The sequence below is a fragment of the Macrobrachium nipponense genome, chromosome 47 (genome assembly GCF_015104395.2).
Source record: "Macrobrachium nipponense isolate FS-2020 chromosome 47, ASM1510439v2, whole genome shotgun sequence".
NCBI lineage: Eukaryota > Metazoa > Arthropoda > Malacostraca > Decapoda > Palaemonidae > Macrobrachium > Macrobrachium nipponense.
In genome coordinates this window covers 9,624,180-9,768,358 of record NC_087222.1, presented here as the reverse complement: position 1 = coordinate 9,768,358, position 144,179 = coordinate 9,624,180, and the positions used below count along the sequence as shown (strand labels likewise).

The following is a 144,179-nucleotide window of genomic DNA, read 5'->3' as shown; positions in this document are numbered from 1 at the left end:
AATACTTATGTATTTATGTCCCATTTATTTGAATAATTTCTTTTAATAGGTTGTGCACTTTGAGTTCAAATTAACGATTTTTTTTTCAATATTTACTAGTATACTTTTGAATTAATAGTGCAAGAAAGCCTTTCGTAAAATTAAAATTGATCCCAAGAATAATAGCCTTCAAACATTAAAAACAATGAGACAAGAAATACAGAAGGGAGAGATAGATTTTTCCAAGGAATTTACAGGGGTAATAGAAAAACAAAATGAAAGGAAAGGCAGATATAATAACCATTAAAATAGAATAAATAATAATAATGCCAGACAAGCAGGGAATAGATCCACTCCTTTTCAAGGGAAAACTTATAACAGAAAATGGAATCCTAATTCAAGTCAAGGAAACTATTTATCTCAAGGAGCAAAACCAAAGGCAGCATGTGAAAATTGAGTGCAGAAAGCCTAGAAGCTGTACAATTTGCAAGAAGGTTGGGTATTTAACTGAAAGCTGTTGGTTTAATAATAAGGGAACCAATAAGTAAGTAATATAAGTAAATTACAATTTCACATAACTCTTCAAGCCAGTGACAATTAACCCCTTCACAGAAGAAAGAAAATATAACTCCCTTCAAGATGATAGAAGAGAAAAAGACGAAATAACTAGTATGGCAAATGAAGGTTCATCTGCATTTTCCTACATAAATAGCAAAGAAGTAGTATTCTCCATGCAAGAAGAAGAAATAAACAGAAAGGATTTGCCTATTGTGAAGATTCCAATAAGTGGAAAGACATGTACAGTACTTATAGATTCAGGTAGTACAGTGAATATAATAGATAAATCAACTTTAACCAGATATTTAGGCATTTCAGAAATTCTTATTCAGAGTCAAAATAAAGTTATAAAAGGAATAGCGGTTAAACGAATTAGAAGTCTAGGAAAAGTGAACTTGGAAATAGACATTTTGTCACAAATTTGTCGAAAGTTTTCTAGTTCTAGAAGACAGATTTTTTCCGGCACAAGTATTAATTTCACTTAATTTAATGAGATGTGGTATAATACTAGACTGCAGAGAAGGAAAGATTAGCCTGAAACAGGATAATCAGAAGAGCGTATGTTTTACAGGTATTGCCTCACCCAAATCTGATTCAATTTTGTCTGAGACCATTTCGACTAGTGAGAAAGACATGCGAGAAATGCAAGATAAAATAAAAACAGATAGAAAAGAGGAATTCCCACCATTACATAATACAGAATCAATGAAATGCGCACATATAGATGATATATACTCAGATTCAAGTAATTGCTCAGATATAAATGATGGTGATCACCGAAACTCTGATTATAACGAAAATCAAGATGATTATACAGATACAAATACAGATACATGTACTAATAACTGTAGCAATGTAGTAAAGAATTACGAGAATGAAGGGGAAATACTAAATGAAGTAATGCTATTAGATAAAATAAAGAAATCAGATATAAATAATAAAATAAAAGTAACAGAAGAAACCACTGAAAATGCAGAACTTTGTTATTTTTTAGACATAGAAGATGAAGAGATATGTTGCGTTAGCACAGCTGATGATAATAAAGTACAATTTATACTCAATAGAGCAGTAACTTTAAATCCAAAATGCTTAACAAAACTACATCTAAGAGCAAAAGAGAACGTAAGGGCTAAAGATGTCCTATTGTTGAATGATGAATTACTACCAGATTTTGTCAGAATGGATAATTCACTAGTCACATGAATGGTGATAATTGTGAAGCTCATGTCCAAAACTATTGAAATAACAAACTAACACTATACGCAGGCACTGTCGTTTGCATAGTAATACCTATTAAAAATCCTTTACTAACAGTAGAAGAAACCGCATTTTTCTCTATAAATGGCCAAAATTCTCAAATAAACCAGAAAGTAAATAAAACAGATTTTCCAGAAAATAGAAACAAGTTAATTCAAGTGCTTGAGAAATAAAGAAATATAATAGCTATAGAAGGAGATAAACTAGGAAGAACAATGTCCTACAACATAAGATTTTGTTAGATGATAGAGCCAAGCCATTTTTTATTCCTAATTACAGATTACCAATAAGCCAGAGACCCATAGTTGATAATTTGATCGAGGAAATGAAAAGAGATGGAATAATAATTCCTTCTAAATCTCCATATAATTCTCCATTGTTGCTTGTTCCAAAGAAAGATGGCAGTTGGAGACTTGTAATAGATTATAGAAAATTAAACTCCAACACAGTTCCAGATAGAATGCCGATGCCGGTAATTCAAGATATGTTAGCTCAATTAGGAGGGGCTACCGTATTTTCATCACTAGACCTCCTCAGTTGGTATTTGCAAGTACCTCTAGATGAAGAATCCAAACAATTCACAACCTTCAGCACACATAAAGAACATTTACAGTTTGAAGTAATGCCATTTGGACTCACATCAGCTCCTTTAACGTTTGTTAGATTAATATTACAAATTCTAGGAGACATGGAAAATGTTGCAGTATATTTAGACGATGTAATTATTTTTAGTAAAGATTTAGAAAGCCATCTCAAACCATTAGAATTGGTCCTAGAAAGATTAAGAATGGCAGGACTAAAAATTAAATTAAAGAAATGTCAGTTCCTCATGAAGTCATTAGAATACTTGGGTCATGTAATTAGTGAAGACGGACTGCGCATGCAAGCAGGTAAAATAAAGGCAATAATTGCTTATCCAGCTCCCACTATTTTGAAAGCATTAAGGAGATTCCTTGTGATGGTTTATAAAAGGATTTGCTACTATTGCCAAACCTTTGACAGAATTTACCAAAAAGGATGTTAAATATGAATGACAGAATGAACAAGAAACAGCCTTTCAAACATTAAAGAGCAAAATGACTAGGAACCCTGTTTTGGTCTACCCAGATTTTTCAAAAGATTTCTATTTAGCTTGTGATGCCTCGAGTACAGGGCTAGGAGCTGTATTGTTACAAAAGGCCAAAACTAGAATGAGGGCCGTATACTATGCCAGTAGAGTTTTAAACCCAACAGAAAAACACTATAGTAAAACCGAAAGAGAGTATTTAGCTTTATTTTGGGGTTTAAAGAAATTTAGACATACTTTTAGGTCATAAAGTTAATGTGGTTACTGATCACAAACCCATTTGTGATTTGTTTAAAAAGAGAACTTTCACTAACAACATGAAGGTCAATAAATGGTTCCTTAGTGTATTAGAGTTTGCTCCAGAGTTCAGATATATTCCAGGGAAACTTAACACCTTGGCAGATGCATTATCCAGATCTCAAGAAGAAACAGAAAAATGCATTACAACTAATACCTTTTGTTTTAGTTGTCAAGTGGTAGATTTAGATTTAGAAAGAGTGAAAGTAGAACAAGATAAAGATCCAGAAATCAGACAAAATGTAGGACAGCTACTAATAGATGAATCCTTAAAACCTGATTTTCAGTTTGTTGTATAAAATACCCACAGAGAAAAATGTTTGTTCTCGAATATATATCCCAAAAACACTAACCAGAGAAGTTTTAGAACTAAGACACTCATATAAGTTGGCAGGACATCCAGGAATTAAAAAGACAACTATAAACATAACCAGAAATTATTTTTGGCCACTTTGTAGTGAAGATGCCAAGAACTTTGTACAAAATTGCGTAGTTTGCAACCAACATATCCATCAGAATTACATCCATTTCAAGTAGTATATGGACTTTTTGGGTCCATTTCCAACAACTATTAGAGGAAACAACAAATATTAGTCTTCTTAGACTATCTAACTAGATATGTAGAAGTCATACCTGTAAGAAACAGAGATGCAGCTACAGTACCCGAAGCTCTTAAATCTAGAATTATAACCAGACATTCATGTCCACAAGTTCTTCTATCTGATAATGCTGCTAAATTTACTGGTGATCTTTTAAAGAAAATATGTGAATTTTATGAAATAAATAAATGTCAAATAACAGCTTATAAACCCAGATCAAATAGAGTAGTAGAACGAACTAATCGTAAAATAAAGGATATGGTGAAAACTTTAGTAAAACCACATACAGAAGATTGGGACTTAGCTCTTGAGGACGTACAGTTCACATTGAATAATACTGTAAATAAAACGATAGGAGAATCTCCTCATTATTTGCTATATGGATATCAGAAATGAATGCCAAATACGTTATTAGATGATGCAACACCACCCAGACATACTTATAACTATGATGACTATGTTGCATGGAAAACCAGACGTACTTACGAAACTATCATGCAGACAAGAGCTAGACTAAAAGACGTACATAAGACTCAAGAAAAATACTATAACAAAAATACCACTAAACCAGACATTACAGTGGGTACTCAAATTTAAGTTCAGAATCATGTACCAGAAGGTCCAAATGTAAAAGTTTCTCCCAAATTCACTGGGCCATATAGAGTAATAGAAGTGTTGAAATTAAATAAATATAGAGTAATAAATGAAAGTGATCTAAAGGAAAAGGTAGTTCACTGGAATCATGTAAAGGTAGTGAAAACAGATCCATGGTCTACTAAAGATATAGATAACATAAGAAAGGAAAATACTGTAGAAAATCCAATTACAACGAGGTATGATTTAAGAAACAGAAAGAGGTAAAAATTGTGTATATACCCATATGTAAATAGTGTTGGACTGAAAATATCTTAACTGTGATGTATATAGTGCAATTTATGCGTCTATATATAAAGAAAATCTGATTAAGTCTAATTTTTGCGGAGACAAACATGCAGCTCATCATAGCACTAGTTTTAATTGGACCCAACTCTTCAGAAGTGGAGATAAGAAAAGGTGCCCCGTTAAAAAGACGTGGAAATGTCAAAATGATCAAGGACCTTGGAATAGTTAGTATAGATATTTCCACAGTGCTCAAACGTGAAAGTGAACTAAGAGAAATCCAAAATGGTATTAGAGCAATCCTACAGAAGGGTGATAATAACAGTGCCATGTCATTATTGGAAAAGTTAAGCATGAACATAGATAACACACTGAGAACAAGGTCCAATAGATCCCTCTTACCCTTCATTGGAACTGCTCTAAATCAGTTGTTAGGAGTTGTTACCGATGCAAATGTAGAACAAGAAAGGGAAAGAATAGACAGACTGGAAAAGGGGTACAGTGATAAATAAATGCAGAACAAATAGAAAAATTGAAGTCTTCATAAGTCAAGTAAATCTGAATGTAACAAAAGAACTAAAAAAAAAAAATACAGTTTTTAAATACCTTTGCACTGGAAAGTGAAATGACGTTACAAGAACATAAAGACATGCTCAATGCTGTCTTACTTGCTTAGAAAGGTATTTTGAGCCTAACACTAATCACTACAAAAGAATTGGAGGACATTATTAAGTTTTATATAATTGAGAAGCATTGCACACCTTTGGTAAATGATATTTCATGTAATATAATTTGATAAGTGCCAAAGTAATCCATGACAGAATTATTTTAGTTCTACCTTTCAATACGAAAATTTCAAATGTGCTAGTTTCTGTATATGCCTTTCCTATGTATATTGAAAATCAGATCATAATTAGAAAGGGCCTTAGTACTCATTTTGCATTGGAAGAACATGGATTAATGTTAGCCTTTTCAACTGATGAACATTCAACGAATGTGTAATTTTGATTACCAATCATCATCCCTGTATCCAGGAGTTGATTTTAAAACAAAATCAAGAAAAGGATGTGTGTACACAGTCATTTGAAGCAACTATAGTTAATGAAGACATTTTTATCTTTTCATTAGATACTGATATAGCCACAGTCAATTGTCCTAATATCGCCACCCAACTGAAATTCAAGAATATTAAGTCTTTTGCAACATCATGTAAGTTAGTTATACCAAATCACATTATACTATGAACCACACCTTTTCACTCAATACCATTTCAACAAACATATGGTATATAAGAATTACAAATTTTCAATAGATGAGTTTAAATGGTCTCAGTTAGAATTAAAGGAACTTGAGAACTTGAATTATGTTGATGACTACTACTTGCATATGAAACAGATAGCACCATTTCTTTCATTTGTAAATCTGCTGATAATAGTAGTCACTATTGTTTTGTTTGTCGTCATAGTGAGACATTTGATTATCGAAAAGATACAAGGGATACTGACAGAAATGAAAAGAAATTATCCATAATTGACATTTAATATCCACATCATTTCAAAAAATTTTTTTAGATATTGTATTCTGAGTATTCATTTATCATGCTTATGATTTAATGCAGTTTTAATTTGATATAATTATTAATTGATATGTTTAACATTTGCTATGATTTTTTTTTCTACAATTTTAATACATTTAACCTTTCTTCCAGAGTTGGGAGAACAGTTTTATATGTATTTTGTTGTACTCTGTAAAACATTTTTTAGTATGTCCATTTTTTTCATATATATAAATATATATAATATATATATATATATGTATATATATATATATATATATATATATATATATATATATATATATATATATATATAGATATATTAAACATTGAAGACAATGTTTGGTAGGTGACTGAGTGATGTAATGATAGCTATAAGAAATAATAGTAGATAGTGTAGCTTAAAAACAGAGAGAGAGAGAATAATCAGAGTATGTACAGTGAAAATAACGAGAAAGAGAAAGAGGAAGAGAGAATTGAGCTTTGGTGTGTGAGCCAGAATTTGACCAACAAAACCTTAGTCACAGGAAGTTGGACCATAACACCATCACAATAAAATCTTAAAGACCGTCGTAAAATCTTTGACCTGTGACCTCACACCAGACTTACTGAGCTTCTATAGAGAATGCAGCTCCACCTCCAGGAGGAGGTATTAACATGTTAACCCCACCAAAATAAATAAAAACTAAATAAAACAATAAATATAAATATAAAATAAAAATAAATAAAAATAAATAAAAAATAAAAGATAAAAATAAATGGAAAAAAAAATAAATAAATAAAAATAAATAAATGAACATTGAGAAATAAAAAAAAATAAAAAAAATAAATGAACATCGAGAAATAAAAATAAATAAAATAAATAAATCAATAAAAATAAATAAATAATAAATAGATAAATAAATAAATGATATAAATAAATAAGTTAATGAATTAATAAATAAGTAAATAATAAATAAAAATAAATAAATAAAATAAATAAAGAAAATAAATAAAGATAAATAGAAATAAATAAATGTAAATAAATAAATAAATAAATAAATAAATCTGTAAAAAAAGAGCGTTCTGTAAAAAAAAAAGTGAATATGACATTTAGTAACTATTTAAACCTTCAATTTAAATTTTCCCAGTTTTACAATTTTAGGCAAATTCGAAATATATCTTGTCAAACTTAGCAGTCAGTGATAGAGAGCAATGTCATATTCAGTCACTTTTCAACTTTCAGTTGAAACTTATAGCTCTTGATTACTCCATAAATGCGTTTCCTTAAAACACATTCTTAAAACAATAAACTTCATTATACCAATTTATTTGTCTTTACAAGCGGCTGCTCTCCTAATGCTTACCTTTTCGTCTGAAATAATCTTAAAAGGGAGCAGCATCACAAACCCATTGCGAATATAATCTTAGACAAAAGCGGTCAACAGAATCTTGCAACTCCAAGGTGGGAGATGACCTAGTTCTACTGTACATCTCCCAGACGCAGACGTATCATTCTACATTTGGCCTATACATTATTTTTATTATTTTAAGTAGTGGTAGCAGTAGTGTTATCATGTAACATCACTCAAACAGAACAACAATAAAAAAAAATGGTATATTTGGTAGGGAATATCCTACTCTCTGCCCACTAACATAAAGTTGAAAATGCCTTAAACATTATAGATTATCTGATAAGCGTTAATACAGTCACCCAAACTTGAGTTACTGCCACTGCAAGCTTGAGGTTATCTGCAATATATCTCAGGTAGCTTTCTCGAACGCAATATATTCTATGATACGGCTGAATGACTCGTTTATATTTCTTTTTATTCCTTTCTAATAAAATGGTGAACCTCATACGAGAGGAGACCATTTGATAGTTCGGAAACTAGCAATTCTCAATGAAAATGCCGGCGCCTCCTTCTCCCCCAAGTACCGAAAGGCCTCAGGTGAGTGTGACGTAAGAAAAATTGGATCGTGGTCAACAGACGCCGTCTATTGACTGTTCGATGCAAAACAGTGTTCAATCAAGAAACTTGTGCTTTTGATAGCGAAGCAAGATAAAAATTGCCGAATAAGTGATTGCAATGACTGCATGAAAAAATCAAGAATGTATTAAATTATTTATGCCTAAGAAAGTAGTATTTGAAGCCAAATGCATGGAATTGTACGAGGAAATTCACGAATTGGCTTCTGGTAACATAAACTGCCCGGGATTGTTAGCCAGCGAAAAACTAGAATTACCAACAATATTTGGCTATTCCACATGTTATTATAGTCTAAATATTGGTAAAACTGGGGGTACATTATACAGAGAAGCTTTTATATTGTTATCCTTAGCTTTAAGCTCAGCAAAACCTCACATAAATGATATTCTTCTTTTGGTTGGTACTTTTACTTTTGATGGCTGGCTACAGGGTTACAGGGTGAACCTACAGGGCGTCAGCACTGTGATTCCTCTTAACTTTTCTCCTGACTAAAATATTCCAGAAAATAATCATTGGGTACGTTCAAATAGCTAATTAGATTATGCATCTCATGAAAGCATAAATTTCCATAAATTAATGTATTTCATGTTGAAGATAGTGGTCAGTATATAAGAGAGTTTTACAAAACTGATAAGCTAAAAGATTATTATTTGTCCTTCGAGATCCTCCTAACATTCCACAAGGTTATAAAGATTAAATTACCTCCCTTTCTTAGATGTTTTGATACACAGAGAGCCACTTCAATGTAAATTCAGTATTTATAGAAAACCGACCAACAACTTAACTTATGTTCATTTCTATTCAGGCCACAATCCTAACATCAAAATATCAATTTTTTCTTCTATGTTTTTACGAGCATTGCGCATTGTCAGTCCCCAATATTTGGATCAAGATATTGAATACATAAGAAAAATAGGGAAAGATTTATGTTATCCTTCACATATATTAGATATTTGTTATAATAAAGCCCACAAAAAGTTTTATAGTGTAACACGGAGAAAGCACAGTGAAAAATATCCTTAAAGATAAAACAGAACTACTAGGCAAATTGTCAGTCAAATCTCCTTCGCTACCTTACCTGTGCGGATTAGTCAAAACGCACAAAGAAAATAACCCTATGCGGCCTATTATCAGTACTGTTGGTTCAATTTCATATAAACTTTCGAAATATATCACTAAGATCTTGTCCCCGTTACTTGGAACCATCTCCGATTCTCACATATATAATTCTCTAGATTTAGTTGATAAATTAAACAAAATTACTCAGCCCCACTGATAGATTTGTTAGTTTTGATGTACGTTCTCTTTTTACTAAAGTCTCTATAGACTCTATTTTAGAATATCTTAGTAATGAACTAACTCAGCATGAATTACCTCTACCTAAGTCACATTATTTCACTCACTAGGTTGTGCATTTGTGATTGTAAGTTTATATTATCAAAAAATATTTGGCATGGCAATGGGCAACCCTTTTATCACCAGTCCTCTCAAACTTGTACATGGAATTTCTTTGAAACACGCTACTTACCTAAATATCATTTAAATTCCTGTAAAGTGGTATAGATATGTTAATGATATTTTAGCTGTTCTGCCTGTAGGTATTGATGTAAATGATTTACTCTCTAAATTAAATAACCAGGTACCATCGATTAAGTTTACTCTAGAATTAGAAAAAGACAATTGCCTCCCTTTCTTAGATGTTTTGATACATAGAGAACCATTTCAATGTAAATTCAGTATTTATAGAAACGGACCAACAACTTAACTTATGTTCATTTCTATTCAGGCCACCATCTTAACATCAAAATATCAATTTTTTTTCCTATGTTTTTACGAGCATTGTGCATTGTCAGTCCTCAATATTTTGGTAAAGAAATTGAATACATAAGAAAAATAGGGAAAGATTTATGTTATCCTTCACATATATTAGATATTTGTTTTAATAAAGCCCACAAAAAGTTTCATAGCGTATACGTATCACGGATAAAGAAAATTCTAAGAACATTCTCAGTTTGCCCTATTTTAAAATGGACTTGAAACCATTAAATCATTGTTAAAAGCCTTTAAGGTCAACCTTGTTTTTTCCTATAATAACACACTTAAAGGAATGTTAATAAAAAATGACCCCAGAGAAAGCAACAACATAATATAAAAAATTCCATGTATTGACTGTCCCTCATTTTATCTCGGACAGTCGAGTAAGGGCTTAGAAGTAAGATTAAGCCAGCATAAATATTCTGTAAAAACTGGGCAAACATCTAATGCAATATTCATTCATTTAAGTGAAAACAACCACCAAATAAATTGGATTGGTAGTTCAATAACTGCAAGGTAAAAAGATGTCTTATCACAAAATCTTTTAGAATCTGCTTTAATACAACTTACTTCTCATTGTAATTTCAATATTAGTCGTAGCCTGTTTCATTTAGACCTTTGTATTTGTAACATGTTTAAGAATGACCTCAAAGATATAATTACAGACTTAAATAAAAATTAGTTGCCTTAGAGATATCTTCGTTGTATATGTATGTTTCATATGTATTGTGAATATGTTTTTGTTTATCAAAGTTCTGAATAGCTGTCACCTATAATAATCCTTTAATTGTCTTCTCCTTGTGTCTGAACAGATTTGAATTAATCTTTTTTTTTTTAATTGTACCCATGTTTATGCTGTTTGGGAAGGTTACTCAACTTCCAGGTGTGTCGGATTCTAGGTACTAATCTCTTTATAATCCCTATCTGTCAGTTTTACGACCCTTTCTTGTATTGGCATTTCCTCATGTAAGTCAGTTCATCTGCTAAGTAGAGGACGTTTGAATGTCGAAAGATCTCGCGGATACTCCTTTATTTATTTTCCCTCGTGGCTTATACCTTTATTTATGGATTTATCACACTCCTAACTTTCGTGATTCAGTTCTCATATATATATATATATATATTGTATATATAATATATTATATATATATATATACATATATATATATATATATATATATATATATATATATATATATATATATATATTACATATATATATGTGTGTGTGTGTATATATTATATATATATATATATATATATATATATATATATATATATTATATATATATATATATATATATATATATATATATATATATATATATATATATATATATATATATATATATATATATATATATATATATATATATATATATATATATATATATATATATATATATATATATATATATATATATATATATATATATATATGCACCCACACACCATATTTACATACACACATTTAAAAGTGTATAATTCTAATAACATAGACCAGATTCGCATACAACACATGTATACATACATACAGAAGCAACCATATACATACTCACAGAGGTACCTGTTTTTTCAGTCTTTTACTAAATTCCAAACCAAGAGAACCTGTACTGAATATTATCATATCATTTCATTGCTCCTGAATATTTGAAACATTATTGTCAGTTCTCTGTTGTTACTCTAATCTAATCCTTCTCTCCCATCGACGACCACTTGTTGCCACTATGAAATCTATGACCAGTGATATAAAAGAAATTTGCTCTATAATTTATGGCAATGAGTTGTTTTTCAGACATTTGTTGAAGAAATGACCTGAACAGGCTTTTTCAGCTGTTGTTCTGTTGCTGACATAGTACAAACTTATTTTAATTGGATGCAGTTGAAGTATATCGAAATGAAAATGAAAGACGAAGCAGTGAAGCAAATCCATATTGACCCAGAGATGGGCAAAAGAAGGGGGGAACTAACTGAATGACTCCTTGGAGTCAAAATCGACCTTTAGAATAATAATCCTAGATCGGGAATCTGGATGGGCGCCTCCTTTAGGCTGAAGGACTTTGCTTCCTTCCTTCGTTCCTGATCCTTTCTGGGATCATCTTAGACCATTCTTCCTCAGGTGCACACACACATATAGATAAATAACTAAATAACTAGATGAATAGATAAATGCACTATGCATGCATTCTTGTGAGCAAACCACCAAGGAGAACTGTAATGATAGCTAGGAGAACAAGGAAACGTTATAGAAAAAGTTGAAGCACAGAAAAACTAATAAGAGAGTGGTTGTTATTATTTAATTTTAAATTAAAAACTTGAAAATTATTGATTAAATAAAAATTATATTCAACCATTGTTGAGGAGGCCTGGGTGAGGGAAGGTTAGAGAGTGGGGGAAGGGGGTGGGGGTTACTTATATTGGTGCCCAGGAAAGGATTAATAAACAAGGTTGGGGGCCGGGTGGGAGGGGACATAGTAATTGGCATAAAAGTGATCCCCAGGTCACAGACCTCCTGGCTATTGGCAATCCTTTTTATTTGGTCATCCAATCTTTCTGTAACAACATCTGTTTTATTACAGGAAAAAAATACATATTATATAAATAAATACATACACATACACACACACACACACACACACACACACACACACACACACATATATATATATATATATATATATATATATATATATATATATATATATAATATATATATATATATATATATTATACTCTATCTGCAGTATGATCCTCAAACATCAATTCAGGAAAGCCGAAGACACATAGATGTTTTAAAAGAAGATATTATTCATTAAGAAATGTTTCGCACATGACTATGCATCATCATCCTGCAAAATAACAAAATAATAACATTAAAAAATACTAAAAATACAGAGGATTCTTAAAAAGACAATTAAAAAACATTAAAAGACCAAAAAAAAGAAGCAAAGTAAAAACAACTGCTTTTACACCAACCTTTAGGTACAACAGAAGAAGACAGAATGACCAAAGAAGGAAGGACACAAACCTCCAAAGACGACTATGTTGAGCAGAAGACCAACCGTCGTTTAACGATGGAACGAGTCTTTTAATATATAATGACTCTAAGGTAGTCAGATAATCTGCATCCATAGAATACCCTAATATGGTAAAGTGCTGCTTCTTGACCTCAATGTTACAATTGATAGCATGATTTCTTATATTTGAATGTTCTGGTCTGCTCAATCTTTGCTCCATTCTAAAACCCTAAGTGACTGCAATAACGCATATGCAACAACCTTTTCGTTGATCCAATATAAGTACCTGGACATCCTGGGCATGTTAACTTATATACCACGTTGGATCTCATAGACCAATTCGCGACACAATTAGGGGAAAATTAATTAAAAGCATAGGTAATTATTTAATTAGGTGATAATTAGGCTAAATGATGATAAGGACTTCGGCAGCTGGCACCAGTCTGTTGACATGCTCAAGTATCGTCTACCAAACACAGTTTTTGTTTGTGGTTATGGTTTGAATTTACTTTATTTTAAAATATAAAAGAAATACGAATAATTATATATAAAAAGAGGATAATGAATGAAAAATATAGACAATTTAATTAACTATGAGATAAATTTTAGGGTTAATAATATTAATGATAGATGGACATATGTGTTTACGTTTATTGGTTGTGGTTGGTTTTAATTTGACATTTTGAGATGAAATGAATGATAATAAAGAAAAATGAGTTAATTTGAGGAAAATATATTACCAACAGAGGCAATTTGGTAAGCTGATGGAAAATTAGGATCGTCGTCATCCCTACGTAAGTCAGAAAATATTGTGATCTTCCTCAAAATCGTGTTGACATAAATGAAGTATTGCTTATTGAGGAGCTGGCAAAGTCCGCCATGAAAGAAATTTCCCTGCTTGTTGTGAGAGAAGTTTGACCGAGCTCGAAAACAAGCCTTACTGGATGATGATATACGACTTATAAAAATCTAATAAAAATCTGCTTGGTCAAGTCATAAGAATTTTAATGGCACAGTGAAAAAATCCTTAAAGCTAAAAAAGAATAAGTCAGTTGTTAGACAAATTTTCCTCTTTACCTTACTGGTATGGGTTAGTACAAACGCACAAAATAATCTCATGTGGCCTATTATCAAATAACAATGTTGGCTCAATATCATATAAACTTTCAAAGTAATAACTTACCAAGCTCTTATCCCCGTTACTTGGACCTATCTCCGATTCTCACATAAATAATTCACTAGATTTAGTTGATAAATTAAACAAAATCACTCTTTGCCCCACTGACATATTCATTAGTCTTGATGTTTGTTCTCTTTTTACTAAAGTCCCTATAGATTCTATTTTAGAGTATCTTAGTAATGAACTAATCCATCATGAATTACCTCTACCTGTAAGTCATATATTTCACTCACTGGGTTGTGCATTTGTGATTGTAAGTTTATATCCAATGGTTTATTTTAGCAATAAATATTTGGTATGGCAATGGACAACCCTTGATCACCACTATCAAACTTGTATATGGAATTTCGAAAAATGATATATGTTGGTGGTATTTTAGCTGTTTTGCCTGCTGGTATTAATGTACATGATTTACACTCTAAATTGAATAACCATATGCCATCAATTAAGTTTACTCTAGAATTGGAAAAAGACAATTGCCTCCCTTTCTTAAATGTCTTAATGCACAGAAAACCATTTCAATGTAAATTCAGTATGTAAAGGAAACCAACCAACAACTTATGTCCATCTTTATTCACGCCACCATATCAATGTCAAAACATCAATTTTTTCTTTTATGTTTTTACGAGCATTGTGCATTGTCAGTCACTAATATTTGGATCGAGAAATTGAATACATATAAAATATGTACAGATTTACACTATCCTTAACATATATCAGATATTTGCTATCATAAAGCCCACAAAAAGTTTCATAGTGTAAGTGGATAGATGTATGATATTTGGGGCAAAAGCCCAGGCACTGCAGTTTATAGTTTAAGTAACAGAGCAACATACTTCTAAGAGCATTTGCAGCGTACCTTATTTTCGTGGTTTTGAAACCACACAATCATTGTTAAAATATTTTAAAGTCAACCTCGTCTTTCCTTTTTATAACACACAAGAAGGAATGCTAATAAAAAAAATGGACCCAAAAAAAGCAACAACATAATATATAAAATTCCAAGTTTAGAATGCCCCTCTTTTATGTAGACCAATCCAACAAGAATTTAGAAGTAAGATTATTAAACAGCATAAGTATTCTGTACAAAACTGGGCAAACATCCAATGCAATATTCATTCTTTCAAGTGAAATCGACCACAGAATAAACTGGAACGGCAGTTCAGTAATTGCAAGATCAAAAGGTGTCTTGTCACGAAATCTTTTGTACTTTTAATCTTAGCTCTGGTTTGTATTATTTGGACCCTTGTATTAACCTGTTTAAGAATGATCATAAAGATAAAATCTCAGACTAAGTACATTTTAGTAACCTTATAGATATTTTCGTTCCATATGTATGCTTAGTATATTTATTTTGAATTAAGTTTATCTTGCAAAAAAAAAAAAAAAAAAAAAAAAGTTTTATTGTATACTAAACTGAAAAATTTTGTGTGCAGTCGGTCACTGCCCTGTATAATCTCTTCTTGATATTCTTGTCCCTGCTTCCGAGAAGTTGGACTTATTTCCTTTGTAAACCTCTTAAACTGTACCCCTGTTTTGTGATGGATTCCAGGTAAATATTTTCCTTTATGATCCTTATCTGTCATTTGTGCGACTTTCATTGTAAACTTATCTTCATATTTATGTCAGTCTGTTAATTAAGTAAATGACATTGAGTCAACAGGCCTCGCAGTAACTCCTCTGTTTCCCAGTTTTTTGTTCTTTCCTTCCAAAGGCCTTGTGCCCTTTTGTTATATGTAATATAATCTAGATGTAGATATTAGTATAATTATCCTAGGTTATATAAGTATATGTAATATCATAGTATTATTAGCCAAAGTATAGGGATAATAAATAATATTATATAGATATATGAGGTATATTATATAATGTATATATGTAATAATGTAATAATCTAATATAGATTATGTCTAGTATATCTATATATATGTATATTATATATATATATATATATATATCTATATATATATTCTATATATATCTATAATGTAAATATATATATATATATAATATAGTATATAATAATCTATTTTGTATGTATATATATGTTGTATATATATCTATGTATATTATATATACTATATGTATAATATTATTGTAATAATACTATATATAAATATCTATACTAATTATATGCTTATATACCTATCTTATTAACATGGCAGACTATATATTATCTAAATAGAATAATATTATATATATAATACTAAAATTGTATATGGATATAATATAATATTTATACTCATAATCACATATTAAATGTTGTCTATAAGGAATATATTTTAGCATTATACGATATATAATATATATAAGGTGGAGTTGTGGTGGTATATAATACTAATATTAACATTATATATATTATAAATATCTATGTAATTATATATAGTTATATGTATAATCTATTATGTAAAATAATATTATATATATCTATATATAAATAATTGGTATAGATAATGATATTATAGTATATATATATATTTATAGATATCTATATATATATAAAGAAATAGGATATATGTCTTAAATTAATATTATATGTATTATAATATATGAATTTATTATTGTAATATAGGGTATATATATATCGTATCTATATAGGTACTGGTATATAGGAATATATCTATCTATATTTAATATATAATTATATATATCTATTATAATAATATATATATCATATTCGGAATAGGAAATTTATACTACTGTATATATATAATAATATATTAAATTATATTATATATATATTATTATTCAATCCATATCTAATATAGATATATCCTCTCTTCTCGTCTCTCTCTTCTATATAAATGTATATATAACCTATATCTCGTGTTTTATATCTATTACTAGTATATATCTAATTTAATTTCTAATATATATATGTATTAACTGCATATATATATATTACTATACGATAATATTATTATAGTATATATATATATAGGGGGGATATATATTCTATATATATATATTATACTATGTATAATTATATAGTTATAGTCATATATTATATAATCTATATTATCTATATTAGATATCTATATATTATATAGATATATATATTAATCTATAAATTATATAATATAATACTATAATATACGCTATTATCGTTAATTTATAATAATAATTTTATATATTAATATAATCTATATAATTATTATCTATTATATATCTATAAATATATAGATGGGATTAATCTAAATATAGTTAAAAAATAATATTAATAATATTCTAAATAATATATATTATTATAGTTATTCTATTAATTATAATAGATTGTCTATTTATATTAATATACTATTATTATATTATATATGTATGAGCTATTAAATTAAATTTATATATATATATCTATAAACTATTATAGATCATTATATATATTATTTATGTATAATCTAATTTATTTTATATATAGATTTATATATATATTATATAAATATATTATAGATTCATCTATTAATTATCTATATTATCGTAAGTATAATTGGATAATATTATCTTAATTGTATTTATCCGTTATATTGAATAATGAATATATCTATATATATCTTATTTATATTAATATTATATTAGATATCTATATATATAGGATTAAACTTATATCTATTATATTCTTATCTATATTAATACCGTATAATATATTGTATAACTTCTAATTAATAGAATTCAATATGATAATAATACACCATGTTATAATATTATAAAAATCTATATAATCATAATATTATATATCTATAAAAATATTAATATTAATGTATCTAAGCTTCTTCTGTCTCGTCCCTCTCCTCTCATCTCCTCTCTCTCTCTCTCTATATATATATATCTAATATATACTAGGTACTTATCTTTTTTTTAATATATCTATATATATCCTCTCTCTCTAACATATAAATATATCATCGTATATACATATATATCTATATATATATAAAATATATATTATATATATATTTATATATATATAATATATATATAATATATAGTTATATCTATATCATATTTTATATAATATATATAATATATATAATATAAATCTACTATAATAATAATATATATATATATATATATTATATATATAAATCTATTTATTAATATTATATTTTTGTTCTTTCAAAAATGCATATATCCCCTCTTAGACTGTATAAAATGTTATGTAGATTTTGGCAACATTTTTTCAGATTCCTAGCTAGCTTAGAATTAGGATGTTTTAAATGTGTGTTCAGAGTTTGCATAACATAATGTAAAAGAATATATAATGTAGTATGAGAAGAGAGAGAGATTTGCTTTGTCCATTCGAAACTAGGATTGTTTCCTTAACCTGTCAACACGTTTGATTAGAGACCTCGAGGTCTCCGCTGTGTTTTGGGATTTCTCTCATCACGTCTGTTTCAATCGAGTCGTGTCTCTGTTGAGCAGAATCGTCTCATACGCGTATGTCTTTGCCGAGTACCACGTGCAGATTTCACATTTTATCTGTAAAGTTGCGTCAGATTTCGAAGCTTCTTGAAAAAATTATTGCCCAAAACGTTTTGTGTCATCTCCACTGCCCAGCTCTTATGCGAAATGAAAGATTTCATTCGGGCTTAATACCTCAAACCGTTCACATCTCTCTCTCTCTCTGCCTCGCCATAACTGATATTAACGTAACGTAAAATGGTCACTCGTAAATTGTAGATTTCAGATTTGATATTTCTTAGAGTTTATTTAGTGTTATTTAGTGTTTTTTGTGGAATCTGAACAAACATTTTACAAGTGTGTGTAACGGCGCCTATTTCTGTGAATTGGTGAATTTTTTGAAGAAAGAAGTTGGTATACCAAGGTAAAGTATGTTATATTTTTATTAGTTGCAACTAATAACTAATAGTCAGTGGTTTGGTAAGAAACTAATATCTAATGGTTATGATGGTTTGGTAAAAACTGATAACTATTGGTTACAATGGTTTAGAGAACGAATAACTAATGGTTACAATGGTTTGAGTGAAAAGATTTACATTTTTATACATTGCAAATTTTTGTGTTTTGTGTTTGTTTCATTTGAAGTGCATTTATACATTTTCTTATTGAAGTGATTTTTATGTTTTGTGCATTTACCCATTTTCTTATTGAAGTGTCTCTTTTTATTTTATATTCAGTGTGATTAATACTTTTTGCAATTTTGGTATTTTCCACATTTTTCTGTGTTTTCATTTGCATTCACAATTTAATTAACTTAGTTATTTTCATTACTTAATTGTTGCACATTTAATTAAATTTAACACTTGTGAATTAATTTGCATTTACTTAGAATTCTTTCAAGTTTTATTATTGTGTAGCCCTTGTGAATTAATTTCCAAATTTCAATTATTGCCTAACACTTTTGAATTTTGATTGAATTAATTTTCTTGAATTTAGTGATAAATTAATTTTGATTTAATTTTAATTAATTTAATTCAAGAATTAATTAACCTTTACTTTGTTTTCAAGTAACAGTAATTTTCCCTGATATTGTGAATTTCACTTATAAATTTTGAGTTTAATAATAAATTTTTGTATTCAAAATTGTTAAAAGTACTTCATTTCTAACCAGTATATTTGCATATGATTATGATTAGTTTAGGTAGAAACAGAGTGGTAATTGATCTGTTTTCCTTCAATTTACTTGAAGTGACTTAGAACCAGGGAAGTACTTAGACTTCTGAAATCAGGGAAATACTTAGACTTTTAAAGTTGTTGATGGAGGATGCCCTTTGATTAATTTAATTACTTACAAGATTACCTCACACCTATTTTGATGAACTTAGTCTGATTTTCTGCAATACTGGTAAGTTGTTAAGGGATCACTGTTGCCTTTAGAGTATTCAGTCGTTTAGTACCTGTGATGAGGGTTCAGGTGTCTGGCTGTTGTGAGGTAACAATTAATGAATGGTAAGTGTAGTAACCAGATACTTGGCACTTCGTCACAATATATATTATATATATATATATATATATATATAATATATATATATATATATATATATATACATATATATATATATATATATATATATATATATATATATATATATATATATATATATCTATGTATGTTCGATTGTTATAATATGGAATCTTGGTTAACATCCTTAAAAGCTTTGATAGAACACAGACCTCTGCTTTTGTAAACATTGCTCTTACCTGACTTTGCAATGTTTGCTTACAGTATCAGCAGATATTTGGGACACTTATTTCACAAGAGAAAATATGAAAACTTCTAACACTGTGTAGCAACTGTATCTGTAGGTTAAGCTGGCTATGACAGCACAGGAGCTTGTTCTTAAATCTGCCTGTACGTAATTTGTAGAGAAACCCATAAGTCTATACAGTTGATTAAAAGGTTTATGTTGTTGCAAAAATATCTAAAATTGCTGGTTAATATTATACCTGCATGGAGAGAGAGGGAGAGAGAGAGGCTGAGAGAGAGAGAGAGAGAGAGAGGGAGCGAGAGAGAGATAGAGAGAGAGAGAGAGAGAGAGAGAGAGAGAGAGAGAGATAAGTGCTGTGTCTCAGCAAAGGAGAGAGATAAGTGAATGGATTGTAGTTTAGGCCAAAGGCAAGCACTAGAACCTATGAGTTTATTCAGCATTGGAAAGGAAATTAAGAGTAGGTAGGTTTGAAAGATGTAACAGAAGGAGAATCCTAATAGTTGCAATATAAAACTCATTGCATTAAGCCCAGAGGTCTGGCAGTTGCAACATCCCATGGATTCCTTACTCAGCTCTTCCAGACCAGGAAGGTATTCACAGGTGGGGAGAACCAACCAGTCGGTTCAGAGAATTTCCCAGACTCCCCCAACCAATACGTAACTCTCCTATATTCATGTAGGAACAAAAACAAATTCTTAAGTAATTTGTATTTTCGTAACATAATAACCTGAAGGTCTTTACATTTACAGCCCACTTCAGCCACCCCTCATTCTGGTACCTAATCCAAAAGGCAAAGTGGAGTACAGCGTGACGAGTGGCACAGCTCCCCCCCCCTACCATTGGTAGTTAATGACCATTACTGAAAGTTTAACAGACGGTTCAACTTGTGTCTGCAGGCTAAACCACGAAGTAAAGAACTTCAGGTTTGTATGTTTGGAAATAAAAAAATTACTTTGATAAAGCAGTTGATTCCAGAGCCACTGACTCCTGCTGCAAGAGGGCAACTTCCTCTGCACAGAGCTGGTCTAGCTACAGACCTGGGCATAAACGAACCAGGTCCAGGTCAACATTTTTGGTCGGCTGTGGCCTCCCTGAGGACACATAGAAATGCTTCTGACTTGTTCCTCCTGGTATAACCCCAGGAGGTTGAGGGGACAGTCGAGAGAGGCGTAGCACTCTTCCTGGAGCTGCTGGAGACCTAAGCCCTGACAGGAAAAGAAGGCTGTGCACAGTCATTAGCCAGCAGTAATGACATCTGCACCGGTCTGGGATAGCGGATCCATTCACACAAATGTGCACTGGGATTGACCCAGGGAGAGCTGACGCATTCACGCAAATGTGCACGAGAGTTGTCTCGGGGGGAGCAATCGTGCAAATCGGGCATGAACGTGGTATGATCTTCTTTGAGGCCGTGGCCTCTACAAGTGAAGACTGGACAGGGGACGTCCTCGTCACTTTAACAGGTGAGCTTACCCGTTGGTCAACTTCACCTTTTTGAGACCGCAGCACTCTCTCCTTGTGGGACAGTGCAGGGGGTGAGGCAGCACCTGCAAGCTGTTGGCTCACTCTCTTTTACTAACCATGAGCACTCATCGATGTCACAAGTCTCTGGGACCCTGTGCAATGGTAGTAGAACCTTTACCAGTCTGTGAATAGGACTTTTCCCAAACTGGTATTGGTGCCACAGGCCTTCGTGGAGACCCACATACATGCAACATCCATGGAAGAGCACGTAACATTTGCAGAGGAGGAAGATTCTTTACTCTCACTAGAATGTGACTTCTGGAGACCACTCTTGGTGACATGGGTATCTGTGGAGGCCTGTGCGCCTGTTGTTCACACATCACGGGGGTGTGAAGAACCCTGTGGCTTGGTTCCGGTGTCCGTGGACATACAAGAGCATGCGACAGATCCCTATACCTTTTCCAAAGAAATAGGCAACATGTATGAAGGCCTACAGGTCTTATGGTAGGGAGTAGCGACTTTCTTCTTCCTCTGGTCTGCCTATGCAACAGGGCCTTGGGAAGAACAAGGGGAGGAGGCTCTGGAACATGACGAAGATGATGACAATGACGGTGAACAGTGATGTCTCTTCCATGAGCTCTTTTTTGTGCCTCGTTGGTACTTCCCCACCAAGGCTTGGAGGGGGACATACCCAGAGTAGGAGTAAGTTGGAAGGAGCATGGGGGTCAACTTGACCAAGATTGCATGCACGACCTTGGTGGGCATGGCTGTGATCATGGATCCTGTTGACCTGAGATGGGAGATCAACCCTCAGACTGAAGGCTCCCCGGAGATCCCTGGGGAGGGCCAGAGCTCCCTAAGCTTCCCTCAACAAATCTTGTATCACCCTCAACCCTGAAAAAGTTGGGTTAAATGAAGCTTTCTCCAGTCGTTCTGAAGGGGATTTCTCCACACCTGACGAATGGAGACAGCCTGCGAGTTGTCATCTTGGTCCATCGTCACTCCCTGCAGACTCTCCATCAACAGAGCAATAGGAGATCATGAAGGAGTTACTTCTCACTGAGAGGGAGCAGCAACTGGAGGCAGTTTCATGGGGAGAAGGAAGGAACAATAAGGATTGGCAACCCTCGGCATCACTGAAGGCGTGTCTCCCTTTGATGATGTGAGGGAAGCCTTCCTCTTGTATTTCCTTTTCTGCACAAACTTCATCCATTACTCCTAAGACCAATCATGACACTCAGGACAAGGACTCGTCTGGTTCCACTCATGCCGGCGGCAATGAGTGCATCAGGTGTGAGGATCAGCTTCATAAGAGGAGAAGAAGGGATGGCAAGGAACATTCCCTATGCCAGGGCAGTGCCACATGGCATGAGACCTTCCCTCCTTAGGCTGTGATAAGTCATGGGTTTCCACAATTGCAATCACAAATCCCAAAATATATCAAACACAATAACACCAAACAATCACACAGGAAAAACTAGGATCAGTGAGTCACAGTGAGGAAAACCAATTTGCTGGACAGATGAGCAAGATGTGTGCACCCCAACAAATGTCCAGGTGGAAGGGTAAGAGTATCCAACCCACTGCCAGTAGTTAACTACCTAACAACCTTGTTAAGAATTAAATGGCCAGTTTCCAGTTCCACTGAAGGTGTTTCCATATGTAAAGAAAGAGGGTTTGTGTTTGTGTAGGAACAATTTGCTAATCTGAGTCCATCCCCCAGATGACAATATGTAGTAGTCCTGTGTTTTGAAAAATTTTGTTTTATTCTTTTCTAGGAAAGGCCCTTGAAGATGATTATTTCTCAGGTTATGGGAAAATCTGTTTTTATTCAATACAAGGTCACTTTAATGGTAGTTATAAATAAAAAGTACATTAATATGATGATACTTCAACATTTACTTGAAACTGTAAAGAGTCAGTTGCAAAAATGTCCAGGATGTGTTTTACAGTGTACAAAAATAAGTGTACAAAATTACATCTGGTTTTATACAAAACATTGGAGCATTTTAGCTTATCACATGCTGTAAGGTAATTCAAATAGTATTCAATACTTCACATGAGAAACATATGCAATACTGTACAAGGTAAGACTGGAAACTGATCAAGTTGACAATACAAGACTTCCGATGCAAAGGAATTACTTAAGGTCTCTAGTACTTACACACCAGACACACACACACTTAGTTTCGGCACTGATCAGGTACATAAGATACATAAACCATCACTAGGACTTACATACAGGACATGCATAACAGTCCCTGATTTCTTTAGTCAACGGACAAAGTGAGGACTTATGAAATAAATGTCCAAGAAGGACCTTACGTTGTAATGGTGTATGGTCATACTGAAGGCAGCTTATAATTTACCTGTACTGAGTGAGGGCTGGCATTCTAATCATTTGTGTTGAACTATCTTGCAAGACTCATATAATTACTTTATATTTAATTGTCTGGCATTTACCAGATTCATTCTTTACTCACAGTTGTTCACTTGTTTTCAACCTTTTTGTGAAATAGATAAGCTGTGGTGTGGATGTGCCCTATGATTATTTTTATGGGTAAAAAATGCTTTCTCACATTCCTGGCATTAACCTCTCATTAATCCACATTTGCAAGGACTGGAGCACCCAAATATATATGTATATGTATATATATATATATATATATATATATATATATATATATATATATATATATATATATATATATATATGTAAAAAATAAAAATGAATAATAAACCCCTCCTGTATAGTTGGCAACAATGCATGGGCAGAAAATGCAATAATAACATTGTTAACAGCCACATAGCACACTGAGAAAGGGGTATTGTGAAGGTGGTAGGCTGGGGTAAGCACTGCGGGGGGAGATTTTGCGACAGTGTGTTTATGGGGGGAGGGATGCCAGGAGAGCTTATTGGGGAAGACTGGGCAAGACTTTCTCTCTTTGGGAACTTTCACAATCATTGGCTCAAAAGCAAAATTGTCATGACACATAATTTCTTTTATTACTTTAGAGTGGCTGAGAGTCATGACTATGTCATAGAAGTTTTGATCTCTCGTTGGCTGATTGTGTTAGTCTCCCATTCTCACTCTCTTCCATTTCCACCTCTGAGGGATAACTCCAAAAGTTACAATGTATTTATGACTTAAATTTATGAACAAATTTGTTTTATATTAAGCAAGGGATTTTCTCAAGTTGCAACACCAGTGAACTGAAAAACTTGGAACACATTACAAAATAACATATCAGTATAAACTGCCAAGTCATGTTGCATAAAAAATGTTCTTACTTATCAGTGTCTGTCTTTGCATGCACATATATAATATATACCATACTTGTGTTCATTTAAGTGCTACATATAACCATCTGCATCATACTGAAGTCAGTTACAATACACACTTGCTGTGTGCTTGCTTGCCATTCTCTTTCTCTCCCTGGGTTATTCTTTATTGTTTATATTATATGGTATGACATACAAAACTTTCGGAGTCCTTCCTTGATGATCACCTACAACTTGGGCAATCATACATCTCTAGTTGAAACCTTGGGTAAACATTTAATGCAATATGCTCAATGTTAAACACAATTATATAAATCACAATCTATCATGAAACATTACCTCATCATCGTATGATCATGCACAATGCAACAGAAAGGAAGTAACCAGATACTACAGTACTGATATAACTGGTTGCAGAGGAGTAATTTACATGTAATCAACATAGAAACTGAACATTTTACAATGTAAATTTAATTGTATAGTAATGTACTTCAAGGTATTGCCTGTCCATACAACACAAACAAAAGACCAGGTACAGTATTGCTTTTGTTCTTGTTCACTTGTCATCCAGTCCTAACTGGTCAATTAGAATGCATTGGGGGAAACAGTTACTTCATAACCATATCATAAGTCAAAGAGACAGCAAAATGATTAACTATTGCATTTAGATCTCGTTTGCTGCTTATTCAGTTGTAACCATTTAAAAACTACTGTAGTACATGATATCTTTAAGTCTCTCTCTCTCTCTCTCTCATCACTATAAAGGTTTAAAAGGTCTTGTTATCAATTAGGTAAATGTGAAGTGTAAACTTTCTTTTTAGTCTTTAAAGGTTTTGCATCTCTCTCTCTCTCTCCCACATTGCCAGCATTCAAGGATTGACTTCCATTCCTTAGAGAACCCAGTGAGTGTTGCTTGGTTTCTATAAACTGCTCACATTCAGAGCAAGAACTCTGACATGCAGTACATGAAAAAGTTAATATCCTTTAATGGAATGTAATTAACATCAATCAGTCGTTTCAGTAAATATGGTGTGATATAAATTTAAAAGTTGTTTCAGCCAATAATATACAATTGCCTAAGCCCAAGTAGCTTAAGATGTAATGCTGTGATACATCTGTAATAAGATTTGAGTGAAAAGCTTATTAGATTTTTAATTAATGTGGCGGTAACAAAATGCAGTACAAAATAGCAGCTACTTTCTAAAAAATAAGCTTGTGTTGACGTACATGTGCTTGTACATACATGTATGCATCATGATGCTGGAAAAAAGAGATTTTCCAGGTTTGCCACAAGTAAACAGTTCTGGCAATGTGAACAGGTATGAGAGAGAGAGAGAGAGAGAGATGAGGAGAGAGACGAGAGAGAGAGAGAGAGAGAGAGAGAGAGAGAGAGAGAGAATATCAAGATTAATTTTTTGTATACATTTATTCAGATGACATTATTGTACAGTTTGTTTTTTCATTATGTGTACAGCACAGTAATGTAGTGTATTCTATATTGTTTATTAGCACATACTGTACAGTACTGTAGTCACAAAACAGGCCAAAATATGAAGAATAAATTAATAATCTTCATATACTAATCAATTATATGGATACTTATTTACTGTTAAAAGTAGCTTATATCTTTGCACCATTAACTGCAATCTGCATATTACAAAATCATTAAAAGTAACACTTGGCTAACCCACTAACACTGTCTCTGTAATCACCCGTCTCCCGCCAGGTGGCACTGGAATGTTTATTTTCTTTAAGTCTGATCAGCTTGGGGCAGTCTTCCATTGGTATTGCCATGGTCTCTTCAATTTTATTAGCTAGTTCCTCTTCCAGTGCCCGCTGTTCTGGGTCAAGCTCCTGTATGAGTTCTCATGTGTCTTTTGAGTTGACTTTGAAGAGAAAAACTTCTTTGACACATAGAGCAAGTATATGGTTTCCCTCCAGTATGAGTTCTCATGTGTCTTGTGAATGTACTTAAATCAGAAAAACTTCTTTGACATGTAGTGCAGGTATACGGTTTCTCTCCTGTATGAGTTCTCATGTGTTTTGTGAGAGTGCTTGAATCGGAAAAACTTCTTTGACATAAAAAGCAAGAGTATGGTTTCTCTCCTGTATGAGTTCTCATGTGTCTTTTGAGTTGACTTTGTCGAGAAAAATGTCTTTGACAAATAGAGCAAGTGAACTGTTTCTCTCCTGTATGAGTTCTCACGTGTACTTTGAGACTATTTTGCTGAGAAAAACTTCTATGACATATACAGCAACTATATGGTTTCTCTCCTGTATGAGTTCTCATGTGTATTGTGAGATTGCTTAATTGAGAAAAACTACTTGCACATCTACAGCAAATATATGGTTTCTCTCCTGTATGAGTTCTCATGTGTCTTTTAAGATGACTTTGAAGAGAAAAACTTCTTTGACATATAGAGCAAGTATATGGTTTCTCTCCAGTATGAGTTCTCATGTGAGATTTCAATTCGTACATCCGTGAAAATGTCCTTTGGCATTCAGCACAAGTTATTTGCTTCCCTACTATGCTGCTTCTTCCCAAATATCTATTTTCTTCTGCAATACAGATCCTCTTCTTTCCGCATCCATCATCACACTTACCAGATTGGGATGAACAGTTCACATTAAATTCACCATTGTCAAAAAATTCTGGTTCTGCCTTGACTTCTAAGGGGTCTGCAAGTGAAGAGCCTTCCCCTGTGTTTTCAGTTAGACCCTCCTCTAAATTCTCCTCTTCTTTGATTAACAGCAATAGTGACGATTTTTCAGCTTCCATTTTCACAGGCTGTTCTCTGTGCAATACTCAATCCTAGTTAGGAGCTGATGAAAGTTTCCTCTACTTGGAATAGTACCCTGAAATGAAATAAACAATCTGAGAAAGACATGTTCTGAATAGCAGTATTCATAACAACTCTAAGATAAGCATTTTCGGGGAAAACAAACACCACAATGCAATGATTATCTGGACAAATTTGTCTCAAAAGAAATAAAACAGCATCCTTGGATCTGTTTGGAATCAACAAATTTACTCAGGCCAAAGTTGGTCCACAATTCAGCCATCTTCTGCTATACATCAAATTCCTGACTTACTCTAATTTTGGCCATCACACTTACAGCATCTATCTTTCATGAGTTGGGAATATTATAAATCTATGTACAGAAGAATGGCTTTATTCGCTTACTCAGGGAGTAAGCCTACAAACTACTTTGTTGTTGTTCTTGTTGGGGATTAAGAACGGTCGAAAGAGGAGCCAAAAACAGTCCGAAAAAAGTTTTTTGTGTTGAGTTAAAGTTACAGGAATTTTAGGATAGGAGATTTATAATTTATTTATTAGAATGAAAATGTAAAAAAATAATGAAGCAGGCAAAAGCGCAGTTCAAACTTGTTCTTAAGCACTGCAGGTTAAATGAAAAACAACTAAGAGCTGATGCAATGTCTAGAAACTTAGAATCTGGTGATTATCCTCGTCTTTGGAAAGATATCCCGTCTTTAAATCCCAAAACTAAAAAGCTATCACAGAGTAAGGGAAGCAGTCGGAGATGAGGCTATTGCAAGTATGTGGGGCGATCACTTCAACAATATCCTGAATTGCATAAATGATCAAGATTCCCAAAGCGATGTAGATAACCTTACTGACAACATTCAATTCCATTTTGCAGACCATATCATGCCAGGTAACATCAGCGATGCCATGAACAGCCTACCTAATAATAAATCGCCCGGCTGTGATGGTCTTCCCGCAGAGGCTTTCAAATTCTGCCATCCGATAATTTACATTTTGCTAGCTGCCCTATTCAATGCTTGCATAATTCACCAGTTTCTTCCAGACTCCTTACTCTTAGTTCACATGATACCATTAATCAAAAACAAGCTAAAGGATGCAGCTGACCCTGGCAACTACTGGCCAATTGCAATCACAACGATCGCATTGAAGATACTTGAGTTGGTTCTTCTAGTGAGACTTCTCCCCTTTCTACACACCACTGACAACCAGTTTGGGTTTAAAGCAAACCACTAAACTGACACCTACATACTGACATCTACATACTGAAAGAATTGCTGAACTACTACCTATCATCAGCCTCTCCTGTTTTCCTTTGTTTTGTACTTGTGAGAAAAGCATTTGACAGAGTAAATTACCTGAAGCTCTTCCTGAAGCTGCATAAAAAGGGCACACCCCTATATTTAATTGGCATTTTACATTAATGGCTCTCCACACAGCAATTCTGTCAAATGGGGTAAAGTATTATCGTACACCTTCAGCTCCCTAAACGGGCTTCGGCAAGGGGGCATTCTCTCTCCATACCTGTTTAATACGTACACAGATGCCTTGAATGTCAAACTGAACTCACTCCCAATCGGATGCACTGTCAATGAAACAACTATAAACAACCTCTGTTACGCCGACAATATGGTTCTGATTTTCCCATCAGTGCAAGGTCTCCAACGACTCATCGACTCTTGCCGCCAATATGCAGAGGAATTTGATATAACCTACAATGAAACCAAGACATAGTGCATGTCGCAGCTCCCGAGATCGCTTAAGCATATTGCAGAACCACAAATTTTACTTGGAAACCATCGGCTGGAATTTGTGCACAAATTTCTGTATTTGGGTCACATTATCATTGACGACCTAAAAGATACGGCAGACCTAGAACAGAGGCGTCATAAACTATGTGTAACTGGCAACATGATTGCAAGGAGGTTTGCCTTCTGTCACTGAGACGTGAAAACTGCTGCTCTTCCGCTCGTACTGCTACAGTATCTATGAGTGTTCCCTCTGGACGAACTATACAAGAGAGACCATGAGACGTATCACTGTTGTGCACAATGACACTCTGAGATGCCAGACGTCTGGTAACCCGAGTGAGAAACAGCAGCAACTCGCTCATACAAAGCATCCTTAGGAGTGAAGCAAGAAGAAACTCTAAATTGTGGGAAAGATGGGAAAATGAGGCCTTTGTCCCTTAAAGGACTTAATCTCTGTATTGGCAAGATGTCATCTGCAGATTTTGTCATTATTATATTTATTGCTATTTTACTTTTTCATTATTACTGTGATTACTATCAAGTTAAAGTTTTTTACATTCAATTTTCGTATTTAGCCCTCTGGACCTGACTACTGTAACCACCTAAGGTCTCTAGTTGAAATTTAAGTTATATAATCTGTTATAACTCTCAATAAATTTTTTTTATCACCAATATTATTACTGTTATTACCAGTATTATGATTACTATCTTTTATGCTACCTCAGCTATTTTCTGGATAAGTGCCGATTATTCATTTTTTTTATCATGCTGTCTCATGTATCTAGATTGTGTATGTTACTGTCTGTATTTTGTATATTCCATGTATATGGCCCTCAGCTGAAGTATAAATATTATTATTATTATTATTATTATTATTATTATTATTATTATTATTACTATTATTATTATTATTATCATTTATACAAAATTAGCAGGTTTAAATTTATTTGGCATTCTGAATTTAGGCTATGTTTCTGTTCAATTATTTTGTATTTTCACTTATAACTAAGAATATATGAATGTGTTTAATTTGTGTCCTTTTCATTTAATCCTTGATGTTATTATGAGCAGTATAAGTATGAATATTAATTACAACAACCATTCCATGTAAAATAGGAATGGTATTTCCATAGGTAAGTTTTTAAATATACTTTCCTGGTAGTTACATATATATAGCTTTATCCCGCCGATTCGTCGCGCGGACAGCAGAAATTCAAAATTCGCGGCTATCTCCGATAGACGGTCAGGTGATCATACCTGTGCTCCCTCTATCCAGGTATTTGGAACCATTCCCATTTGCCCTCAGAAATTCCATGCCCCTGTTCTCAGAGGGGAGGAGGGAGGGACCTTTTATATATGTAACTACCAGGTAAGTATATTTAAAAACTTATTTTAAAATGAAAATACCATTTTTAAATATCTAACTTCCCTGGTAGTTACATATATATAGCTGATTGACACCTTTGGTGGTGGGTTAGAGAACTGCAACACCGTTGGGAATTCGTAAAATTATTAATCGCTACAAATAGCTGTACCAATAATCTGGTTCTTACCTGATAAGGAAGCTGGCTTCATAGTTTTCGTGCCTCATTCACCTGCATTCCTTGAGAGACCCAGCGATCCACCCAGGGGGCTGTAGAAAGTCTCTGTGGGGCTGTCACACGGTCGTCGACCTTAACATGACTAGACCACCATCCTTGCTATCCTGGCAAAGCCATGGACAATGAGCTGACCACCTGACCCACTAACACACTAAAAACACACTCCATAAAACCTAACTTAGACTTGCACCCCAGACCGTGGAAGGTTGCAACAACCTTCACAGACAACCTGTGATATCAAGTTCAAGAAAAAGCAAGGGTATAAACAAGGTTATAGGTTAGAGGCAGTAGTACCTTCTCCAACTACGGCGCCGGGGCAACGTACGGACCCAGGGACCAACAATCCTCATATTGGGTCTGTACCTCTTTGAGGTAACAATCTGCGAAGATAGACTTGCTTCGCCAGAATGTCGCTTCCAAAATCGCTTTCATAGACTTGTTGTGTCTATAAGCCATTGAAGTCGCCACAGCTCTTACTTCGTGTGCCTTGACTTTGAGGATTGGGAAGCTATTCTCGTCACAGTTCTGGTGAGCTTCCCTTATCAGATCCTTGATAAAGAACGCCAGTGCATTCTTTGACAAAGGTAACGAAGGCTTCTTCACTGAGCACCAGAGGTTGTCTGCCTGTCCTCTCATGTTTTTGGTTCTCTGCAGACAAAATTTTAGGGCCCTCACTGGACAAAGGCCTCTCTCCTTTTCCTGTCCTACTAACTGAGTTAACCCTGGTATGGTAAAGGATCTGGGCCAAGGCTGAGAAGGATTCTTGTTCTTGGCAAGAAAACCTAGTTGCAGCGAGCAGACTGCATTTTCTCCATTGAAGCCTACATTTTTGCTAAAGGCTTGCAATTCTCCTATCCTCTTGGCTGTTGCCAATGCAACCAGGAATAGGGTCTTCTTAGTGAGGTCCTTCCATGAAGCCTTGTCGAGAGGTTCAAACCTGCTCGAGGTTAGAAACATCAGGACTACATCCAAATTCCAAGAGGGGGTTGAGTTGTCCTTCCTCTTAACTGTCTCAAAGGACCTTATGAGGTCCGGAGATCCTTGTCTCCCGACACATCAATATCTCTGTGACGGAAGACGGAGGCTAGCATACTGCAGTATCCCTTGATGGTTGATACTGCTAGTTTCTCTTGGTTTCTTAAGTGTAACAGAAAATCTGCCAGTTGAGTTAGAGAGGTACTGGAAGAGGAAATGTTAATTCTGCACCATTCCCTGAACACGTCCCACTTAGACTGGTACACCTTGATTGTGGACGTCCTCCTCGCTCTTGCAATTGCTCTTGCAGCTTCCCTCGAAAAGCCCTTCGCTCTTGCCAGTTTTTCGATAGTCGAAAGGCAGTTAGATTGAGAGCGAGGAGATTTTGATGGTATCTCTCTATATGTGGCTGTCTGAGTAGATGGCTCCGACAAGGTAACGATCTAGGGGTGTCTACCAGCCACTCCATCACTTCTGTGATCCAGGGTCTCATGGGCAAAAACAGAGCTATCAGGGTCATGCGGGTGTTGGTCGACTCCCTGAACTTCTTCATGACTCTGTCTAGGATCTTGAATGGGGGGAAGGCGTACGTGTCTAGTCCTTCCCAATCCATGAGAAAGGCGTACACTGCCACTGCTTCTTGGTTTGGGACTGGCGAGCAGTAAACAGGTAACCTCTTTGTTCTCTGCGTCGCAAAGAGGTCTATTGATGGTTCTCCCCACAGATTCCAAAGCCTGCTGCACACCTCGTGATGTAGGGTCCATTCTGTCGTGAGAACCTGTCTTCCTCTGCTGAGAAGATCCGTTCTGACATTCTTCTCTCCCTCTATGAAGCGGGTTATCAGAGTTATGTTGTTCGCTTTTGCCCACAGCAGGAGATCTTTTGCTGCCTCGTAAAGGGAATCCGAACGAGTGCCTCCTTGTTTCCTGATGTAGGCCAACGCTGTGGTGTTGTCTGCGTTGACCTGTACTATCTTGTTTTGGACCTCTTCCTGGAAGTGTAATAGCGCTAGATGAATGGCTACCAGTTCCTTCACGTTTATGTGCCATTTCCTCTGATGGTCTTCCCATAGACCCGAGATCTCGCCCTTCCCCATTGTTGCACCCCACCCCACGTCCGATGCGTCTGAATACAACACTAGGTCGGTGTTCTTCTGTTGAAGTTCGAAGCCTTCTTGTAGCTTGTTGGAGTCGTCCCACCAACTCAACTGATTCCTGATTCCCAGAGGGATCGGAATCCACGTCTCTAGGTCTTGGTCTCTTGTCCAAAATCTTGACAGATGAAATTGAAGTGGACATAGATGTAGTCTTCCCAGGGAGACAAATTGCTCGATCGAGGAGAGGGTCCCCAGCAGACTCATCCATTCCCTCACCGAGCAGGTCCATCTCCCTAGGAAGAGCTTCACCTTTTTTAAGCATTCTTAAAGCCCAAAAAACCACTGACTGAATCCATCCCCAGGTAGATGATGTCTTGTGAAGGCGTCAGCTGTGATTTGGCAAGATTTACTACGAGTCCCAGCTGTTGCGTTACAGTCATTGTTACTTGTAGATCCTCCAGACACTTTTCTTGCGACCTGGCTCTGATTAGCCAGTCGTCCAGGTACATCGATATTCGTACCCCTTCCAGATGTAACCAGAGGGCCACGTTCGAAACCACTCGAGTGAAAACGTAAGGAGCCGTGCTTAGTCCAAAACAAAGTGCTCTGAACTGATAAGTTGTTGCCTGATGTACAAACCTCAGATATTTCCTGTAGTTCGGGTGAATTGGGAAGTGAAAATATGAGTCCTGCAGGTCTATCGACACCATTCAGTCTCCTTGTCTGGTACCTGCTAGGACTGATGCAGATGTCTCCATAGCAAACTTGACATTGCTCACGTACTTGTTCAGTGGATTTACATCCAGAACGGGTCTCCAACCCCCCGAGTTCTTTGGTACCAGAAATAGTCTGTTGTAAAATCCCTCTGACGAGGGGTCCTTTACTACTTCTATTGCTGCTTTTGACAGCATCTGGTTTACCTGCTCTTGAAGAGCTGCTGCTTTGCTCCCCGAGTATGTAGCTGTCAACTCTAACGGCTCTGACGAAAGAGGAGGCTTCCTTAGGAAGGGGATCTTGTATCCTTCCTTCAGTACTTCGACTGTCCAATCGTCCGCCCCCCTTTCCCCCTTTGCTCACTCTTGCCAGTAGTGGGATAACCTGGCTCCCACTTGTGTCTGGAGGTTGTCGAGTTCATTTTTTGGGTTTCGGTTGCTGTTTGGGGTTTTTACGAGGTTGTCCTCCAGCAGCCATTCTCTGGCTTCCTCTCGAAAGGGCTCTCCCACGAAAGGGTTGACGCGTGGGAGGAGCTTCCTTCTCCTTCCTGGCTAAAAAATTTGCCAGAAGAACTTTCCTCGCAGTCCTTGTAATTAGATCTTGTGTTGCTTGTTGCGCAAGAGCTGCCGATAAGTCCTTCACTAGCTCTGAAGGGAAGAGCTGTTTGGTCAATGGAGCATACAAGAGCTCTGCTCTCTGAGCGAGAGTCACTCCTGACGACAGGAAAGAACACAGCATAGCTCTCTTCTTAATAATACCTGCTGTGAAAAGGGCTGTGAGTTCGACCGTCCCGTCCCTTACAGCTTTATCGAGACAGGCAATAAGGTGCATCTGCGTCTCGTTCTTCTCGTCCGTAACATCTGCGAGGGCTCCGAGAGTCCAGTCCATCAAGCTGAAGACTTCAATAGTCCTGAAGACGCTTTCAGCAAGTGGTCTATCTCCGATGTGGACCACATAACTTTAGCCTTAGTCATGGCTGTTCTACGCGAGGCATCTACGAGTCTAGAGAAGTCCCCTTGGGAGGAGGCAGGAACTCCCAAGCCGAGAGCCTCCCCAGTCTCGTACCACTCTCTAGATCTAGAAGCCAATCTCGTAGGGGGGAAGGAAAAGGTTGTCCTACCCTGTTCCTTTTTCTTCAAAATCCAGTCGTTTAACGTCGAAAAAGCCCTCTTCACCAATCTGGCTAAAACTGTCTTCTTGAAGGAGGAAGACTTCTGGGGTCTACCCTTCATAAACTGCGAGGGCAGGCTCCGAGGTACCGTCTGCTGAAAATCAGTAGGATACAAGTCCGCCAATACCGCAAGTAATCTTTTCAGATCCGCTTCATGAAGAGTTTCTTGCGTCTCCTCCTCTGAGATCTCTTCCAAAGGATTGGCGTTTTCCGATGTCGAACGAGCGGGGGAATCACGCGCGTCGTCCTGCTTGCGTGCATCATGCATGCGTCCAGCATGCTGCGAGGGAGCGTCACGATCCTTGTCACCTCCCGTCATGCGTCCAGCTTGCTGCGAGGGAGCGTCTATGAGCGCTGCAACTTGCAGCGAGTCCGCGTCTTGCTGGCTGTTAGTGTCTCGCTGTCCTAACTCTGGTCGTATCCTCTTCCTGGGTCTGTTGACATCCTTAGATTCCTTCTTGCGTGCTTCCTCTCTTAGTCCTTGCGACTTGTAAACGTCAAACAGAGACGTAATGGACTGTTGAAGCTGTGATAAGAACGCTGCTTGCGGTGCCTCTTGCTGCTGGGGAACAACTGGAGATGGCACTGCCCGTACGTCTACAGATTCGGAGACTAGCTGGGGTCTTCTGGCGAAGAGGTGGAGACGCCCCTTGCGACACCTCCCAATCCGGGGGAGGGGGAGAAGCGTGAACTGACGTAATGTGCACGTCTTCTTCCTCCGAAGAGCTATGCGTCCAACATCTCTGTTTAGGCGTGGATGCGTCGTCATCCTCGACAAGAATCTCTCCGGAGAGCTCCAATTACTACATGAGGGTTGCTGGAACGAAACGGGGGACCTGCGTCTCTTGAGAGGTCTCGACTCTTGAGGTTGTCGCCAACCGCGTCTGGGTCTTGCGTCTTCTGAGGATGACGAACACTTCCTCATCTCGCCTTTTCTGCGGCGAGGGGGAGCGTCCTGGGATGCGTCAACAGGATCACTCGAGGGGACGTTCGCTCGCTGTTCAACATCTCTCACCTCCCTTAGCCTGTCGACGTTCCTTCTCCCAGGGGTTGGGGAGCATGGAAGCAGTCTAGTGCTAGGAGCATGACAGACACGAATGGACGCACCCTCCACTGCACTAGCACTGTCCCCCAACTTGCGCTGCAAACCACGCACTGCCCCCCACATAACTTCCTTATCCGAAGTAAGGGATTGCACTTTCACACCCAAGGCAGAAATAGCAGCCATAATATTTTTCATAGCAAGCTCACTTACCTCCACCTCCGCAGGTGGATCTGGTACTACTACCTTAGGGCTAGGATCAGGAATATTAGTCTTAGACAAGTTAGAAAGGACTTGACTATCAGAAGATCTAGTTGACAGAACACTCGAAGATCTAGCTCTCCTAATTATGTCCTTTTCCAATCACCTCACATAACGATCATATTCTCTCCACTCTCTCTCCGACAAACTTTCACACTCATTACATCTGCTATCAAATGTACACACATGCCCTCTGCAATTCTTACATACTGTGTGGGGATCAAGAGCGGCTTTTGGAAGCCGGGTCTTGCACCCCTTCACACACATTCTAACAACAGAGTCAGCCATCTTGAAAATTCAGAAAACAAGTTAAATAGTCCAAGTCAGAAATCAACAAAGTCTATCTTATCCATGTGAAAAAGAAAAGGAAAATCCAATATCAGCGAAAGCCATCAACGAAAAACCATGCAATGGGTACTTCACCAATTTGTAGTTAAAGCAAACCCAAACAAAGTAGAGTGAATTTCCAACGTGCTGCTCGAACGACGTCAGGGGATTTCTGAGGGCAAATGGGAATGGTTCCAAGTACCTGGATAGAGGGAGCACAGGTATGATCACCTGACCGTCTATCGGCGATAACCGCGAATTTTGAATTTCTGCCGTGCGCGCGACGAATCGGCGGGATAAAGCTATATATATGTAACTACCAGGGAAGTTAGATATTTAAAAATGAAGCTTTCATAATAAAACTACTATTGTAATACTTACCTGAACACCTGAATTAGCCCCAACTACACCCCCACAAATTACCACACTAAGTGGGTATTTAACTGCCAGCACTACCAATGCTGCAGGTAAAATTTGTCTACTGAGTTACCTGTGTTACTGTCGGCAACACTGCTGCAGGAACTGGCCGCCAAAGGCCTGACTCCTCAATTTAATCACTGACTACTGATTGAAGAGGGGAGGAGGGTGGAAGGTGTTCAGGTAAGTATTACAATATTAGTTTTATGAGAACTCATGTTGCAGTACACTCCCTGAACACCTGAATTAGCCCAATTAACAACACTTGATTGGAGGTGGGTTAAATCTAAATCAGCCCGACCTGTCCATGGAACTTAAGTCGGTAACTCAGTATCCACCTACTATGTATCAATTATGTAACCTCACCTAGTTTCTCAGTTCGGTACGTGAGGATGCTTGCAGAGAGAGTACCTCGACGTAAGTCTTGTAATTAAGGTCTCGTCTGTCAGACTAGCCTCCCATGTAGTATTCTATACCTCTCATGTATGGAAGGGAAAGTGTAGCCTCCCATGTGGCTATCTAGCCTCTCATGTATGGTGAAGTTGAGTGACCAGGTTCTTCGAGATCTCAGCTGCTCACTGACGACGAAGATTACGGTCAGTAGTTGAAGGTTCCAGCTTCCCCAGCAGCATCTGCCAAGTTTCTAGGACAAGGAAAAACTCTTTACATGAATGCTAAGCTACAGAGACAGTAACGGACTTTAAACAGTTACTAATAACCTGAACCCCTCCCTAACCCCTAACTGGAAAGAGAATGATTATAAAATTGCGTTGGCCGCAACAAAGGGGCCTAGCAAGTAACTCTCCTCCGAAGAAAACTGGATATCCTTCCAGTAAAAGGAAGTAAAAACTGACAGCGACTTCCACATCGCTGCCTCCAAGATTGCCGACACCGAAAAGTTCTCCAGGAACTTCGAAGGAGTAGCCATCCCCCTAATACTGTGCACTCTCGGGCATGAACTACTAGAAGACTCTGAAAGGGACGGAGAGCCATGAGACACCTGAGAGATAACTTCTCATAAAAAGAAACTTATAGTGTTTTTGGAAAATGGATGTGAAGGGTTCTCAGGAGAGACAAATAAGGTCCTAGGCTGAGGTAAGAGCTTTACGGTGTGGGACAAATAGACTTTTAGGGCTCTTACTGGACGCAGTCGCATTTCTGAATCATTGCCTCCTATGAAGTCCTCTAAAGATTCAACTCCGACTCTGACTTTGCCACAAATTCAGGTAAATATGAGAGGAATATGGCTTGTCCCGAAAAAGTTACCGTTCTAGCCACTGCCTGTATCTCACCAACCCTCTAGGCTGTAGTGAGGTCTACTAAGAACAAGACCTTCTTAGTTAACTCCCTTAGCGATAGATTTTCTACAGGGTCAAACGCCGGAGAGCTCAAGAATTTCAATGCAGCCATTACATCCCATGATGGGGCCTGAAGCAGAGTAACCAGTCGCTAAATCCTAAAAGATCTTAACAGATCATGTAAGATCCTACTGCTAGCAATTCCTGGTAAGTGAAATCTAAAGGTGCTACTGGGCATTGATCTGTATCCAGCAATTGTATAGTAAGTTAAGTTCTTCCTTTTCCTCAAGAATAAGAGGAAATCTGCCACTTTTGCAATTGTCGGGTGAGAAATGCTCTCTCTCCTTCCGGCACCTGTTACGGTACATAGCCCATCTAGCTTGATAGAGCTTTCTCGTCGACCTTCTTAAACAGAGAGATAGCTGTCAAGCCACTGCCTTAGAGAGTCCCGAATGACATGCTGCTCCCTGGATAGTCTCCAAGCAGCTAGCTTCAGCAAGCGGAGGTTCAAGTAATAGAAATGCGGTGTTTGAGTAGACCTTTCCTCTCTGGAAGGAGCACTGGGGCTTCTGTTAACATTTCCAGAAGGTCTGGAAACCATGGTCTCTGAGACCAGAAAGGGGCTATCAATGTCATCTGTGTGTTGGAACTGTTCCTAAGCTTGATTAGAACTTGATGAATCAGGCCAAAAGGAGGAAATGCATACACCTGCAGATTTTCCCAAAAGTGCAATATTGTATCCATCCCACACTGCATAAGGTCCACTACCGGGGAAAAATATACCGGAAGATGAAAGTTCAGTCTCGTGGCAAAAAGATCCACTGTCACTGGCCACCTTTCTTGACAAATGTTGCACCTCTTCCTGTACTAGTGTCCATTCTCCCCTGAGAACCTCCTGCGACCGACTCAATGCATCTGCTAAGACATTGAGTTTCCCCGACACAAATTGGGGAATGAGGGAAACCCTTCGATCTTCACACCAACGAAGCACCCCTTTGCACTATGTCATTTAGTACTGGCAACCTCGCTCCTCCCTCCTTTAGATATGACAATGCTGTGACGTTGTCCAAAAAGAGAGCTACTACTTTCTCTTACTAGCTCCAGAAAATAATTTAGAGCTTCTTCCACTGTTTTCAGCTCCTGAAAATTTATGGATTCCTCATGATCCAGATCCCTCCAAAGGTCGCTGGCCTGAGCTTCCTCTAGGGTTGCACCCCAACCCCAATCTGAGGCATCTGTATACAGATGAACGTCTGGAAGGGGGAGTTCCAATCTTATGGCGATGGTCAGATGATGTTTTCCTGATCACCATCGAAGATCCTTCAGGCAAGAATCATTCCAGAATACCACTGGGTTCTCTTCCCGAAAGTCCCAGCGATTCCTGAGACATAACTGCAGAGAATGCATCCGGGGACGAGACCCTAGAACTAAAAGCGAAAGGAAGGACATTCTTCCTAACAAGCTCTTCCATATGATCACTGGTTGAGCTCTGTCCGACTTGAATACTTCCAGTTGATGCAGGACCACCAGAACTCATTTTTGCGTCGGGAAAACACTCAAATCACGTGTCTCAATCTCCATCCCTAAGTAAATCTTCACCTGAGATGGAATTAGAGAACTATTGTCGAAGTTGATCCGAATCCCTAAGGATTGGCATAGGTCTAGTAAAAAATCCCTCGCCTGAATTGCTTCTTTGCACGAAGCTTGACTCAGCTAATCATCTAGGTGCCTCCTCATACAAAAGCCCCAACGATGCATTATTTCCGAAGCAGGAGACATTACCCTCGTGAAAATCTGAGGTGCAGTGGTCAGACTGAAGCAAAGGACCTTGAACTGGAATGTTCTGGGCAGACCCGAGAAACGAAGAAACTTCTGAGATTCCTGATGAATCGGAACCTGGAGATACACATCATTCAGGTCCATCGAAACCATCCAGTCGTCTCTCCATACTGACCACAGCACCAACTGTGAGGTTTTCATGTGAAGCTTCGTCGGCACTACCAATCAGTTGAGACCCGACAGACCTATCATGGGTCTCTGTCATGGTAATCGCTCTATAGTGAAGTAACATATATTAAAGGAAATGAAAATGTATCTTCTTCGAGTAGGTCTGCAGTGAGGAGGCATTCCCACACGTGTTCTCATGATTGTTTGAGAATCCCCAGGTGTGTTGTGGAACATCAGCACGCGGCCATCGTCAGAAACGCCGCATATTAATGATGTAACATTTCGCTTAGATCCTTCTAAAAAGTTCCTGTCGAGAGACGATGACGTTCGCTGGTTAAGCTCCGCCCTTTTCAGCCCCGCCCCGAGATTGACGCATATATATATGACCCTGAGGAAGTAAAGAAAATCAGATCATCAGAGATAAGAGAAGAAGGTAGAGACAAAGGATAAGAGAGGAAGAGGACGCACGAGAGAGAGTGTGAATGGAAACAAGTTAAGTCAGCAGTTTGCAGTCGGAGAGAGAGAGAGAGAGAGGTCCCGACGTCGATGACATAACCCTTTCAGACAAGAACCATCCTACAAGTGGTTTTGTTGAGAGTTAAACCCGCACCCTTCAAGTTTCAAGACTACGACTTTTCTTCCAGCAGTACGAAGTTAAAAAGCCATCTAACTGTCCCCTTTTGTGAAGCCCTCACTTCGAGTACTGATTTTGACAGCTGAAAAACTGACCAGCAAGTATTTAATTACCAAACTGTTTCCCTTTTTTACATATTGTCAGATTTAATTTTGTTATGTAAATAAGAGAAACCATTTTGCATTTATCTTTGTTAATAAGCTTGTAAATAAACTTCTGTTCTCTTTGAGTTTCTTTCTATATTGGTATCCCGAGTTTCAATTGTTGGTGTTGAATCCTTTTTGTTTATTATAATAAAGAACCTGAGCAGATCTCGGTCCACAACAGTCTCCAAGACCCTCCCATTTTGGTGGTGATGAAGATTCAGCTATAAAAACCTGGGGAAGGAGGGCAAACTCTATTGTTCCCTTCTCCAACAAGGACTGAATTTCTGCCGCCAACGCTATCCATCCCTCTGATGGAAGATGGGGAATAACTGAGAAGGTATACTGGGGAGTTGGACAGAGGAGGAAGAGAATGGAAATGGACTCTGTACCCGTTCTTCAAAACCTCCATTACCCAACTTTCTGTGCCCCACTCCTTACAGATGTCCGAAAAGTGAGCGAGACAACCTCCAACTGGTAAAGCCGAGGTCAACATCTACTTTCAAAAATCCTTCTTTGAAGAGGCATGTTTGGAAGAAAGGACAGTAGATGAACCCTTAGATGAGAAGCGAACCTTCTTCGGCAATTTTACCTGGGACTTGGAAGCGAAACGCTTGCCTGGGGATGCCATTCTCGAACCTTTGGGGGACCTTGATCTTTGAGCCGCAACACATATCATTGCTTGCTGCAACTCTACTGCCAACACCAATGAGACAAAATCTACCATTGCCAACATGTCCTCCTCTCTGAATAGACAGTTGCAGAACACAAGAGGCACCCTCAACAGAATCCTCTCATGAATATCTGGAAAATCAGAAGCAGATGGTTTAAAATTAAGTCCCTCCTCTTCATACCAAAGAATGCAGTACATCAGCCAAAATATTAGACTGGTAAGTTAAACCCATAGAGACTGAGGTGATGAGGTTGTCAAACAAAACCGGATCTGAGGGGACATACCCAGCCTGTTTCAGAAAACCCATTAAACCTGACAACATCTACATAAATGTGACAAGGAATCCAACTGGTTTTGAAAGGTATCCTCCAAAATACCTGCTTCACTTAAAGAGACTGCAATTAATCTATTTGAGGAAGGAACCCCAGAAAGAAGTGCCTCCACCGATTTGTTGAGAGGAACTCTGGTACCAGAAGAAGGGTTAACCACTTCTCCGTATAACCCCTTCCAATTAGGAAACAAGGTCGAATCTTGCCCACCCAAACCGATGAGAGCTCCCAACCTCTCTCAGTGACTGCTTCACCCAACCAAACCAGACCAAGTTACTAGAAGTTTGAGGAAATGCAGGCTTGGTTAAATACAACATCTCAAACATCACCTGATTTGGCTGAATAGGTTCCACTGGTAAAGTAGATGGATGAATTCCACCATTCGCTTGTATTCACTTTCATTAGTCTGAAAAAACCTACCTCATGGACTGGCTCTCTTCTTCAAAAGAACATTCCTTATTGAAGCAGGACAACCATCTGAAGCACTGGTCCCCCCTACCTCTGTATGTGCCGCCATCCCACCCAGCGTACCTGGGCTCATACCTGTGCCAACCGCACCTCGAAGAGACAATGACGCCACAACTGAGTCAGCCGCACTTACCACTGAGTGTGCTACCCCAGTACCAAACTATTGGAGCCAAAACACCTGACACAAAGGTGCTCGGTTGCGCAATCCCCACACCATCCAACAACGATGACGCAACAGCTGATCGAGCTGCACCCGGCAGCGCAAACACCCCACCTCTTGAAGACGATGATGTGATGCCTGAGCCTAGCATACCTGGATGAATCCAACAGCACCTAAGAGCGAAGCCACAATACCTGACCTGCCTGACCTAGGGGGGAGTGCTTACTCTCAAATAACCCGAAACCAAAACCGAACCAACACCATACACCTTAGACAGGGGATGAGACGAGCCCGCCAGTAAAACTGAGAAAGAGGTTGAAGGAGAAGAAGGGAAATGGGAAGGAAGAAACAACACCCACCGCTGAAGTTAGACAGGTGGGGAACATACTGGCCGGCACCGCAGTCAACAGTGACCCTATTGGGATGTTACGGACTGTGGAACCCACTGGAATCACTGACTGAAGATTACCTTCTACTCTGCTGAAAACGGGGCTAATGATACCATCAGTACCGTTATACTCGACAATGGAGCAATCAAATCGACTATCACTGAAGAGCCTGAATGAACTGCCACTGAAGCATTATGTCTCAAAGCTGACATAGGATGCACAGGCGTACCTGTGGAAGTTTCTGCAACTACCTGAGAAAATTGTATGCTATACATCTGCGAACATGCTTGCCCCATGGAAGGAGCTACGGTAGCTGACAAAGCAAGGGACTGAGCAAGTGAAGAACCTGATACCAACTCCAAAGAGAGGAACTTAGTAGTTTTGGCAAGCAAAGTTAGAAGAGAAGGATCCATAACAGTAGATGAAGACAAAGCCATGGTTTTTAGAGAAAGAAAATAGAACAAATCAGCTCCTCCCTGATAATCTTGATAAGCCTCATTGGTAAACTAAGGAAAGGTCTCAAGTACATGCTCGAGAACATTAGCAAACCCAAAATGAAAACATTTTCTTACCAGTAACCTATAACCTTGAGACAAACCTAGCAAATTTGCATTACACTCCGCTAAATTGAAACTTAGATCATTCGAAATAACACCACCAAGGGATCCATCCAACTTTCCCATTGCAGAAAAGGAACTTTCAAAGATGAAGGAGTACAACCCAAAACCTCCGCACCTGACAATGAAACCGAAACCACATCTACACCCCCTCCTACTGACTTAAATGCCTTCTGACGAAGGGACTTCGAAGCAGGAAATAAAACTTCCGAAGGATCCAAAGACGAACCTTTCATGCTGAGAACTAAGGCTGAAATAGAACTTGTAGAAACATGCCCCTTCAGCTTGTCTTCCTGTGCGTCACCTAACCCGCTATCCCTACTCATCTGTGTCTGAGCTAGACATAACACTTCATAACTTACCATCTGAGGGGAACGGGGACCGGGGGCTGACAGATCCTACCTTTGAGGCTTGTGATTCTCCATGACCCCCGGCACCCATTAGGACTGCTTCTGGAACAGGCAGAGGTACTGAAAAAGAGTGATTAGTTTCACTTACCCTACTATTGCTGCCACTATCGTTGTTCTCGGTTAGCTTATCCATCAAATTAGCAAATAAGTTGGACATGCTGGATGACAATCTGTCTCCTAATTTCCTAAACAGCTCAGACTCTAGTGCTTCTTTATCTATAGTTTGTGCTTCTAAACTCGTATTACATTTGCTCTTAGCAGCTACAGATTTCCTATGCTTTAAATAATCCTCCATTTGTTCTAACGACCAGTCTCTACACTGCTCACACCTCTGTTTGATGCTGCACTGAACCTTCCTACAAGTAATACATAAAGAATGTCTGTCTGTCATCCTCCACTTGCATGTAGGTAGAGCAGGACCGCTGAGTGCCGACATCCGTTCGGAAGGCACAGCAGACGAAGGAGGCGTGGAGACATTGGCTGACAGTGTTTATTTCTGTAGTTTGTCCATATTCAGTCCTATCCCACCTAGGTCAATATTATGAGAAGTTCCAAATCAATCAACCGGAACATAAAAAAAAAAAAAAACAGAAGCGTAGTCATAATACAATGCCAAAGTCGTAATCCAGAATCCCAAGGCCACAATATATGTGGGGGTCGGGCTAAGACCTAAAGTTCGTGTGTTTGCAGGAGACATCCTTACAGCCCAGCAACCTGAAAACAATTGAGGAGTTAGGCCTCTGGCAGCCAGTTCCTGTAGCAGCATTGCTAATGGTAACACAGGTAACTCAGTAGACAAATTTTACCTGCAGCATTGGTAGCAGTTAAATACCCAATTAGTGGGATCATTTGTGGGGCTATAGTTCAGGCTGGTCAGTGACCAGGGTTAATTCAGGTGTTTAGGGAGTGTATTGCAACATAATGTTTACAACTTATGCGTGAGGGGAAAATATTGCATGCATCCGAGTAAGCTGGAGGTCAGATCATGCCTTGCTCTTATACATTCTGAGATAGTAAGGCTCCTTGGACACTCAGGGCATATACATACATTTCATCCTATTGCCTTCCAAAGTCGCAAATTTAAGATGCGAGGTAGCAATAAAAGATTGATATCCACAACTGACAAAAAACTTTTGCTGTGGTTTCTAGCTTTGTTCATTTCAAGAAATTGTTATTGGGTAACAAAGTGGAAGTTCTTACGGATCATAAGCCATTGTTGGATCTTTTAAATTAGCCAGATCTTTCTCCTAAGAGGGCTAGTTGGTTTGTGACAATTTGAAATTTTGATGCCAAGTTCAGATATATTGAGGGAAAATCTAACGTAGTTGCCGATGCCCTCAGCAGGAGTTCTTATGAGGATAGTTCTCAGATTTGTTGTTTAAATGATGATTCCATGGAATGGGATATTCTTTCCTAAGAGGGGAATTATTTAGGAAAGGTTATAAAAGGGATTTTGACAAAGGAAAAATCTATTTCTGGGTGAAGGCCTGTGTTGCCCAGTGAAAGTACCTTATAACACTCATTTCAAGGTATAAATAATTGCTAAATATACCAGAGAAAAAAGCTATATGGAAATGCTAGAGTTACTACCTCTGGATCGATCACCTTCATAGGTGTCGGTATAAAAACGGGGCGAGTGGATGCCACTACCACAGACCACCAGCCAAATAGTCTTGTGGAAGAGGGACAATCTTCCATGGAGACCATCTGTTCTGAGGGTCTCATTCTTTGCCAAGAATTTCAGGTCCAGAGAAAGTAGAACTTCTCCTGACGCGAGGAAATCAATATGATTTGGTTCTCTAGAGAGAGCCGACAGTTCTGATATTCTAGCACCTGAGGCCAGGCTCAGTAAAAATAGTTTTCCTTAGAAGGGTTATATAAGAGCACGATTCTTATCAGTATCTGAGGCTAACTTGAGTACTTCATTTGAAAACCAGGAGACCGTATGAGGTCGATTTACTGGTCTCAGCCGAGCACATGCTCTAGGTATAGATGAGAAGTATGAATCTGTTAAATCAATGTAAAGCCAAACTGAAAAATCTTTTTCAGGGCGGACTTAGTCTTGTGGAAGAGGGACAATCTTCCATGGAGACCATCTGTTCTGAGGGTCTTCATTCTTTGCCAAGAATTTCAGGTCCAGAGAAAGTAGAACTTCTCCTGACGGGAGGAAATCAATATGATTTGGTTTTCTAGAGAGAGCCGACAGTTCTGATATTCTAGCACCTGAGGCCAGGCTCAGTAAAAATAGTTTTCCTTAGAAGGGTTATATAAGAGCATGATTCAATTATCAGTATTCTGAGGCTAACTGAGTACTTGCATTTTGAAAACCAGGAGACCGTATGAGGTCGATTACTGGTCTCAGCCGAGCACATGCTCTAGGTATAGATGAGAAGTATGAATCTGTTAAATCAATGTTAAAGCCAAATCTGAAAAATCTTTTTCAGGGCGGACTTAGTCGTAGTAATGGTACTAGCGGCTAGACCTTTTTTGAACAGTTCTAAAAAATGAAATTGCCAGATTCGTAGTCATTGTCTGAGCATCTGATTCTTTTAGAAAGATGGCTAATTTCCTCACTGCTGAATCATATTGCCGGAGTGTCAATTCTCTTTGTCTGATTCCACAAACAATGTGTTAAGCGGGTCAATATTAGCATCTTTCTGTGGCGCAAACTTCATGAAATCCATAAAGTTAGGTGCTACCAACGCTATCTGCCCTTTGAAAGATCTGAGTTTGTGTAGAACTTTCATCAAAAAAGTTTATTAGAGGAAATAGATAAATCTTCTGCCAAATGTTCCAGTCTATGGACATCGCATCTGTGGCTTGAGCTAGAGGATCCAAATTGGGAGCCACATAACATGGAAGTTTGTGGTTGGATTCCGTGGCGAACAAGTCCACTTGAAGGTCCGGAATCTGTAGGCAAATCCAATTGAATGATTTTGCGTCCAGAGACCATTCCAATTCCAGCGGAGTTGTCCTGGATAGGGAATCCGAAAGACATTTCGTACACCTGCCAGGTGAGTAGCTGACAGGTGCCAATGATGTTTCATTGCCAGCGAGAAGATAGCTATCATCACGTGATTTATGTGACTTGACTTGGACCCTCCTCTGTTTAGGCAGTGAACTATCACTGCACTGTCCAAGACTCGTCTGATATGAATATTCCTGGCCGGAGCTAGTCTTTTTAGGGTCAGGAAAATGGCCAGTGCTTTCAGGATGTTGATATGAAGCTGGCGGAATACCATTGACCATGTTCCTTGACCCTTCTTGTGTTGAGAATAGCACCCCCCCCCCCCCCCCATCCACTCAAGAGAAGCATCTGTGTGGACTACTAGAGATGGTGGGGGAAACTGGAGCGGAACTGACTTGGAAAGACTCTTGATTGTCGTCCATGGACATAGTCTTTTCTTCAGTATCAGCGGAATCAAGGAGATCTTGTCTCTGAGTCTGCTGTTGGCTCTTTTCCGCCATACCCGGTTGATATCCTTCAGTCTTGCTTTCAACAAGAGGTCTGTTAGTGAAGCAAACTGAAGTGAACCTAGTACTCTTTCTTGGGTACGGCGAGACGCCCGTCTGTTTTTTAGAAATTGCCTCGTAGCTTTCGCTATCTCTTTGTACTTGGTTGGCTGAAGAGATAGTTTGTGTATGTTTAGATCCCACTGGATTCCTAACCATTGAAAGTGAGACACTGGAATGAGACATGACTTTTCCTTGTTTATCTGGAACCCCAGATACTCTAGGAATTTTATTACTTTGGCTGTAGCCCTATGACATTCCTTGTCGTTGGGTGCCCAAATAAGCCAGTCGTCTAGGTAAGCTACTAGCGTAACCCCCTGAGCTCTTAGTTCTTGAACTATGGTCTCTCCCAGTTTGGTGACTATTCTGGGTGCTATATTGAGCCCGAATGGCATGACTCTGAACGAGTAACCCTGTCTTCCTAGTTTGAATCCTAGATAGGGAGAAAAGTTTCTCGCTATCGGGACGTGATAATAGGCGTCTGTAAGATCGATAGAGGTGGTGACAGCCCCACGGGGAAGTAAGGTCCGTACCTGCGAGACAGCATGCGAAACTTGTCGCATTGAATGTATGAATTGAGACGGGACAAGTCCAGAATCACTCTTGGTTTGTCCATGTCCTTCTTTGGCACGGTGAACAAACGTCCCTGAAACTTCAGGTGTCTGACCTTCTTTATTGCCTTCTTCTGGAGAAGGTCTTTGGCATAATTTAGAAGGTCTGTCGTTGGGATTTAGTGGAATGTGACTGGTGGAGGAGGCCCTTTTATCCATCTCCACCCCAGACCTTTTGATACTATTCTTTGGGCCCATGGACTGAAGGTCCAATGGTCCCGGAAGAGGTACAGTCTCCCACCTACCTGGACTGGATCATTGGCTGCTTGAGGTCTTACTTCCTCTGCCTCCCCTGAAACCTCTGCCCCTAGAGGTGGCTCTGGAACCAGCTCTGTGCTGGTAAGCTTCTCTTGCTCTACTGCCTCTTCCTTGCCTATTATAGGTTTGAAAGACTCCCTGTGTTTCAAACGAAGCGTTGAAAGCAGGGGAGGTCACAAATGTAGCCGAACTCGAGGGTTGTTGAGTTGGCTGGCTTTGTACAAGGACAAACTGTTGTTGTGGTCTTGCCTTAGATGTTGAAGGTTGACCAAGCTGTGAGACAGGGACTGCTTGTACCACTGCCTGTGACTGAGAGGTCTGGAAAGGCTGATACTTCCTGACCCTCTTCCTGTTTTTGGGTTGTGGTCCGGAGGCTTCAAACTTCCTCTTGAAGGGAAGGCCCCAGCGGACACGAAGGTTCTGATTCACCCTAGTTGCCTCACTGATGACACCATTCACTACATCTTCAGGGAAGAGTTTAGGTCCCCAGATTGAAGCCTTAATTAGTTTATTAGGCTCGTGTCTGATGGAAGCGTAGACCAGGACATGCTTCCTGCAACTTCGCCTAGCAACCACAAAATCATACAGGTCACTTTGGAATGTCTGCAGCAGCGACTTTGTTAGGACCCCGAATAAAGGTTCCTCAGAGTAGACTGAAGCCGTCAATTCCGCCGTGGTAACGGAATTGATTGATCTACTTAGCCTACATTTAGCCTCGAATTCTGCCTTTACTAAGGCATCTGGAATTCTAGGAAGCCTTTCACTAAATTGTGTGGAAGCACACTCTGGGTCGAGTTTGCCCACTGTGAAAGTTTCCGGAGCGCCTACCCAGCACTCCAGATCTCCGGGAAAGAGCAAAGAGATAGGTTCTGTCTCTCTAAGTTGAGGCATTGGCTTATCCTCTATTCCAGCCTGCAGAGTTAATTCTGCAATCTTGGAAGTACAAGGGGTCGGGATGCTATCCCCTACCACGAACATGGTATAACAACCTTTATTTGGTGTCATCCTCGTGTTAATGCACTCCCATTCTGAAAGAGTGCGGACCCATGCCGACTGTGCCTGGTCCCTAGGATAGATCACCGTCTCCTTGGGGACTTTGTCTACTCTCACAAAGGCTTCTTCGGCTAAACAAACGTAGCCCGGGAAGGGAAATTGGAGACCCTCCGGGAAGAATTCATAATCTTCCACCGGACAGGTACCGCATCCTTCAATTGTCAGCATGCCCTCAGAGAAAGGAGCATGCAGAGCCAACTGCCATGGGTTGTTATCCTCAAATGGCGGGAGCTTAGACGCATCCAGTACAACGAAGGATTGCTGTGTGCCTCCAGACTGAATAAGTCCAGCCAGCAAACACTCCTGAGTCTGTAGTCTCTGAGCAAGAGACAAGATAGATTGTCCTGATGTCTCTAAGCCCGAAGCGAGCTGAGACGACATCGATTGAAACCTCAAGTCTACCATGCTGCCCATCTTCTCCATGAGGCGGAGCAGTCAAAGGCTTGGTAGCCAATGATGACCTGGCGGAGTCCACTGGAGAAGGCTTAGCTGGTCTGGCAGCCTTCTGCAGGGACTTCTTTGTTAAAGTTTTCACCTTGGGGATTTCAGAACCAGACCTCTCCCCAGGAAGGAAGATGAAGAAGAAGATGGACTAAAAATATTAATTTTAGAGCTAATACCTCCTGCCTCACTTACCTCCCTATCTCCTTCCTGCGAGTCGATGGCCATTGGTTCTTGGTGTAGGCTGATGTCTGCTACCTCTCCGGTCACTTCCTCACATAAACCCTCATCAAGGGGAATCTGGGAATCTGGGTCTCTAGGCGGATCCTCTCTATGATAGGAGCCGCAAGTTCCCTAGCTACTGCTGCCGAAATCCTAGCATTGGGATAGAGGAGAGAGCACATCTCCTCCGACAGCATATAGGGACATCCAGCGGCTACGTTCCTGCCATAGCCGCCTACCCAGGTTTTAAGGCTTGTCAGTGAGGAGGTCTTAAACACCAGAGGGGTCTGTAAGAAAGGACGAAATCAGATCCTCCAGAAATTTACCCCTCCTATATGCAACTATTGTTCAAAAATAAACATTACTAAGGTGCGAATGGAACTTACCGACTCATTAGTTACGTTCTGTACTAAACCGTAACATACTTCGCAGCCATCCGGATGCCATACTAGGAAATTTTCCATCTGTACCAAACAGCTGGCATGAGATCGGCAGACTACATGCCCACAAGGTTGAATGACAGCCGAACAGCCCAACTCCAGACAGTGTACCATCTGTAAGTTAGAATTGATACATGAGTACACTCAACTAGTTTGTTTGATTAACTAGTTTACAGGGAAAAAAACAAATACAACTCTTCAGTAAGAATTGTATTAAAAAAACAAGCTGTGAAAGTCTCCGCTTGCTCTGGAATCCACGATCTCATTATCGTGATCGCTAATACCGACGGAACTGGTTAAATACGAACAGAACAGGAAGCCAGGTAAACCTGGTCTGAATCTGAACATACCGGAAAAGAGTAGCTATTCCAAATTAAATGGAAAAGTACTCTAAACCTGGTTCCATTCCCACCGAGGTGGGGGTGGCAGCGAAAAAATTGAGAATAATGTAAAACAGAGCAGCGGACACAGCAATACTAACTACTTCTGGTGTGTAATGACCCGGCAAAAGTAATGATAGATCATACTTCGACCGGGAAACACAGAGCCGGGGAAGTACCCACAGAGATTATAAAACTCTATTCCTTGACCTCCTCTGACTAGTCGCCCCGGGAATAGTGCTCGACGCTCCAGCTGTCGTTCCCCAGAAGGGTTACTAGAACAGCGAGCTAATGAAACACCACCGGAAAAAACCGGCCAGAAGGGAAGAGCACGGAGGGGAAGGGTAACTAGCAAAATACAAACAAGGGGTACTAACAAAAATACGTAAACTACAACTCCTTAACCTCCTCCGACTAAAACCCCCGGGGTGGTGTTCAACGATCCAGTTGCCATTCCCCGTAAGGGTTACTAGAACAGCGAGCTAACGAAACACCTCCGGAACAAGTTCGGGCCGGAAGGGAAGAGCACGGAGGGGGAAGGGTAATAGTAATCGCCTGGCAACAGCAACCGGTCAGGTGATTAACACCTTCCGAGAAGCCGTGGAAAAACCTACAACTAAAGAGGCAGAAGACGGCAGGCCAACTGACACCATAAAGGAGGAATTAGCCGAGGCTATACTAACTAAAATATTGAAACAGGAATTATTGGAAGTACCTACGAAAAATAATCCATCTACAAACCCAGCGTAACCCTCCAAAATCAGATATACCGATCTGGTCGGGTGGCTTAGGATGGCGCTTAATAGAAACGTCATGAAAGAGGGAACATCAGAACCAAAACTAACCCTCCAAAATCGAATATATATCTACCTGGTCAGGAAATATGGGTCTAGCACCTACATTCTGTGACAAGAGAGAATTCTCTAGTAAAGGATCACCTTCCAAAACTAATTTAATAGTCTGGTCAGGATCGCCAGAACTAAAACCAACTAAGGTAGAGAGAAAAAACTCTTTACCGCCCAGCCTAACTTCCAAAATCTAACCTAGATCTGGTCAGGTAGGCTAGGACCGGTAATAAGCGGCCAAGGATAGATAATATTCGTATAGGACTCCCAACCTCATCAATATAATAGCAATAATATTGTAACATAAACTAAATAGCAATAAAATCATCTACATAAAATGCATGAGCACCGCGAATTAATGAGAATTATCACTTCTCCAGTAAAAATTGTAACATTAGGCTAGTCTAGGTCGCTACAACACAATATTCGCACATGTAGTAGAATTTAAATTTTATTGTATTTCGTGAGGGAACCGCATCACTCCTGAAGGCCTTTTTTAAAAAAGAGAGAGAGGGAAACCTTCTAATATGTTATAATTAAAATTGATGAATTTTATTAAACAACCTATCGGAACCCATCAGGAGCGAAATGGTAAAATTCCACGATAACAGTAACGTATACTGTAAAAAAAAAAAAGCAAAAATGATAATAATTTATCGTAATAAAAAAAGTTGAGGCGACTGAATACGCGAACCAACAGTGCATTTAAATGGCTGCGTGAGAGCCGATACGCTCGGCTCCCAGTTGACATTATAATAAACAATACCACATAAAATGCACCGCTGCCCGAACATGTACAAAGTCAGAAAAATAATACTCAACTTAGATGAAGATGCTTCCTGATGATCAGAAGACATGATAAATCCACAATCACAAAAGCTAGAAATCACGATCAAAAACACACCTTCGTGACAACGAGTGCTATGAAGGAATGAAGTTCTTGGCAGAAGAAGCGGGGACGAGCAGAGGGGGATCGTTGGAACGGCTCCTCTCTGGTGAGGGATTTTGAGAGAGGAGAGACTATTTGGCTGGAGGTCTGTGGTAGTGGCATCCACTCGCCCCGTTTTTATACCGACATCTATGAAGGTGATCGATCCAGAAGTAGTAACTCTGGCATCTCCATATAGCTTTTTTTCTCTGGTATATTTAGCAATTATTTATACCTTGAAATGAGTGTTATAAGGTACTTTCACTGGGCGACACAGGCCAATCCCAGAAACTACCTTTTGCTGGGTTAGAGTTAGAGGGTAATTTGTTAGTTAGGAAAGTTAAATATAAGCAGCAAAGCAGTGAGGATAAAGGAGATAGGACACAGATTGTTGTCCCGAAGAGTCTGATTCCTACAGTACTCAAGATTGTTCATTGTGAATTTGGTAGCCCACATTTGGAGATCGAGATGATGCATCATGAGATACGCATGAAATATTTCTTGAAAAACATGGCTTCTTCTGTTGAAGATTTTGTTAGGTCTTGTGCTGGTTAGGTGCATTTCCTGTGCCATCAAGGCCTTTTCAGAGTCCAGATGGACGTTCTTGGGAATTTTTGTGAGGCTAGATATGGTCATAAATATATGTTAGTAGTTGTAGATAAGCTGACTAGGTTTATTGAAATTTTTCCTTTAAGGAATAAAACCTCTGAACAGGTTGCTATCAACTTCTTTCAGGGTTGGATCTAGTGTTACAGAACCCCCGAAGTTCTGATAACGGGTGGGAATTTGTGAATGAGATTTTAGAATGCCCTGCAGAAGTTATGGGGATAAAAAAAGTGACTATTATCCCGTATAGACCAGAAGATAATAGGCTGTGTGAAAGAGCGAACAGGAAAATTTTAGAAATGCTACAGGTTACTGTAGGGGGTAATGACGTTAATTGGATCAGTATATAGCGCATGTCCGGCAAAGCATTAATATTATAGTTAGTGATACAATAGATAAGTCTCCAACAGAGGCATTGTTTGGTTATCCAGCACAAGGCGCATTTTAATTTATAGTCCAATCCTGCTAATTGTGATGGTAAGTTAGGTCTTTGGTCTCTAAGGCTAAAGATAGGTATGTGCACCTTAGCAGAAATATCAAGTTCAAAACGCAAGAGATGGTTGACAGAAGTAATTCAAAGTCAGCTAATGTTAATATTGCTGTTGGTGACAAAGTTTTTGTAAAAGTCAACGTCCATAACCAGCTTAACTATAAACTAGCTTTGTGGTTTTCTTTTAGCAGTTTGGAGTTTTTCAAGTAGTTGACTTTTGCTGTGATTTTCAGTATTTTGGTGGTGACTTATTATTTGGTGAGTTTGTATTTTGCAGTTATGATTGGTTTTTCTTTCTTTCGGAGTTTTTGAATCATTTTGGTGAATTCAATCGTTGGTTTCCTTTTATGACGCCCGTGAGTTCGTTCAGAAGTTATTTGGTATATCCAGTTTTTGGGCACATTGGTTTATTTTGATTATGTGAGTTGAGTAATTTCTCAGTTAATGGTTTTTTCATTTCTGGGAGATGATTCTTTGCTGTTTTGTGACAGTTATATTTGCAGTGACAGACTGTTAGGCCTGGAGTTGATTCTTGTTTTGTTGACTGATGACATCACTGACTTACAGTATACACCAGTTCTTCAAGGGCAAATTCACAGAGTATCCTCTATGAGCCATGATTGATGCAGTTGTAATTTGGGAGCAGTTCACCGATTTTATGATGATCTCCAGTCCTTCACACCTTCAGTTTTCGAGAGGAACCTTGTCAGAAGGCGATTAGCAGCATGTCTTCACGCGCCATATTTTGTTTTGAGGAGTTACCCTGCGCCGAGGATTTCCACGCACCATATTTAACATAGGACTGTGTGGTTACCACAGGCCATCTATGAGCTGGAAATCCTGGTAACCAAAGGACATTCATGAGCTGTAAATCCTGGAAGTTCAGCTATGAAGGAAAATACGTTGGCAAAGAAGTTTTCTTGGTTGCCTTATGGACTAGTAGTCTTCATATTTAAGATTTTTTTTTATTATTTAAATGCTCATTATTTTATTTATTTTTTTGAGCTGTCCCAGTGTTTTTTATTTGATTTTATATGAACTACTTATAGCTGGACAGGAGTCAGAGGGAGTAGGTGGGCCGAGCTCCTGTTATATTTTTAAATTGCTTCTTTTGTTGATAGATGGATGTGGTGAGTAATGACATTATTTGAAGTGGATGTTCTTTGTTAAGAAGAATCTACTGTCTCAGAGGTCACATTCACGGATCTAGGACAACTGCCCCGGGGGGGGAAAATTGCCCCTGTAGGACTACTGCCCCGGGAAAATTGCCCCCGTAAAACCACTGCCCTCTGGACAAATGCTTTGGAATTTATTGCCATTTATTATTGGAATTTATTATTATTATTATTATTATTATTATTATTATTATTATTATTATTAATTATTATTTTTTATATTATATTAATTGTTATACTAATAATAATAATAATAATAATAATAATAATAATAATAATAATAATAATAATAATAATAACAATAATAATAATATGAAGGTAGGAGACCCTCTCTCAAACATGTATTGTTAAAGATGATGGCAGCATCAGTGGAATTGATCATCAGTGGAATTGATTTTATATATGGTCTTTTCAATTCTTCTTATTATTCTCTTCTCATCAGGGCTGATATTTGCTAATAGCTGGCCGATGTTCATATCTTGGTTAAAGAAATGTTTTCTAAAAATACTAATTTATTGTTATGATAACAAAAGTGGTTAACAAATCTTAGTCTAAGGGCGTAATGGAATTCCAACGTTTCCAACCGTATCATCGGTTCATCTTCAAGGAAAGGTGAGCGTGAACTGATTGGAATGGGGTCGTTCGGCGGTATTTATTGTGTCCCAGGTGCTCTGTCTGATGGGCGCTGCGTTTTCATTGGCTGAACAGAGGATTAAGTCCCTGAGTCAAGCCGTCTTGCAGAGGTGGAAGCTCGCACTGCTCTTCGCGTGCGGACGCTGGAGACTGGGAGCGTAGTATTGGGCAGGGGCACCTGATTGGTCCGTTCGATCGGCTCTATGGTGCCGGCGGGCGGTGCCCTACGTGCCACCGTCGGAAGGAGTGAAGCCTGTTGAGTGGTGTTGAGGCTGGGTCTCTCCTTCCCGATGTGTAGGGCCTCTAAGAGGCAGAGGCGACGGTGGTCTGCCGCCTTATCGATAATACCAATATTAGGAATAATGTCCTCCTGAGTTATCCTGGTATTGTGGATGTTTTTTGCATGGTTACGGATGGCGCCTTCCTGAGCGTGGCAGGATATCCTCTTGGAAAATCGCATCGTTGTCATACCAATGTAGGCGCCGGGGGGCATTCCCAGGACAGGGCATTTGTATTGGTAGACAACGTTAGTTTTCTTGAGAGGGTCCTGCATCACGACACCCCCCGGAGGAGTTATTGCATCGATGGACGTGGAGTCCCTCTTCACGAACATCCCCGTGGATTGCTTTTTAGTAACTATTTATGAAGATATTCTTCCTAATTACATAATTGGTCATTTAAGAAATAATTGTATCTATTTCCTAATTTTATTACCATTTATGTAGTTATTTCCTAATTAGATAATCGGTCGTACGAGTTATAGTTAATTTCCAAAAGTTATCGCCTACTGTAGAGTCAAACAAATGTTTACAAAAAAAAAAAGTAAGAAGGATCCAGTCTATTCAGAAATATAAGAAGTAACATCACCCATCATGGAGTTTGTCCAAAGTGAACGTGGAAAAATGAAGCTTATTTACGAAGGATACATCTATGTGAAGCAGAAGGAATTGGCAAATAATGTTACATCTTATGAATGTGAAAAACGCCGCCATAATAACTGTGAAGCGAAAATAAAAGTTTGTGGAAATGAAGTAGTTGGCCATGTAAATGATCACACCCATGCTGTTGACCAACCCCACCGTGAAGTCTTGTTAGTACAACAGGAAATAAAGGCTAAATCTATTGCTACCAAAGAGACTGCACAGCAAATAATTTCCCAAACATTTGAGTCGATATCAAGTGGTGCTGCAACTCAACTACCACCGGTGAGACATATTCGTCATGCAATAAGGCGCTACAAACAAGCTGCTGGTGCTCCTCATCCCATCCCATCAAGCCTATCAGACATGGTCATTCCTTCCGAGAATAAAAAAACTTCTAGTGGTGAAGATTTTCTTCTTTATGATAGTGGATTGATTGAGCAGCGTCTCCTTTTATTTCCAACAAAACAAACATTAGCCTTCTGGAGAAATTAGATAATTGGTTTGGAGACGGTACCTTTAAGATTGTACACAAGTTATTTTACCAACTGTACACTATTCATTGCTTAACTTCTGAAAGTGTTATTCCGTGTGTGTATGTTCTGCTACCAAATAAACAACAAGCAACATATGAAGATATCTACCAACAACTCCTCACTATAAACCCTAGACTTAATCCCAAGACCTTCCTAATAGACTTTGAACAAGCTGCTAGGAGTGCTATTGAAGAGATCTTCCCCAACATAACCGTTAAAGGATGTTTTTACCACTTATCTCAAAGCATATACTGTAAGGTGCAAAATGAAGGTCTCCAAACTAAATACCAAACTGACGCCAATTTTTCCCTGCAAATACGTATGATTCCTGCTTTAGCTTTTGTTCCCCCAGAAAAAGTTATTGAAGCGTTTGAGAAACTACAAGAGACGTTGCCACCTGAGGCTATAATAGATTATTTTGAGGATACATATATCAGCAGAAGACGTCGACATACAAGGAGACAGCCACCTTTCCCTGTAAGCATGTGGAGTATGTATACTCGTGTTGTTGAAGTTTTACCTCAAACAAACAATGCCTTAGAAGGCTGGCATAACCATATGCAAGCAAGCGTTACGTCATTTCATCCAAACATAAGGAAATTTCTGGGGGTGTTGAAGAGAGAACAGGCACTATCCAGCGTCATAATCAATCAAATACTTGCTGGGCATCCAGTACCTCCTAAGCAGAAACGCTATCAGGATTCTAGCAAAAGAATAGCAAACATTGTGCAAGACTTTGAGAACCGCGATGTATTGGAATTTTTGAGATACATAGCCCACAATTTAAAATTCTAGTTTTTAAATCCTTTTTCAATATTTTTGCAACTTATCTATGTACAAATTTTAGTATACAATGTTATCTTTTTAAATCATGTATTTTTATTAACATCAATAAAACGTTGGTTTTAATAGTTCTTATGTATTTTTATTAATCATACTATAATGAGCGTAATGTCTGTCTGTCTGTCTGTCATTCAATCACGGCCAAACGGCTGGTCAGATGGGCATGAAACTTGGCAGGGTTGTGGTGGGGACCCCAAAGATGGTTTGTAATGGGGTTTCATCCAACCTACCCCCCTCCTTTGTAGGGGGTGGGGGTGAGAAGGGATTCCCTGAAACGGAGCTGTTTCTGGCCGTGAAACGAGGTTGGTTATTCCCGTAGACTTAGTTACCTTACGATTTTTCATACATAATTTCTGTATAACTTCCCCGGAGAAAGTCACGAATATTTCAGCTCGGACACAATAGAAGACGAAAATTATCATCAATATTCACAAGATTTTTTTAATAACTTAAATCCATCGGGACTGTCAGTGCACAAAATTACGTTGAAGAAGTACTGCCCGGTAATGTTGCTTCAGAATTTCGATCATGCCAATGGACATAATAAAAAGGAAACTGACAAGTTCCTACTTTCTACTGTTTTTTGGAAGACACAGGATCATAAGAGCATTTATCAGTAGCCATAACGCACTGACATACAAGTTGCGTCTTTGCAGTAATATAATGAAAAGAAAGATACTTTATTATTCGTATCACCGTGCAAAGTAATTGACAAAGAAATGAACCAATCAAGATCCCTGTTCCGTTAAATGAAAGTCACTGACAAGAGAGAGAGAGAGAGAGAGAGAGAGAGAGAGAGAGAGAGAGAGAGAGAGAGAGAGAGAGAGAGAGCCATTTAACAACATTAATGCACTACAATTTTATAATTTTATCTTGCTATCGAAAAATGAGAGAGAGAAAGAGAGAGGAGATAATTTGTGATTTGAGAGCTAAGTAATCCGATAATCCCATCACCGTCTTCGTTACTTGACTTACATTGAGAGAGAGAGAGAAGAAGAGAGGAGGAGGAGGAGAGAGAAGGAGAGCCCCTGATCTTGGAGGAGTAGAGAGCAGAGAGAGAGAGAGAGGAGAGAGAGAGAGAGAAGAGAAGAGAGAGAGAAGAGGAGAGAGAATTCATTAAAAAAAAAGAGGGTAAACAATAATGAATACGAACTTCTTTACGTTCATTGATCGTCCCTTCACTTACTTTGAGAGAGAGAGAGAGAGAGAGAGAGAGAGAGAGAGAGAGAGAGAGAGAGAGAGAGAATATCATTAAAAGAGGGGAAACATCAATGAATAAGAATTTCTCTGCATTCAGTGATCATCCCTTGAATTACATTACGAGAGAGAGAGAGAGAGAGAGAGAGAGAGAGAGAGGATGCGAGAGAGAGAGACGAGAGAGCGAGAGAGAGAAAGATTCCTTTTTTTTGTTTTTTTTCAGAGAAGAGGAGAGAGAGACTATTCGTGTAATCGCCCTTTTTTAATAATTGCTGAACAAATAGCACATATAAATTTTTCACTTCTGCACCCATATTTTATCACCCATCATAGATGGGTAAGTTTACTAGTGGTAATAAATTCCAGAAGTAGCTACAATTATTTTTTTAATTTGTCAGGGGCAATTTTCCTGGGGGCAGTATAGTCCTACGGGGGCAATTTTCCCAGGGCCTAGTTGTCGGGGGGCAATTGTCCCGGGGGCAGTTGTCCTGATACCCACATTCACAAAACCTGAGTTTGCATGGAAGATTCCTTGAATGAGATAGGTGTTATTTGAAATAAATTTCTTTCCTGCTAAGGAAAATATAGCATGCAGAAAACCTGTCATTTTGGGAATCTCTGAAGTTACGAAACAAGTAATGAGTGACGTCATTAATTCTTCCTGTATAATGAGCTAATTACATGAAGGTGACATCATCTAAAGGGAGTGGTCCTACAAGAATGCTTGTTCGTTTGTGTGAGATGTTTTACTCCCTCTGTGAACTTTTTCATATAATTTTTGAGGCACTATCTTCCCGGCTTTTTAATGAAGATGAAGAAGGGTGCGTGAAAACTACAAGAAACTTTGAACATGGACATTAGAAGTGAGAGTAGTTGAAAACTTTCATTAATGAACTCCTTTTCAGTATCTCGAACTATTTGAGATGACTTTGACGTGGCAGAGAACCTTTTTCCTTCTCATAAGAAGTTATGTTTCCCTCTGACAACAACTGTCGGTCTGTTATTCTGTTGGCCTCTGTGAGCCAAATTATTACCAGTTTTGATCATTCATAATAATGTTGAACGCGTTCAAGAGATGAATTCGTTTACTGCAAGGCTGTTTAATTTTTGTGGAAATTAATATTTTGTAGTTTGGGGGAAGGTGTCTCATTATTTTTCTCTTTCATTTGTGGGAATTATTCAGTTACCTGGATCTTGTTCTAAACAGTCCATTTTCTGTTGCGGGTTTCAGTTAACAGTTTTGAACTTTTGTTTGATCGTCATAATCTAACTGTTCTTGAGATAGATAGAACTTTGTTTATTCTTCTAGGGAAATAAAATATATTTTTGTAGTTCAGAGTTTGATTCAGTGCCCAAATTAACTTTTGCAAATGTCTTGTGTGTGATTAGAGATTTCAAATGGGTCACACTACCATATTCAATATTAGTGCCACCTTTATGGTGTATATATATATATATATGTATATATATATATATCATATATATATATATATATATATATATATATATATAGATATATATATATTAATTATATATATATATAATATATATATATGTGTGTAGTGTGTGTGTGTGTGTGCGTGACCTTTGTGTGTGTGTGTGTGAGATGTCTTAATCAATTATAATCTGCACATATGACCTCTTTAATCTTTGGATGGCCTAATCAAAAGTTATTTTCTTCCTTTACAACTGTACAGTACTCAGATGCAGTGACCTACGGCCCAAAATACTTCAATACACCAACAAGTACGACTGCAAACTGCTGGGAACAAAACCATCTATTCACCAAAAGTCATCAGGCACCAAAAAGCCTGTTGATGAATTATCAATAGCACAAAAAGTCTGCGACTGATTCTCCCGAGGATAGGAAAATTCCTGCAGACTAACCCACAACCACCAAACATGGCAACATTCTGTTATAACTGATTCCCTTCCATCTTTCTCCTACAAGGAGACAAGAAGAAGCTGTCCTCTATAGCCTTCCTCTTCAGGATACTTGTGGAAAATTTAGCCTCTCAGTGGTATGACATGAAACAGAGACATTCATATGATGTAGACCAACTATCTGGCTATTGTACAAATGAGCAACAGTTTCTGCCCAAGTCTTATGGATAAATGGCCCAAGATAATCCAATTCAAATCTGATACCAAAGAAACAAAAGAGATGACAATAAAGAATCCAGCTCAAAAGATCACTCTGAAAAATGCTTACAATACGTCATTTACCTTCTTGAGGTAAGAACACGATTCAGTCTGGAACCAAATTAGGTTAAAACTTAAATAAAAAATACCATCACATTCTTCCCTAAAGCAAATCACATCATTTAACTGTGGAGGACAACCACAAACCAGTCAGTGGAAATTGATGACCTGAAGCTTTATCGGCCCATTTGAAAACTGCGAACAGTTCGGGAAAGAAACTCAAATTGTCCAATGAAATCTTATAAACTCTCCATGATCAGAGAAACTGGTCCCAGTAACATTCTGGAAACTAGACGAAACTGCCACAGAATTCCTCTAACCCACAACAATACCTAATAGCAGTCACCAGAGACAGGGACATTCTGGAAACGAAGTTTTTAAACAGTTCCTCTAACCTGGAACAAGGCCTAAGCAATCGCCAGAGATAGGGAAGAACCAACTTGTCAGGAGATGCATCATTCTTTGCCCAATTCTCTTGTAACAATTTGAGCCATCTCAGAAATGAAACCAAATCTAGCTTGCTGGGCATTAAAGTATCGCTGGATCTTGAGAACAATAAGCATCAATGTTACCCAATATTAAAATTACTGTAGACTGAAAGAGGAACTCTTTAAACTCCCTCTTACAAGATTTAAGGTTTGCAGAGTGATGTAAGGAGGCCTAAACCATCACCTGCACCTTATCCCTAAGGTCAATCCCTCTAGTGGGAACAGCTTACAGGCTATGGATAATCTGTCTAAAGAAATCATTGTAGAGCCTGTAGGCCACTCCCAAGAACTTACTTGTCTAAAATAGTTGTGACAGACACAAGCTACACTACGCAAAAGACATCGTACGATATCATCCTAAAACCCGACTCTAGCGACGAAAGCCTTCAAATATTTTCATCAATCAGTGACTGAAATGGAATCAAGTTCAGAAAATCTTCTAAGGTAAAATTTCTCCTCGATATTCAGCCAGGGTTAAGCGTACCATCTCCTGTCATAGACACAAATATCTAATCTCTGGAATGGACCTTCCTGTCATAGGCCTCCAAATTCAGCATAGTCCTTTTTTGCCTTTAAATTCAACATAGACCTCTTTGTCCTTAAAATTTACACCATTTCTGTCTGAAAGGAACGACAAAGTTCAACACAAGAGATGAGATCTATCTCATAACAGAGACCAAGCTTCGGTTTGTAGACCAAATGCACAGAGAACCAAGAAAGAGAGAGAGAGAGAGCTTTCATAATGGAAGTAATGACTTAGGCATGACCAAATCACTTGCTTCTTGAATCACAATTTTCATTTAGCAATCTAGAGCAACAAACAAGGAAATTAGAGCCACAAACAAGAAATCTAGTGGCACAAACAAGGGATCAGAGCCACAAATAAGAAATTTAGAGCCCAAATAAGAAATTTAGAGCCCAAACAAGAAATCTAGAGACACAAGCAAGGAAACTATAGCCACAAACCCACGAACAAGAAATCTAAAGTCACACATCACAATTTTTGAAAGTAAATTGTATTTTTCCTAACTATACAAACCTGAGGTCCTTTACAAAAGGATGTACTTTTGGCGTACCTGGAATTGCGGCCGTTAAATCTTGAACAAGGTGGTTAGGCATTAACTACCATGTGTCAGGTGGGTAGGCTAGCCTGCCCGGATGTAAATGCTCCACTCTGCCTTTCGGCCCAAGTTCAGATTGAGGGGTGGCATGAGGTAGGCATATATGTAAATGACCTCAAGTTTGTATAGTTAGGAAAAATACACGTTACTTTCAAAAACTGTGATTTGTTCCTACACGATATACAAACCCTGTCCTTTACATAAGGAAGACTAACTGATTGGTGGGAGGAATCTGAGTGGGCCTCTAGAACTGCCTGGAGTTCTACACACCTGGGCTGCTACTCCTGGTCGTAGGAGCGAGGAGGAGTGCCCTGCCTCTGACAACTTGATTGGAGTATAGGAGCTGCATGATCAAGAGTCCGACTTCTGGGCCTTTTCGAAATGAGTGAGGGATCATAACTCATCTGAAAATGGGCTGGGAAGAATATTTGAGAGTCGGAGGCATTAATGCAAAGTTCTGGGAAGGGTTTGCCTTATTGGCAGTCTCCTTCCTCCCATTGCTAGAGGAAGGAGTGGGATTCTGATAAGAAACATAGAAAGGAAGCTCTGTGTATAAGCTGACCGCATTAATCGTCCGACCAGCCAGTGTAAGTTCGAGTCTTATCCTCAACCCGAAGGAAGAGGAGTGGAAGGACGAGGTGGGGAAGGTGAAGAGGCCAGTCACTCTCGCACCCTTCTTATCTCTAGAACTGCACATCATAGGCGAGATGCAACTTGTCCTCTTGAAGGAGCTGGGGAAGCAAACACAACCTGCAAGCATCCACCACTGGTCCAAGGAAACGAGGTTCCAAGGACCTGTGGGCAGGCCCGAAGGGAAAGATAAATATGGTCGCAATGACCTTATCTATCTTCCTGTCCGACATATTCTTCGGAGTGATGACAAGTACCCATCCACTGGACTATCCAACTGCAGAGAAGTCTCTCATGGTCTCGTAATATTCCACAGCGGATAAAGACACCGACACTCCATGGTGGGTGTCAATCCTTATGGGTACAGCAACACGCCAATAGGACAAAGTAATGACTAATCTGGATCAACCAATACAAAGTCCACAGCGTAACTCATGACGGTCTCGGACTCTTCAACAGCTGCCGACTGACTGCGCTCAGTGTGAGGGGAGCAGTCATGCATCCGAGATGTAGTCACATGACACTCGCCTTTTGAAGGGTTATGCCGAGAAACCATGCAAATCGTCTACCTTGTTTGCCACCGATGTTGAAAGACAAGATGATGATTCGTCTGATTGCCTTCCAGAGACTGGGGTCCCTGATGGCAAGGCACAAGTTTCTCATCAGTAGTTGATTCTCAACTAAGGGGAAACAATACTATATGCCCGTGAAAGACTAAGGTGAATGCGGACCTATGTCTTCACAGCTGAATCGAAAGAAGTTAACTCTCATGATCCTGAACGTAGAAAAAGTCCCGTCGATGACACCAACCAGTGAAGGCGGCTTTAATCCCTGTTGTTTGCAGAGGACTGAAAACGCTAAACTGCTATTTCATTGCTGTTCGGTGAGAAGTCGGAGTTTGCAATGAAAGCGGAGCGCTTTCCAGTAATGAAAACCCAGGGATTGTACTGCCTGAACAACCGCTTCTCATGGGCTGGATCAGGGAGGACATTTCTATTACTTTGGAAGTAGATAAGCTGGCAGGGCAGGGAACAGGCAAAGTCTTCCGTTATTCATCTACAATTCGGGGTGAACAATAAATGATTGCACATCTACAAATTACGAGATGTATTAGAAGACAAACTCAGATGTCTGAAGAAATCATTTTGCATCATCGCAGCAGCAGGTGAGATGAAGCGGAAGACTAGCCTACAGACTTCTGTTACCATGAGGTAATCAGAAAAATGATAAAGAGTCTAGTGAGATATCTCTGTCTGAAAATACTAGCGACAGCAAAAGGCGATGCAGTAGAGATGGTCATACACGTATGCGAGAATTCCAGCCAACCAGAGACCTAAGTCTGTGATTGTTGGGCAGAGATTCGATTCGGTAGTCAATCATCGCAGAGGAGGAGAGACAAAACCCGACCAACTATCTCGGAGAGCCAGCAGGACTGGCTGCAGCAGGCAGGGCTGGCAGGCAGCCCGGACACTGCTAGCTCTTGCTCACTTGTCATCCTGAGTTGCCAGGTAATCAATTCCATCGAGCGCAAGAAAATACGCTCAAACATTTGCATTTTAACCGAAACGAGTTTCGGTGAATGCAAACGCTGTGGTGTTGTTGTTGTAAGCAATACCACTAGTATCTCAAAATTGAAACCGGTAACTCTTAGGAGGCTTGCAAGGCAGTCCCAAGTTGTAGTTCAATTAAAAGAAGATACTATTCGTCTTGGTCACATACCCATAAGTTAACTACAGCTATGTGCCTACTACTTGGACAATTCAACTGATAACAGAAGCATGTCACGAGAGAAATACTATAAGTAGTATAATTGTAGGTTCTTGTACATAGACCTCCAACCTAAATTCTCTTCCATTCGAGGAACAAGAATAAGGACTGGAAGCCGACTTCCTTCATTCTCTAGTGAAGAGAGTAAAGGTGAAGTTTTCCCAAAGGAAGACTTCGACGGTGATAACAGGATACCGAAGACAACTAGTTCAAGCCGAACTGGATGTTCCCAAAACAACAGCACTGGAGAGGCATTCAAACTCTTGGTGCTATCCATCCTAGGATTGAACCAAAAACATAGTATCTCAAGTTTGTAATAACAATTACCGGGAATGTCTGTCTAGACAGTGTGTTTGGAAATTACAGGAAAACCAAAACACTCCTGAGATGCCAGAAATGCCAAGGAATTCGAGCATTTGGCGAGATTCCCGATTATCGTAGCAACAATTATCAGGAATTCTGGTCTCGCCCACTCTGGACCGTGGTCTCGCCCAAGTGTTTGCAGATCGTAAAGACAAAAACACTCGGAGAGTGCTAGAAACTCCGAATGGGCAAGATCCTCCCTCAACAATGAGGACTTACGTCTGGTAGGACCCAAAGGTCCCTCCAGGAATGAAGTTCCCGACGCAGAATCCTACGGAGAACGCTCTGCAGGATTCCTTCCATTCCCGTCACAGCAATAGAAAGAGAGGGAATGGGGGAGGAAGATTGGACGCTCTCGCTTGCCTTGCCAGCGGAACTAGCAGTTGGAGAAGCGAGTTACAGGCAGCCATCAGCCTGCGGTGATGGCTGCTCCGAGTCTGGGAAAACATTACTGTATGGAGAAAACACTTTCCCAAGGAGGGTTACGAAACTCGTACTGTAGGCTTTCTCCTGACAGGAGAAAGCCGATACCGTCCTCCAATGCCTTCCAGTCCTCGTCAAGACCGAAACCTCTCAAGAGGACCGAAGGGGGAGCCCACTCCGGTCTCTTTGTGTGCGGTCCAGCGAGACCGACACGTGAACAGCGGTGATGGTCACTCCGTGAGTCTAGGAAAGCATCATCGTCCTCGCCAGCCCCCACAATCTCCTCTAACCACTTGAGCGTAAGATCTGTTTGGTCCCAAGAACGAACCAGGCTCGTAGCCGGACCGTAAGAAGTGCATTCATCACGGTCACTCATATTCGCCTCGTTCCTCCCGGTGTAGCCTGAGGAGGTGTCCTTGCAGAGAAGCATCGGTCTCTTGCGTCAGGGGAGCTACTACTAGTTGTGTGAGCCATCCGGTCCCAGTGGGAGCAGGGGTTGGGTGACTGGTAGTGTCCACTAACGCGGTGAGAGCGAGCACTGTCCTCTCGATGCGCCACAGCACCAGATCTGGCCGAGGTTGGACCTGGTGACCAGGGGGACCTCTTCCCAGCCTCGCCACATGAACAGTCTGGTGGGAACGTCACGTCAACCCTGGGTACCGGACAATCGCTCTCGCTGATCGCCAGTCTGGCGAGAGTCACCCGAGCGAATCTCACCATCCTTCAGCTCCGTGCCTGGGTCCTGACGGTGAGCGTACTCAGCAGTCTGGACCTTGGCTGCACGGTCACCCTTAGGTGAACGAGACGGTTCCCGGTCTGAAGGTGGAACCTCTGGAGCCGGGAACAGAGGGTACCAGCGGTAGCCGGTACCCGGTCCCCGTCTTCTTCTTCCCTGGGGTAGGAGAGACAGGCCCTGTTCCCGGAGGAATGGGAGGACCAGCGGAAGACCCTCCGGCGGGACAGACACTTGAAAGTCTCTGTGCAAGACTTCTTTGGGGGGGAGGCCCATTCTTCTTCCTCGGCTGGGGGGCCTTGGAAGTCGAAGGGGAAGAGGCGGCAGAAAACGACGACACCTTCCTCTTCTTCCTGGACTTCTTCGCCAGCTTCCTTGGGAAAACCAACAGGTCCTCCATTCAGGACGGAGGGACCTGCGGGAGCAGCAGTGGAGAGAACAATTCGTCTGGGTGGGGCTGAGCATACACCTGACAGGAGACAGCCGATACCGTCCTCCGACTTGTCCAAGTCCTCGTCGAGGCTGAAACCTCTCAAGAGGGCTGGATGGCAGCCTCCACCGGTCTCTGTATACACGGTCCTCAGTCCTGACACGGTGAGCTTACTCGGCAGTGTGGACTGTACACGCTTGCGAGCGTCCGAGACGGTTCCTGGTCCGGAGGTGGAACCTCTGGAGCCGGAAGAGGAGGTACCAGCATTGGCTGGTACCTCCATGGTCCCCGTCTTCTTCTTCCCTGAGGAAGGAGAGACGGGCTCCATTCCCGGAGGAACAGGAGGACCAGCGGGAGACCCCCCTGTCTCACCAGAGCGAGACAGACCCTTAGAAGTCCCGTGACGAGACTTCTTAGGGGGGAGACCACCTTCTCTTCTACGGCAAAGACTTAGGAGTCGAAGGGGTGGAGACATGAAAATATGATGATCTTGAAGAGGAGGATGACGACACTTGACGAGCTCTCTTCCTCTTCAATTCCTCCAAATTCTGCCAGACTTCTACCATCAGGAATAGATAAACATCACAGGGCAGCGCGAAAGCTTTGTCCAGTGATGTAACTCCAGGGTAGTAGTGGTAAATGAATATGATTACCAGCAGGGGATCAGTATACAAGTCAAAGGCACAATTCCAAGGTTAGGATATCCTATACGAAGAGCTATCCAGCCAATACTGCTGTAAACACAATCAACACTGTTAGTCTGTAAAAAGAGGAAAAGAGAGATCCCCCAAATACCAACAACACACACCCCCTCTTCTACCTTCGTCCAATAGTAAGTGAAAAGACGAAGAAGAAGAGAAATTACCATTAAAACAAAACAAGGACAAACCTCTGAAGTTCCCCTCAGTAATTCCCAAGCGTAATCGTAATTTTCGGATGAATACATGTCTCGTTACAGGATCAATATCACTCACGTTAAATACATGTCTCGTCCTCACGTTAAATACATATCTCGTCCTCAGTTAAAGGTCGAAAGAATGTAAATAATAAAGATGTTGGCATAACTTTGCCGCCGACTCTTAACACAAGTAGAAAGCCGGCTATAAAGGCTATCACAAAAAGTGGGTTTGTATATTAATTGAATTCAATATTAATATCAAACACTGTATATACGTATATATTTAAAAACAAAAATAAATCAGAAAGATCCCACCGGGAAAAGTGATCAACGACCAGTCAGCCAGAGCTCACAAACACACATCTTCATCGGAAGACGGCCGAAAGCAAAGTGGATTGTTTACATCTGGGCAGGCTGGCCTACCCACCTGCTACACGGTAGTTACTGCCTACCCACCTTGTTCAAGAATTTAACGGCCGTAATTCCAGCTACACCGAAAGTAATTCCTTATGTAAAGGACCGAGGGTTTGTATATCATGTAGGAACAAATATGTTTTCAAGGCAGTTTTGAAATCCAATATGGCAGCACCCACGTGACATGCCGTTCGTAACCACAGCCAAGCTACCATCTTTCACAGCCTTCCCAGCACTCATTTGAACAATGTTAGCATATATATGAAAGGTTTATTGATCTTACTCAAGATTTCGGTTTTACTCAGCACAATAAAAATGATATTGTTATGATACAATAAAGTTTTATACATACTTACCTGGCAGATATATACTTAGTTGTAGACTCCTTTAGACTCCGTCGTCCCGACAGAAATTCAAATTTCGCGGCACACGCTACAGGTAGGTCAGGTGATCTACCATCCTGCCGCTGGGAGGTGGCAGGAATAGGAACCATTCCCATTTTTCTAATCAGATTTTCTCTCTTCCACCTGTCTCCTGCGGGGAGGCTGGGTGGGCCATTAATCGTATATATCTGCCAGGTAAGTATGTATAAAACTTTATTGTATCATAACAATATCATTTTTATACATTCAACTTCCCTGTCAGATATATACTTAGCTGATTGGCACTCTTGGTGGTGGGTAAGAGACAGCTAACTACTGAAATAGACAGGTAAACAACATATGTTGTAGGTACAGATAAACCTTGGTTCCTACCTGATTAAGTGGAAGACTTCGTGACTACTGCCCAGGAGTCTGCTTCGCTTCAAGAGCATCAGAGAGATAGTGATCTATGGCTAAGAGTTTCTTGTGGGTCTGCCAATGGGGTCTTATCCACTTACTCGGCAGAGCCTAAATGGCATTTGTCAATGGTTGCTAATCCACTAACATGACAATACACCTGCTTTAAAAGCATATTCAAGGAGCAAAACACTGATCTCAACCACCTGATCCTAACACCCAGGTTAGTTCTAAAGATTGTAAGGAGTATCCCCAACTCCTGACAACAACCAAAAACTCAACACCACAATACACGCACAAAAAAAAAAATTTGTAACACCCCTTTGTCAGATATTCCCCAGTTCCTTCTGACAAAAAGCAAAGTCCGCCTTGTGCGACAACTAACGCCTCTGCCAGCAGAAAACCAAGAACATATCTAACTAGGGGGTTTACATATACATAATTAAATTAAGGATCAGTCTTTGCTCCAAGTCCCAGCACCGTATCCACTGACACAAACGGACCGAGAGAGAAGCATTTCTCATAAGTTACCCTGACATCCTTCAGGTAATGAGATGCAAAAACTGAATTGCATCTCCAATATGTCGCTTCGAGTATATTCTTCAGTGACATATTCCTTTGAAAGGATAGAGACGTAGCAACCGCTCGTACTTCATGAGCTTTAACTCTAACAAGTTTGAAGGAGTCATCTGGGCAAATACTGTGAGCCTCAGAAATAACACTTCTTACAAAGAAGGCTAAGGCGTTTTTAGACATGGGTCTTTTCGGGTCCTTCACAGAACACCAGAGACACTGTTGACAACCTCCCAGCTGCTTCTTTTTACTAAGGTAAAATTTAAGGGCTCTGACCGGGCAAAGGGACCTCTCAATTTCTTTACCTACTAGGTTAGAAAGTCCCTTCACTTCAAAGCTCCTGGGCCAGGGCTTTGAAGGATTTTCATTTTTCGCCAGGAACAATGTCTGGAACGAACAGATAGCAGCATCTCCTTTAAAACCAACCCGAGAATCAAGCGCGTGTATCTCGCTCGTTCTTTTGGCTGTAGCGAGAGACAACAGGAATAAACACTTCCTCGTAATGTCTCTGAAGGAGGCAAGGTGTGGAGGTTCGAACTTCTTCGAGGTTAGGAATTTCAGGACCATGTCCAGATTCCAGCTCAGGGTTTTAGGGGTACTAGTCTTTGAAGTCTCGAAAGACCGGATCAGATCATGAAGATCCTTGTTATCAGCTATTTCCAGGCCTCTATTCCTGAAAACAGCTGAAAGCATACTTCTGTATCCTTTGATGGTGGATACAGAAAGGTGCAATTCCTCCCTCAGGAAAAGAAGGAAATCAGCAATGTTGGTCACAGAGGTATTGGAGGAGGACAGCTTCTTCGATTTACAATATCTCCTAAAGACTTCCCACTTCAATTGATAGACTCGCATAGTCGAAGATCCGCGGGCTCTAGCGATAGCGCTTGCAGCTTTTCGAGAAAAGCCCCTCGCTCTGACGAGTCTTTCGATAGTCGAAAGGCAGTCAGAGCGAGAGCGGGGAGGTTTTGATGATACCTCTCAAAGTGGGGTTGTCTGAGCAGATCTGTTCTGTTTGGAAGAGATCTGTGGAAGTCCACCATCCACTCCAGTACCTCTGTGAACCAATCTTGAGCTGGCCAAAATGGGGCTACTAGTGTCAACCTCATCCCTTTTGAGGCCACGAATTTTCTGAGCACTTCGCCCAGAATCTTGAATGGGGGAAAGGCGTATGCATCGAGGCCCGACCAATCTAGTAGAAGGGCGTCGACAGCAAATGCTCTCGGATCCTCTACTGATGAGCAGAAGATTTCTATCCTCTTGGAGAGGAACGTGGCAAACAGGTCTATGTGAGGCCTCCCCCATAGAGACCAAAGTCTTTGACAAACTTCTGAGTAGAGGGTCCACTCTGGGGGAAGGAACTGGTTCCTCCTGCTCAGTCTGTCTGCTCTCACGTTCCTCTCTCCCTGGACAAATCTTGTGAGGAGGGTGATGTTTCTCTCCTGTGTCCAGACCAAGAGATCCCTCGCCAGTTCGAAGAGGGAGAATGAATGAGTCCCGCCTTGCTTTCGGATGTATGCCAGAGCGGCGGTGTTGTCCGAGTTGACCTGGACCACCCTGTCTCTGACTACTGACTCGAAGCACTTGAGGGCAAAGTGTATGACTACAAGTTCCTTGCAGTTGATGTGCCATTACACCTGTTCCTTCGTCCAGGTGCCCGACACTTCTCTTGTTCCTAGAGTCGCACCCCATCCTGTCTCCGAAGCGTCGGAATACAACTCTAGGTTTGGGTTCAGAACGGTCAGGGACAATCCCTCGTTCTTTTTGAGAGGGGTTAACCACCATCTCAAGTGATCCTTCACTTCCAGAGGGATCGGGAACGAATCCGAAAGTTGCCCTGTTTTCCAGTTCCAGACTTTCTTTAGGAAGAATTGCAGGGGGCGAATGTGAAGTCTCCCTAGGGAAAAGAACTGTTCCAGTGAGGAAAGAGTCCCCAGAAGGCTCAACCATTCCCTCGCTGAACTGTGTTCTTTCCCTAAGAAGTTCGAGACTTTCATAAAGCCTCGTATGAGCCTCTCCTTCAAAGGAAAAACTCGAAAACCCTGAGAATCCATCTGAATCCCCAGATAAACCAGGTTCTGGCTGGGGATCATCTGAGACTTCTCGAGGTTGACGAGTAATCCTAGCGATCGAATCATGTCTAAAGTCGATTTCAGGTCCTCCAAACACTGGTTCTCCGATCTGGCCCTGATGAGCTAGTCGTCCAAATAAAGGGAGATGTTTATTCCCTTTAAATGAAGCCACTTTGCTACGTTCTTCATCAGGTTCGTGAAAACCTGAGGAGCTGTGGACAGGCCGAAACACAAGGCCCTGAACTGATAAATCTTTTCCTTTATTACGAAACGAAGGTACTTCTTTGACGCAGGATGAATTGGAACGTGGAAGTAGGCATCTTGCAAGTCCAGGGAGACCATCCAATCTCCTGGACGTAGGGCAAACAGAACCGATGCAGAAGTTTCCATGTGGAACTTCTTCTCTACAAACCGATTCAGAGCACTTACATCTAGAACCGGTCTCCACCACCCCGAAGCCTTCGGGACTAGAAAAAGGCGATTATAAAATCCCTGGGAGTGGGGATCTAGCACCACCTCGATGGCCCCCTTGCTCCACATTTGTTCTACCATCTGAAGGAGCGTATTTCTCAGCACAGGGTCTTTGTAACGAGCAGACAGTTCCCGAGGAGTTGAAGTCAGGGGAGGTCTGTCCTTGAAGGGGATGAGATATCCCTTCCTCAGAACCGACATCGGCCAGGGGTTGGCTCCTCTCATGGACCAGGCTTCCGCGTATTCCAGGAGCCTGGCACCCACCGGTGTTTGGAGGTTCTGCACGTCATTTTTCCTTTTTAAATGGACGGAAGGCTGACCTTCCTCGTTTATCGGCACTCTTCCTTTTGAAGGGGGTTCGTGTCGTAGGACCTCCATAAAAGGGCGGCTGATACGGATGAGAAACTTTCTTAGCAGCCGTCGTAACCGTTCTGCTCTTCTTTGCCTACTGGACAAGAAGGTCCTGGGTCACCTTCTCAGTTAGTGAGTGAGAAATCTCCTTCACTAACTGAGAAGGGAACAAATGCTCTGATAAAGGAGCGAACAGCAAAGTAGTTCTCTGTGAAGGAGAAACAGCCTTGGTCAAAAAGGAGCCAAACACCGCTCTCTTTTTCAATATCCCTGCTCCAAAGAGGGAAGTCACTTCTCCAGAGCCATCCTGGACTGCCTTGTCAATACAGGCCAGAATGCTATGAAGCACTTCTGGGCTGAGACCCTCCGAGTCTTGAGACTTCTTAGCCATCACCCCAAGGGACCAGTCCAAGAAATTAAAACACTTCCAACGCATGGAAGAGTCCCTTGAGGAGGTGGTCTAATTCAGACATGCTCCAAGTCGCCCGTGCAGAGGATAAGGCGTGTCTCCTGACAGAGTCTACCAGACTCGAGAAGTCCGACTCCGCAGAAGCAGGAAGAGACAGGCCCATGGTCTCTCCTGTTTTGTACCAAATGCCTCTCCTACTTGTCAGTCTGGTGGGAGGCATAAAAAAAACAGTCTTTCCCAAGTCCTTCTTGGAGTTCATCCAAGCACCGAGAGACTGTAGTGCCTTCTTCATTGAAATGGCCGGTTTCATTTTCAAGAATGAAGAGGACTTAGAGGCCTTGTTACTTGAATATATAGCGAGCGAGGAGGAGGAGGACCGGCAGGGCTCAGCGATTCTCCGTATTCCTGGAGCAAAAGTGCAGTTAACGTCTTGTTATTAGACAGTCCTTCACTAGCTGGAGGCTCGTCTTCCGAGATATCCTCTGGCTCGAGTCCAGCTGAAGGAGAACGATCCCGTGAAAAGGGTAAGTCCTTTGTAGATCGCACACGATCTGAAGTAGAAGGGCTTCTATCCGGGGAAGGGCTGGCCGAAAAAGACGCTCTATGTTCCATTGGAAGAGAACCAAAGTCTTTCCTAGTTTCTCGCAAGATGCAACAGGTCTTGCAGAAGTCTGAAGTACAGATCTAGTGGGAGATCGCTTGTGAGAAGAACTCTTGGAAGGCGATTTGCGCCTGAAAGGTTCCGCGCACCTGGAAAGTTCCGCGCGCCTGAAATGTTCCGCGTGCCTGGAAGGAGATTCGCGCTTGGAAAGTTCCTCGCGCCTGGAAGGTGACTTGCACCTGGAAAGTTCCGCGCGCCTGGAACGTTCCGCTTGTGTGGGAGGTTCCGCGCGCCTGGATAGTTCCGAGCGCCTGCTAGGCTCCTCGCGCCTGGAAGGTGCCTCGCGCCTGGAAAGTTCCACGCGCCTGGAAAGATCCTTATTCCTGCTAGGCTCTACTTGCATAGAAGGTTCCTCGCTCTTGGCTGTCTGTTCACGCTTTGAAGGCGCCTTGTGCCTAGAAAGTTCCTCGCGCCTGTTAGGCTCCTCTCGCCTGGAAAGATCCTCCTGCCTGGAAGGGGCTTCTGGCTTGCCTGGCGCTTCTCGCCAAGATGGTTCTTCTCGGTCTGAAGAAGACCACTCATCTATAGGAGCTAGTTGCTTGGGAGAAGGTGGAACATTCTCAGGAAGCTCGGACACAACTCCACGCTTCAAGGAAGAATGCGGAACAGGAGATCGGAACTCTGGTGCCTTTCGCTTGGAGGGAGGAACCTCTGAGCGTGCAGCGGACCTCTTGATAGGAAGGGTGGTATCCTTCCTACGAGGAGGTTTCTTGGAGAGAACTCCAACTAAGGAGGAGATCTGTTCCTGCATTTTTAGTAGGATCTGAGTAGTAACCGCATCCCTGTCCTTGAAGGCGCCTGGGGTTCCCTTAGAGCAATGGGAGTCAAAAAGGCTCTCTTGGCTCTCTTGATTACCAAAGGAGCTTCTTCTGGGAAGCGCTCGGGACTCGAATCAAGAGCAGGCGCTATCCAGCACCTCTTCAAGGGGCGAGAAAGATCTGTGTCTTTCCACCCGCGTCTAGGTGAAGGCGACTCTGAAGACGAGAAGCACTCACGAAGGATGCTTTTTCTATAGCAATCCCTGGCAGTCTGAGGCGTACAGAACCTGCCGAAGGGATGCCTGACCGGTGGGGAACCTCTACAGCCTCTGTACGGCTTTTGACATTCCTTCTCCTCTGGGCCAGGGAGCTTGGAAGAGGTCTAAACCTGGGAGCGTTGTAGAGCCGATCAGACGCCCCCTCCACAACACTGGGGACACTCACATCACTGTCCATTGTTACGTCACAACCACTCTTACCTTCTAATGCCGCCATTTTGACCTGCATTCTTTGAAGGGTAGCCTTCAGATCTGCAATCTCCGATGCTGAATCTGTAGGAGTTGCAATGGGTGAAGGGGCAGATACAGAGGGAGAAGGATTAATCAATGCATGAGCAGGAGAAACTAGAAAGCTAGATACTAGTTCGCTAGACCTAGATCTACTACAGCTTTTGGAAGCCTTCCTCAGCCTATCCTTTTCTAGCTTCTTCATATAAGAAGAAAGATCCTTCCATTCTTCAGCACTCAAACTCTCGCACTCTTTACAGGTGTTAGCAAAAGAACATTCATACTTTCTACAACGCCTGCATACAGTGTGAGGATCTACCGAAGCCTTCGGCATCCTCACCCTGCAGCCCTCATTCACACACACTCTCACAACAACACTCGATTCAGACATCATAGAACAATCCAAAAGTGATATCAAGAAAACAGTCCACAATAGCGTATGCCAATACAACGATCCAAGTACGTCACCAAAAGTCGGTCGAGAAGATCAATTGCGATGAAAAAAGAATCCTGTCAGGAGGTACCAACAACAATGTTGACAGTACCGGCGACAGAGAAAATCTGATTAGAAAACGGGAATGGTTCCTATTCCTGCCACCCAGCGGCAGGATGGTAGATCACCTGACCTACCTGTAGCGTGTGCCGCGAAATTTGAATTTCTGTCGGGGCGACAGAGTCTATAGGAGTCTATAGCTAAGTATATATCTGACAGGGAAGTTGAATGTATAAAACAACATTTTGTTGCCTATATTAGTGAAAGTATGAAATTTCTTACTCCCGGTGTCATGGTTTGAAATGAAATTCATTTTTACCTTGTGGTCGGCGCTTTTATCCTTACTGCCATCACAACTGAAACTCCACAGCACTTATTTGATTGTAATTATACACATTTTGGTCTTAATTCAATCCAAATTGCACTTGAACTACGTTGCGGTTCCTTGTTCCAAAGCGCTCACTCCACAAACACAGTTACGGGCAGCAGCCAACGCACTCTTTATTTAGTTTAACTTTACTTTGTTACTTCAAAATGATATTGTTATGATACAATAAAGTTTGTTCATACTTACCTGGCAGATATATATATAGCTGTATTTTCTGAAGCCTCCGACAGAATTTTAAAAACTAACGACACACGCAGTGGTCGCCAGGGGTGGTTAGTACCATTCCCGCCGCTGGGAGGCGGGTATCAGGAACCATTCCCATTTTCTATTCATAATTTTTATTTCCACTGTCCCCTGAGGGGAGGTGGGTGGGGGGTACTGATTATATATATCTGCCAGGTAAGTATGAACAAACTTTATTGTATCATAACAATATCATTTGTTGCATGAAACTTACCTGTCAGATATATATATATGCTGAATCCCACCTTTGGAGGTGGGAAGGGACAGAATAGAAGGATTTTAGGAAACAAATGCATGCAGATGATTTACATCTTGGTTCACCTGTTAAGCATAGCTGGCTTCGTGGTTACTGCCACGTAAGTCTGCTTGTGCTACTAGTTTGCCAGCGAGGTAGAGACCTATATAGCTGGGGTTGGCACTCCAGATGATCTGTCACGGGGGCGAGACCACGACGTGACTAGACATATTGACCATACATGAGGGCTAAGAAGTAAATAAAATATATATATATATATATATCACGCCACCTGGACCACTAGCCAACCAAAGTTAAGGTGTTTTAACTAAGGCTTAAGAGTTAAGAAGTCGCCGTTTGTTCGCACTCATCAACTAAAATTAAGAGCTCTCCTAACCCATTTTCTACGGATAGGATGAGTGGTACTTCTTGCCCCCAAGATTGTGTCTGCAGACCACGTATGGCCCTAGCGAGCAGCAGATCTCATATGCCATCTTCACATCTCGCAGGGAGTGTGAAGTGAACACAGAGTTGCTTCACTAAAACATGGTACTCAGGATGTTGCTGAGTGCCATGCTCTGTTGAAATGCTTCGAGGCCGCGCCCTCACCTCGTGAGCATTCAGATAAAAGATTTCAAATCTTGTGCAAACACAATGAAGGAGCATTTTTGAAAGAACTCCTTAACACTAAAGCCAGGGTGTTCTTCGATATGGGCAAGTCTGGTCTTTTTCGGACCACTGCAGATTGCCCGAATGACTTCGACTTTCTTGAGTTTTATGTAGATAAAACTTGAGAGACCCGACAGGGCACAGGACTCTCTCTGGCTCCTGCCCATAACTTGTGCCATCCTTGCTTCCAAGCTCCTGGCCCAAGGACAAAACGGGTTTCCATTCTTAGGCCACAACGGAAGGCTTAGAGAGCACACCGCCTTGTGTTCTCTTAAGCCAAAACTTGTGACGATGGCTTAAAATTTCACTAACCCTCTTTGTCGTATCTAGGGTGGTTAGAAGAAGGCCTTCCTGATCACATGACGAAGTTAAACAGGTAGGAGAGGTTCGAATGCTTTAACATCAAGAACTTCAGACTACGTCTAAGTTCCATATTGAAAGCTTCGATCTGGACATGCACAGTCAGTCTGTCTGTACTAAAGTCAGGTGACCGACCAGTTGACCAGTCAGACGAATCAAGGGACAGCAAGGCTGTACCCTGAAGACCATAGGCAATATTCTTCGCTGAAGGATGAGTGTCTGGACTGCCTGGGCGATTCAATCTAAGCAAACCTTGGGGGTGTATCAACGCAACCCAACGTCGTCAGCGAATCAACTCCTGACTCGAGCTTCTGGTGCCCAGGAGAAAGGAGCGAGGAGCAAAAAGGCGATTCAGTCCCGAAGGAAGAATGCCTGACAGTCCAACCTGGTCTCATGTTACACGATCATCGGGGGTGTATAAACGCAACCGACTTCGTCAACAAGAAACTCAGGGCTACTATATGTCGCCTGATCTCGCACGAGTGTCTGACTCCGAGAAAACAGGTGAGACAAAAGTAGATGGTGGACGAGTTTCGAGATTTTGTTTTTCCACAGAACTCAAAGATCGTGAAGGGTCTTTGTTGTTTGACAGACGCAAATCTCTGAGCCCAAAGGCTGTCAACAACATATTTGCATATTCTTTAATAGTTGTGACTGCCAGCTTATCCCATTCTTCAGACGTGAAATGGAAGACGGTAATCTTATTCCTGTCAACATCTCGATAGTCTGAACGTAGTCAGACTCAGAGCGGAGAGGTTATAGGTACTTTCGAGTTAGAGTAGACCGACTCTCTCGGAAAAGGTCCTTGGAAAGTGAACTAGGAAGTATGTGACCTCTGTGAATCCAGGATTCTGAAGGCCAACAGGGGGCGATCAGCGTCATTGTCGCTCCCTGTGACGTCATAAATCCTTCTTATTACATCCTAAGCGATGAAAAAGGGGAAAGAGACTAAACATCCATCCCCGTTCAATATCATAGGATGGCGTTTAATGGTACCGATCCCGGATCGAGAATAAGGGAGCAGAGAAGAAGCCGCCTCTTCGTCCTCAAACATATCGAAGAGAAGAATGAAAGGGCGTCCCTAAAGTCTACACAACTCTCAACTACTTCTAAAGAAAGATTCCACTCGGAAGTGAATAGTTGCTGCCGTCGATCGAGACGATTCGTACGGACTTTGCAATCCTGTAACGAAACCTGTAGAGGATCGTTATATTTACGCCTGTTGTTATAATAGGCTCTTTCGTAAACGACCCGAAACAAGGACCGAGAGAAGATACTTCTTAAGATATGAGAGAGCTGTGGAATATCAGAGTTGATCTGGACCACTGGTTCCCAAAAACTCGTTTCGAGGACTGGAGGGACTACCGAATCGCTTTTACTTCTTTCAGATTAAGATCCACAGGACATCTGAAACCCTATCCAGATGTCCGGCACCTTCTTTCTATCACCTCAGGTGATAGACGCACTGAGAGATGTTCAGAATCATTCCTAAATCTAGAATAATATTCAGTTTACCCGGTAGGAAAAAACTGTGGTCTGAATTGCAGTCTATTCGGGGAAACAAACTTCTTCAGGAAGGAAATGGTCCCCACAGCAAAGCTCATCCATTCCCTCCCGAGTATGCTTACTTCCCTAAATAAGGCTGCGCTTTGCCTAAGCAGGAGAGCAAATAAAAGTGCAATGTTGCGGTAGACTCGTAGTTCCATACCGTGCGGTAACGAGCACCGAAAGGATTAAGAGAAATAACTGTTGAACATAGTAAGGCAAAACGAATGCAACGTTTATTCATTCACCGTAAGAAATCCCCTCAATCTTAGGCTAAAGTCCGTGATTGTAGGACAGAGATACAGATAGTCAGTCAATCCCGCAGGAGAGACGTAACCGTCAGCACAGAGATACGGTTAGTCAGTCAATCCCGCAGAGAGAAAGAAAGACGTAACCTACCGTGCATGACAGCGCACGATCTTGTTACTGGCTCGGTTGGACTGGAGGACAGACACAGCGTGACAGCAGCAGCAAGCAGCTTACGAACGTCGTCTCTTACTTTGTCTGGGTTGCCAGCTACCCTATTCTACGAAGAAATAGGTCCGTATTTTTTGAGCAGAAAGACTCTCAAGCTGGTATATTTAAGCGAAACAGAAAACGCTAAATATATAGATACGTTTTGTGTCGTCAGAACACTACATACAACGGTAAAAAGAAAATAAATCGGAAAGGAAATCCTGGGAAGGCTGCAGGGAGTAACGATTAAATGTCCTTAAAATAGACAATAGACCTCTCGGTTGCCATCCGAAGAGGTAACTACAGCAAGCGTATATGACTTGAACCAACCAGAAGTAAAATAACGCAAGGCAAAAAAATGAAATTATATCACAATAAAGTTTGTCCATACTTACCTGGCAGACATATATATAGCTGAATTCGGAAATACAGCTACTACATATTTGACAGGCAAGTTTCATGAACAAAACTTAAGAGAATCGAAGCAGTCGAAGCAGTCAGCTCAAGCTTCTTATGTTATTGGACATAAGCGTTCATTGACGTAGTCTACAAGTCTATTTCTTGTACGAGTCTGCGAATGACGAATGAAGAGCTCTTCCGAATCTTGTCAATAAGAGCTTATTCGCTTAACGCAATATCAAGTTAATGAGATGTTTGTCAATGAGAACTAACCCATTTACGGGACAAGAGATATTTTGTCAAAGAGGGGATACCCACTTACTTGACAAACGAAAAGTATATTGTCAATGGGGGAAAGTCACTGAATTGACAAAACGTAATCCCAGGGAGTCGAGCATTTAATTTTTCCGATCCGTCTCAAACGAGGAAGGGCCAGAATCCTGTTAAGAGACTGGGCTTACGGCAAGTAGAACGACGATGTTCAATTCGGCAGCGTAGTCCGACTAGAAACTAACAAAATCTATCATCTGAAAAACCCTTTCAGATGGGCTAAAAAGCTTGGAAAATTATCCTGGGAAGAGGAAGAAACTCTCCAACCAGCTTCCTCTCCCGTATCACAACTAATGCCTGCTAAAGCTTAAAATTATTGTATTCAGTATGGCAAAGGAAGTCCTCGTCTTGCGCTTCCTGAAGAGCGTCCTTTTGATGAGTGCCTTTGCAAGAATCCTATGAACGTTGCCGAGAGTCCTGACGTGCAGGACATCGAGCCTACATAACCCGTAACTGCCTTATCGCAAAGTCTTGACTGCGGTAGTGGCAACTTAAATTTATTGGCAGAATGGCAAAGGTTGCGGTAGAGCAAACGAGATCTTCCTTAACTCCATCCACCTATGCGAAAAAGCAATATTAATTTGACAGAGACCTCTTGAATTCACGAAACCCGATGTCTTGCTGGGTTTCGAAGAAGAAGTTGTCTGTCACTTTAAGCTTCCTCCGAAGCACTGCCTACTTTCACATTCTTTGCAGTGGGGTATTAGAAGGTATCACCGAAGGTAGAGGTAAAAATTCTTTAGGCCCAAATCTGAAACAAGAGCTTGAAGAGTTCAACAGAAACGTTCAGCCAGGCGACACACCTGCGCGTGAGCTGGTGCACGCTCGACGTCCACTAGGCGCGCGCTCGGCGTCCACTGGAGCGCGCTCGGCGTCCACTGGAGCGCGCCTCGGCGTCCACTGGAGCGTGACGGAGCGCGCTTGGCGTGCACCCGCGCGCGCTGGAGTCCATCCGAGCGTCCCAGGCGTCCGCTCTCAAAAGCTTCCTGTACTATGACTTCTTTTACGTATTTCTCGGTGGAAAGACGGACACGAGTTCAGGGCGACGTTCGCCTTCTTACCTCTCACTGAAACGCATAACGAGAGAGAGAGAGAGGACGTGAAGCGTCCTCTTCTATAAAGCTTCTATTTAGAGGGGCGCGAGTCCTTCCGAAAGCTCCAACCCCTGCACGGAGAGGACGCTTCGGAGGACGAGAAGCAAACTTTCAGGATTCGTGCACGCGCACGCACTTTGGCAGTCTGGGGATTTTCATCAGAAACTGCCGAAGGCACGCCAGATCGGTGGGGGTTCCTTGTAACCCTTCTTAGGCTTTCGACATGCTCCCTCCCCTGGGTCCTGGGAGTCAAGCAGATTGGTCCGGCCTAGAGTCGAAACGAGGGCCGATCTGACGCACCCTCCACTACACAAGGGGTATCACTGCACTTCTGCACTTCACTTTTACTCTCTAAAAAGCAAGCACTTTCGATTCTAAGTACGAATCGAAAAAGAGTATCAGAGAAAGGGCAATTCCTCTACAGACACTGCTTAGGGCCCGAAGGCAATACTGCAGGGTTAGGAGTAACAATTACAGAAGTAGCATTCACAGCAATGAAGGAGAGCGAGCACCTCTGTAGACATATTCATAGCCCGTAGGCCATACTACAGGGTTAGGCAAAATAAAGTCTACAGGAAGGTTAGCAGGTTTCACTACCCTGGACTTGTTTGGTTACTGATTCAATTGCGTACTACGAATCATACGTCTTCCTACGGAATTAGACATGTTTACTGATATTGCGTACATACGAATCATACGTCTTCCTTACGGAATTAGACATGTTTACTGATTAATTGCTACATACGAATCATAGTCTTTTACGGGGGGGAATAGACAAAGTCTCACAAATCCTTACATGAACAAATCTCAACAAAGAAGGAGACCCATACCCCTCGTACATACCAAGTGCGGATCTACGAAGCTTTCGGTAGCCACACCCATCTTTGCAGACAACCCCGTCTGAAACTAGCCTAACTAGATTCAGATATTTTAAGCAAAAATGAATCAAATTCAAATCAATTTAAGATAGCGTATGTCTAGCCACAAATCCAAGTAAATAAATCAAAAGACAATTAGGATACTTAGCGGCAATGAAGTTTCCAAAATCCTAAGAACGGAGGTACGGAAAACAGGTGTTTTCAGCACCGGCGACAGAAAAAAAATTATGAATAGAAAATGGGAATGTTCCTGATACCCGCCTCCCCCCAGCGGCGGGATATGGGTACTAACCACCTGGCCGACCATGGGTGTGTCGGAAGTTTTTAAAAATTCTGTCGGACTTCAGAAAATACAGCTATATATATATCTGACAGGTAAGTTTCAGAACAAATGTTTATTTAATACATGTCCATTATTCCTTTTGTTGCAACAAATTAACCCAGAAAAATTACAGATATTTCTGAAGTACATAAGAGCAGATGACGGCAGAATGACTCATCATTGCCAATCTAGTGGAACTTCACACATACGCTGATGCATTTACAAACTGTTTCCATGAATTCTAGTTGTCATAGTAATGTAATAATGATAAAATTGCTCTAATATGTATATTTACAACAAATAGATACGCTAATTTGCACTTACTTCCCCGTTTTGGTGTAAGTTTTCTTATACCCAGCTTTGGCGGGTAAAACAACATACCAATTGGCAACACTGATAAACAATTGAAGAGCCGAAGAACGCTGTAGGTTACCGTTCACAAGCAAAACTGTTGATATTTGAGTCAGGAATCTAGTTACTTTTTCAACAACGAATATTTTCAAATTAATAATTATGAATATGTAAAAAGATTTATGCAATTCATGACCTTATACTACCGTTTAACTATTTATTTAAATAATTATCTAGTGCATGCTTCTTCTTCTTCTACCAAAAATCGTAGTTCCCTTGGATAAGTCGTGGTTGAAAGTCATTGTTTATGATCTTTGTGAAGAAAGCACCCACAGCGTTTATAGGGTACAAGTGGTGTGTGGATTTAGCACATGGAATGGGAAGTTTATTGACACAAGTGACTCCACAAACATCGAGATGGCGTCAATCTTCTAAATATTCCGAGTTGTAAGTAAAAATTTTGAAAGCGTCATGGAGATAGTGTGCACTTTAATTTCTAACTTCGGAGAAAATACTTACTTCGAAAGGAGAGTAGAGGTCTCGAGCTCCTTCTCTCACCACCAACAACTCGTGACTGATGACCATCTCCGGTGTCAAGACATGTTAAAGTACTTTTTCAGAGGGTGGCTTCAACGCGGTGGAAACTGGATCCGCTAGTCTAGTTGGTTGTTTTCCCCCCTATTTAGTGACTTTAAAGGAAACATTTTACTTCCAGAGGAAAGTAGAGGTCTTGATCTGTTGCTTCCACGCTGGTTGGGTTATGTCTGGTGTATAATTCAGGATACTGGAAGTGCTAAAGTTATTTTTTGGAAAAGTGACCGTGCAGCGGTACAGTATCCTATTGTAAATAATTGCTATACTCAACTTTCTTGCAGAACAGTTTACCAGTTATTCATGCAGATTGTTATCAGCTCTTCATGGTAGATGTAGGGTACTTATCCGCAACGGCCTAGACTATGGCAGTTGCGGTTTTTCTATGCAGTTTTACCTACTGAACAAGAATTTTAAGTAATATTTATTCGGACGACTGTAATTAACCCCCAGGAGCAGTACTAAACACGCCGAAAACATACTTGGACGCCCCAATCCCTAGCAGATGTCGTATCCGCGGTTACGTTCCTTGCAGTCCGCACCTGTAGAAATACCCTATTCATGTAATTGTTATAATCGTAATGCGCATATATATCTTTATTATTTACTTTTTGGATATATGAAGATGTTTTACTGCTGGATTACCGCCGTAGTGTGACGCAATCGTTTTTGGTCCCTGCGCCTCTATTTCCGCACCATAAGAAATTATGGGGCCGAATTTGCAATGACCAGAAAGTCGTTAAAAGAATAAAGTTAGCATTGAGGGGCATATGTTTTGATTGAGAAAAATACAAATTTATACAATAGCTAGCTTGTAAAAAATACTTGGTTACAAAAACTTGATTGACAACTAAGCAGCATACCTACTATGGGTTTCAGAGACAGTGCAAGCACGTTTTTGGGCAATACCTATTTCTGTAACGACACTCGTATCAGAACGAGATTTTGCTATAGTGCATTACACCCAGAGCCGTAATTTATAAGGGTATCGTGAATCACTAATCGTAAAGAATAACGACACCTGTCCTTGTACCAAGAGACAAAAACTCCATTATCCAGAAATGGATAAGAATACGAACACACGTAAAAAGCTCCACCTACCCTCTCCCCCCACCTCCATCGCCACCCTGTCCCCCTTCCTTCCTTCACCTTCCTTTCTCTCTCTCTCTCTGTTGCCAATCGGTATGTGTTCACCCTCCAAACTGGGTATAAGACTTACACAAAAATTATATTGTTATGATACAATAAAGTTTGTTCATACTTACCTGGCAGATATATATATAGCTGTATTCTCCGTAGTCCAACAGAATTTCAAAACTTACGACACGCAGTGGGAGGCCAGGTGGTTAGTACCCATATTATGTTGCAGCGCCACCATTGCCACCACCATCAGCCAACAATGGTGGCGCTGCAACATAATATATAAAAAAGTCCACCTTCACCCTGTCTCTTTTTAGCAAAATTTGCTAAACGGGACCATTCCCATTTTCTATTCAGATTTTCTAGTGCCACTGTCTCCTGAGGGGAGGGGGCGTGGGCACTATGAATATATATCTGCCAGGTAAGTATGAACAAACTTTATTGTATCATAACAATATCATTTTGTTCATGAGACTTATCTGTCAGATATATATATCAGTGGGGCCTCGCTTAGTCGCGGATCAGCAATCACGGATTCAGTTAATCACGGGTTTTTCCTTGGACCACTTCTCAGTCTATATATCGCTGGTATGAATCACAGCATTGCGGGCTTGTCGGTGGTAGGCTAAGCCTCGTCTGGCTCCGATAACCAACAAATGCATGAACAGATTCACATTATGATATTAACTGACAATAAAGGTAATAAAACCATTCTCACCTTATATATTATTTGGCATATCTTCATAATATATAGCCTATTCATGGAATAATTCCACGTCATTGACATCAACTTGTAGTTGAGCGGCCAGCAGAAATGTAAACATTGAGTTACACTTCACAGCACCTTTGTCATTCTTAACCTTTTAGAAATGTTAATAGTAGTAGTTTAACTACAGTAGTAATAACATTTATGAAAACATAAATTTTCAATTCGAACTTCATTATTGTTTTTGTATAACGTAATCAACTTCTCTGAACACTGCAGTCATACAAACGATAATTGTCATAGATTATCGTATGTTGTTTGCAATCGGCAACGAAGCGTAAACGTAATAAAATGACAATTTGTCGAAAATTGCATTTTTCCTAACTATACAAACCTGAGGTCCTTTAACAATAGGAAGTAGCTAGCGGCAGCTGGAACGGTCGTAAGCTTCGAACAAGGGGAGAACGGTAGTTAACTGCTTGTCCGACAGTCGCGCGCCGCGCGACTGGGAGGTAAACAAATCACTTTTGCTTTTGGACCATGCAAAATACGCAGAGTGAGGGGTGGTGGCATGAGGAGGGGACTATATGTAAAGGACATCAGGTTGTATAGTTAGGAAAAATGCAATTTTCGACAAATTGTCAATTTGTCCGATACGTAATACAAACCATCGGTCCTTTAACAATAGGAAGACTCACTTCTTGGTGGGAGGAATCTGAGTCTTTTGATGAACAGAATGGTGTTCGTCCATCCCTGGAATGCCTCCCTGGTGTAAGAGCGAGGGAGGGATCCAAGCCTCTGTCCGATGATTGGGGCGTGGCACCGCAGGATCAATGGTCAGACCTCTGGGCCGAGTACTAAGAGAGAGGCAAGCGTATCTCTTCGTACCAGCAAGCAAGAACTGTTACCTGTTTGCAAGAGGCAACATAAAGTATGGGTTGTCTCAAGCTGGCATCCACTTCCTCCCCTGTTGGAGGACCCGTGGTGGATATACGCTCCTATCCTAGTGAAAGGGATAGGATGGGGCTCTGTTGAGTAGCTCACCTGCATCTTGTCCTTATCCAGCAGGGTGACGACCGTGTCCTCTAACCACAGGTAGAGGGGAAGAAAAAGATGGGAAGAGGAGCCAGTCACACTCTCATCACTCATCCATTCTTACGGTCACACCAGGACTCGATGCTGTTCAGCCTGCGAGGGTCTGGGTTCGCTACACAACGTTGTTGAGCAGCCACCACGGGTCCCAAGGAGAAAGATCCAAGGACCTGTGGGCAATATCCCGAAGGTAGAAGGAAGGGCATGTGGTCTGGTTGGACCAGACCCTGCCTTCAGTACCTGCGCCACGGAGAAGTTCTTGCGGACAAGGCAGCAATCTCCTTCGCATCGAAGGCGGTGAAGTCCATTAGGGAGGGGGATTGTGAACGACTCGAACCAATCGTCAGGGACCGAAGGGTTCTGAGTCTTCGCTACGAAGTCGGTACGAAATCGAGCGTCACGGATCCCCATCCCTGGATGCTGATTCTTCGCAGGAGAAGTCATGTTCCTCAGAGGAAAAAGAAGGAAATAGTCGCATGACCTATCCCTCTTCTCTACTTCGGTGATGTCCAGTACCCATACTGGTCTGTCCGTTTGCCACGAAGTCTCTCGCATCCTCCTATCCCCATGCAGCGAAGTTCTCGGTAGTGGATAGGACACCGACACTCCATGGTGGGTGTCAATGGTATGGGTACTGTGACAAGCTATTAAAACGAAGTAATGATTGCTCTGTAACAACCGAACTAAGTCAACAGCGTAGTTCGTAACTGACTCGGCCGCTCTGACAGCTGCCGACTGACTGCGTTCGGTAGGAGGCAAGTTGTCAAAGCATCCGAGTAAGTCACGTGACCTTCGCCCCTTTAAGGGTTATGCCGAGAGACCAAAACAAACAAATAATGTATTTGTTTGTCACCAATGCGGACAGCGAGGTGATGATTCTCTTAAGGCATGTGCCAACAGGCGAAAGTCAATTGCCTTCTAGAGACCGAGGTCCTGAAGGTAAAACATCTCATGGTTGTTGAATCTCAGCTAAGGAGAAAACAACACTATGTACCGTTGAAGACGAAGGTAGATATTGAATGCAACCTACGTCTTCACAGATGAATCGAGAAGGATTCTCAAGATTCATAACCTGTGCTTACAAATGACTGAAAACGCTAACCGCTATTTCATTGCTGTCCGGTGAGAAGTCGTAGTTGCAATGAAAGCGGGGCGTTCTTCAGTAATGAAAACACAGGGGAAAGCCGCCTGAAGAACTGCTTCTCATGGGCTGAACATTTGGAAGTAGAGCTGTCAGGTCGGAGAGTAGGCGATGTCTTCTGACACATCTTGTAATTCGGGTTTGAACAAGAACAATTGTACACCTACGAATACGAGATATTTTGAAGACAAACTCAGATGTCTGCAAAATCATTCGCATTATCGCAGTGCGATGCAGCGGGGGACTTGTACAGACTTCTGTTACCGTGCGGTAAACAGAAAGATGAAAGAGTCCAAGAGATATCTCTGTTGAAAATTCTCGCAATGTCGAAGGCGATGGAATCTAGCGTCACAGCAGTAGATGGTCCTTCATTATGCGAGAATCCCCATTAATCAGAGACCTAAGTCCATGATTGTTGGGCAGAGATACGGTTCGGTAGTCAATCAAACCAGGGGAGAGAGAGACATAACTGACGCGCATCTCGGAGGCCCACCTGATACTGAGCTGCTGTCAGGCAGTTCAATACGCAGTAGTTGAGCTGAGCTCTCGCCGATTCGTCATCCTGAGTTGGCCATGTAATCCATTATTCCACGAAGGAATGCGTTCGGCTAGAACTACCGAGCATAAAAGATATGCTCGAGCAATTATATTTAGGCGAAACGAATTTCGGTAAATATAAAAGTTGAAATGGTGTTGTCGTGACAAAACCATAAGTATATAAAATTGAAACTGAAAACTCCTGGGAGGTTGCAGGCAACCCCGAGTTGCAGTTCAATTAGAAAAAAATAAACCCTTGTGTTCCTCTTCTAAGTCGCAAACATCCGTATATAAACTAGGAATATTTTACTCGCGACCTACCCCACTCGGACAATTCAACTGCGTTAGTAGAATCATGTCGCGAGGTTAATATACGTAGTATATTTGTAGGATTCTGAACAACGATCTCCATCCTAAATTCTTTCTTCTTAAGAAAACAAAATAAGGATTGGAGATCGACCACCTTCGATCTCTATCAAAGAGTGAAGGAGAAGTCTTCCTCGAAGGAAAGCTTCAATCGTGAACAGAATACTAAAGACGATAGTTCAAGCCAAACTGGATATTCCCGTCCGATCTTCCTCTATTCCAGGTTGGTCGCCTACTGTAAGATAGTTTTCTTTCAGCAGCAGTCTTCTTCCCAATGCTAGAAATTCCAGGAATTCGAGCATAGGCGAGGTTCCCGATTATCGTGTAACATCGAGGATTCTCGTCTCGCTCACTTTAGACCGTGGTCTCGCCTAAGTGTTTGGAGACGTAAAAAAAACTCGAACACTCTGAATGCGCTAGAAATTCCGTAGAATTCTAAGCAGTCTGCGAAAACCCCCACCGAATTCGTGAAACGATATCGGCTGGTGGTACTCTCGATTCCCGTAGAAATCGAGAATGGGGCAGGATCCCTCCTCAACGACCGGGGCTTACGTCAGGTAGGACCCGAAGGTCCCCCGGTAGCGCAGTCCCGAACGTGGGATCCTACAGAGAAATCTCTGTAGGATCCCTCCCCTTTCCCTCGTAGCCGTAAGGAGAGAGGGAATGGGGGAGGAATGGATACTCGCTCGCCTTCCCAGTGGAACTAGCAGTTGGAGAAGAATAGGAGCAGCCATCGCCTTGCGGCGATGGTCTCTCAGAGTCTGGGAAAACGTATCGTCAGGAGAAAACGTTTTCCCGCGGAGGGTTACGAACTCTCACTGTAGGTAAGGGTTTGCCGCCACTGTGAACATACGTCTGGGTGGGGCTGATCGACACCTGACAGGAGAGAGCCGATACCGTCCTCCGACTCATTCCAGTCCTCGTCGAGGTCGAAACCTCTCAGGAGGACCGAAGGAGTATTCAAATACGGTGTCCGAAGACACGTAGAAACGCCTCTGTCGCAGTAGAGGAGGTGGAAGTAGCTTGATCGACCGGCCAGAACTGAGAGAGCCTTCTTATCCGGAGACGAGAGACTCTGGTTCGAGACAGAATCGGCAAGCTCCGATCGCGGCAGACCCACCGTCGGTTTGGGTTCCCTCTCGGGCCCCAAACGACTCGAGCAGAGACGTGGGCTCTGCTGGTGGGAGCGGCAATCCTTCCGCAAGGTCATTATGCTGACGAATCAGCTTAATGACTTCTGCAAATTCCTCTGTATCTCGGGAGTAACCGCGTTTTGCGGAGTAGGACCGTCCAGTCCCGCCAAACAAGAAACAGATCCCGAGATACTCCTCCTTCAGAAGGAGGAACAGCGGCAGACCCCTGACGGTCGCCTCCAGCTACTTGCGCGTATGTCCTGGTCGGTCCTAGAACCGTGCCTGTCCATACGCGTCATAGCGGGATCGCGAGCGGCGCACCTCTCGCGATCACTCATAGGTACCTCGCTCCTCCCGGTGTATAGCCTGAGGAGGTTGAAGGTACAGGAGAAGCAGACCTGACGCTCCCCCCTAGCTCGCTGGCAGGACCAGCGTGCTTGGAGGGCTGCTGCTGATCGTTCCACCCGCGGTGGCGATCGAGCAGCAGGCCTAGCCTTGCCGCTCGCCTGGGGCGAGAGGCTCGGCTGAGAACGTCGACGCTGATCTCTAGCGTCAGGCGAGCTGTTGCTGGTTACCGTCTCCGCCCTGGTCCCGATGGGAGCGGCGTCAGGTGACCTGCTAGGCTCGTTGTCGCGGTGAGACCGGCGAGCGTCCTCTCGGCGCGTCGAGCCGCTGGTACCAGCCGTGGCTGGTACCGACGACCGCGGGGACCCTTCCTCGCCTCAACCCGTGGCTGGTCAGCGACCGTCACGTCAACCCGAGCAGCCAGCTGGTCGCTGCTGAGAGCGTCCACTGGCCTAGCGAGAGTCGTCTGCACGACACTCGCCAGTCTTCTCTGCTCCGCGCTTCGGTCTTGGCGGCGAGCGAGCTCGGAGACCATCCACTCGGTACTTCTCGCTAACGAGAAGCCGAGGCGGATCCTGGTTTAGCGCGAGAACCGCTAGAACCAGGCGAGGAAGTGCCAGCCGAAGCTGGTACTCCTCTGGTCCCCGTCTTCTTCTCCTTGTAGAAGAAAAGACGGGCCCTGTTTCCCGAGGGAGCAGGAGGACAGCAGAAGAGCTCCCCGAATCGCCGGAGCGAGACGGGCCCTTAGAAGGTCCCGAAGGAGCCTTTCTTAGGGGGGGGGTGAAAAGCCCGGGGTTACCGGGTTAGCTGGTCGCTGCAAGAGCGGCCGCTGGCCTGGCAAGAGTCACCTGAGCGTCTCTCACCAGCCTTCTGCTCCGTGCCGCGTCTTGGCACCGAGCGAACTCTGGCGCCGAAACTTGGCTGCACGGTCTCCCGAGGGGAGAAGTTACACTCGGGATCTCTCGCGAATGAGAGACGAGCCGGAAACCTGGCGTAGCGGCATCGCCGCTAGCACCAGGCGAGGAAGTACCAGAGCTAAACCGATACTCCTCTGGTCCCCGTCTATCTCTTCCTTACGGAAGGGGAGACGGGTCCCGCTCCCTGGGCCGGAAGGAGCAGGAGGACCAGCATGAAGGACCCCCCGTCCCACCGGGGTGGGACGGGCCCTTAGAAGTTCCCGAAGGAGACTTCTTAGGGGGTTAAAGGCAGCCTTCTTCTTCTTCGCTTATGGGCCTTAGAAGTCGAAGGGGAAGAGGCAGCAGCAGACGATGAAGACGAAGATGACAGCTTCCTCTTCTCCTCTTCCTCGTCAGCATCACAGCCAAGGACAGTCGTCAGGTCCTCCATCCAGGCCGGAGCCGGGCTATTGCCGAAGCAACACGGCCCGACTGCACCTGTCCGGAAGGACCTGGGACTGGGGAAGACACACCGTGGCAGGACCAGCATGGACAGGCTCAGGAAACTAGGAGCGACAGGAACAGCAACCAGCTCAGGAGCGGCAGGAACAGCGGCAGCGGTAGACCCAGAAGGGCAGCCAAGCCAACAGCGGGAAATCACATCAGCGGCAGGTACGGCAGGCCCAGCGATCGCCTCGTAGAATCATCGGCAGCCAGCGGAACCTGGGTCCTGGCAGCCGGTCCAGGGGCGAGCTGCTGGAACAGCGGAAGTCTGGGGCCAGGCAACAAGAAGAAAACAGGCGGCGGCGGCAACCCCACCTCGGTACGGCGGCGGCCCTAGTAGCGGCAGACGGGCGTCATCGACACAGCATGGGGAGTGTAGACCAGGAGGGGGGGGTGCAGCATAAGCGGTGATGGTAGTAGTGGAGACCGCCCCAGACCTCGCTAGAGACGCTGCAGCAGCCCGTGGATGCTAGGCACGCCCTGCCTCCGCGGTGGTCCATACCTTCGTCCAAGGTCGTGCTCCCACGGATGTAGCACCTGCGGTAAAACATAGATAGATTAGTAAGATGGGTTCCCTCACGCACGGGGGGAAGACATGCCCCACCCCGAACGCAAGGAAGACCCCAAATACAAAATACAACGAAGAAGCTGAGCGGGGGGCAGGAAGGAAGACGAAGAATCGGATACCAAGGGAGTCGCGGAGAGCTTTCCGACGACTTCCTGGCAGACCTTCGCTTCCCCTACCCCCGCACAGCAGTGAAAAGTAAATGAAATAAACAGAATCTGCCCTTGCATTCTCTAGAACTAAAGGGAAAAATCAATTCCGGGTAAGAAGGAACTTGATAATATGATGCTATATAAAATATGAAAATGAAACAGAATACTGCACTGCATTTCACGTTTCACTAAATCGAAAAGATCAATTCCCGGGTAAGACGGAAACTTGATCCAATAATATGATGCTATCATAAAATATATATGAAAATGAAACAGAATACTGCACTTGCGATTTCACTTTCACATAAAAAAAAAAAAAAAAAAACAAAAAAAAAAAAAAATCGTAAGGATCAATTCCCGGGTAAGAACGAAAAATTGATCCAAATTAATTTTCATGCAAATAAATAAATGAAAATGAAAGAATATATTGCAATTGCGAATCCACTTTCATTGCATTTCTATTATAAAAACAAAATTTAAAAAGGCTCGTGCCGAGCGCAATCACACTCTCGGTAACGAACGCACAGGGCAAAAATATAATGAAAAGAGTACTTACATTTTTCAATTACACACTTTCGCCCAAAATAAACATGACTCGGCGCGAGCGCGCCCGCCCTCGGCACCGAGACATAATTCAAGGGTTCAATTCATGAAAAGAGAGGAAATCGCCGCATTCTACGGCGATAACTCCATGTTGGTTCATAATTAAGTAATGAAAATGAAAACAGGTACTTACAGTTTTCATTTTCAAGTCAAACAAACCCATTAGTAGAAAAGACAATAAAACAAAAGCATACGACGATGAAGCGGGCAGGAGAGCGATGACGAACACGTCCCTTCACACCCGCGGCCGAAAGCAAAAGTGATTTGTTTACTCCCAGTCGCGCGGCGCGCGACTGTCGGACAAGCAGTTAACTACCGTTCTCCCCTGTTCGAAGCTTACGAACCGTTCCAGCTGCCACTAGCTACTTCCTATTGTTAAAGGACCGATGGTTTGTATTACGTATCGGAACAAACCATTTTACCTTATATATTATTGTCAATATTTCATAATAAAATCAGCAAATCTTATATATTATTGGCATATCTTCATACCTAAAAAGCCTCTACAAGGAATAATTCCATTGGGGAATCCATTTTCAAAAGACAAAAATACACTTTACGTGTTTACAGTATACAATGAACAATGATTACTTTATTTTGATGTGATTACATTAATATTACAGTATGGTACTCTAAGCAGTACAGTAACTACTTTTTATCATAAATGTATATTCATTCACAAAAAAAATACATACAAACACCGTGACGTCACCGTTCTACAAAATACCGATGTATTTTTACGTAAATATCCTCTAAACTCTGTCATAAATCACTTTACTTACTTTTTGTGAAGCCCAAATGCTATGTATATTCCGGAAAATTAACGAAATCACGAATTTAATCATAGAGCAAGATTCGCTAATTACAGTTTTCTTCTTCTTTTCATGACTAAATGCATTTTTAGAATAAAACTCATTCACAAATTTTCAAATACTATGAATGTAAATAGCAAAATCTCTCTCTCTCTCATCACTTACAGAAAAAAACTATTAATACTGATCTATTAGTGTCGTAATAAAAGAACAAGATGTCCCCGAAAGAATAAAAATATGTTGCCATATTTTTATTCTGTGATTTACGAAACTGTGGCTTCAATACAACTTTTATAGTTGACTCAATGATTATCACATATTATAACCAGTATACAAGAGAATATCTTATCACTATCCATGTTTCATTTTCTTATCATCATAAAATATATTTAAAATACAAATTTCATTGTTATTCTCGAGCTAAGATAGTCAACAGTACTCTAGTCCCAAGCTGCTCTCTCAAGCTATTCTCGTCCTAAGCTGCTATCTCAAGCTATTCAAGTTACTCTCGTCACAAGCTGCTCTCTCTCTCTCTCTCTCTCTCTCTCTCTCTTCTCTCTCTCTGGCTCTCTCTCTCTCTCTCTCTCTCTCAATGAAATATGAATTACTGTATCATAATATCATAAACTATTATGTATAAAGTTAATAATAATAAATTCGTTTCTTTTAACAACTAAATTGTTTTCCAAAATAATTCTTTCGGTAATAAACGTCCATCAGCTGATTCTAAATGTAAACAAAAGACAAAACTAGATTTTTATTGCTGTATTTTGCTGTTTATACATTAATATTATAGTTGGGTGCTGTAATCATTACAGTAAATCATGAATTTTTTTTTTGTCATAAATATGTTCATTCACGAAATAGATATACTACGTACTTTTGGTTTGGTGCAGCAGCCAAATCATGAAAATAGAAAGGAATTGTAGGTAATTATAATTTTGTTTGCTGATCTGATGCAGGGGAAAATTGAAGATAGGAAAGAATAACTTTGAAACTGTCTTGAATTTAGTTTAAGGTGATAGTTGAAGTAATATTTGGTGCTTGAACTAAAGTAGGCAGTTATAAACATTGAAATAGTGGTCTTGGGTGGGTTAATTATTTAAAGTAGGCGGTTTAAAGCAATTTTCAGAGGGGGTACCAGGATAACACGAGTATTTACTTATCACGGGGGGTTCTGGGCCCTATCCCCCGTGATTAACGAGGCCCTACTGTAGCTGAATCCCACCATTGGAGGTGGGAGGAGACAGAATAGGATTTAGGAAACAAATTACATGTAGGTGATTGACACCTTGGTTCCTTACCTGTTAGCATAGCTGACTTCGTGATTATTGTCACCCAAGTCTGCTTCTGCTTTACTAGAGTCTCCAGCAAGGTAGTGACCTGTATAGCTGGTGAGTTCTAGATGATCTGTCAACGGTGGCGTGACCACAATGTGACTAAACTATATTGACCATACTATGAGGGCAACGAAGCAAAACAACCACCTGACCAAGCCTAAGTTAAGATAGCATAACTTAAGCTAAGGACTGGGAAGTCCGCCTTTGGCGGCCGACCCAACAACCATAAAAAAAAAAATTAAATTAAAAAACACTTCCTAACCATTTTCTAAAGGATAGGATGAGTGTCACTCTCTGCCCCCAAAATTGTATCTGCGGAAACGTATGGCCCTAGCGAACAGCAGTTCTCATATGTCGTTTTCACATCTCAGGTAGTGTGAAGCGAACACCAAGTTGCTACGCCAAAAGGTGGCACCCAGGAGGTCACTGAGTGCCATATTCTTCTGAAATTCCACTGAGGTTCCAATCGCCCTCACCTCGTGAGCATTTACTTTTAAGAGTTTAAAATCACTGTCTTGACAGTTTGTATGAGCCTCCTTAATAGTATTTCTTAAGAAGAACGCCAGTGCGTTCTTCGACATAGGCAAGTCTGGCCTCTTCACCGAACACCACAGATTGTCCGAAAGACCTCGACTTTCCTTCGTTCTATCTAAATAAAAATTTGAGAGACCCTGACAGGGCACAGGACTCTCTCTGGCTCTTGTCCGAGAATTCCGCCATACCTTGATTTCAAAGCTCTTGGGCCAAGGGTTAGACGGGGTCTCATTCTTGGCTAAAAACGTAGGGGCTCAAGGTACATACAGCATTATGTCCTTTAAAGCCTATATGTTTGCTGATGGCTTGAACTTTGCTAACTCTCTTCGCCGTAGCCAGAGCGGTTAGGAAAATAGCCTTTCTGGTCACATCCTTAAACGTCGCAGAATGGAGAGGCTCGAATGAACTGGACATCAGGAACTTCAAAACTACGTCCAAGTTCCAGGAAGGCAGCTTAGGCTGAGCTACCTAAGAGGTTTCAAAGGATCTTAAGAGATCGTGAAGGTCCTTGTCGTTTGCTACATCCAAACCTCTATGTCTAAAAACCGCTGACAACATACTCCTATGTCCTTTAATAGTTGGGACTGCCAGCTTTTCTTCTTTCCTCAGATAAAAAAGGAAGTCGGCTATCTGATTCACAGAGGTCGTGGTTGAGGAAATGCCCTTCTTCCTACACCATCTCCTGAAAGCGGCCCACTTCGATTGATACACCATGTTAGAGGAAGCTCTTCTTGCTCTGGCAATAGCCCTTGCCACTTATCTTGAAAAACCTCTCGCTCTGGCCAACTTTTCGATAGTCTGAATGCAGTTAGATTCGAGCGGGGAGGTTTTTGTGGTACTCTCGAAGTGGGGCTGTCTGAGTAGATCGACTCTCCAAGGCAGTCCTCGGGAAGTCCACTAAGAAGGTCATGACCTCTGTGAACCAATCTCTCGAAGGCCAAAACTGGGGCGATCAATGTCATCCTTGCTCCTTCTGACGCCACAAATTTCCTGATAACCTCTCCCAATATCTTGAACAGGGGATAGGCATATACGTCCATCCCCGTCCAATCCCAGAGGAGGGCATCTACTGCTACTGCTCCTGGATCGAGTACAGGGGAGCAGTATAGAGGAAATCTCTTCGTCCTCGACGTTGCAAACAGATCCACCAAGGGACGTCCCCATAAACTCCACAATTCCTGACATACCTCTTGGTGAAGGGTCCATTCGGTCGGAAGCAGTTGTTGTAGCCGAATGAGTAGATCCGCACGGACGTTCTCCACTCCTGCAACGAATCTTGTAAGAATCGTTACATTTCGTGCCTGGGCCCACAGCAGGATCTCTCTTGCTAGGCCGAACAGGGACCGAGAGTGTGTTCCTCCCTGTTTCTTGAGGTACGCTAGAGCTGTGGTGTTGTCCGAGTTGATCTGGACTACTCGGCCTGAAACTTCGCTCCTCGAAGAATTCGGTGCCAAAAGGAAGAATTGCCCCCAATTCTTTGAGATTTATGTGCCAGGACACCTGTTCCCCTCTCCAGGTGCCTGACACTTCTTCCCCCCCTAGTGTTGCTCCCCATCCCGACGTGGACGCGTCGGAAAACAACACTAGGTCAGGGCTCTGAAGGCTGAGAGAAACACCTTCTGCCAGCTTTGCGGGGTCGAGCCACCACCTTAGGTGATCCTTTACAGATTGGGAGATCCTCAGAGTCACTTCCAGATCCTCCTTGTTCTCCCAGTTCTCCGCAAGGAAAAACTGGAGTGGTCTGAGATGCAGTCTCCCCAGGGAAACAAACTTCTCCAGCGAGGAAATGGTCCCCAGCAGACTCTTCCATTCCCTCACCGAGCATGTTTCCTTCCCCAGGAAGGCTGAAACTTTGTCGAAGCAGTGCTGCTGTCGTTCCTGGGATGGAAAAGCTCGAAAAGCCACTGAATCCATCTGAATCCCCAGATACACGATGGACTGAGTTGGGATCAGATGGGACTTTTCGAAGTTCACGAGAAATCCTAGGGACTTTGTCAATTCTAAAGTCGTATGAAGGTCCTCCAGACACCTCGACTCCGACGAGGCTCGAATGAGCCAATCGTCCAAGTATATCGAGACTCTTATTCTTGAAAGGTGAAGCCATCTCGCCACATTCCTCATCAGCACCGTGAAAATCATCCGTGCCGTGCTTAGCCCGAAGCAAAGAGCCCTGAACTGATAGACCTGTCCCCTCAGGACAAACCTCAAGTACTTCTTTGACTGAGGATGGATAGGGACGTGAAAGTATGCATCCTGGAGGTCTAACGAAACCATCCAGTAGCCTGGTCCTAAGCTCCTAGAACCGACTGAGACGTCTCCATCTTGAATTTTTCTTTCACCACAAAATGGTTCAGCCTGCTGACGTCCAGGACTGGTCTCCATCCTCCCGACTGCTTCGGCACCAGGAACAACCTGTTGTAGAAACCTGGGGATTCCAAATCTAGGACCTGTTCCACAGCTCTCTTCTCGAGCATTTGCTCGACAGATCGAAAAGAATCTGCTGCTTTTCTTAATGGTAGGAGGGCGACAGATCCCTGGGCGTAGTGCACAGCGGTGGAAGTTCGAGGAATGGGATCTTGTATCCCTTTTCGATGACTTCGAGGGACCAGCTGTCCGTCCCTCTCGCTCTCCAGGCTTTTGCGAAGGAAAGAAGCCTGGCTCCAACTGGTGTCTGAAGGTCCGACAAGTCACTTCTTACCCCTAACCTTGGAAGGGGCTCTGCCTCTGGGAAGACCTCTTCCTCGAGGAGACGATCTCGAGGAAGCTCCTCCTCGAAAGGGCTTCTGTTTCTTGGAAGCCTGTCCAAGTGGAGTAGTCGAAGGGACTGCTGGACATCTGGACGATTGGGCCAGGAGGTCTTGGGTAGCCTATTCCTGCAGGCTGACGGCTCAACAGAGGGGCGAACAGCAACTCTGCCCTCTGTGAGGGAGAAACAGACTTCGCTATGAAGTTATAGTACAAGGCCCTCTTCTTCAAAAGCCCCGTACAAAAGTGGGCAGCCAATTCATCCGAACCATCCCTGACGGCCTTGTCCATGCACGCCAAAACGCTGGACAGCTCCTCCAGACAAATCGAGTCAGGACTCCGAGACTGCAAGTCCAGGACTCCCAAACACCAGTCCAGAAAGTTGAAGACCTCCATCGTTCGAAACAGCCCTTTCAGATGATGATCCAGTTCCGAAAGAGTCCAAGACACCTTCGCAGAGGAAAGGAGAGACCTCCTTGGAGCGTCCACAAGGCTGGCAAAGTCTCCCTGGGAAGAGGAAGGAACTCTCAAACCAACTTCCTCTCCCGTCTCATACCAAATCCCCGCCTTTCCATTCAACCTCGACGGAGGCAGGGCAAAAGAAGTCTTGCCTTGGGCCTTCCTGAAATCCATCCAATCATTGACTTTCTTGAAGGCTCTCTTCGTAGAAAGAGACGTCGACATCTTCACAAAGCCTGGCGTTCTCCTCATCTTCGATGAAGCTAACTGCGAAGGAGGAGAGCGAGGGGCAGAGGGTTGGAACTTGTCTCCAAACAAGTCCCTCAGAAGGCGGGCCAAAACCTGGTAGTCCGAAGTCGACGACGAAGTAGAAGGCTGCTCTTCATCCGCAGGCTCCAACGAACTTAATACCTCTCCCTCTTCAACGGGAGCAACAGAAGAGTCTTGCAACATCCGAGAAGGTCTAAGACCTTGAGGTCTAATTCGCTTCGAAGATGTACTTGCAGAACAAGGCCGGGCATCCTTAACAGCAGCCTCTGAAGCGTCCGGAAGATCCGCGAAAGGGTCCTGACGAGCAGCAGCAACATGAGAAGCGTCATAACGAGCAGCCTGAGGAGCGTCATGACGAGAAGCTCGGCAATCCCTGCTGCGAGGAGCCTTACGGTCTAGAAAGTGTCTGGGGTGACACGCATCGAAACCTCTAGACAAGCGCTGAGGTGCCAAACGAAATCTAGAGGGCGACGAGCAGACGAAGGAGACGAACGAGGAGAAGGAGAGGGGGACTGCTTGGACCTCTTGATAGGCAGCCTCGAGTCCTTCCTGCGTCGACGCGGCTCTGCCTCCCTCTCGGCGATAAACGAAGCCAACTGCCACTGCATTCCAAGCAGAATCTTCTTTGTAGGAGAAGTCTCCTTCTCAGGGGAAGGGCTGATCCTGTGGGAAGACGAGGGGCGAGGGGACGCCTTCTTCCTTCTCACAGGAAAAGCGACAGCTCTTTCCTGGAACAACTGGGGCGCTCAACAGCGTCATCCTCCGATGACGTCCTGGTCCTCTTCTGCAGCGGGAAAGCATCAAAACTCTCAGGAGAAGACCGGAACGCATCTCAAGAAAAAGGACGTGAAGGGTCCTCCTCTCTGAAGCTTCTATTAAGAGGGCGAGAGTCCTTCCGAGAGCTCCACCCCTTGCGCGGTGAGGACGCTTCGGAGGACGAGAAGCAATCCTTAAGGTCGTGCATGAGCACGATCCTTGGCAGCCTGGAAGCGTCATTAGGACCTGCCGAAGGGATGCCCACGACCGGTGGGGAGCCCCCTTAACCCTCCCTTTGGCCTTTTGGACTTTTGCCCACTTAAGTCCCATTCCCTGAGTCCTAGTAAGTCCGACAAACACAGGGTTTCCTCTTGTATTTATTATCCAAACCTCACGGTACAAGATACAGTTCAGTACTGAATACTGAGAAATAGTATATACAGGAAGTAAACAATAATTATGATAGTTAACAGCAAAAGCAGTTAAGAACTATTACAGCAATAATTAGCATAACAGTTATATGAATATTACTTCGGAGAATAACAATCGGTAGACAGTTAAGTATACAGGTAGTGCTCGAGTTACGATAATCCGTTTTACGATAATCCGATGTTACGATGGGGTTAGCAATTAATACTAAAAGAAAAAAAAAAAAAAAAAAAAGTTGAAAATGCGTAATTTTAAATTTCGCGCACAGCAAGCGCTGGCAGCAGCGTACTACGCTGTACGATATGTTGGCCCGAGAGCGAGAGGCTGGCGTAGGTACAGCGGCATCCAACGAGTTCGACCTCGCTTGCTCTCGCTTTGAACCAAGTAAGATTAGGTCAGTGTTCGTTTGTGTTTTTTGTGAGTTTTTTTCAAGTACCGTAAATTAAAACAAAAAACTATGTCTGCCAAACAACCAAATAGGTGTCCTGCCAGTAGTACAAAAAAGAAGAGGCAATCCATCACTTTGGAGCAGAAACTGAAGATAATAAACCAGTGTGAAGCGGGAAAGGCAGTCATGGTTATCGCACGTGACGAACGTTTATCGCAATCGACGGTATCCACCATCCTCAAGGACAAGAAACGTGTAACAGATGCTGTAAAGGCATCTGCTTCAGTTCATTCAACGGTTATATCAAAGAAGAGAATAGGGCTTTTGGAAGAAATGGAGCAGTTACTGGTCACGTGGATGGAGGACCAAATACAAAAGCGTATGCCGCTCACCCTCTTAACCATTCAGACAAAAGCACGCATGCTTTTTGAAGAACTGAAGAAGAATTATGATGATAACCACAACAAAAGTTTTGCAGCAAGTACTGGATGGTTTCGTCATTTCAAGAACCGCCATAATTTTCACATGTGAAAATTAGCGGTGAAGCAGCAAGCACTGATGCCGATGGAGCCGCTAAGTTTAAGGATGTTTTACACGAGATCGTCGTTAATGAAGGGTACTTGCCAGAGCAAATCTTTAATGTTGACGAAACCGGACTTTATTGGAAACGTATGCCACAACGGTCCTACATCCACAAAGAAGCAACGGCGATGCCCGGGTTTAAGGCATACAAGGATCAATTGACTCTTCTGCTTGGGGGAAATGTGGCTGGGTATAAACTTAAGCCCTTTATGATTTATCACTCAGAAAATCCGAGGGCTTTAAAAAGCATCGACAAGCATACACTTCCTGTGCATTACCGTCATAATAAAAAAGCTTGGATGACTGCAATATTGTTCGAGGACTGGTTCGTTCATTGCTTCATTCCGGAAGTGAAAGATCATTGTAGGAAAAATAACATCCCCTTCAAAATTCTTCTGATTCTCAACAATGCTCCTGGCCACCCTCAGCACATCGGAGATATTAACGAGAATGTAAAAGTTGTGTTTCTGCCACCAAACACAACTTCTCTCATACAACCCCTGGATCAGGTGCTGTGGCTACGTTCAAGGCGTATTATCTTCGGACAGCGTTTTTAAGCGCAGGCTGTTCAGGCTACGGATAACGAGGAGAAAGATCTCAGAACTTTCTGGAAAGAATTTAGTGTTCTTAACTCCATTATAACATTGGAAGGGCGTGGAAGAGGTAAAGAAAAAGAGTGTATGATTGGGTCTGGAAAAATCTGCTGAAAGTGTATGTGAACTCGTTTAAAGGTTTCAATCAGAATGAAGAAGAAGTGGAAATCAATAAAAAGATCTTGATACTTGGGAAAAAGTTTAGATTTAGAAATTGACGAGGAAGATATCCAAGAAACTTATAGATGTGCAAGAATGTAGAGCTAACGGCAGAGGATTTAATTGCACTTGCAGAAGAGAAAAAAAAAGCAGAAGAGGAAGAAGAAATAAAAGAGCTGGAGCAAACGTTTACGACTAAAAAAACTGGCAGAGTCGTTTGCTTTATTTGATCAAGGACTGAAACTTTTTAAGTGAAATGGATGGGGACGAGGAACGGTTTGCCCAAAGTTCAGAGGCTCATCAAGACAGTGTTGCATGTTACCGATTAATTTATGAAGAACGAAAAAAAACGCACTGTGCAACCTACAATGGACTTTTTCTTCAAGAGAACGACTCCAGTGCCTTCAGCTTCCCCCAGTCCTACCCCCTCACTTGAGACTCGATCATTTACATCTCGGAACAGTAGTTTCCTCGAGACGCCTGAACTAACAGAAGAAGATATTCTATCTGAAGAAGAGCGAATTGATGATTCTGCTGCTTTATCATCCTCCTCCTCTTCCGATCTTTAGTTATAGTAGCCATGAACAGCCTGACACCGATCACGTATGCCGACAACGGACCGAATCTTGGTGAGTACCCTTTACGCTACAGTCTGATCCTTGTTCTTATTACTAAAATGACAATTTGTCGAAAATTGCATTTTTCCTAACTATACAAACCTGAGGTCCCTTTAACAATAGGAAGGTAACTAGCGGCAGCTGGGACGGTCGTAAGCTTCGAACAAGGGGTGAGAACGGTAGTTAACTGCTTGTCCGATCGTGCGCGCGCCCGCGCGCTCAGCCGAGAGGTGAAGAATCACTTTTGCTTTAAGGCCCCATGCCAAAAAGTTGCAGAGTGAGGGGTGGCATTAGGTGGGACTATATGTAAAGGACCTCAGGTTTGTATATGTTAGGAAAAAATGCAATTTTCGACAAATTGTCATTTGTTCCGATACGTAATACAAACCCTCGGTCCTTTAACAATAGGAAGACTCACTTCTTGGTGGGAGGAATCTGAGTCTTTTTGGTGAACAGACTGGTGTTCGTCCAACCCTGGAGTGCCTCCCTGGTCGTAAGAGCAAGGGAGGGATCCAAACCTCTGTCCGATTGATCGGGGTGTGCACCGCAGGATCAATGGTTCATACCTCTGGGCCAAGTACTAAGAGAGAGGCAAGCGTATCTCTTCGTACCAGCAAGCAAGAACTTGTTCCTGTTTGCAAGAGACAATCATAAAATGATGGGTTTGTCTCAATTTGGCATCCACTTCCTCCCCCTTGTTGGAGGAAGTGGTGGATATTTACTCCTATCCCTACTGAAAGGGATAGGATGGTGCTCTATTGAGTAGCTCACCTGTATCTCGTCCTTACCCAGCAGGGTGACGACCGTGTCCCTCTACCCAAAGGTAGAGGGAAGAAAAAGATGGGAAGAGGAGCCAGTCACACTCTCATTCCTCATCCATTCTTACGGTCACACCAGGACTCGATGCTGTTCAGCCTGCGAGGGTCTGGGTTAACTACACAACGTGTTGAGCAACCACCACGGTTCCCAAGGAAAAAGATCCAAGGAACTGTGGGCAATATCCTGAAGGTAGGAGGTGCATGCGGTCCGGTTGGACCAGGCGCCTGCCTTCATTACCTGCGCCACGGAGAAGTTCTTGCGGAACGCGAGAGAATGATGAAGAGGCGTCCACACTCATCCTGGGTGTCGAGTTTCTTCAGACAGCTCCGTCGCACCTTCACAGGACAAAGCAGCATAGCCTTCGTATCGGAGGCGGTGACGTCCATTAGGGAGGGTATTGTGAAGGACTCGAACCAATCGTCAGTTACCGAAGGGTTCTGAGTCTTCGCTACGAAGATCGGTACGAAATCGAGCGTCACAAATCCCCATCCCTTTGTGCTTGACTTCTCAAGAGAAGTCATGCAGTTACCTAAGACGAAAAAGGAATAAGTTACGTATTGACCTATCCCTCTTCTCGACTTTGGTTTATGTACAGTACTCATACTGACAAGCTATTAAGACGAAGTAATGATTGCTCTGGAACAACCGAACTAAGTCCACAGCATAGTTCGTAACTGACTCGGACGCTCTGACAGCTGCCGACTGACTGGTTCGGAATCAGTAGAGGCAAGTTGTCCAAGCATCCGGGTAAGTCACGTGACCTTCGCCCTTTAAAGAGTTATGCTGAGAGACCAAACAAATAAAATATTTGTTAGTCACCGATGCCGGACGGCGCGGCGATGATTCTCTTAATGCATAAACTCAAAAGGCGAAAGTCAATTGCCTTCAAAAGACCGAGGTCCCTGTGGCAAGAAAATCTCATAGACGTTGAATCTCAGCTTAAGGAGAAACAACACTATGTGACGTTGAAGACGAAGGTAGGCAATGAATGCAACCTACGTCTTCCAGCTGAATCGAGAGAAGGAATCTCAAGATTCTAACCTGTGCTTACAAATGACTGAAAACGCTAACCGCCATTTCATTGCTGTCCGTTGTGCAATGAAAGCGGGGCGTTCTTCAGTAATGAAACAGGGGAGAGCCGCTTGAAGAACTGCTTCTCATGGGCTGAACGTTTGGAAGTAGAGCTGGCAGGTGTGGGAGTAGGCGATGTCTTTCAATACATCTGCTAATCCGGGGTGAACAATGAACAATTGTACACCTCCGAATACAAGATATTTTGAGGACAAACTCAGATTCCGCAAAATCATTCGCATTATCGGATACGATGCAGCAGGACTATTACAGAATTCTGATTAACCGTGCGGTAAACAGAAAGATGAGAGTCGAATAGATATCTCTGTTTAAAATTCTCGCAATACCGAAGACGATGAATACTAGCGTTTCTCAGCAGTAGATGGTCATTCATGTATGCGAGAATCCCCGTTAATCAGAGACTTAGTCCGTGATTGTTGGGCAGAGATACGGTTGTTATTCAATCAAGCAGGTGAGAAAGACATAAACAACATTCTATCTCAAAGCGGCAGCTGATACTGAAATGCCTCGGGCAATTCAATACGCAGTAGCTGTCGCTGACTCGTCATCCTGAGTTGCCAAGTAATCCTTTCCACGAAGGAATGCGTTCGGCTAGAACCACCGAGCATAAAAGATATGCTCGAGCAATTATATTTAAGCGAAACGAATTTCGGTAAATATAAAAGCTAAAATGGTGTTGTTGTGACAACACCATAAGTATATAAAATTGAAACTGGAAACTCCTGGGAGGTTGCAGGCAACCCGGGTTTGCAGTTCAATTTAGAATACTTTTCGTCTAAGTCGCAATCCGTAGAATAACCAGGATATGCGCCTACCCACCCTCGGACCATTCAAACTGCTTAGCAGAATCATGTCGCGAGGTTAATATACGTAGTATATTTGTAGGATTCTGAACAACGATCTCCATCCTAAATTCTTTCCTTCAAGAAAACAAAAAGGATTGGAGATCGACCACCTTCGTTCTCTATTAAAGAGAGTGAAGGAGAAGTCTTCCTCGAAGGAAAGCTTCAATGGTGAACAGAATACTAAGACGATAGTTCCAGCCAAACTGGATATTCCCGTCCGTTCTTCTCTATTCCAGGTTGGTCGCCTACTGTGAGATAGTCTTCTTTCAGCAGCAGTCTTCTTCCTAATGCTAGAAATTCCAGAATTCGAGCATAAAGGCGAGGTTCCCGATTATCGTGTAACATATCGGGGATTCTCGTCTCGCTCACTTTGGACCGTGGTCTCGCCTAAGTGTTTGGAGATCGTAAGAAACTCTAAACACTCTGAATGCGCTAGAAATTCCGTAGAATTCTAAGCAGTCTGCGAAACCCCCACCGAATTCGTCAAACGATATCGGCTGGTGGTCCTCTCGATTCCGTAGAAATCGAGAATGGGGCAGGATCCCTCCTCAACGACCGGGGCTTACGTCAGGTAGGACCCGAAGGTCCCCCCTGGTAGCGCAGTCCCCAACGTGGGATCCTACAGAGAAATCTCTGTAGGATCCTTCCCCTTTCCCTCGTAGCCGTAAGGAGAGAGGTGGGGGAGGAATTGGATACTCGCTCGCCTTCCCAGTGGAACTAGCAGTTGGAGAAGAGTAGGAGCAGCCATCGCCTTGCGGCGATGGCCTCGTCAGAGTCTGGGAAAACGTATCGTCAGGAGAAAAACGTTTTTGTTTTTTCCCCCCCGAGGAGGGTTGGACGAACTCTCACTGTAGGTAAGGGTCTGCCGCCACTGTGAACGTCGTCTGGGTGGGGCTGATCGACACCTGACAGGAGAGAGCCGATACCGTCCTCCGACTCATTCCAGTCCTCGTCGAGGTCGAAACCTCTCAGGAGGACCGAAGGAGTATTAAATACGGTGTCCGAAGACACGTAGAAACGCCGCTGTCGCAGTAGAGGAGGTGGAAGTAGCTTGATCGACCGGCCAGAACTGAGAGAGCCTTCTTGTCCGGAGACGAGAGACTCTGGTTCAAGACAGAATCGGTAAGCTCCGATCGCGGCATACCCACCGTCGGTTTGGGTTCCCTCTCGGGCCCCAAAACGACTCGAGCAGAGACATGGGCTCTGCTGGTGGGAGCGGCGATCCTTCCCCCCGGTCGTTGTGCTGACGAATCAGTGCAATAACCTGGGTAAAGTTACTCTGAATCTCGGAAGTTACAGCGTCTTGAGGAGTAGGACCGTCCAGTCCCTCCAACAAGAGCAGCTCCCAGGACCCTCCTCCTTCAGAAGAAGGACCAGCAACAGATCCCTGACGGTTGCCTCCAATCACTTGCGCGTACGTCCTGGTTGGTCCTAAGACCAACCTGGCACGTGCGGCGTCGTGACGGATCGTGAGCGGCGCATCTCTCACGATCACTCCTATATACCTAGCTCTTCCTGGCGTATGCCGAGGAAGTTGAAGGTTATCGGAGAGACAGAACTGACGCTACCCCCTCTCCCCCCTGACGGTCGCCTCCAATCACTTGCGCGTACTCCTGGTTGGTCCTAAGACCATACGTGGCACGTGCGGCGTCGTGACGGGATCGTGAGCGGCGCACCTCTCACGATCACTCCTAGCTACCTCGCTCTTCCCGGTGTAGCCCGAGGAAGTTGAAGGTAGTGGAGAGACAGACCTGACGCTTTCCCCCCCCCCCCCCCCCGCCCCCCCCCCCCCCCCCGCTCGCTGGCAGGTACCAGCGTTACGTGGGGGGCTGCAGCCGATCACCAACCCGCGGTGGGGATCGATCTGCAGGCCTGGCCGTGCCGCTCACCTGTGGCGAGCGGCTCGACTGAGCACGTCGACCCCGTTCCCGGTCCCCGTCGTCAGACGAGCTGCTGTGGCTGGTCCCACCGTATCCCGCCCGGTCCCTGTGGAGCGGCGGTCAGGTGACCTGCAGAGCTCGCTTTCGCCGTGAGACCGGTGAGCGTCCTCGCGGCACGTCAAACCGCTGGTACCAGCCGAGGCTGGTACCGTCGGTCGAGGGGACCTGGGGGGCCTCTTCCCAGCCTCAACCCGTGGCCGGTCAGAGACCGTCACGTCCACACCCGAGGTACCGGCTGGTCGCTGCGAGAGCGGCGCTGGCCTGGCGAGAGTCACCTGAGCGGCTCTCGACAGTCTTCTGCTCCGTGCCTCGGTCATGACGCTGAGCTAACTCAGGCGTCTTAACTTTTGGCTGCACGTCACCCGAAGGAGATCGTACACTCGGAACTTCTCGCGACGGACGAAACCGAGCCGGTACCTGGCTTAGCAGCAGAGCTGCCAAGACCAGGCGAGGGTGTACCAGCGGTTAGCCAGCACACCCTTGGTCCCCGTCTTCTTCTTCTTCTCAGAAGGGGAGACGGGCCCCGTTCCCGAAGGAACAGGAGACCAGCAGAAGAACCCCCCCGTCACACCGGAATGTGACGAGCCCTTCGAAGTTCCCGAAGGAGTCTTCTTAGGGGGAAACAAAACCCGGTTACCAGCTGGTCGCTGCGAGAGCGGCCGCTGGCCTGGCGAGAGTCACCTGAGCGGTTCTCGCCAGCCTTCTGCTCCGTGCCGTGGTCTTGGCGCCGAGCGAACTCTGGCGCCGAAACTTTGGCTGCACGGTCTCCCGAGGGAGAGCGTACACTCGGGATCTCCCGCGAACGAGGGAGACCGAGCCGGAACCTGGCGTAGCGGCATCGCCGCTAGCACCAGGCGAGGAAGTACCAGAGCTAACCGATACTCCTCTGGTCCCCGTCTATCTCTTCCTTACGGAAGGGGAGACGGGCCCCGCTCCCGAAGGAGCAGGAGGACCAGCAGAAGGACCCCCCGTCCCACCGAGGTGGGACGGGCCCTTAGAAGTTCCCGAAGGAGACTTCTTAGGGGGGGAGGCAGCCTTCTTCTTCTTCGGCTTATGGCCTTAGAAGTCGAAGGGGAAGAGGCAGCAACAGACGAAGATGACACCTTCCTCTTCTTCGTCAGCTCACGCAGGACAGTCGTCAGGTCCTCCATCCAGGCCGGAGTCGGGCCTATTGCCGAAGCAACACGGCCCGACTGCACCTGTCCGGAAGGACCTGGGACTGGGGAAGACACACCATGGGCAGGACCAGCATGGACAGGCGCAGGAACCAGGAGCGACAGGAACAGCAACCAGCTCAGGAGCGGCAGGAACAGCGGCAGCGGTAAACACAGAAGGGACAGCCAAGCCAGTAGCGGGAACCACATCAGCGACAGGTACGGCAGGCCCAGCCATCGCCTCGTAGAATCATCGGCAGCCAGCGTGGTACTGGCGGCCGGTCCAGGGGCGAGCTGCTGGAACAGCGGAAGTCTGGGGCAGGCAACACAAGAAGAAACACAGGCAGCGGCGGCATACCCTCCTCGGTACGGCGGCGACCGGCCCTAGAAGCGGCAGACGGCGTCACCGACACAGCATGGGGTGTAGACCAGGCGGGGGTGGAAGGCAGCATAAGCGGCCGTGAAGGTTGTAGTGGAGACCACTCCAAGGTCACCGCCCCAGACCTCGCTAGACTCTGCAGCAGATCGTGGATGCTAGGCACGCCCTGCAGCGCAGTGGTCCATACCTGTCCAAGGTCGTCTCCCACGGGGTGTAGCACCTGCGGTAGCACAGACAGATTAGTAAGAGGGGTTCCCTCACGCACGGGGGGGGAGACATGCCCCCACCCCGAACGGAAGGAAGACCCCAAAAACAAAATACGAGGAAGCTGAGCGGGGGGGGGGGGGGCAGGAAAGAAGACGAAGAATCGGATACCAAGGGAGTCGCGGGAGAGCTTTCCGACGACTTCCTGGCAGACCTTCGCTTCCCCTACCCCGCACAGCAGTGAAAAGTAATATGAAATGAAACAGAATACTGCACTTGCGATTCACTTCATAGAACTTAAAGAGGGAAAAATCAATTCCCGGTAAGAGCGGAAACTTGATCCATAAATAAATTTGATGCAATTAATAAATGAAATGAAAAGAAAACTGCATTGCGAATCCACTTTCATTGCATTCTATTCATACAAAATAAGAGGCTCTTGCCGAGCGCAATCAAGCTCTCGGCAACGAACGCACAGGGCAAAAATATAATGAAAAAGAGTACTTACATCTTTCAATTACACACTTTCGCCCAAAATACATGACTCGGCGTGAGTGCGCCCGCCTCGGCACCGAGACTAATTCAAGGTTCAATTCATGAAAAGAGCGGAAATCGCCGTCTCTACGGCGATAGCTCCATGTTTGATTCATAATTAAGTAATGAAAATGAAAAACAGTGTACTTACAGTTTTCATTTTCAAGTCCAACCAAACCATTAGTAGAAAACACAATATAAACAAAGCATACGACGATGAAGCGGGCAGAGAGCGATGACGAACACGTCTTCACACCCGCGGCCGAAAGCAAAAGTGATTCTTCACCTCTCGGGCGCGCGGGGCGCGCGCACGATCGGACAAGCAGTTAACTACCGTTCTCCCTTGTTCGAAGCTTACGACCGTGCCCTCCAGCTGCCGCTAGTTACCTTCCTATTGTAAAGGACCGAGGGTTTGTATTACGTATCGGAACAATTTCTTTTATACTTAATTATCATAAGTCAATCTGCATTGAAACACCCGAATTAGCTGATATTAATAATTACTATACCATATATGTATAGGTATACTGTGTAGTGTAGGCTAATCTTCCATATATGTGTATATAGCCTAGCCTATATGGTACTGATTAACTTAGTGGTTAGCTAGGCTATATCCTAGATACGATTTTCTCAACTTACGATGGGTTTTTCGGAACCTAACCCCATCGTAAGTAGGAGAATACCTGTACAAACTATCTCAAGGCTAGAGGCATTATAGGGCTGATCTGACGCCCCCTCCACAACCACTAAGGGCACTAATACCATCACTGCACTTCACAACACCACTTTGCAGAGCGAGCACTTTCGATTTCAGGTTACAGATGGAATCCATAAACATCACAGACAGGGCATTACCTTCCGCAGACACAACCTCAGGGCCCGAAGGCAAACACCACAGGGTTAGGAATAGCAAAGTCTTACAGGAGGGGTTAGCAGGTGTTAAAAATCACTACCTTGACTTCTCGCTGACACACTCCTGGAGGAAGACCTCCTGATCCTGTCACGCTCTAACTTACGCACATAGGAATCATAAGTTTTTTCCAACTGGAATCAGGCAAATTCTCACACTCCTTACACCGATCATTTATCAAACATACATGTCCCCTACACCTCGTGCATACAGTGTGAGGATCTACCGAAGCTTTCGGTAGCCTCACCTTACACTCTTCCACACAACATACTCTGAAACTAGCAGAACTAGATCCAGACATCTTAACCAAGAAAAAACAAGGCAAAATCCAAAACAGTCCACAATAGCGTATGCCTAGCCACAAAACCAACTCAAAAAACCAAAAGACAATCAGAATACTCAAGTGGCAACGAAAGTTTACGAAATCCAACAACGGAGGTACTGAAAACAGGTGTTGACAATACCGGCGACAGAGAAAATCTGAATAGAAAATGGGAATGGTTCCTGATACCCACCTCCCAGCGGCGGGAATGGGTACTAACCACCTGGCCTCCCACTGCGTGTGACCGTAAGTTTTGGGAAAAAAAAGTTCTGTCGGACTACGGAGAATACAGCGATATATATATATCTGACAGGTAAGTCTCATGAACAAATGTGAAAATTAGTGAAATTAGCCTATGTATTGGAAGTATATATGCATAAATATTAAAGCAATTTTATCATTATTGCATTAGTATGACAACTAGAATTCATGGAAACAGTTTATAATAATGCATCGGCGTATGTGTGAAGCTCCACTAATGTGGCAACGATGATATTGCCATTCTTAGCATGCAAACATTCAAGGTTACATTTATTTCTGGCATACAGTTATTAAAGAAAATCAAAATACTAATATAGACTTAAATCAATTAAAAGTGCTAGCAAAAAAAAAAAAAAGAAAAAAAAACATAATCCACTCATCCGTAGTTTGTTCCTCTATGGTTTTCGGCAGCCAGATGTACGACAAGGTTAGAAACATTGGATTGTATCTACTTTAGAAATATCTGTAATTTTTCGGGGTAATTTGGTTGCAAAAAAGGGATAATAGACATGAATTAAATTAACATTTTGTAATAACAAAGTAAAGTTGAACTAAATAAACAATTTAGGGAATAAAACTTTGCAGTATCGTCGTCTGCTGTTCGTAATTGTTTGTGGCGTGCGCACGCTTAGGAACCAGGAACAGCAACTGGTTTAAAGTGCAATGTGGAGTGAATTGAGACCAAAATGTGTATAATAACAATCAAATAAGCACTGTGGAGTTTCAGTTGTGATGGCAGTAAGGATAAAAACCACCGATTACAAGGTAAAAATGAATTCAGTTCAAACCATGACCCGGGGAATAAAAAATGTTTCATACTGTCACTAATATAGGCAACAAAATGTTGTTTTATTGTGCTGATTACAACTGCAATCTTGAGTAAGATCATTAAACGTTACATATATACGCTAACATTGTTCAAATGAGTGCTGGGAAGGCTGGGAAAGGTGGTGTCCATCCGTGAACAGAACCTTCCATCCACAAGGTAGCCGCCATATTGGATTTCAAAACTGCCTTGAAAACATATTTTACGAAGAGAGTCACATGCTTATTTTAGTTGCGTATGGGGTTTCATCATATCACATTATGTTGACGAAACTTCAACCTTTTAAATGGTATGCTTAAAGTTGGAATTGTATTCTTGTTTCACCAATTGAATATCGAGTGAATAAGGCTTGGCCAGCACGATGACGATGGATAGTCCGTGGTTGTTTACCCTAGGTATAGGCTACTAGGTAGCCTGACAAAACTAGCATAACCCGACCATTGCCTAACTTAGCCTGACTGGAAATGGATAGTATACTAACCTAGCCTGGAGACTCCCACCTACAGTATCCTAGTCAAAAGACACTTTGCTTAGGGTGCAGACCTACCTTGTGAGTGACCCCCTAGAAGGACCTCCTGACGACGCTGTAGAAAATCTTCCTCTCCTCCAGGGGAGCAATTTGGACTCCTTGGCGGACTTTAAACCGACTTTATACGTACAATAGGCCTTGAGTGAGACCCTTACTTACTTATATAAACATAACAATTCTAATATAATGTCTACCGCAGATTTTTTGACGACACGGTGCCCAGCTTCCATACCAATGACGTTATCCTGGGACTCATCCACAAGCGAGAAGTCCTGAGGAGACGACGCCCAAAACGTAAACAAACCGCCATTACCTGACTCCATCATTTGCAGTAAGAAGTACCAACAAATATCCAATTTATTAGTAAATTACCTGAATTTTTAATTATTTTCCCACTGATTACCTATAGTTATCCACCAATTGACTTATTAGAGTGAATGAAAACAACCGGAACCACTTCTAAACCAGACCACAAACATAAACACTATCAAATAGAAGGCGCTCAAAATGTCAACAAAGAGACGATATAATAAGTGGCGTCTTCATAATCAAGACAAATTTGTTAATCAATCCTAATAATTGATAAATTTCACAGACAACTGATAATTACTATAATAATGTGAGTTATAGATGTTTATAGATCATATAATTAACTTCTATACTTAGTTATGGTACTCCTAGGTTACCCAATAGACTTTATTAACCTTCTATGGGGTCTTAACCGGAGACTGTCTAAATAAAATTAGTTATATTTCATGATATCTCATTGATTTACTCATAATGTCAAGTTCAAGCTATAAGTTTCTGTAGGATCTCACTGCTGTAGGCTACAGGATGCCTGTATCCTGGCCTACTTTGTTCTAAGACTGTCTGGTTCAATGTTACTGTATGATTTCTTAATGAATTCACGAAAGGTTTGGGTATGGCAATTTAATGTATAACCCTATAGCCTAGGCTAGGCTATAGCCCTATGTCCTTGGTTACTTTTTCAATTGGTCAAAAACGAGTAGAGAAGGATTTATGCTACAAAATAGGGTAAACAACTGCAGATGATCCATCGGCCTTATTCACTCGATATTTAATTGGTGAAACTAGAATACAATTACATATTTAAGCATACCATTCAAAAGATTGAAGTTTCGGCAACATAATATGATATATGAAAGCACCATAGGAACTAAAATAAGCACGTAAGCTCTTCGTAAAATATGTTTTCGAGGCAGTTTTGAAATCTAATATGGCGACAACCGCGTGACTTGCCGTTCTAACCACAGACAATCAATCCACCATCTTTCCCAGCCTTCCCAGCACTCATTTGAACAATGTTAGCATATATATGTAACATTTATTGATCTTACTCAAGATTGCAGTTGTAATCAGCACAATAAAACAACATTTTGTTGCCTATATTAGTGAAAGTATGAAACTTTTTATTCCTGGGGTCATGGTTTGAACTGAATTCATTTTTACCTTGTAATCAGTGGTTTTATCCTTACTGCCATCACAACTGGAACTCCACAGTGCTTATTTGATTGTAATTATACACATTTTGGTCTTAATTCACTCCAAATTGCACTTGAACCACGTTGCGGTTCCTGGTTCCTAAGCACTCACTCCACAAACACAGTTAAGAGCAGCAGATGACTACACTGTTTATGAGGTGCAAAGCTTTATTCCCTTAATTGTTTACTTTACTCATTATCTAGTTTAACTTCACTTTGTTACTTCAAAATGTTTATTTAATTCATGTCTATTATCCCTTTTTTGCAACCAAATTAACCCCCCAAAATTACAAATATTTCTGATGTACTTACGTGCAGACAACGCGACGAAAAAAGGACTCAGCGTTGCCAATCTAGTGGAGCTTCACACATACGCCGGTGCATTTACAAACTGTTTCCATGAATTCAAGTGGTCATAGTAATGCAGTAATGATAAAATTGCTGTAATGTGTATATATACTACAAATAGATACGCTAATTTCACATATTTCCCCAGTTTTGTGTAAGTCTTATACCCAGTTTGGAGGGTAAACACATACCAATTGACAACACTGATAAACAATTGAAGAGCCCAAAGAATGCCATAGTTCCCTTGGATAAGTAGTGGTTGGAAATCGTGTTTACAATTGTTGTGATGAAAGTGCCCCAGCGTCTATGGGTACAAGTGGTGTGTGAATTTAGCACAGGAAATGGGAAGTTTGTTGACACAAGCGACTCTGCAAACATCAAGATGGCATCAGTCTTCTAAACATTTTTAATTGTAAGTAAAAATTTCGAAAGCGTCATGGGGGTAGTGTGCACTGCGTTGACCACACTTTTCATTACCCTTTGTTTAAATCTTAAAATATGGCCTTAATTTCTAACTTTAGAGAAAATACTTATTTCAAAAGGAGAGAAGAGGTCTTGAACTCCTGCTATCACCACCAACAACTCATGACTGATGACCATCTCCAGTGTCAGGACATGTTAAAGTACTTTTTTTGAGGGTGGCCAAAAATGCGGTAGTCAGTGAGTTAGCCAGTCCAGTTGGTTGTTTACCCTAACTGGTGCAAATTGTGCCTTTCACCGATGTTTGCCTTTTAGTATTTTACAGGTATTTCCTACCTACTATGGGGATAGGTTCCAAAAAACTCATCATTTGTTGGAGAAATCATATCTCGAATAAAACCGAACCTACACTTGGATAATCAGTATCATCCTAACACTACATAGTATACTGTATACACATGTGGTATAGTAATTAGGGGAAACAACTGAGTGGACAAGCTGATCTAGTCTTGCCCGCTTGTTGATACATACATACAGTAGCCTAGCCTACAGTATACTATATTTTTATACATTCAACTTACCTGTCAGATATATACTTAGCTATTGACTCCGTCGTGCCGACAGAATTTCGAATTTCGCGCACACGCTACAGGTAGGTCAGGTGATCCACTGCGCTGCCGCTGGGTGGCAGGAATAGGAACCATTCCCGTTTTCCATCAGATTTTTTCTGTCGGCCATACTGATAACATCGTTGTTGGTATCTCCGGCTGGATTTCGTTTTTGAGTTGCAATTGATCTTCGTTTTGGACCTTTTGGTGACGTATTTGGATCGTTGTATTGGCATACGCTATTGTGGACTGTTATTTGGATTTTGTCTTGGATTTTTCATCATGATGTCTGATTCTGGAAGTGTGGTGAGAATGTGTGTGAATGAAGGGTGCAAGGTGAGGATGCTGAAAGCTTCGGTTGATCCTCACACTGTCTGTAGAGTATGTAGGAAGTATGAATGCTCTATCGATAACACTTGTCGTGAATGTGAGAGTTTGAGTGCTGAAGGGTGGAAGTCTCTAACTTCTTATTTAAAGAAGTTAGAGAAATACCGTTTAAGGAAGTCCTCTTCCAAAACCAAGCCTAGCTCTCTTTCTTCAAGTGATTTGGTGAGTAATTTTGTACCCTCTTCTAACATGATGAACGCTCCTTCTAATATTTCAGGACCTTCTCCTAATGCAGATCCTACGGAATCTGCTTCGGAGATCGCAAGCCTTAAAGCAGCGCTTATGAAAATGGAGCGTAAAATGGCTGCCATGGAAGGTAAGCAAAATATTAGTGCTGTGAAAAGTGATGTGAATGTCCCCAGTGAAGTGGAGGAGGCGTCTGATTGGCTTCACAACGCTCCCAGGCCTAGACCTCTTTCAAGCTTCCAAGCCCAGAGGAGAAGGAATGTCAAAAGCCGTACGGAGGTTGTGGAGAATCCCCACCAGTCAGAAGTCTCTTCGGCAGAATCTGTGACACCGCAGACTGCCAACAAAGAAGAAACACGTTAGGGGAAAAAAAAAAAAGCGTTTCTACTACCGTAGGGAATGTTTTTCTTCGTCCGAGAATTCTTCACCTAAAAGAGGATGGAGATCGGCGGATCTTTCTCGTCCTCTGAAGAGGACCTGGGAAGAAACTGGGATAAACTCGAGTCCGGAACGATTTTCGGAGGATTCCCCGACAGAGATCAAGAAAGCAAAAGTTATGCCTTCTCCCGCTAAGTCGTGGAGAATGGAGAAAGAATGCTCTCCTACCACTCATTTTGATCAAAGAGATGAAACAACTAAAATTTTGAAGGATATGCAAGAGTCCATTGCTTCTCTGGTCGGAGTTCTTTCCAGAGATCCTCCCAGAAGAAAGGATATTAATCTTCTGGTGAAGAAATCTAAAGCTCCTTATTATCAACCTCCCAGAAAAGAAGTTTCTTGTTCGGATGAGGAGTCTATCTTTCACAGACCCGCGAAATTACGTGTTCATGGAGCGCTTTCCGGGTGCGAGCGCCAAAGCCAAGGCGCGAAGCGCCACAGGGCGTGAAGCGCCAGCCAGTGCGAGGCGCCAGCCAGAGCGCCCGAAACGCAGCCGGGAGCAAAGCGCCCGCCAGGCGTTGATGCGCCAGCCAGGCGCGTGATGCGCCCAAGCCAGGCCGATGAGCCAAGCCAGGCGCGAAACGCCAGCCAGGAGCAAAGCGCCAGCCAGGCGCGATGCGCCAGCCAGGCGCGAAGCTCCTGCCAGGCGTGAGGCGCCAGCCAGGCGCGAAGCGCTAGCCAGGCGCAATCCAACATCGGAACATGAAGAGCCAGATAATGACTACTCTTCAGATCAATTTGGTTACAAAGAACAACCTTTGAAGGATAGAAGAAGTTTCTCAAAGGAAGCGACCGAGCGCGAAGCGCCAGCCAGACGCGATGCGCCAGCCAGATGCGAGGCGCTAGTCAGACGCGATGTGCCAGCCACAGGCGCGAGGCGCAGCAGGCGCGAGCACCAGCCAGGCGCGAGGCGCCAGCCAGGCGCGAGGCGCTAGCCAGGCGTGAGGCGCCAGCCGCTGCGCGAGGAGCACACCAAAGCGCGAAAGCGCCCAACCAGCGAGGCGCCATCCAAACAGGAAACGCAAATCAGGCGTGAAGAGCCAGACAAGCGAGAAGTTACAAGCAGTAGCAGAAGATCTTTATTTAGGCATGTAATGTCTTCTGATAGCGACTCTCCTGCAAATAGAAGCCCTACTCAGATTAGGGAGAATCGAACTCCACAGAGGCAACCTAGTACGTTGAAGGTTACAGTTTCCACTTCCATGTCTCAAGATAAATTAGTGGAAAGGAAAGGGAGAGCTTCTAGATCTGTTAGTCTCTCTCCTTCTAGAAGTATCTCTCCTAAAGAAACTAGATCTACGGATAAAGATTCTCAGAAGAGAGCTCGCTCTCCTTCTATGATGGAGTTGGAAGACGTTTCGGAGGAAGAAACCCCGAACAATGAGGGTGTGTCTAATTATAAAGTGTTAGCTTCTCTTCTCCTTCAAGAGTTTGGAGACTCTCTAAGCCCTGCAGCTCCTCCCTCTCCTAGATCTCTGTTCTCTAGTACGAAGATTCCTAAGTCCTCTTCGTATTTAAAAATGAAGCCAGCCATATCAATGAAGAAGGCGCTTCAATCATTAAATAATTGGATGAACTTGAAGAAGGAAGCTCAGAAGACAGTTTATTGCTCTCCTCCATGTAAGCTCGGAGGTAGGAGAGGAATATGGTATAGGAAGGAGGAAGCTATGGGGCTTATGCTTCCATCTTCCGCAGAATCGGATTTTTCGAGCTTGGTTGAAGCATCAAGGAGACATGCATTGAACTCAGCGAAGGCGTATTGGAGTATGTCAGAATTGGATCAGCACCTTAAGGGACTTTTCCAAGTACTAGAAGTATTTAACTTCTTGGATTGGTCCCTTGGAGTGCTGGCCAAGAAGGCAAAGGAACCGGACGTTTTGGAACCTGAAGTATTGCATAGTATTTTATCCTGCATGGATAAGGCAGTTCAAGATGGTTCGAGAGAATTTACATCTTTGTTTGGGTCGGGAGTGGTGAAGAAGAGATCGTTATTTGGTTCGTTTCTAACCAAAGCAGTATCTCCTTCACAGAGGTCAGCCCTTTTGTATGCTCCTCTCTCGGATCACCTTTTTCCTTCTCACTTGGTGAAGGATATATCTAAGTCGCTTGCTGAAAAGGCAACACAAGATCTCTTGGTTCAATCCACCAAGAAAACAAGACCAGCAGTACCAGTGACGAAGAAGACTACTCGTACTCCGGTAGTGCCCTTTCGGAGAGGATCCACCTCTCGACCTCCAACTAAAAGGAAGACAACAGAGAAGCGAGGAAGGTCCTCCTTTCGGGCCTTTAAGAAATCAAAATAGTAGCGAAGTCCTCCAAACATCTGTAGGGGCCAGACTCCTAAACTTTGTAGGGGCCTGGGCAATAAGGGAAGCCGATCCTTGGACGTTAGCAGTCTTGGAGAAGGGTTACATTATACTTTTCAGGACAAACCACCTTTGTCAAAATCTCCAAAGAGGCAATAGAAGAGGTTCAGGGTCCTTCCTCTCCGGGGTTTTACAACCGCCTATTCTTAGTACCGAAGGCATCAGGAGGATGGAGACCGGTCTTGGTATGTGAGCATCCTGAACCGTTATGTGGAAAAGAAAAAGTTCTTGATGGAGACTTCTGCCTCGGTAATTTCGGCCCTGCGGAGGGGAGACTGGATGGTCTCTCTGGACCTTCAGGATGCCTATTTTCACGTTCCTATTCACCCATCATCGAAGAAGTATCTCAGGTTTGTGATACAAGGAAAGGTCTACCAGTTCAGGGCCTTGTGCTTCGGCCTCTCCACGGCTCCGCAGGTATTTACGTACCTGATGCGGAACGTAGCCAGATGGCTACATCTGGAAGGTATAAGCGTCTCTCTTTACCTAGATGATTGGCTAATAAGAGCCAAATCCCAGGAACAATGTTTGGAGGATCTGCGGAAGACACTCGAATTGACAAAATCGTTAGGACTTCTCGTGAATCTCGAGAAATCACAGATGGTCCCCAGTCAGGACTTAGTCTATTTGGGGATTCAGATGAATTCTCGGGATTTTCGGGTTTTTCCGTCCCAAGAAAGGATTCTTCGAGGGATTCAGAAAGTTACGTCCTTTCTAAAGAAAGAGAAGAGTTCAGCCAGGGAGTGGCTAAGCCTTCTAGGGACTCTTTCTTCCCTAGAACAATTCGTGTCCCTAGGAAGACTTCATCTACGACCACTGCAATTCTTCCTAAAGCAATCATGGACTTGGAAAAAGGGCCGTCTGTCGGACACTTTTCCGGTGACAATAGAGGCGAAGAAACACCTGAAGTGGTGGCTGCTCCTGCTAAAAAAGAACGAGGGAGTATCTCTAGAGGTTCGGAACCCAAACCAAATCTTGTTCTCAGACGCTTCAGAGACGGGATGGGGAGCGACTCTAGGGGCAAGAGAAGTGTCGGGCAGATGGGAGAAAGAGCAAAAGGAATGGCATATAAATGCCAAAGAACTGTATGCAGTGTTCCTGGCATTGAGATCCTTCGAGTCAGAAGTGAAAAATCAAGTGATTCAAGTCAACGAGGACAACACCACGGTGTTGGCTTATATAAAAAAACAAGGGGGGACGCACTCGTTTTCCCTTTACGAGATAACGAGGGACCTGTTGTTATGGATGGAGGAGAGGAACATTACCCTCCTAACCAGATTTGTCAAAGGGGAAAAGAATGTCAGAGCAGACAGGCTCAGCAGGACAAACCAAGTTCTCCCCACGGAGTGGACTCTGCACGAACAAGTTTGTCAAAGTCTGTGGAACCTGTGGGGAAGACCACAAATAGATTTATTTGCAATGTTCCTTTCAAAAAGGATAGAGAACTTCTGCTCCTCAGTCGAAGACCCGAGAGCGATAGCGGTGGATGCCATGCTACTGGAGTGGTCAGGACTCGACGCTTACGCCTTCCCTCCATTCAAGTTGCTAGGAGTAGTGATGAAGAAATTCGTAGCATCAACAGGGGCGAGACTAACTCTCATCGCCCCATTTTGGCCATCCCAAGATTGGTTCACAGAGGTACAGGAATGGACAGTAGACTACCCAAGATCTCTTCCAAACAGGATAGATCTTCTCAGACAACCCCACTTCGAGAGGTACCATCAAAACCTCCCCGCTCTCGCTCTGACTGCCTTTCGACTATCGAAAGATTGGTCAGAGCGAGAGGCTTTTCAAGCAAAGCTTCGAAAGCAATTGCTAGAGCCCGAAGATCGTCAACTATTCGGGTCTATCAATCGAAGTGGGATGTGTTCAGAAGATGGTGTAGGAAGAATAAACTGTCCTCCTCCGATACCTCTGTGACCAATATAGCAGATTTTCTGTTATTCCTGAGAGAAGAATCCCATCTTTCTGTGTCTACCATAAGAGGATACCGAAGCATGCTCTCGTCGGTATTTAGAAATAGAGGTTTGAATTTGGCAGAGGATAAAGATTTACACGATCTAATAAGATCGTTTGAAACTTCTAAATCTATATCTTCAGTTCCTCCAAGCTAGGATTACCTATGACAAGTGCTTCTCTCTGGGTCCTTTTGTGTCTGCGGATACAGTGCTGGGACTTGGGACGCATACCGATCCTTAGCTTAAATATTAAAATTAGTTGTGCTAAAACCTTACCTTTGAGATAGGTTCTAAGTTTCTTATATGACGGCTGGATGTCGCACAGGCGGCCATTGCCTTGGATAAGTAAGGAACTGTGAGTTTATCTTAGAGGATGGGCTATACTAGAGACTGTGTCTTTGATCATACGTAAATCTCCACTTTGTGAGACAGGTTTCTGGTTTACTGCTGGTTGTCGCACAGGCGGCCGTTATCCTTGTCAGTAAGGAACTGGAAATGTGCCTTATAAGCGGAGTTGTACTAAAGACTTTGTCTAAATTCGTACATGAACCTCCCTTTTTGAGACAGTATCAAGGTTTTCTGCTGGCAGGAGTACTTGACGTCGCACAGGCGGCCGTTGCTTTTGCCAGTAAGAGGCTGAGAATAGGTCTTAAAAGCGGGGTTGTACAAAATTAAATTTTGGTTTTATATTTCGTGAAAATGTTATGTGTAAGGTAATTGTGATTGAGTTTTTTGGTCGTTTGCAAGGGGTTCGGGGATGATTCCTTGCAATCTTAGTAATAACATGGAGTTAGGTTAAGGTGATCGGGATCGGTATTGTGCTCCTTAGAAAAAAGGTTCTTGTCATATAAGTGGATTGAAACCCTTTGACATAGCCCTTATAGGATCGGCCAAGTAAGTGGATAAGACCCCTTTGGTAGACCTACAAGAACTCTTAGCAATAGATCAATATCTCGCTGAGGCTCTTGAGACTAAGCAGACTCCTGGGCATTAACCATGAAGTCTTCAGTCTAAACAGGTAGGAACCAAGGTTTTAATTATTTATTACCTACAACGTATGTTGTGATTTCTGTTTAAATCAGCTATTAGCTGTCTTTTACCCTCCTCCAATGGTGTGAATCAGCTAAGTATATATCTGACAGGTAAGTTGAATGTATAAAAATGATATTGTTATGACACAATAAAGTTTTATACATACTTACCTGGCAGATATATACAATTAATTGCCCACCCATCCTCCCCTCAGGAGACAGATGGTTTAGAAAAAATCTGATGGAAAACGGGAATGGTTCCTATTCCTGCCACCCAGCGGCAGCGCGGTGGATCACCTGACCTACCTGTAGCGTGTGCGCGAAATGCGAAATTCTGTCGGCACGACGGAGTCAATAGCTAAGTATATATCTGCCAGGTAAGTATGTATAAAACTTTATTGTATCATAACAATATCATACTGCAAGTATGGTATAGTAATTATTAATATCAGCTAATTTTGCATGTTCATTGCATTCTGACGTATGATAATTCAGTACAAAAAGAAATTGAACACGAAAAGAGAATCTTATCTTATGATAATTCAATATAAAAAGAAATTGAACACAAATCAGATTCAGTCTGACATTGTCATAATTGAATGGTGTAAGGCTCCTGGTGGCTACATATAATTATGAAATACAAACGTAACGAATATCCATCTTTTCATTGACTCTTTTAAAAAGACTTATATTTCTTCACTGTATCCAGCAATATTGTATGTATTCTCTTATTGTTGTATTAATTATAGAATGCTAACATAGTGGTCATTGTTTAGGTTTGGAAATCAGCTGATGGTTTATTTCGCCGTACTTAACATAATTCTGAGTGAATTTTCTTGCTTCTAGTTAACATAAATGAATGTCGAGATACTTTGCTTATATGGGACAAGGTCATTTTTTGTTATATGACATGTTTTTAAGTCGAAATGTGTCTTGAATACGTCTCATTGTGAACTAAATTATTTTCTTCGTAATAGATTGTGTTGGGGGCATGTTTATTGTGTAAAAAAATTTATTCGTTTACTATTTTCACTTGATTTCATTGTGATACAAGCTTTACGTTCCTTATCTGTTATTGGCATGAAAACAACAGTAAACTGTTTTTTCATGCCAGGTACTTTTGATTAAGATAGTTTTCTATCGATTTTATCTACAGTTGTGTTTGATGTCATATCAAAGTTTTTGGTAGTTTTATCCTTGTTGCCGATGCATAATAGTAATTAGCAACTTGAACATTGTTTTCTCAGCTTCAATTACAGCTTGCAGTTTAGATTTAATGGTATATTACCTTGCCAATCTTGTATCCATAGCAAATCAAGTTATTACATAGAAATATATCAGTCCTATTCTACATAACGTCATTTATAACATAACTACGGTGATTGTTATACTATTGTACAGTAGTTGAAATACAAGAAAAACGGATGTTGTTATCCAATTTGGTTGTACTTAGCAATAAAGTAGTTTCTCACTCAGTTGTTCATGGCTGTACACATTTATGCCACAAGTATAACATTTAAACTACTTTTATCATTCACTTTTACTTTTTTAAACCTATTTTACTAGGGGGGCTAAAGATATGGAGGTAAAGAAGTTAAGCTAATGTAATTTGCTCTTTCTCACTGCCTGATTGTATGCTGCTGCCTGCACCCGCTGCAAGCGAAGTATAGAAATATTTTTCAAAATATTGTCATACCAGTATTAATTGCTAACCCCATCATAAACTCGGATTATTGTAAGACAAATGATCGTATCTTGAACTACCTGTAAATGCGAGTTCTCCAATTGTTCCTACATGATATACAAACCCTTGGTCCTTACATTAGTAATTACTTTCAATGCAGGCTGGAATACGGTCATTAAATTCTTGAACAAGGTGGTTAGGCAGTATCTACCATATGGTATGTGGGTAGCCCCACCTGCCCGAATGTAAACACTCCACTTTGCTTTCAACCATCTTCCAATGAAGCTGTATGTTTGTGAGCTCTTGATGACTATATGTTAATCACAATTTGTTCCTACATGTTATACAAACCCTTAGTCCTTTACATTAGGAATTACTTTCAACATAGGCTGGAATACGTCCGTTAAATTCTTGAACAATGTGGTTGTTCCTACACTTGATACAACCCTCGGTCCTTTATATAAGGAAGAATTAGTTTCTGTGTAGGCTGGAATTCATTCGTAAGAGAATAACAACAAGGTAGTTAGGCAGTAACTGCTTGTCCGATAGTTGGGAGTCCCACCCGACCAGACGTAAACATTCCACTTTGCTCTCAGCCGCCGTTGTGTGCAGACATGCTTTCTGCTCATCCCATCATTCGAGATTCTTGTGAGATCTTTCTGTTTTTGTGTTGTATGATTGTGTTTTGTTGTTTGCTTTTAATTTTTTTGTTATGCAAACCCAAAACTCTCATAAGCCTTCTCGTCCCCCATTTTTGCAACGCTTTTGCCCTGGAGTTGGGGACAGAAAGTGCGATGGGTTCCGCTCTAAGATAGAGGTGGATCCTCACATCCTCTGCGTGAAGTGCTGAGGGCGTGAGTGTTCAATTACTAATCCTTGTAAAACTTGCATCTCTTGGTCGGTGGAGCAATTTGGGAGATACGAGGGGAGGAAGCAATCTTGGGGTAAATCTTCCAAGGCTTCATCGAAGGGTTACATGCCCCCAACGACTCTGCTGGTGGCTAATCCTTTGTCTTCTTTTCTCCCTCCACACAAGCTTCCCCATCTCGCTGTTTCCCCTTTGGGGGAAATGTCTCCTTCTGCTTCTTCGCTTGATTTTTTGACTGTAGAAGAGGGGGAAGGCACAGCGACTCGGAGTTGTATTCAGGAGCTTCTGTTCACTCCGGAGGGGATCTTTCTCCTTTGGGGCAAATAGGAGTGCCCCCCACTAACCCAGCTTTGCTCTCTCAGGTGTGTCTGTCTCTGCAGTTGGAGATTTGCAGCAGGCTTGGGCGAAGTTGGGTTTGTCTGGCACTCCGTCTCTCGAGGGGCTGATGGATCATTTTTCGTCAGTCCCTGTGACTTATGGGGCAGCTCTGGGGACAACGACGACTCTGTTAATGCCTAGGTATGCGACACTGCCTCATCTGGTATACACCCAACACTTTTACCACAGTAGCACCTTCCGTGGTCATGTCGTCGGTGCCACATACTTCAAGTGTGGAATCATGTTTGCCTCCTCCTCCAAGCCATTTATGATCAAGCCCAGAGACTATCCCTACTGGATCTTCCACCTGTCTCCGCTCCCATGCCTGTTGCTGTACCAGCCCCTGACCGTGTGAGGCAACCACTTCAGTGGCACCCTGGATGGGGGATCTGACTGCCGCTCTGAGGAAGCTGATAAAGAAGTCTAAAAAGAAGCGAAAGGTGTTGTTGTCTTCCTCCTCGTCTTTGCCACCTGCCACCTCCTCCACTTCTTCTTCTGAGGCTCCCCGCCAAAGAAGAAGAGGAAGGCTGTCTCCCCTCCTAAAAAAAGGCTCAGTCTGGGACTTCTAAGGGTCTGTCTCGCCGCTCTGGTGGGACAGGTGGCCTTCCGCTGGTCCTCCCATTCCCAAACAGGGGCGTGCAGGTTGGGGACCGCAGAAGTTCACGCATCAGCTTGTTCTTCTGCACCTAGTCCTAGAGGTTCTGCCTCTAGGATCGGGACCGTCTCAGGTTCTTGTTCGCAAGTTTCCCTGAGTGCACGCACATCTATCGGTGAGCGTGCAGCTAGAGTTGGTGACACTGAGTCCGCTCTCTGTCACAACTTGGGCACGGTGCGAAGGGAAGGGGTGAGTCGTTCAGGTGACTTACGCCTTGCTGATGATTGCTTGCGTTGCAGTTGTTTGACTCCCAGGGGTGACGTTACGGTCCCACACGACCATGCACGTGGCGAGACCAGTAGGGAGGTCTCCCGTTCAGTCTTCTCAAGAAGTTTGGGCCTCTTTGGAGACTGTGGCACATCATTAGGACGTTACCCACTCTCATCACGCTGATGAATGCTATTCGCTCGATTGTCAGTCGTGAATGTGATTGTACGGTCCAGGCATCGAGTATCGCTTCCTCTGATGTGAGAGAGCATCGCTACCGTCCTTGGAGGAGGGCTTCTTCACAGCTAGAGTACTCCTTTCGACCTGTGAGCCGATCATCACCACGGGTTGATGATCGTTTGTGGCCTGCTCCGTCTACTATTCTGCTAACAGACTGAGCGGGAGTGTCAGATCTTCCTCACCTGTCCCTTCAACTTCCTTGGGATACACCGGGAGGAGCGATGTGACCAGGTGGAACCGCAGGGAGTGTTCTCCTCACAGTTCAGCCACAAGAGTGTACGTTCCCAGCATGGTCTTGGGACCCGAGAGGTCGTACGCTCAAGTGGTTCGAGGAAATCATAAGGGGTCTGTTGAGGCTCTAACTTTTAAAGGAAGAGGATTGACGGAGGGACTTGCCCTGGAAGGACTTAACGTTCCATCTCCCCAGGATGCAGTCACTCCCAAGATTAAGGGGTCTTTTGCAGAGGTCATCGCACTGATTCATCAGCACAATGACCTAGGGGAAGGATCGATGGTAACTCCCTCTGACCACCCTTTGCAGTTGGAGGCGTTCTGGGGTCCTAAGAAGGAACCCAGAGCTTCTATGGGGTTACCTTGGTCTTCCTTGTCCGAGGGTGTGGTGGACCAGGTGAACAATCTTGTCTTGGGGCGAGAGAGTTCACATGGGCCAACAGATCGGACAAGCTGCTTCCCCCAGCTAACTCCTGGCTTGCCTTTGCAGCACCTTCTGTCATAGAACCTTTGGTTCGTGCAGCATGAGGCAATGGCCTTGGAGGCTACTGCTATGGCAGCTTTTCAGACTGTCTCCTGGCTGGATCTTTGGTCCCTCACAGCATCCAAAGTTACTGCTTCTTCGGGACTGATAGATCCCACAGAAGACTCAGCTTTCGGGAGACTGTCAGTCTGGCCATAGGGGTGTTTCCTACCTGGCCCACCAGACTGCAAACCTGTGAGCCAACCTGGTTCTTAGGAGGAAGGACGCTGTCCTAACTCGTATAACCAGACCGTTGCTGGGGTCTGCCTCTCTCTTCCCTAGAGACACAGTGGATGTTGCAGTGGACAAGCCTAGAGCTGAAGACAGCTATCGTCATGTCCACCAGGCAGTTCCCAAGACATCTGGGAAGTCTCGTGCAATTGTGGCTAGGCCTCAGAGCCAAGCTAGCTCTTCCTCCGCTCCCAAGAAGACCCAGGGGCGTGAGGAAAGACCCAGCCTTCCTCCTTCACTTCGAAAAGGGATGAAAAGCCCTGCTCTTAGTCCCTCTTCTCTCGTGGGAAGAGAAGAAAATGCTAGGAACGGCATTTCCTCTCAGCTACTGCCATCAGTGGTGGGGGGGGTGGGGTGTTGCCTTCAGGTTGGATATCTTCTGCCCTTCGAGTCGAGGCCACCTCTCATCGACCATCTGGTCCAACTTGAGATGTACATCCCTGGTCCTGCCAAGGATCTGTCACTCAAAGAAGAAGTGCTATCAATCCTGAGCAAGCGAGCTGTGGAAGTCGTTCAAGATCCGTCACCAAGGTTCTACAGCTGACTTTTCTTGGTTGAGAAGGCTATAGGGGCCTGGAGACTGGTGATAGATGTCTCTCCCTTGAACCAATTCAGTTCACGATGGACCTGAAGGATGTGTATTTTCAGATAACCATCCATCAGTCCTCCAGGAAGTACCTTCACTTTAGCCTTGAAGAGACAGTGTTCCAATTCAGGGCACTTTGTTTCAGACTTTCGACTGCCCCTCAGGTGTTCATGAGAGTGTTCACCTTGGTGTCAGCATGGACCCACTTACTCGGGATACGTCTTTTGAGGTATCTGGATGACTGGCTAGTCCTGGCGAGCGAACTCTCGCAGTTGCTACAGAACAGGGATCGACTTCTCAATTTTTGTCACGATCTAGGGATCATGATAAATTTCAAGAAGTCAGATCTCATTTCCAAGCAGAGGATAAAGTACCTGGGCATTCTGATCGACACGGTAGTAGCACGATTCTTCCCCGCAGACTCAAGAATCAGCAAGTTCTGATAGGCATCTCAACTGCTTCTGTCTCGACAGGAACAGCCAGCTCAGCTTTGGCAGGTCATGATCAGTCAACTCTCGTTCGTCACTAGAGAAGTTAGTCCCTCACAGGCGTCTTCACCTGTTGTCTCTTCAGTGGAATCAAAAGGAGTGTGGTCACAGGCTCGAGATCCTTAATCCTTTCTCATCCCTCTAATGAAGGAAGGATTTAGCCTGGTGGCTAGAGGACAGGAACCTCTTAATATGAGTGGAGTTGCATATTCCCTTCTGGATGTGCTTCTGTTTCTCGGACGCATCGAATGAGGTTTGGGGCACAAACCCGGAGGAGTTGCTGACCGCAGGAGTGTGGAATCATCACGAAAAGCACCTTTACATCAATGTTCTGGAACCCAAGAGTTCCGGGATCTAGTGATGGGACACTCCATGGTGATGAGCGACAACACCACAATAGTGGTATATGTCAATAAACAGGGGGCCTAGTGTCTCTCCCGTTGTATCAGTTGACAGTGCAGGTGCATGAGCGAGCTGCAGCGCACTCGATAAAGCTGTCAGCTAGAAACATTCCCGGCACAAGGAATGTAGTGGCAGATGAGCTCAGCCGCCAGAATCGGGTGATTGGGACAGAATGGTTTCTACACCCAGATGTGGCAGAAAGGCTGTTTGACCTATTGGGGCATCCAGTGGTGTACCTGTTCACCACCCGGCACAACAGAAAACTTCTGGCTTTCTTCTCTGTCATGCCAGAACCATGGGCAGCTGCAGAGGACGCATTCCAACATCCGTGGGACAACCTCTTAAGTTTATGCCTTTCCCCTGTCCTGTCTGATTTGCAAGGTGATCAGCAGAGTGCTGGTCACCAGCAATCTCCGGATTATTCTGGTGGCTCCTAAATAGCCTCAGGTCATTTATTATCCCAATCTGTTGGCTCTTCTTTCTGAGGCACCACAAGAGATTCCCCCATGACACAACCTTCTGTATCAACCGCACATAGAACGGCACCACTTGGCCTTGCAGTCCCTGTTTTCATGGCTGGCGGTTATCCACCATCTATTGCGAGCGAGAGGATTTTCTTGCCGAGCAGCAACAGAGATGGCAGGATACCTCAGACAGCCCTCTGCAGCAGTGTACCAGGGAAAGTGGGCCGTCTTCTGTGGTTGGTGTTGTGGACGGGGTCTTTCTCCACCTAGAGCCACTCTTCATCAGATCATGGATTTCTTAGTCATTCTTCGCCAAGAGCAGCTCCTCCCTGTTTCTGCAGTTAAGGGCTACAGGTCTGCCTTGCCCCTGGTCCTGAAACTGCGAGGAGTCTTCTATGGAGATATGTCTTCTTATGAGGAGCTTCGAGAGGTCTTGCCTACCCAGGGAACTCAGGTTTAGGGATTTGACCCTCAAGAACGTCTTTTTGCTGGCCATTGTGTTGGCGAAGAGAGTAGGTGAGCTTCATAGTCTCTCTTACAATGTCAAACATTGAGCGGAGGGAGATCTCTTAAGCTTGATTTTGCCTGAGAGCCCACGAAGTCAGAGGTATTGGTTCTACCCTTTTTTTCCACAAGAACCTGTCAGTTTCGCAGGTACTGAAGGCAGAGGTTTGGGCCAACCAGACCACCTTCACCTCCTTCTACCTTTGGGATACTGCCCATAGGTCCTTGCATACCTTTTCCTTGGGACCCGTGGTGGCTGCTCAACAAGTTGTGTAGCTTACCCAGGTCCTCTAACTGGACAAAGTTACATCTTGCCTTGTGTCCATATGAAGGGTGTGAATGAGAGTGTACTGGCTTCTCTTCCTCCTCTATTCTTCTCTCTTCCTATGGGCAGAGAGCTGCGGTCGCCACATGCTGGAAAGGGTGGTCAATACAGGTAAGCTTTATTACTAAGCTCCTTTCTTTCCCTTTCATTAGGGTATAGAAGCACATATCCGTCCCTTCCCTAAGAAGGGGGAAAGAGGACATTGTCATAAGACAAACCCAATACTTATATATTTGTCTTCTTGCTTCGAACTTTAAGCTCTTGTTTGCTATTCATAAGGGGCTATGCTTGTCTCCCTCTTATGAATTGGCCCATAGGTCTGGCCATTGGTCTCACAGTTCTCTTACTTCGATCAATTGGACAGAGGTAAGATTTCCCTCCCCCTTGCTCTTATGACCAGGGTAGGAATCTTGGTTGGGCAAACACCAGTCTGTTCACAAGATTCTATCAGATTCCTCCCACCAATCTGTGAGTCTTCCTTAGGTAAAGGACCGAAGATTTTTATTACTTTTCTGCCTCAATCTTCCATACTGTGCGCTAAAAACTATGATTTTTATGTGGAACTTACCCAGTAATTATATAGCTAAGAGCTTCCTACCTACAGCAGCACAACAATTGAAAATCTATGGTAGCGCTAGCATTGGTTACGATGTAGCTGGAACCACCCAAAGCCAGGGTTTATATAGGGAACAACCTGGCAGAGAGCTTTATTTCGTAGTCTGATGGCTCCCGGTGAACATCAGTGGTTTTAGGCAGCCTTCATCAGCATATTGTGTTGATGAGTTCAGAGTTCTTGGTGAAGGTCTCTGTTTTGTTTTGTGATTAGCACATTCTTTCAAATATGTCTGATTCTAGGACAGTTCCCACCCTCAATCACTTTTTGTTCGCTTGATGGATAGCACGCGAACGTTTTTGGTCTCTCAGCCCAACCCCCACAGCAAATTAAGAATAGATCTGTTGTTGACGACCTGCTTTTAGTTTTGTATTATCGTTCCAGGATTCTCTTTTGCACGGGAGCGAGGACACAGGAGCTCATCGGTCCAGCTCGGCCTGCAAGAGAAGGATGAGTACCCTCAGACACGATGAACATTTTATGTGTATAAGCTGTTGAAAGGTACAATGTAGTATAACTCAGTGATGTGATGAGTGTAGGGACTGGTCTACAGGCCAGATGGAAGGATACGTTAAGCATAGGAAGGCGCTAGCGGCCAAGAGCAAACATAAGGCAGCTATTGAGCCTAAGAAGGTTTATCAAGGGATTTGGAGTCAGTACTCTTTAAGAAACTTGAGGATAGACTGTCTTCCAGTATGACAAGCCTTTTTTCTAATTTATTGACTAAACTGAACGAGGATTCTAGTAATAGGGAAACAATGTCAAATTGTTCTTTTTCAGCTCCCCTTCCTGTTACAGAACCAGCCCTAACGGGTGCTGGGGGTAATGAGGATCCACAGACCGGAAGGGTAGGAACTGTCGGCCCCCCGGTGCGGAGCAGGCAGTGTCAGCAGCAGATTTCCCCCCTTCCCCTGAAAGGGTAAGTTGTAAAAATAACTTAGCAATAGGCGACACGAAGACAGTTAGGGATGTGAGTGTAGATGTATTGGAAGAGAAGTTGCAAGGACAGCTCCCTTCTTATTCTGATTTCAATCTTGGTAGGTCTGGGTCTCCATTGGACCCTTTGGAATTTTTGTTCCCTGCCACTAGTTTGCCTCGTAGTAAGTCAGATATAGTAGGGTCAGGTTCAGCATTAGTAAGTAGGGAGGAACTCCCTTCCTCGTTCAAAGGTTCCTTACACTTCGGGGGCTACCTCGGAGCCTTTTGCTTACACTTCGGGGGCTACCTCAGAGCCTTTTGCCATTGAGAGCGGGTTGGATAAGACTCCTTTTAACTTAGTGGAGTATAACGGGAACTTCTTACGTCTCTCTCAGTGGTACAGACAGTTAGTGAGGCAATGTTTTCACCTAGGATTTCCTAACATTCAGGATCATGTCCTCAGGAATTTTCCTGAGTTTACCAATGAAATGTGTCTCGATTATCAGGGGGGCAACTTCACCTTCACTCTCTTCATTAGAGACTAGAGGTCTGCTTCTAGTCCTTAGCCTTGTCTCTCGAATTAAGAAGAATTAGGCTGGAGCACGATTTACAGGAACCTATGAATATACTAGTATATTTCTCTCGCAACATGCTTTTGTTATTGGTTGCATCGTCCAAGTTATAGGTGCATATTTGTAAGTTAATTCTTCTGGCATTTGACCGAGAGAATAGTACTTTCTCTTAATTAACCTGAAAGTCAGGACAGCCTTTTGGGGCTCCCAAGAGTTTCAGGTTTTCATTTTGAGATAACTAGTGGTATTGTTTCCCAACAACACCACAGCATTTGCATTATTACCGAACAAGAGGGTTTTCTTCTCTCCCATTTTGGTTGAAATGCAGATGATCAAGTGTATCTTTTTTGCGCTCGATGGTTTTTGCCGAATGCATTCCATCATGGAATGCACTACCCAGCAATGCAGTATAAGGAGTCGAGCAAGTGGCATAATACTGCTCTCTCTCCAAGATTCTGTTTGTTTTAGTGCTTTTACTCCTCTGTCGAGGGCTAACTACCAATACAAATCTCTCTGCCCGGCAATCACAGACTTAGGTCTCTGGTTGGCTCGGAATTCTCCCATAAGGCCCATGTCTCATGGTTCACATTTGCCGTTGCAAGAATTTTGAGACAGAGATATATCTCATTAGACTCGTTATCATCTTTCTGTTACCCCACGGTATAACAGAAGTCTGAAGCCTAGTCTTCTGTTCCATCACACCTGCCCCATCAGCCGCAGTGATGATGCAGAATGATTATCTTTAGACCATTTGAGTTTTGTCTTCTAATATACTTTTTCTAATTCGTAAGGTGTTCAATTATTCTTTGTTCACTACAAGTTAAAAACAAATAACTGAAGACTTCGCCTGTTCCCCGCCCAACTAGCTCTGCATCCAAAGTAAATAGAAAATTCCTCCCTGATCCAACCCACAAGAAGCGTTTCTTCAGGCAGTACAACCCCTGTGTTTTCATTACTGAAATGACTCCGTCTTCATTGCAAGCTCTGATTTTCTTGCCAAACAGCAATGAAATAGTGAAATGACTTTTTCAGTCTTCTGTAAAACAGCAGGAATTAGAGCTATCTTCACTGGTTGGTGTTATTGACGGGACTTTTTCTATGATCAGAATCGTGAGAGTTTACTGTGAAGACATAGGTCCACATTCACCTTAAGTCATTCACTAAGTAATATTGTTTCTCGTTGGCTGAGATTCAACTACTGATAAGAAACTTCTGTCTTGCTATCACAGAGACCTCGTTCTCTAGAAGGCATTTGGCACTTGTCTAATGTGCATATGCCTCACAAGAATCCATCTTGTCTCTCAACATCGTTGGCGAACAAGATAGACGATTTGCATGGTTTGTTCTCAACATCACCCTTCAAAAGGTGGGTGTCATGTCGTGACTACGTCTTGGATGCACAATCATTTGGCTTATGTTGACAAGTCTGAATCCTTCATGGTCTCCTGCACTGTGGACTTTGTATTGGTTGATCCAGATCAATCATTACTTTGTCCTTTTGGTATGTTGCTGTACCTGCGAAGGATCGACACCCTTCATTGAGTGTCGATACCTTTATCCACTACTGTCTTCCTATACAGAAGTGTCTATGACATGTCTTCCTCCGAATCTTACGAGATCATGAGAAGCTTCTCTACAGTTGGATACGTCCACTGTTCGCTCTCTCAGAGAGCGAGCAGTGCCAGTGGCTGTTTACGTTTCATCACTCCGAAGGGTATGTCGGACCGGAAGACAGATGCATTCTCATTATGATCACATTTATATCTTTCTACCTTTGGGTCTGCCCACAGGTCTTTGGAATATCTTTTCCTTGGACCGGTGGTGGATACTTACAAGTTGTGTTTACTTATCCAGCTCCTTCAAGAGGACACGCTGCATCTCGCCTATGGTGTGCAGTTCTACTCCTCTTCCTTCAATTTGAGGATAGGACTCAAACTTGCACTTGCTGGTCGGGGGGTTGATGCAGTAAGCTCGCACATCGAGTTTCCTTTTATTTTTCTTATCAGAATCATAGGAAGGAGACTGGCAATAATGCAAACCCTTCACAGAACTTTGCATTAATGCTCCTGATACTAATTATTCTTCCAAGCCCATTTTCGGACGAATCACTGGTCCTCCTTACGACCAGAAGGAATAGCAGAACTCCAGTCAGTGAGTCTTCCTAATGTAAAGGACCAAGGGTTTGTATATCGTGTAGGAAGAAATCACAGTTTTTGAAAGTAAATTGCCTTTTTCCTAACTGTATAAACCTGAGGTCCTTTACATTAATGCCCACTTCATGCCACCCCTCAATGTGAAAACTGGGCCAAAAGGCAAAGTGGGGTGTTTACATCCGGGCAGCCGCAGGCCTACCCACCTACCAGATGGTAGTTACTGCCTAACCACCCTGTTCAAGAATTTAACGGCCATATTCCAGCCTACGCAGAAAATAAATAAACCCATTTGTTATCTTTAGCTTTATTCTCTCCGACACTGCAGATTCATCCAAACCATTTACGAATCAATGATGCTTCTCAAATACTCAATAATTCGAAGTGTCTAGAAGTCTGGCAGTTCGAAATGTCTAGAAGTCAGAGGCATGGGACTTGCTCCTTTGCTCTACATGACCAGGAATAAAGACCCAGGTGAGGTGAACCACCAGTCATTTCAGAAGCTTACTCAGAATCCTCCCACCCAAAAAATAAGTCTTCTGTAACCAAAGACTGAGGGTTTGTATTCATGGAGGAACAAATGACAAATTTTAAAGTAATTTGTATTTTTCCTAACATTACAAACCTAAGGTCTTTACATGTACTGCCCACCTGAAGCCACCCCTCATTCTGATACCTGGGTCTGAAGGTAAGTGAATGCAGTGTTGCTGTTCATTCTGTGTGAGGCATTCTGCATGCTTACTTAAACAGTGGAAGGGCACACTCTAGCATTTTGTTTTCTAGACAAGAGGGATAACTGAAATATTTCTTGGATATTTTTAACCACATTCTATTTTCAATATCTGTGAATAGCAACCAAAGAATCCCATCAAAAAAGTTTGCCATCTATTTTCCATTGCAAACTTTCTGATGTTTCTTGGTTGTTATTCATGATGCCAGCACCAGATTATTCTCATTATGTATGACATTTATTTTGTTATACAATTTTTTAGGAGTTCAAAATATACATATTTAAACTAGTGTATATGTAAATGTACAAACAAAGATAAGAACTAAAGCAAAACGATTACAGGATTCTTAATTGATATATATAGCAAATATATAAGCAAATATATAAACTTCTTGATCGTCTTCATCGGGTATATTTTGGGATCTTTGAATTGCCTTAATCATAACATGATTAGGATCAAACTCCACGCATCCTCTAGCTTCTTACCTGCTGGGATACAAGCACCAGTGGTGACTGAGTGAAAGTTAGCAGGTTATTTCTGGTCTTGGTTTTATGTCTGCCCCTGTGACGCATGGATCTGCAGCAGGAACAATAACGACTGTATCCGTACCTGGATATATGTGGCCCCAATGCACTTGGTGTACACTCAACATGTTACCACCATGACATCTTTGGTGGTGATGACATCTGGGCCACATTTGTCAGAGGCACATTCATTCCTGCCTCCTCCTCCTCCTCCAGGTTACGTTGTCTTGTCTCCTCCTGCGACTTTTGTTGAACAACCTCCCAGGGTGCCATCCACCATTGGACCTCCCTCCTGTAGTGTTCCAGCTTTTGTCATCCGTGCCTGTGCCAGCTGCTGTACCAATTCCTGATCGTGCAAGTGCTGTCGCAGTATTGGCATCTCCTGTCCCTGCTACCCCGGAGCCTGCTGCTTTGGCAGCCACTCCAGTGGCACCTTGGATTGGGGACCGTAGGAGTTCAGGCTTTGGCCCATACTCCTACACCTAGTCCTAGAGGTTCTACCTCTATGACAAGTATCATCTTGGGTCCTCGTTTGTGAGCTTCCCCGAGTGCAGACAAGTCTATTGACAAGCATGCAGCTAGAGTCGGTGATGCTGACTCTGCTCACTCTCACGACTGCTCGGTCCCCAGGGTTGATGTGCTGGTCTCACGAGATTGTGTGTGCAGTGAGACTCTTAGGAAGTCCCCCTTTCAGTCCTCTAGAGAGGTTTCAACCTCTTCAAGGACTGGGACATGTCGTGAGGATGGTACTCAATCTTGCCAGTCAGGTTGTCGCTACTCTCCACCTGGTCCATGGTCACATTCGCATGACTGATCGGTCCCGGTGTCGAATAGCATTTCTCCTGATGTGTGAGAGCACTGTACTATACCTCAGGGGAGTGCTTCTCTGGAGTGAGAGCGCTCTTCTAGACCTGAGAATCAATCACCACCACAGGTTGGTGATCGTTTGTGGCCCACTCATACAGTTAGTTCTGCTAGCAGATCTTCCTCACTTGTCCCTTCAACTTCCTCAGGATACACCAGGAGTGTGAGGGATCTCCCCAGGGTCCAGCCACGAGAGCTTACGTTCCCGGGACAGTCTTAAGACCCGAGAGGTCATATGCTCAAGTGGTGCAGGAAGGTCATAGGGGGTATGCTGAGGTTCTTCCTTCTGAAGGAAAAGGGTCAAGGGAGGAACACATCCTAGAAGGACTTGATAGTCCTTCCCCCCAGGATGCCGTCACTCCCGAGATCCAAAGGAGTTTGCTGAGGTCATCGCGCTGGTTCGTCAGCACAGTGACCTAGGGGAAGGGACCATGGTGACTTCCTCTGACCACACTTTGCAGCAAGATCGTTCTGGGCTCCTAAGAAGGAACCCAGGGCCTCTATGGGCTTACCATGGTATTCCTTGTCTGAAGGAGTCATGGACCAGGTGAACAATCTTGTCTTAGGGCAAGAGAATTGGCATAGGGTCAACAAATCGGACAAGCTGCATCCCCCTCCCCTACCTCGACAGAAGTGCTTCTATTCGGCCTTGGACAACCCTTTGCCGACTAAGCAGATAGAGCCGGAGTTATTTCGCTAGACTCCTGGCTTACTGCTGCAGCATCTTCTTGTGGGAAATCTTTGTTTTATGTAACAAGAGGCAGCGGCCTTGGAAGCTGTCACTATGGCAGCTTTTCAAGTAGTCTCCTTGCTGGATCTGTGGTCCCTCATAGCATCCAAGGTCGCTGCTTCCTCAGGACCAGTAGTTCCTGGAGAAGACATGGCTTTCGGAAACGTTGCCAGTCTGGAGGTAGGGCTATTTCCTACCTGGCCCACCAGACAGCAAAGCTGTGGGCCAACCTGTTGCTTAGGAGAAGGGACACCATCCTGAATTGTATCACCAGGTCTGTGGGACCAGAGTCAGCATTGATGTTGAGGAATGGACCGTTGCTGGGTTCCTCCTCTCTCTTCCCTAGAGAGATGGTGGACACTGCGGTGGACAAGCAAAGAGTTGAAGACAACAATCGACTTGTTCACCAGGCAGTTGCAAAGATTTCTTGGTCTCCAAGCAATTGCAACTAGGCCTCCGGGCCAAGCTAGCTCTTCCTCCGCCTCCAAGAAGACTCCTCCTTTGAAGGGGCCTCGAGGAAAACACAGCCTTCTTCTTTCTCCTTGAAAGGAACTCATCCACATGTATTTCAGCCCTTCTTCCCCCAGGGGAGGGTGGGTAAGGGAAAGAAGAAGAGAAGGAAATGCTAGGAACAGCATTCCCCTCAGCTGCTGCCATTGGTGGGGGCGAGCCATTAGGTCACATGGCAGCGCTATGGAGCTGAGACCTAGGTAGTGGATCTTCTTTGGGAGGGATATCTTCCCTTCAAGTTGAGGCCACCCCTCACCAAAATTCTGGTCCTTCTTCTGTCAAGGATCTGGCACTGAAAGGAAAAGTGCAAGCAATGCTGAGCAAGGGAGCTGTAGAAGTCACACGAGATCCGTCGCCAGGGTTCTACATCTGAGTCTTCCTGGTGGAGATAGCTCTGGGGGGCTGGAGACCAGTGCTAGATATCTCCTTTTTGTGAACCGATTCATTCGCCAGACTCAGTTTACGATGGAGTGCTCGCCCCATTTCAGGCAGAACGACTTATTGCTTTTGGTGTATCTGAAGGATGTGTATTTCCGGATACCCCTTCATCAATCCTCCAGGAAGTACCTTCGCCTTATCCTCAACAGGAAAGTGTTCCATTTCAAGACACTTTGTTTCAGACTCTCAAACTGCCCCTCAGGTGTACACAAGAGTGTTCACCTTGATATCAGCTTGAACCCGTTCAGTCGGGGTATGTCTGTTGAGGTATCTCGACGACTGGCTAGTACTGGCGAGCGAGCTCTCGCAGTTGCTACAGGACAGGTTTTTTTCCTTGACTTTTGTCGCGATCTTGGGATTGTGATAAATTTTGAGAAGTCAGATCTCGTTCCTAAGCAGAGGATAAAGTATCTGGGCAAGCTTCTGCGGTCTCTTCAATGGAAACTAAAGGAGTATTGGTCACAGGCTCAAGATCCTCAATCTTTTCCATTCCTCTAATGGAGGAGGTGAGGAAGGATTTAGCTTGGTGCTAGAAGACAGGAACCTCTTAATAGGAGTGGAGTTGCGCACTCCCCCCCCTGACATTCTTCTGTTCTCGGACGCATTGACTGAACGTGGGCACACCTGGAGGAGTTGCTGACTGCAGTAGTGTGGGATCGACACAACAGGCACCTTCACATCAACATTCTGGAACTCAGGTCCTCCAAGAGTTTCAGGATCGAGTGAAGGGACATGTGGTGTTGATGAGTGACAACAATAGAGTAGTGGCAGATGTCAACAAGCAGTGATACCTATTGTCCCTTCCGCTGCTTCAGTTGACAGTGCAGGTGCACGAATTGGCTAAAGCACACTCGGTAGAGCTGTCGGCCAGATACATTCTGGCCAAGAGGAATGTAGTGGCAGACAAATTCAGCCACCAGAATCAGGTGGTAGGGAGTAGTCCTTTCACACTGACTTGGTGGAAAGGTTGTTCGACCCATGGGGGTATCCAGTAGTAGACTTGTTCGCCACCTGGCACAACAGGAAACTTCTGGTTTGGTTCTCCATCGTGCCTCACCATTGAACAACTGCAGAGGACACCAATCTCAACGCCTACGCTTTTCTCCCATTCTGCCTGATTTGGAAGGTGATCAGCACTAAGAATCTTAAGATGATTCTGGTGGTTCCCGGTATCCTGATCTGTTGGCTTTTTTCTCCGAGGCACCGCAAGAGATTCTCCCCGTGGCACTACCTTCTATGTCAGCCGCACATAAAGTGGTACCACTCAGTAGTACGGTCCCTGTGTCTTCACGGCCGGCAGTTATCCACCATCTCTTGCAAGCGAGAGGCTTTTCTTGCCAAGCATCAACAGATATGGCAGGATACCTCAGACAGTCCTCTGCAGCAGTGTACCAGGGAAAGTGGGGTAGATATTTCTACTTCCATGAAGATCTCTCTCCTTATGAGGAGCTTCGAGAGGTGTCTTGCCCACCCAGGGAACTCAGACCCCCTGAATGGGATGTAGTCGCACAGGGATCTGACCCTCAAGAACATCTTTTTGCTGGCCCTGGCAACTGTGAAAAGAGTAAGTGAGCTTCATGGTCTCTCTTATAATGTCAATCACTTGAGGGGATGGGAATCTCTTACTCTCGATTTTGTCCTGGATTTCATAGTGAAGACTCAGAATCTATCTGTCCCTTTATGATCCCCTCCATAGAGAACTCCTGTGGTAATGATCCAAACAAGATGCTACTTTGTCCCATTACAGTGTTACAGCGCTATCTGAAGAGAACTCAGCATCTCCCACCTGAGTGTCAAAACCTCTTCGTTATCACCGGGTGACCAAGAAAGAAGTGTCCAAGAACTGATCAGGAAAGCATACTCCTCTGAAAGAAGAGACGACACTGGTACCTTTCATCTGAGAGCCCATGAAGTCAGAGATATTGGTCCTACCCTTGCGTTCCGCAAGAACCTTTCGCTTCCACAGGTATTGAAGGCTGGGGTTTGGGCCAACCAGACCATCTTCACTTCCTTTCACCTCTGGGATTTAGCCCATAGGTCCTTGGATACCTTTTCCTTGGGACCCATGGTGGCTACTCAACAAGTTTTGTAGCTTACCCAGCTCCTCTAACTGGACAAAGTTGCATCTCGCCTTGTGTAACCGTGTGAATGTAGTTGTGAATGAGAGAGTGACTGGCTTCTCTTCCCCCTTTCATTCTTCTCCCTGTGGGCAGAGAGTCATGGTCGTCACATGCTGGAATGGGTGCCTGATGCAGGTAAGCTATATTACAGAGCTCTATTCTATACCCTTTTATTAGTATATAGAAGCTTGCATCCGTCCCATCCCTAACAAAGGGGGAAGAGGACCTTGGCATAAGACACACCCACTACTTTATTTGTCTTTTTGCTTCCAACTATAAGGTTCTTGTTTGGTATTCATCAGAGGCTACACTTGTCTCTTCTCTTTTGAATTGGACGTAGGCCAGGTTCCCCTCCTCGCATTTACGATGGGAAGGGAACTGTGGTTGAGCAAACACCAGTATGTTCACATGACTCTATCTGATTCCTCCCTCCAATCATTGAATCTTCCGAATGTAAAGGACAAAAAGTTTGTATAGTTAGGAAAAATACAATTTACTTTTAAAATATTGTGATGTTAGGAATGTTGCTCTATTCATCTAATGTCTGCATATCACCTGCGTATCTGAGGTACTTCTGAAGCAAATAGTGATGAAGATGAAGTCTTCATCAAAACATCCTAACTAATGCAGTTGGATACTGATAATGCACTGCAAAGTTTAAGTAATTTCGAGTTAAAGGGGAACCTCATTCTTATCTTATGTTGTTATCATGAATTGTCTGCCGTGTATACGGACATTATCTATTAATTTTTTATTGTGTCTGATGTGAGGGTTTTTGTAATTCACACGTCACATTGCACCAAGGTATATTTTATTTAGCAAGATGAAATGCACGTCATTAGATGGGTCTATTTGACTGACATCCTTGTTGTGGAATCACAACAAAAAAAACAAAAGCAACAAGATCTCCCCACATTTACTTTATCAAACACGGCTGACAAATAGTTGCCCCAGCCACACTTTCCCCTTTACATTACTAATTACGTGCTGGACAATTGGTTCAGCGAGACACAGAGCACCCAAAACACGAACACATGTACTCACCAGGAAACCTGACACAATCAGGGTGAAACATACAAACAAGGACTACAACCATACAACAACACAACAAAAGACCACTGCACAAACAATCACTAACAACATCAAAAACAACAAAACGACAAGTCAACACAACCACCCACAATGACACCAAGAAACCACAACTCACCAACAACAAGACTCAACAACTCACAACTCCAAAAACTCATCTACGACACTACAGCACTCACAAGTTTAACAGCCCTCCAACACACTAGCACTACAACTTCAGCAACACAGGCACAACAACTGTAAGCATACAGCACCAACAACTCAAACAGAAATTTCAAAAACACACAATACAACTGACCAACCAATGCTATCTTCCAAAACTGCTGTCGACTGTACTGTACAGTACAGACACTGATCCAAGACTGACTGACTGACTTACATGGCAACCGCACCAGCAGACAACCCAGAACTCACCAACAAGCAATTCAATCGCTAACCATCCATCCACTAATTACGGTCTCTCTCTCTCTCTCTCTCTCTCTCTCTCTCTCTCTCTCTCTCTCTCTCTCTCTCTCATGCAACCCTCGAAGACATTGTCAAATGCAACAAACAGATAATTCCCCCATACCTGAGTATGGTTAAGTCTGTCATGATTGAAAAGGTATCTCAAGATATCAAGATAGATTACTTGGCATCTGTCATACAGTAAGTGAATGGTTGGTAGGGTCTTTTCTGTGGAATGTTGGATTAAAAGTCGTTATTTTTGGCAAGAAATATTTGATATAGTAATACAAAAATGGACAGCATTAACTTGAAGGCTGTCGTAGGTAAGCTTTGATGTTGATAGCCTGTCTTCCAGTTGCTTTTGCCTAAAGTAAAGAGAAATGGCAGTCCACTGCTCTAACACTCAAGCAACAGCTTCATGCAGCGAAAACCACCTTGAAGTGAAACATGAAGTAATTTTTGTGGTTTCAAATTAGAAAATGTTTGAAATTCTTTAAACTCGTGAATCCTTTATACACTGTGAGAGAAATAGGTGTAGATGTCTTCAGTCAAGTCTTCACAAAACCGAGGAAGAGTTTTTGGTGGTTGTGATGCACATAACTGAGATGAATGGCAAATAAAATCTTAGTACAGTGATACCAGGTGCAGCATTTCTAAGTGTACTGGTAGCTGAATTATTAGTCCCCATTATATTGCTCAGACCATCTGCAGCAAATCCTACTAAATTTTCAATGAGGATTTGGTGTTCATTATAAAGTGTAACTAAAAGATTACATAGATGGTGCCCCGTTGATCCCTCATCTTCACTGTTGTCTGGGGTTATATATGTTTAGTAGCTCAAGTAATCATGTCTCTATGGATCCTATGGTCTTATCAAAGTGTTTAACTATGACTGCACAAGTCTTTTCTGTGCAACATCTGTAGTCTCATGTATAATAAAGGAACATTTACTGTTTTTCAAAGCTGTTACAATAATTTCCTGTGATATCTTTCCAATTTCCTTAATTACACGTGTGGGCTTCAATCTTTTTAAAGACATTTTCTGGGCTATTGCAGAGTCTGGGAATACATATTTGATTAACTCAGTTAAATGGTCACATGAATTGAAAGCAATGTTGTGTTCTGGTAAGAATGTAGCCAGTTTGGTTTCAGCCCTGGTAACTTTGTCATTAATGTTTTCTTGTCTGTTCTCTGGTTCATTTTCTTGCTCGGCTTCTTGTTGCACTGTGTTCCTTAGATGGCAAATAGTTAACTTATGTTGTTTAATTGTAGTAATGGTAAACGTTGACTCATTCTTGCAAAACTGACAATATGGCCGTTCCCTGTTGCCTTCAGTCTGTCATCCTCAGTCATCCCTGGAACTAAATGTTCTCTTTGGTGGCATGTTTTTGCAAATCTAGTAAAAATTATATGGAAACATTAATTCAAGCCCTTGGAACTCCCAAGTCAGTACAAATTACCGTATAATATTCATAGAGAGAGAGAGAGAGTTATACGTTTTCTTTTAAAAGATGCCAAAACATTACATTGAGCATTAGGAGTTAATATGTATGGGCATATATAGAAGATATATACCCATACCCTACTTCCATAGAAGAGACATATAGGCCTACCCCTATGCTCGTTACAGCAGGTGTGCGAGACGAGAAGCTGTAAGAGCCTTCAAAGAAGACGTGCAAGTTTTAAAGACCATAAAGGCTATGTGCCTTCAACAATGAAGAACTTAAAAAAGAAAACAATGGATTTAAAAGATATGCATATGTTCAATTAAAATTTATATGTTGACAACACAAAAATAAAATTTATTCATACGTCAAACTGTACTTTAACTTATGTTTTGCCAGTGGCGAGCATAGAAATAGTGAAATTCTCTGCAACTCTTGCTAATGTCATAAGATATGATACATTTAGTGATAAGTGCAGGAATATATGTAATAAAGCATGGCATTTTGATTAGTTTCATGTTTATTTTTAATAGGCAAGCTTACAATTTACAATAATATTGTACTGAATAATGTAAAAAAAATCAGTAATTTGAAAGTGGCGAATTTTTTCTGCATATGTAATGCATCTCATTTCCACTATAAAAACACCGTTGTGCTCTGTATAATGGGTCAAGGAGGAAAGAACTCCCAAAATTACCATGTCCACTCAGAATGTTGTGCAAATGCGGAATCATCATGTTTCTTATAAACAGATGCCTCATCATTTCGCTGGGTCTACGTGATCAGGCTCCCATGAGAATCTAGATCAAGTCTTGAATCATTATTCTTTCTCATGACCTCAAAAGTCATGTGTGTAAGTTTGTACGTATGTCACTTTTCCTAAGATCAAATTGAGAACCTTTGTTATCATTCTCTCGTCGTCCCATCAACTTAAGAATCCTTCAAAGAGCTCATATCTCTAAGTTGAGTCTCGACTTGTAAATAATTAAGACAATACATCTATCTTTTATACTTTTGAGTTGTTTCAAGAACCTTGAAGAATACCAAATATGAATGGAAGTGAGAAGACAGTCCCAGTCCCCTAGTAGACACAGCCATTGGAGAGAGAGAGAGAGACAACTGTGAATCAAAATTACCCTCCGGCTGACCGCTTTCCTGTACATTGTAGAAAGTTGGTCAAAGCCATAATACATAGACAAAGCAACACATCTTCGTCTGCACTTAAATGCGTTATCAACTTCCGCAGAATTTTGTTATTCTGCATTTTGGCAAGGAAGGGTTGGACTCCCCACCCTACTGCCAGTAGTTAACTACCTAAAAACCTTGTTAAGTATTGGGTGACCAGTTTCCAGCTGTGCTGAAGGTATTTCCATAGGTAAAGAGCTCAGGTTTGTATGTTAGGAAAAATATTAATTACTTAAATTAGTCATTTTTTGGTTTTGTAGTCAATTGTAACCAAACCTAGAATGCTACTTATATATCTTCATTGCAGAATTATTGTACTTTATTTTGTAAGTGGTGTATATGTAAACATATGCAAATA

The 144,179-nt window shown here is 42.6% G+C and overlaps 2 protein-coding genes across 2 annotated transcripts; one reads left to right on the top strand and one right to left on the bottom strand.

Moving 5' to 3' along the window:
- Nucleotides 1-26,443: 26,443 nt before the first annotated feature.
- LOC135204697 (zinc finger protein 239-like) lies at nt 26,444-112,709 on the bottom strand. The gene is made up of 2 exons (XM_064234853.1): nt 112,477-112,709; nt 26,444-27,935 (listed from the first exon to the last, which is right to left on the bottom strand). The coding sequence occupies exon 2, from the start codon at nt 27,856-27,858 to the stop codon at nt 26,926-26,928; it is 933 nt and encodes a 310-aa protein (XP_064090923.1). The 5' UTR covers nt 27,859-27,935; nt 112,477-112,709; the 3' UTR covers nt 26,444-26,925.
- Nucleotides 57,661-58,134, top strand: LOC135204520 (uncharacterized). Its single transcript, XM_064234688.1, has one exon. The coding sequence runs from the start codon at nt 57,661-57,663 to the stop codon at nt 58,132-58,134; it is 474 nt and encodes a 157-aa protein (XP_064090758.1).
- Nucleotides 112,710-144,179: the final 31,470 nt, after the last annotated feature.

Excerpts from the sequence above, each read along its gene's own strand:
- LOC135204520 (XM_064234688.1), top strand. The coding sequence starts at position 57,661 with ATGATTCCTGCTTTAGCTTTTGTTCCCCCAGAAAAAGTTATTGAAGCG.
- LOC135204697 (XM_064234853.1), bottom strand. The coding sequence starts at position 27,858 with ATGGAAGCTGAAAAATCGTCACTATTGCTGTTAATCAAAGAAGAGGAG.